The sequence below is a fragment of the Cygnus olor genome, chromosome 2 (genome assembly GCF_009769625.2).
Source record: "Cygnus olor isolate bCygOlo1 chromosome 2, bCygOlo1.pri.v2, whole genome shotgun sequence".
Classification (NCBI taxonomy): domain Eukaryota; kingdom Metazoa; phylum Chordata; class Aves; order Anseriformes; family Anatidae; genus Cygnus; species Cygnus olor.
In genome coordinates, this window is record NC_049170.1 from 146,014,538 (window position 1) to 146,144,850 (window position 130,313).

At 40.8% G+C, this 130,313-nt stretch overlaps 2 protein-coding genes and 1 long non-coding RNA gene across 3 annotated transcripts; 2 read left to right on the forward strand and 1 right to left on the reverse strand.

Annotated features, from left to right (window-relative positions):
* Positions 1–4,069: 4,069 nt before the first annotated feature.
* Positions 4,070–89,423, reverse strand: EIF3H (eukaryotic translation initiation factor 3 subunit H). Its single transcript, XM_040546928.1, has 8 exons — positions 89,263–89,423; positions 67,163–67,319; positions 20,793–20,960; positions 19,210–19,309; positions 17,676–17,825; positions 9,640–9,760; positions 6,834–6,966; positions 4,070–4,329 (listed from the first exon to the last, which is right to left on the reverse strand). The coding sequence occupies exons 1-8, from the start codon at positions 89,380–89,382 to the stop codon at positions 4,232–4,234; spliced, it is 1,047 nt and encodes a 348-aa protein (XP_040402862.1). The 5' UTR covers positions 89,383–89,423; the 3' UTR covers positions 4,070–4,231.
* Positions 89,424–100,363: 10,940 nt separating this feature from the next.
* Positions 100,364–104,086, forward strand: UTP23 (UTP23 small subunit processome component). Its single transcript, XM_040546929.1, has 3 exons — positions 100,364–100,605; positions 102,549–102,723; positions 103,596–104,086. The coding sequence occupies exons 1-3, from the start codon at positions 100,418–100,420 to the stop codon at positions 103,974–103,976; spliced, it is 744 nt and encodes a 247-aa protein (XP_040402863.1). The 5' UTR covers positions 100,364–100,417; the 3' UTR covers positions 103,977–104,086.
* A 3,629-nt stretch (positions 104,087–107,715) lies between these two features.
* Positions 107,716–110,614, forward strand: LOC121064823. Its single transcript, XR_005816715.1, has 3 exons — positions 107,716–107,826; positions 108,329–108,660; positions 109,451–110,614. It is a non-coding gene; the product is annotated as an uncharacterized LOC121064823 (long non-coding RNA).
* Positions 110,615–130,313: the final 19,699 nt, after the last annotated feature.

Consider the following 130,313-nt stretch of genomic DNA (forward strand, 5'->3'; position numbering starts at 1 on the left):
GACAAGGGTCATGAGAAAGCTGAACTCAGGAGCATATCTGACACCTGAGCATGAAAACTTCCACTGTGAATTTGATATGCTGCTCAAAAAAAATAATTAAATTTTTTAAAAAGTATCTTTCCAATTGCAGACAAAGCTTTCCAGAAGAATTCAGGCAAAAGTAAAGCATATAATGACAGCCATCAGTGGATTTAGAGCAGCATGCTCTTTTTACTTAAAAATCAACAAGCTGTGGGCAAAATCTAAAGAAAATTAAAAGCAAGTATAAAAGCTAAGGGAAGAAAATGCACAGGCATGGAAAATCACAAGGGACAGTATATCTTTCACCCCAGGGCTGGCAAACTGGCTGAGAAGCAGTTCTGCAGAGAGCAATTCAATTTCTCTCACTGCACACATTGCACATATTTACGCTGGTGATATTATTTGCATCACCAGCTCCTAATGACTTCTTAACAGAGCACCAAGAGTTTTCTCAGTCCTTTGACTATCAAGTGAGAACCATTATATAGCCTCTTGCTACTTAAAGATGTGTCAGCTCGTCTTTGGTGATTTGTCATAGCAAAGTCATCAGAAGGAAAAAAAAAAAAAAAAAAAAAAACAGGCAAGAATCACTGAGATTAATGAATGACTCCAGGCTCAGGAATTCACACAGCAAAAGGAGCATAAACAGAAAGATATCAGATGTTGTTTATATGTGTATTGGTCGCTGCTGCCAACCCCACCCAACATCTTTGCTTGTACAAAATGGGACATCTGCATCATCCGGTCCTCCTCCACTGCGCACTCCATGCAGATGCAAACATCCCACAAACACTACCTGTTCTTACCTGGCAGTACCTTATAGTCACACTGTTCAACTCTGCACAGAAGACCTAATTTCAACAAGATGCAGAGAAGTAGAAATTCAGGTTCTAAAAAGTTTAACAATTTGGGGGAATATCGGGTGAAGGTAAGAAGAAAATGGACATGATAATGTATATAGAATAACTGGGGAAGCCGTGGTTTCCTCCGTGGGAGCAGTCTGCTGCAGAATATTTACAACTCAGATGGAAGTTGCTCCAAAAGGAGTGTGGAATAACTTGATGGAGTGTGGAATACTGCTTCATAACTTGATGTAGAGATAACAGCATGCCAACTATGTTTGGATTACAGAAAAGTTCTTCCCCATTTGGTTTCATTTTCCTTAAATATTAATGTTAGGGATTAGTCACTGATAGCAACTGTGGAATTAACTAAGGAATTGCATGTAGTTTCTTAGTTTACCAAAGGATGGTCCAAAGTGCAACATCCTTTCCTACTGCCTGTCCTGAAGATAATTTCAGAGCTGTCAGTATAATCAGACACATTTCAGAGCGTTAGAAAGACTCAGTGATTATCCTGTTCCACTCTGTGCTTGTGTAAGAGTAGAAGCACACAGTTCATTACGTGAGTCCTCAGGGATGGTGTTACCTCTAACTACAGGAACAGGAACTTGCTATTTATGCAACACCAAGCTGCACCCACCAGCAAAACCTTGGGGCCGAGGAGCACACCCCATAAGCAGCGATGTGACCGAGCTAGTGCTGTCACTAAGGCTGAAGGCACTTCCCACATAGGCTCAATTACGCACAATTAGTGCATCGTAACAGCAGCAGTGGGACTGAGGCAGTGAATGTCCTGGTAAGATGGGAGATACACACATAAAGATCCCAAATATCAGCCAACCAGAAGAAAGATGGCACATTTTGTTTCCCACGTGCATATGCAGTACCTGAGGACGGTGATGGAGATGGGACCTCCGTGCAGAGGCCTTGCTGGCCAGAACAATGATAGGTTCACTGATGGAAAAAAAGTCAGTGCTGACAGTAAACAACTGTTACTGTCTCTGTGGAACTACCATGTGCAATACGGGGAAGTTCTCCTATACAGTTCCTCTCTATGTGACTCTATATGCATCGAAACCTATGAACATGTGAGCTACTTTATGCAACACAAAAAGATTTCTTACTGCAGCTCACTACAGATACCAGAATTCACCATCTTTTCATTATTAATGTTGAGAAGTATAGGAAAAGAGAGCAGAACAGGTATTCTGGGAAAAGAAAGCAGGTGGTTTTGTGTTGTTTTCCTTTTTTTTTTTTTTTTTAAAGCCTAAACTCTGTATGACTGGTAAAGAAAAAGAAGTTTTAACTTCTTTAAAAGTGAATTTTAAAGATTTTAATGTCACTGCATATTTATTAGTATAAAGAAAAGCCTTCCACAGCCAAGGATGTGGAAAAATAGCGTTGTGATAATTAGAAATGGGAAGGACATGTCTTACAGAGAATGAGCTGCCAAGCTCACTTACTTTAGGTAGAGAGTGTGTAAGAGCCAAGTTCCAAGAATCCAGAGATTGTGGGGAAATCTGACACTGAACCCAGCATGGAGACACAGCCCTGTTTAATTCTTAACACCCACAACATTTATAGACTGACAGCTTCAATTGACTCCACCTCCCTGGCTCAGGTAGACTTCCCCTGATTTTTTTTTCACCATGACAAATGACTGAAGTATGATTCGGAAGTCAAACCATCTCCAAAAAACTACTTATGCTTTACTTGCTTTTGTATCTCATTTCCCTATCTGACTCAAATCCCTACCTTGAGAAGCCACAAATCTCTGCTTAAGTCTTCCATATTTCTTCATAGGCTTTAACTGACATCAAGCACACTCAGTTTAGCTAAATTAAATTCACTCATCTTGTTAGCCCCCCAACACAGCAAATTACTGCACTCTCTCACATTTTCATCCACAATCAAAGACCTGACTCAAACACGCACTTTGTTTTTAACCTATACCAGGTATTTATTTTGGTAAAACCTTTTTTGCAGACCTTTTTAGTATGTATGTTACTGCTGCTTCCTTCTACAGACAGCCACTACAGAGCCAGTCCTTTATTCCCAGTTATCCAGAAGATAGTTTATTTCTATCTCAAATGTCCCATCTTATTCTAATTACTTGCTCCTACGTCTCTTCCCTAGTATTTTTTGTCCTTCAGAAAACTAGAAAATTAACGCTGTTTGAATGTTATTTGTATAGGAAACAAAACAATCACCTGGCACTGCAGCAGGATACTTAACAGATCTTTGTTTTCAGATAAGTTTACTGTGTGAAAGTCAACAACGGTGCCCAAAGTTTTCAAGGCAAAAAAAACAAAGAGACTGGAAATTTGCCAGATATTTGAGGGCTGAAAAAAATTTGCATACATATTTACATAAATATCACAATCGCTATAGTTAAGACTGACAAAAACAAGGTCCTACTCTAACCCCCAGTTTTCACACATTTCTGGCTTTCCAAAACATTCACCTTGGAGGCTGAAATTTTCCATACTAGGTTTGTATTTAGAGGATGTTATTTACAAAAAAAATCCTTCAGCCATTTTAGGCTCTCAGAACTCATCACGTCGTAACATGCAAGAACTTAATTTTTCAAAATGACAGTAACATGAGCAATTTGCCACACATTAAACCCTTTAATCAATGTTCTTAAAAAGTAAAGTAGCTTGAGTTCAGGAATAAATGCAAGTGCACAGGATCAAGTTAATGCAGAGTAGGTATTGTGTCCTAGTCCGGGTTACCTAGTTCTACAATTTCTTTCATGAAGACATCAGTAGCATATCACTGGATTTCAGTCCAGTTGGTGGTGTCAATGGAAATGGGAACACAGCCTAGCATGATATGGTGGGGATCAATCTCCACAGAATACTAATTTTCTATGCTGCAACTGTGAAGCCTATGAAATACTTGCAACATGGAAGATCCAATGCACCAGACTGTCCAAACAGATTAAAATAAAAACAAGCAACTGTTCCAAGTGACTGGCTTAGTATGGCTGTAAGTTCTCAATCAAAACTGGGAAAATTTAAATTTCTTCTGTGAAGTCAGCTATACTGAACATTTGTAATAACTTGTTTTTATTTAAGATTCCAAGTTAAACCTGTATTATTTGCTATGACTAAACATGAATAACCGCCAAGCACTTAGCAAACCTGAGTGACCACAGAACATTCCAGTCCAATATGGCCAACAAATAAGGAAATACTAAAATATCATTAAAATTTGCCTTTTATTTTTCTTACAGGAGAGTTCTGCACAAACCAACGTGACTGTTTTACAAGACTTTTTTCCCAATATACCAAATTTTCAAAAGGATCATTAACAGCATAAAACTGTAAATAACTTTCTCTGTTGAGGGTCATAGCAACTTTTCTTCAGTTGTTGTAGTCTTGGAGAGCCTGAGCCATGAAAAGCTTGCCCAAGTTCTGTGCGTTGAACTCCTTAATATTCTGACAATAAGTATTAATTTGACCTGTCAAGAGGAAAGAAGAATAAACCTTTATCAGTCTTGAAATTCAGAAAGGACATCCTGGAACACGATTTTTAAAATGCACCCCGCACCACCACCACCCCACCCCCCCAAAGAAAACCAATTAATCATATAGGATTTACAAAGAGAAACAACCAAAAAAAGCTCAAATACTCTACACTTAGGAATTCACATTTTCAAAATTCCCAAATAGGTTTGGGAAAAATAATAAACTAAATTAGCAGACTAGGTAAACTGGTACACCCCCCACCCCCCAATTTTCCTCCAATTTTGTTATTTACAATTTCAGAAAAGACATATGACAATAAAATGAACAAACAATTTTTGCGGCTGTATTAGAAGCTTAATCACATTAACCAACTGTTCAACTTAGTTGCTCTAAAAGTACTATAAAGCTGATTTTCAGTTTTTTTTCCTATGCATCTGCTGCCCTATTAAAATACTATAACAAATATTTTCCACTAGCAGATTGAAAGCTGTAGTACTCCTGTTTGGCATTTTGCTAGTCTTTTTTTTCACCTAATATTTCCCTTTATTAGCTATTTAAAAAATCATCAGGGTATGGAGACTTGTCAGTGCTATACAAATCAAATGTGCCCATCAAAACATTTTTAAACAAGAACTGCTACAAGTTATTTCCCTTGTTAGCTAGGAATAGCAAAACATGAAGCCAGTTTAATCAAAATTAAGACTCTTTAGAAGGCCAATAAACTCTCAATCTAATGCTCTATTTAAAAAGTTTTTTAATGCCTCAGAGACAAAAGAGCTAAGTTTTATTCTTTATCCACAAACTTTACTTCATCTGAATTGAAGTGGATCCTTTCGATTCTTCCCCTGACTACAGTAAAGGAACAAATGAAGCTTTGGCTGAAAACTGTTTTGTTTTTTTTCCTTGAAGTATAATAGTTTTTAATTCCGTCTCTTACAGGAGATGATTCATCTTAAGCATATCAACACTACCATAACACACACATGTGCACACAAACTTTTTTTGCATATTCTAAGCTATGCTAAAGCCAAGTGTGTAAATACGTTACTGCTGCTAGGATTCATTTACTGTTAAAAACTATCAAGACAATAGTTTTTTGAAAGACTCTGGATAGAATAATAAATCAAGAACATTATTTCTTTTAAAAGCAGCACTTATTAGCAGTGTGAAAAAATACTAATCTAATTATTATTTTTTTAATGTCAAATTACTTACTCTTTCAGTACTCTAAACTACCAGGACTTCTATTTAATTTTCTCTCAGTGCAAAACAATGGTGATAACTATCTGATCTAAAATGCCTCCTGTAGTTTAAAGAAAGAAAATTGATTTCTCACGACATTTTCCAAACTTAGATTACTTAGCAGGACATCTAAGTTTTCTGCTCTGTTGCCACTGTGAGGTCCCAGCTATTTTTGCTTTTCCAGGAGGTAAGGGGCAGGCACAACGTTTTGTAACGAACTGTGGCTACACAATGCAGCACACCAGAAAACTGAAGGAATTGGGGGGTGAGACAACCAAAAATATCGCTGCTTTGTTCTCATTTACATTTTCCTTCACCATTAGGTGTGTAGAGATGGGGGATAGTTTCCCTAGAACTCTGTCCATCAAGATCAAAGAAACGAGCTCAGTTCTGTGGGAAATTAAAAATTCTCAGCTTTTGCAACAGCCAGTTCAACACCTAGGGATGTCCGCAGTAACTTAGGGCTGCAGAAAATGAGGCAGAGAAATGCTCTGCTCTGACTCAATAGTTCTAGTCCAAACAGCTTACTCCTGCCTCTCATCTGTACAGCCCCATAACTTCTGGAGTCGAGGGAGGAGCTGGGCAGAGCGCAGAGAGCAGCTTGACTGCAGCAGTCACTACACCCATCTGCGCAGAAAGCCAAGCTCCGTAAGGCATTTCTCTAGCTCTCCCTTCAAATCCCACTTCACCTTCCCACAACGGAGCCAGGAAGAGGCTCTTGCTGTTGCTCCTGCCCTTTCCCAGCAACCCGTGAAGCACAGATGGTCAAGCAGGAGCTAGCTACAATGGCTGAGTAAGAAATAAAAGGAGCAAGTCTCCATACATCAAGTTTAGAGCTTTACACAGCCATTCTGTTTAAACACGGTGGCCCACTTTTATGAAAACACGTATGTTCTTATCGGTACCTGTAACACGCCTCAGTTACTTCCCTAGATGGTTTAAAATTGTTCTGTGTGAGGAAGCTCACTTTCTAACAGAGGCAAGGACTGCCTACTAGCAATAAAGTTGTTTTTCTTACCTACATTTTTTTTTTTTTTGAATACTTCAGACACCAGGACTGTGGATCAGTTTATTGAAACCACTGCCTTTGACCAAATGAAGGACAGTATTTGGAATGCTATCAACGCCAAATTATCACACCATAATGTCAAAGGTAATGAACAATTAAGATGCCTTCTAGGGTAATAACTGCATTTTTCCCCAAGGTAACATTCATATATGAAAAGCTGAGTTGAAGAGACTGCTGGGACATTACCTGCAATAAGGAGTGATTCCATTCTTGCAGGGGGCTGTGGTGGTTTAAAAAGTTTATTGATGTCCTCTTCAGGAAGAGGGGCTTCCCCTCGGCTTTGACGCTGTATATTTTCTTGCTGACGTCTCTGCTGGTACTGAAAATAAAGCAACAGGAACAGAATGCAACAGGACTTCCAAAGCACTGATAAGTATTTATTTTCAGATGCTTTTTGCCCAACTAGCAAGTATGTTTTCAAAATTGCACTTATCCATACAGGATAAAGAGTCAAATGAAATTCAAATACCCCCTTATTTAAGAAACAAAAAGACCAAATGAAAAAGTAGCCCAAGCTCTAAAAGGTGCAATTCCAAATGCAATTCAGTTTATTTCAATTCACCGATATCAAAATTTTGGTTTGGTTTATTGTTTTTTTTTTTCCCCTCCCACCACTCTCAAGTCAGCACCTTAAGGAAATAAGGCACTAGAAAATTATGCAGTACTGAAGTGGTATGGATTGTTTTTTAATGTTTTTCGTAGATGTAAATGCTGTATCTGACGGAAAGATTTCAGCATACTAGATAAAACCTCCCCAAGCAAATAAAAAAAAAGGAAAACAAGGTTAGAATATGAAGGTATAAGAAGCCATTACCTCAAATAGTTATATAACGATAGAAATTCCTAATTTTATGCAAGTTAAAGGTCAAAACAATATTAATGTGAAAGGAGAAGAGAACTTGACTAAACAAGGTATTTAAAGCCAAAAAATATTAATTCTAAACTGAGAACAAAGTCGTGGCTGAAACAAAGTAAAATGGTTCATTCTTCCATTTGAGTTATTTAGATATTCTGCCACTTCCATGTCATTTCTTTGTAGGTTACCACAGGATATACTAAAGGAGCAGTTTTTAGAAATTAACCTGCTATTAAAAAATACTGAGATTTGTTTTCAGCACTTCCCTTTTCCATGTAGATTATTCAAACAGTTTTTATGGCAGCTGATCATTTTTTAAGCTATTAGATAAACATTTATTCTTGCAGAAGAACATACGTTCAAAAACACGTATGTGAGATTTTGTACTGGATGTCAGAGCCAGGAATTAAAGTTGTAAGCTTTGTCCACCAGAGTCCTCATACTCAACGCAAAAAAAATTCTTTAAAATAAACAAACCAAATTGTACAGGGTGTTTTCTCTCACTTACTTAAATGTATCTGTGCACAAGAGTTTTGAGAACAGTTCATACTTGGTGGCATACTGAAATGAAGTAATTTTTTTTCCAGTAGTAGTGACAAATACATGTTTTTGGACATTGTTAAAAATAAAATCTTAAATGCCCATATTTGTATGTGAATTTCATGCAGCTTCTTCTTTCTTTGCATTACCCCATTCACTTCTCAGCAGTCTGCCTATTATTCTCTATTGAAATGGCTTGCTCTTAATCACAATTGCTCCATTTTAAAAATGAAGTTAAGACCACTAACTATGCTGCAATGAGCCACTACTAAAGCAGTTATAGTTAGTAAAGAAACGAAATGGGACACCATGGAACCTACTTGGGTCTGCTTTTCCAAATAAATAGAACCTCTTGTTATTCACAAAGCCTTTGAAGTGTATGCCATCTTTCTACTCAAATTAGGCAGCAAAGGAAAATAAATCTTCTGAAGATAACATGCAGGAAGCTTCTATGTCCTCAGGAATCACAAAGCCAGGACAGACCACTGATCAAGTACTGCTTCCTTAAAATACTCCCTATTCAAGCTATATCTAAGTGAGAAAAGCCAATATTGATTTAGTAGTCAGTGATGAAGCATTTCACATGAGCCATAGGTACTCTCTTTAATAATTAGCTACTTTCTACAGCAATACCTGCAATATTTTATCTGCAAACTGGCCTGCCCCAGTTTCAGTTGGCCAATATTGAATCTTGTCATATCTCTGTCTGTTAGATTAAAGAGTTCAAATTTATTTTTCACGTAGGTACTTCTTGAGTAAGCAGGTCACTTCGTAACTTCACTTATCACATGAAGCAAATTGCATTCATTAAGATCTGCTTTCAAGGCTTTTAAATCATTCCCATAGAGCTTTTCTCCAATTTACCAGCATTCCTCTATAATTAGACACAGTATTGCTTTATCAAATGCAGCAACAGCAAATAAAGTAATAGAGTCTCAGAATCACAGTATGGTTGAAAGCTGGAAGAGACCTCAGGAGGTTATCTGGTCCAACCCTGCTGTTCAAGCAGGGCTACCTACAGCAGGTCTCCACACTCAGTATTCCCTAATCAGATTCTTTTGGATTTTAAACAACTCTTTTGGCATTAGGAATTAAAAGCCAACATCACCTGATCAGTATCACTGTCTACTGATACAAACACAACTGAAATGTCACTGCTGGTAAGAGGACAGTCCGCTGTCTTTTCAGTCTGGACTGTTTCTTTACTCCTAGATGCATGACTGTATGTGATGGTGTTAAAACACAGAGTTTGCTTTAGAACACTTCACTTGAGATGAAAGAGAAGGAAGTACACTTACTAATCCACTAATCCTCATGTCCACAGCACATTTATCAATGATTTCGTTTATCGTACATCACTAACAAAAACGTAAAATAGCAAAGACAAGCCAATCCACACCATGTGTCAGCAGAACTGAATCCATTTCATGATTCCCCACTGGCTCTAACATTTTATAACTGTATTTAATGGACGTGTTTCTTAAAGAATTTTATCTTGCTTAGATCCAGATCCAGACCCATCTGTCTTGGATAATACCCCTCAAAATGACCTTTCATGGAAAAAGTCCTTTCATTCAGGTTTTCCCTGTTACCAACCTGGTGCTTCTGTTGCTGCTGCTTGCTTACATTCCTCAGGTAGGTATTGTATTTAACAATGTCCTGGCTCATCTCATCCACTCTGTCCATCAGCAGCTGCAGACTCTTCCCTAGGTGATTACTGAAATACAAAAAACATTCCTGAAAAACTGAATTCATTAAAAAACACAAAATATTGAAATTGAAAATTCATTTCAAGTCACCTGACAAGTTTTTCTGCACTAATGGCAAAGTTCGCACTTTTTATGTTTTCAGTTCCTTGTTATATTTGTTCATATATACATACATACATACATATATATGACGATATCTTACCTGACATCTCCTCCTCTAGCGTCTTTGCCACATCGCTATTATCACATTTAAATGTTTTGGTCTTTGCAATGAATCTCATAGTTATGAAAAGCCTTGCATGAATTCACTGATATTACAGATCCAGGTTAAATGTTTAAAAGAAAACATCTGATGCTTTTGTGGTGACATGCAACACTGAACGATGTTCCAGGAGATGTTTTGTTTCAAGTTATTGTTAGTTTTTGTTTTTCTTTTCCCAATATTTCTGACCCGCAGCAGGGATAGTTAAATATTCTTCTGAGCTCTATCTCATTAACTAGACTATCAAACTATGCCTGGAAGTTCAGCAGACACTTGATTTTCGCTGTTGAGAGGGAGCGTTGCATCCAGCCCAGCCAACTCCACATTCCATACCATAGGCAACATGGAAGCAGCTAGGCTGGGCGCGTCCAGTTCCAGTTATGCGATCTACAGCCTTGGCCAGACAAATGCAGTCTGTTAAACAACTTTTATTGTAACCATTTTTAGCAATTGATTCGATATTTTGCAGGAACTTAAAGGTATAGCTTCCAAGTCTTAAGTTTTGGAACTTCTAAGGTTGGTGCCCATGGAGACAGTATTCATCCTAAATTGTGTTTACAGGATAGTGCAGTAAAAAGAAGGATACTCACTGCGCTGTATTGATCCCTCTGACCAGCAGCTAGCTTGTTGGCTCCAATCTAAGCCTTACCCAGTCCTACTTGGCTGAAGACCAAGGACTCAAACAGCTAAACTCCATTCTTCTCCTCGTCAACTGCAATCCGCTAGTATTCGTGGAGTTTCTTTCAAATAAAAACTGTTTGGTGTACTTCTATGTCAGAATCCTATCATTCAGTTGTTGCTTTTCCACATTATCTGAGATTTCTATAGCCTTTTACAATGCATTCCCACCATCCTATAGCCTACAGACTGAGGAAATTCTAACTGGAAGAGCCAGTAGGAAATAGAGGCATAATGTGAAAAGGGAACCACACGTGCAATACTACACGCATCCCTTTTCAAGTGCAAATTACTCACCAAGTCCACAAAATTCACAGCTGTAGACAGACACTGGTAACATACTGAGGCACTAGAGGATACCTGCTGAGAATATAGCTGAGGAAACTTATCATCATTACAAGTATTGGAAGAGCTATTTCACTAGCTGAGCTGCCTGCTCATCCAACGAAAGGCTGTATCAGTAACTTCCAAGTACAATTTATTTACAAGCCAGAGTTTTAAACCTCCACTTGACTACAGGGGCAGATGGTGACGAGGACTTCAGCTACACACAGCAGAAAGGCGCCACTATAATAATTATTTTTAAACTTCTTAGAGTACTTTTTCCTTTCAGTTCAACATTTCAAGTATTATGATATTTAGAACTGTGGAATATTGCCATGGCCATGGGTGTGCATATTTTCAGGTTTTTATAGAGTTTATATTATAGCGAGTTAGCGTAAGAACTGGATATTATCAGAAATGCCTATGTAGGTACACACGAATGGCCTTGTAGGGTATGTGGACATCAGGAATACATAATTATTTTACAGATAGTGTCCGTATGAAATATAGCTGGTTACAAAGAATGATTTTATGTGAATCTCTCTGGGACCAGCTTAGTACAGCAGAATACTGAAACAGGGAGTTATTGTTAGACATTGCAGTAATATAGTGTTTGCTCTCATTGCCAGGGAAACAAAAAGCTAAAAACAGATAACTTAAACAGATGTGAACTGAGACATGAAGTGATAAGTATGCTCCAAATACAGGACAAGCTTTTTCCTCAGTTCTCATGTGCTTGACATGATACCCTTTTTCATTCCATCTCTTAAAGAATATATAAAAGCAAATAGAAAGTAATTTGTAAAAATCTCTACGTACAATGTTTAGGTAAGTTTTATTTAGCAGAAGTTTATTCTGGTGAGATTTAGAAGGTTAAATTGCATTGCTCCAGCCCATAAAAAACTCACCATACACACAGAGCCCAAAAGCTCTTTTAGGCATCTCCTTACCTACGGCACTCCTATAGAAAATCTCAAAAAAAAATCACACTACTCAGTACCTAAATGTCTCCTACACTTTAGTGCAATAAAAACAAAAGCGCACATAACTGCTGCTTGCACAACCATAAAGACTCAACTTTCCTACAAGGCTCTGTGATAGTGAAAGGTAGACAACAGTTCTGCACGTGCATGTGACAAGTTGTTCTGACAGCACTGGTCATACAGAAACTGCATTTTCAATCAATGCAATTCAGTCAGCTGATTTAGTGAGTCTATTCCATCAAATTTAAATTTAGATTAGCAAGAAGTGACCAATAACAGACCTGTAAAGCTAAATAGCAGGTGCTGAGAAAATGATGTCCATGCTATACGTGTTTCAGGTGGGATCACCTACCCTTGGCCACCTATCAAACTTCCAGAAATTATCATTTGATACTTATCTGTGTGGTTTGGATGACACCAAAAATGAGAAAAAGGCATGCACGGATACAAATTGCCAAAGGGAAGTCTTGCTCTTGTAGGCAAAACAGGCTAGAAAACATGGCCTGCACAGTAATTGTTGGTGCTGTGCACTTCTGTAACAGCCTTATACTTCACAGGGTATTACCCCTCACCAAAAAGGGCCTTGACACATGAACTACTTCCAATTCCTTATTGAAGGATTATCGAAGGTCATATAATTCTGAGGGTGGGAAGTAGAAACCTGTCAAAGTACTACCCTAATCCCTATGTAACAGCCACAGTTCTCGTTATTCTGGCTGATGAGCACTGCATTTGGCAGTGTTATGGTCCAGCTCCCACGGAAGAAGAAAACATCACCTACATATTAACTAAACTCGCGTATCACTCACTGCATGAGCGCATCCTGTTAGGATATAGATCTGGCAAAAACACCTGACTGTAAGCTTCCCTCTGCGTGCGGGAATGCTCGTACCACCAGAGCCTCCCTTTATGGATGCATTTTAAAGAGAGCAAAGGTGCGGTTTGCTCTTGCCAGCAAAGCCAGTTTAAGAGGTTCCAGCATCAGCATCTTCCTGCCTCTCCCTCTCCCTTTGCCCAGGGATTACAGCACTCTCAGCTGTATGGATTCAGCTGTTTGCGTGGGCACACTTTAAACTGTTTCAGTGAAGTAGTCTACTGTAAATGCAAAAACACCCTCTGTTGGGGCTTCAAAAAAAGCGAGAGAGTGAGAGAGACTGAGGGAAAGGCTGGAAGGGAAGAAGAGTAGGAGCCTGACTTTTTCCACCAGACTATTCCACAAAGCTATTTGTGCAGCCAAACTCCAAAACAGATGAGGGAATAAAAATCTTTGAGGGTGGGAGGGATGTAGAGATGAAATGGGGGTAGTGGGGAGGAATGATGCAAGCAGCTGGGGGCTGGAACCTCAACTGGCTCCGCTTCTGTAGGATTCATAGCGTGGAGCTACACATGAAGCCCACATTTCCCCCGGCATCTTTAATCGAGAAAGGACTTCAGATGTACTTGCTGAAGGTCTGAAGCATCCAGAACGCAGCCCTCAAGTCAAACACCAAAGCTTAAAAAATAGGCAGCAATTCCCATCGTTTTCAGCTTCCCGTGTCCTGCTCATCAGTTTTAGCTTTCCCTACACGGGGCTTGTGGGCCTCATAGTTTGCACTTTTGGAGAAGCCCACCTACCTGCACTGGCCCAGGAGGGAGAAGAGGCACACAGCCTCTGGTATCAGTAACCATGCTGATCCATGGGCCTGATTTTGGACTACGGAAATACTGAAGCCGGAGGTATCCAAAAAAAGATGACCCCTGCAAAACCACCCACAGTCACCCTAAAATAAAGTAGGTGAGAGGGTCCATTTATTTTGCTTGCGCCCTGGCTAAAGAAGATGAGAACAGGGAGCACCAAGAACATGCTGTGTCTGCTGCTCTGATTTTCCTCTTTCCATCAGTCGTGCTGAGGCTCCTCTCAGTCGCTGCTTTTTGGGAGAGGTGCCACCCTGCACAGCGTTTCTCCTCCTGGGAAGAGCTGCTTTGTGTGGATTAGAGAGGTACTGCTGGGGCAAAGCACATCTTTTTGATTAAATGTTTCTAAGGAACGTTCCCACCGCTTAGCAGAAGAACTTGTTTACATCTCAGCGTTTCAGCCTGAACGCAACCTGCACCCTTTTTAAGAGGATTTTGTTTGAATGAGATATGTAAGTCAGGAGTCTCGAGCTCCATTCCCTTTTCTGCTCCGACTTTGATGTGTGCCTTTGGGCAACACATTTACCCTCTCTGTGTCAGCTTCCCCCATCTGCAAATTAGAGATTTTCATAATTATCTTAATAATCCGTTAAGCACACTGAGATTTCTGAATAAGCAGTACAATGTATAAAGGTTAATATCGCTTTTGAAAGCCAAAGTAACCCTCCTTATGTCACTTTTGCAAAAATACTGCATCTGATGTTTGAGAAATCTATCTGCCAAGGAGATGTTACTGCAGTAAATGTTCAGCACATGTTTGCTTCTACTGACGCACACTATTAGAAAAATTGCTTGAGACAAATTGAGATATTATAGAACAACCCTATTATGAAGCTAGACCACAAAAAAGCTTTTTTTAATTTAAACTAGATCATCAATAGAATAGGGAAGAGATGGATGAGAATGGGAAAGTTGGTTGTAATTATTTCTCTGAAGATCTGGAACATTATCTGACAGGATTTTAATTCTTGAGTCTCTATCAAAAGACTGGCAGTACTCCAAGGTCTTCAAGACATTTTGGTCCTTAAGGGTAGCAGGAGGATAACAGTTTGAGCAAAAGGCCTTTACTTGCTATTACTTGCTAGCTGTATGCTATTCTGCCTTTAACTTCTCTCCCTAGAATATTCCAGTCAATTCACATTTCAGAAGAGAAACACAGATTTATGCTTAAAAAGTAAACTACTAAACTACTACTACACAATTATCACAAATGTACTTCAAAAGGAAAAAGATATTAAGGTGCAGTCAAAGTACCTCAAATAGGTACAGCTTCAAACTCAGACAAGGTGGGTGGCTGAACATGTGAGAATCTTGATGAAACAAACACTCCAGAGGAGAATAACCATGGGTAAATAATTTCATTGCCAAAACCATTGCTTCAGAAGATTAAAAAAAAGGTTCAAGGATGCTCCCAAAGGACCGAAAAAACCCACCGCAAACCCTAAAATAAAGTAGCCTTAAAGTTATTGCCAACTAAATCTACAGCGGCAGCAAAGTTCAGTGGAGAAGACCCGTACCAACATTAAAAAAAAAAAAAACAGTTGATATCTGAGATGTTTCAGCCACAACTATCCAAAGACAAAAATAAGGAAATACAAAATGAAAATAAGAACTCCAGAATAGCAGCGGTTTGAACTCCCCTACTTCAGGCAATATATTCTTTGATAGAGAAATCTTGGTAATTGAATTCAAGTAAAAACGAGTTAAATATTCAGGCAGGCAGTGTAAGTCACCCTAACAAGAGTAAATGAGCATTAAAATGTTTCTAATTTGCCAGTTGAGTCATACCAATGTAAGATATCACTGAAGGTAACCTGCGTGGTAACTAAAACCAGCTATAAGGAATTAAAAAAAAAAAAAAAAAGCACATACAATAGCCTCCAAACAAACCCACTGGTGTAATTCCCAAAGCTTTAGCCTGCTTCAAATCAAACTAAGCACCTTAAGCTCCTCCAATAGACCAGGTGAGCAAGAAAGGAATGCTGCCAGGAGAGTCAGTTCAAGAGACATAATTCTGAAAACCGATGAATTTGTTGAGCTCCCCATTATTAGGAAGTTCTAGACTTCAGCAAGCTGAAGAAATTACTGTCAGGATACGGGATAGTAACTGTGTAAATTCAGAGAAGCACAATGAATTGAAAAGGCACGTTCAACCAGGTTTATCAATAATCCATTTCCATGTGTGTCACTGTCAACAACAGTGTTGTGCTGGTCTAAGAAAACACCTATTGAAAAGAAACTTCGATTCAGTATGAAAAAGCTCTCCTTTTTTCCCTGTTGAGAAGGATTCCTAAAGCACAAATGATGGAGAGTTCCCTTTTTCTCTTGGACTCATGTTTTTCTCTCTCTCATCTCTGATGCGAGGATCAACACAAAAGCCTGTCTTGTACCTGGCTACAACTCCAACGCTGTCGTTCCAGAAAGAAAAGTAATCTGTACGGTTACTATCTTCTGACTTGAGTCAGGGTAGCAGTACAGCACAGTTCTACAAAAGATAAGCTGATGAAAAACTTCACCTGTGGTTTGTGATCTGTTCAAACTCGTTTCCATTTCCAGAATTGTGCTATGTGACTAGTAGCAGCCTGTGTTAGGACCCAGGTCGCTGGGAATCCCAACCCTTTTCCATTTCCTTTCCTGTTCCCAACAGGAACAAACCCCCAGAAGCAAACATGTCCAACACTGTCTTATCGTCTGGACACCTGGTGCATGCTCACCATGGTCCTCCTTCTGACAGTAAAGTGGTAGATAGAGCCTACTCGTCTCCCACATCTAGCACCCACCCTCTCCTCAAATGGCAAAAGCTTTGTGATCTTTGACAAAGCAAAGAGCTTGATAAAGTCTGGAAGTTCGGCAGCTTGGATATCTCAGCAAAAATACTTTTCCAATCAATTAATTCCAAGGTGCAAAGACACAATAACTGTACTGAACAAAATTTTTAATTAAATATCCTTTGCGACATTAGTAAATTTCCAGGCAGAGTTCAACCTTAGATCTGTTCTCTTGCCCAAGTTCTCTGAGAATCAGACACCTCAACACGTGCACGTAAGCTCTGGAAAGGGAAACAGAGCGGAAGGCTGCTGCCTGAGTTAGCAGTATATGGGCTGCTAGTGATACCAAACCATTAACAATAGCCTCACGTGGTGAGGTTGCTCGCGTTCAGCTAGTCTGGTTGGCAGAGTCAAGAGAGGAGATCAGAACCTTGGCAGATAATATCTCAAGGTAAAAAGTGTTATGCTCCGAAAACATACTAGTGAATAAATCCAGTTTCTATGCAACAAGATACTGCATCATTTTGTGCATCAGGCTATTTTTATCAGCCCAGTAATAACCAAATTAACTATACTGCATCACGTAAGATTTAAGTACCTCCAAATTTCTGATCGTACTGCTAGAGGCCACGCCTACCTTGTTACCACAAATAGACTTTCAGAACAAAGTGTTACAAGAACAGGGTTATTCTTAGATAAAGTTATAAGAAGACCATTCTAAAAACCCTTAATTTCTGACACTATGAATGCTGGTCGTCATAAAAATCAATCTGAGCATGTTTGCCAGTTTTTCAGACAGATGATTTTTTTTTAAGTGCATCCTGCAAACTAAAGTAGGACAAATGTGATTTTTTTTTTTATTAAAATCATATACAGGATTACCTAAGAAATACTTCATAAATTAAAGAATATTTAACAGATTTATTTGCCTTAATTTTCTGAATGCTGGTATTTTCTTGAAGTGAAGAAATATATACTACTGAGAGAAATACACAATTCAAGCAGTACAGGTAAATACAGATTGCAGACTGATTTTATTCCTTGAATTTAATGCTATAGTTTTACCACGCAGCTTTTCCTTCAGCAAAAACATACGAAGGGTAAAGTCTTAACCCCATTAAAGTCAATGCAAAGCTTCCATGGACTGTAATGAGACTGGGATTTCACCCAAGGTGTTAAACTGTGGTTTGGGAAAGCGAATAAAAATACATCCATTATTGTAACAAGTACTTACCTGCTAGCCAGACTGAGCAATTCATGTCTATCGGCTACTGCGGATTTCTTTTCCAGTTCCCACAACATCACATTGATCAGGTATGAATTCTTAATTACAATGGGCACTTCTTCAAACATGTTTTCATAAGCAATATTTGCTTTTTTCAAGCTGTGAAACAAGTTAAAAATATTTATTAAAATAACCAGTAACTGCCTTGCTCATTTTGTTGAACTGTTGCTCCAGCTACATTAAATAGGCAATTTTGTTAAAACTCCCAATTTTCAGGGTTCCATAATCAAGCAAGAGTCGAGTCTTTTGGTAAGAGAAGATTTGCATGGCAAAACCTCACGTTTACAAAGACTAGGAAAAGCTGCTCTAGCAAAAATTCTCAGAAGTCAAGCAGCTGCTTTGCTCGCTAATACATTACTTACATGAAAAAGCCTCCAGCAAAAGACTGCACTGACAGGATTAACTCTGCCCCTTCCAAAATGCTTTTTTGATTTCCCTACCATCAGGGTTTCTTAAATAGAAGTAAACAGTTAGTTACCACATGACACTGAAATAGCTTTAAAGTTGTAACTACTACGATGTAAAACATTTTCCCCAATACCTAAATAATTAAGAATTTTACTGATCAAAATCAGATTGACAGAATAGTATGTTTTGGAACAATTAAATTCTATGATGGATATTAAAACATAACTTTGCAGAGTATTTTTTTAAAATACATATAAAATATTTTGATTCTTTTACAATAAAGTAGATACTGACAACCTTCCATAAAATCTGGAAATAAAGGCATGATATATAAGTTTCTAAGGAAATATATCCTTAACTTCCGTGTATGCATAGGGAATTTTGAAACAAAAACATTTGCCCCTTTTTTTTCTTGACTAAGCACCAGATTTGTTTGTTCATTATGCAAATGTTATCTTTAGACATAGAACAATGAAATGATTTAGTTTCTCCTCAACGAATACAGTTTAACAAGTGCTTGGGCTTTTGCTGTTGAACACCAAGCTGTTCCGGGAAAAAGAAGGCAACTCAGTGCTATCTCTATTACAAGCAACTACTCTTTTGAAGCAGAATAATTATCCTACTTTTACTCCAGAAGATTGTGTCCACGTGGGGGAGTTAATTTGGAATAAATATAGAAGACCAGCTATTCTGGAATACCTGTTCAATTTTCCTTCTGGAAAAAAAAGAGCTCAAAGACAGACCAGCTACTTTATTTCCCCTTCTTCCCCCTCCCCAATATTTTTTTGACTCTGTTCCCATACACAGCTACCTTCACCACGTTCCTTACAGCTGGCCTGCTGGCCATCTCCAAAATCAGTCCAAGTTCCCCCACTTCTGACTTTATTTAAACGCCCAAAGATAGACTTTGTTCCTTCTTGGCACACTGTATCACTACACATAATCTATCCGGTTTTCCCAGCACACGCTATTACACGAGATTTTTAAAATACGGTATTTTATCACCCCACGTACCTTCCTGCCTACCAAATAATCCAGGTAAAACTATGAGAAAACATTCTTTTCAATTACTTACGCTTCTGGAGAGAAGTCTTTTTCCTTGCAAACTTCCATCAGCTTGGGAGTCAGCCTATACGCCTTTAGTGACAAAGACCCTTGGGCAGTCTTAATAGGATCTGTAATCAAAAATGGAGGAAGATTATTATAAACCCCAGACTGCTTTTTATTTCAGTATATGAATGACAAACAGGAGGCAAAAAAATCTAAATCTAATTTTAAAATTAGACAACACAATGGAGACCATAGCCAAAGTAAGTGTATTGTACTGAAATGTAAAATACAGCTGAACTATATACAATGAGGCTAATTAATAAACATAACTTGGTGAACACAGAGGGATATAGACCCATTCTACTCGTGACATTATTTCCCCATTAATGGTCTAATCCACATTTTCTTTTTCCTTCATGTGAACTATCTACATAACTCATGTAAGAGCTACCTCATTTAAATAAATATTTTCCCTCTAGTTATTATTATGCAGTAAATCAAAATATTCGTTAAGCAACATTTTATAAAAAAAATATTTTAGATTTGCAATAAGCCAATTCAGATCAAGTTGCCCCGGTGCTTCACACACAACAATGTAACCGGTATATAAAACGATTAACTTTGCCTTGACACACTATACGGAACTTAGGGGGAAATTTTCTAAACAAACTGTTACATTCCTAGGACAAAGAAGCTTAACACTTGCTGCATGATAATGGCTGAAGCATGCCAACATTAGAATAAAAGCTGTGTTAACATTCATGTTGTCTGAAACTTAACACGGTAAAACTTTTAGCAATCGGTGATAAAATGAAAACCAAAATAGACTGAAACAAGTGGAAAATTCATCAAGGTCTGATGATGCAATGTTTCCAGCCAATATAAGTATACTTTAACAACTTGTTCTTTACTGTAATCCAATTGTTAACATACTGAAACAATTTTGGGGCAGCTCATAAGATTGATCGTATTCATTAGTATTTTTTCTGACAGATACTCAGGACGTTACATTTACTTCTCAGCTGGAAACTATATGCAAGTCTGCCAGATATGGCAAACTGTGAGTGTTTGGGGAGGGGGAAGGCTATAAAGCTGTTAAATTGCCTACGGTTCTGATACAGCACAGAACATCTGGTCTGGAGAGCTTGAGGAAACACCATTAAATAGGCAGAAAAGAAAAAAATCTTTGTGCTAAGAAACAGTCCAGGTTTTGTATGCTTCTGTCAGAGGTATAAAAAAACTTGGCAATTCGTGTCATGATTGGTCAGTCACGTACAGAGCCAGACACGCTAGCAATCGGGGTTTGTTAGACATCTGGTCGAGTTCCACCAGCCCCTCCGACGAGGGAGGGGAGATGAAGGAATAAAAATGAAGCAGCTACTCCAGCATTCCAAAACGTACACATCAGGGCTCTGATAGCAAGAAAAATAAACAGAAAGAAGGAAACCCTGTCTAGACTTAGCTGCTGCTGAGGCTGCCGTAGACACAGGGTTGGTATTTACTTGAAAAGGCCTGCCAGGCTACTCTTACAGGCAAAGGACAGAATACAAAAATAGTAGTAATAATATTAAGAGGGGAAAGGAATAATAAAGGAAACCTCATACTAACCGTAAATGAGAACTACAGACTCCTCAATTGCGTGCTGGTAACTGAACTGGGAGTCCAGGAGGGCACGGGTGACAAAAGAGCCATAGTATGTGGACTGGTACCAGCCGACGTGAAGATGATCAATGTTTACGTGGCGAAGGCTTCGCATCATTTCCATCTGGTACTGAACTAGATTAAACAAAAAGTATGTTTGAAAAGTAAACTTACACAACCTGTACTATTTCTAGAGAGAGTTTAATATTAAATGACTGAACCGTATTTTTTTCTTTTTCATTGTTGCAACTGCGTAGAAGTTTGTTTATTCGCTACTGGACTATCTGCAGGAGAATCCAGAGCTTCCTCAGAGAGTAAGACTAGCCTAAGTAAGCAGACTTTTTCTTTTTTCAGCTGGACTTAATTGCTAACATGATCAACAAACTGTTACGTGTCATTTACAGTGTCTATTACCTTGCTCATTCATAAAAAAATTCAGATACTGGGTTTCATTAAGCAGTAGCAATCTACCATTTTGTAAAAAAAAAAATCATGAGTTAAGTTATAATACTGTCAGGAATTAGATAATTTTTAGAATCAAAAGGAAAATTGTTTAATGTATGTAAGAAATAGGAGAGAACTCACTTGAGTCTTCACCATAACTGAGAACTACATTTTCAGCATTGTAGTTTGGGGCACCAGCTATAGTTGTCAGAGAGTTTTGATTCCATTTATTCTTAAGTTCTTAACACTGTTTCTTCTTTTTATACACACACAGAGTATATAAAACATACACATTTTAAACAGTAGAGAAAATTTGTTGATTTTTACACCAATAGCTGTAATATTTTATTGTACCGATGAATAAAATTGTTTCTATCACATGCCTCATTAAAACAGATTGCCTTGATGGAAGAGCATTCTACGAAGCAATGCTTAACATGATCCTAACAAGCAGATCCACACACCTTATCACTTACCAGACCTTTTAGACAGACACTGCGCCTGCTGACTATACATAAGGGAGCAGACTTCAGTGTGCCCATGCTCACAGCCAACTCCTAGGAAATCAGACGCAATACTACACAATCCTGAAGTTTTGTCTGCAGCTGCAAATTCACAAATATAAAACCAACTCGATCCTGTGCATTTATTTTTGTTATTTTTTTCCCATGGCTTCTCCTCGCACGGATGAAAATATGATATTCATTATAAAAGAGAGCAACAACTTAATTAGAGGACAGAACATGCTAAGTGTTCAGACCCCACTTCGTACCATATCCAGGAGAAAAAACAATTATATTCTTTAAAGATATAAAGAGAGATTTTTCAAGAATGGAAACACAAACTAAATTCTGCAGCCTGCTAGCCCTTTTACATCTCCATATCTTGTTAATTGTATTTTTAAAGTAATCTACATACATTTACATGATCACTTCCAGACTTTTTCCATCAGCATATGTTGGTGCTTGCATTCTATTTCATAATCTTTTAGCATACATGACTTACAATTTGTGTTTCACCCAGGACACCAACGATAATCTAGCATCCAAAACTAACGCGCAAACCCATCCAGGCTATAGCCTGAAACCCCACGTGCTGCATGCAGGGAAAAGGCCTGCACCTCTTGGCTGTCACCAAACCAAGGCAGATGTAAGGATGCCACTACACTCCTCTGGACAGACAGCTAAGTAGTCTGAACTGATCAAAACAGCTATTCTAATGTCAGTATGAAAACCTTCCCCCTTGCCAGACTGAAATAAAACAAATTTTAATCCCCCTTTCATCGCACAGCTTCCAGAAATACTAGCCACTTCCACGAATCCTCCTTACTCAGCAGCCTGTGCTGCTTTAGCAGGTAGTACCTCAAGACATTTCCCACTTTTCTCACAAAAGCAAAGCCAAGATCCAGCTTGTCAGAGCATCTCAGTCCTTAGATTTACGTTTTGTTGTTTCCTCTCTTGCGTGTGCATCAGGGGTGGGGGTATTAAGTCTCTCCCTTTTAAAAATAAAACTTATTAAACACAAACTTTGCCCAGAACTATAAGATTACTGCAGGGACCATGACTTTGAATAGAAAAAGCACGTGATATATTTAATAAATGTGGAAAATTCAGACAGAATAGGCTTCTTTGGTTAAAAAATGTTTTTTAAAGTTTTATCTGTGTAAGAAGCAAGTAAGACTTGCTTTTGACATTACTTGCTAGGACATGCTAAGACATGAAATTATGGTTAAATGCTTTCCAGCTAGATAAAATCATGAAAAGGAAAAAGAAATAGATATGGATTTTCAAAAGCAGTTGGGAGAGAGAAAACCTTTTTTGAGAATTAAATTTAAGTGTGGATTTTTAGACAGCTGAGTTATACTGCTCCTGGCAGTGGAGATTCTCTTGCAATTGAGGACACTGAGTACAGGTAGCCACATGGTGATGGAAAAAAGATATTTTACACACAGATTCCTGTGAAATCATATGGTCGACCCATTCAGATAATTTCTCCCTTAAGAGATCTTAAGGAGATGCTGAAGACAGGGAACACCCTAGGAAAACATCCAAAACTTTCAAAACCTGAATACGGCATATCACACTCTTAAAAGCATTCACTGAGAGGTAACCTGTAATTAAGTTCCAGGACAGCTTCTTTTCTAAACGCAGTATAACCAGCAGCGTGTGACTGAACATAAGTTTGAGATATCACGTAGAAGAAAAAGGACTTGCTGAAAACCATCCAGATTCAAGTCAGCAATTCCTCCTCCGAAGACTGTTAGCAGTTAGATGATAATGAAGGCAATAGCGGAAAAATCTCAAAGAACCAATAAAGCATCAATAGCTAACATCTCTGCCTTGGGAAAACAACTGCAGAAATTAAAACATGATGCAGTCCCCACCAGAGAGAAATGGAAACTCTTTTAACCAAACATATATATTTTATAACACGTATTAGCTGCTAGATAGCTCCAACAAGCTGCCAACTTGCACAAATGGGTAACAGCCCCCAAGTTGCTTTTGTTGTTATCATTGCCACCTTTTCTTTACATTTTTTGCCCAATCTACAAAACATCATCTTTCTACCTACAAGTTAAGCACAGCTTAGGCAAGAGCTTTTTTCCTATGTGGTTTCCATTCTGCTAGAACTGGAGAAAGTCAGGCACTTCACCACGGAGTTCACTGGTTCAAAGCCCAGGATTTGGAAACGTGGGTACCCTCCTCCTTCCTTAGCCACGCTGCAAAGATGCCACCAAGACTGAGAACACCCAGAACTTACGTGAGCACGGAAAAGGGCTGGGGAATAGTCAATCAGACTAGAAGACTGTTTTCATTTAATCAGTGAAACCTGTATTTTAAGGAAACTATCTGTTCAGAAGCTTTGTTATGATGAGGCAAGCTATCAGGCACGTTTGCACTTCCCTGTGCTTCCCGCATTGAGAACAGGAACACCATAATACAGGACCCCATGTCCATCTCCTGAGCACCTGCACGGGTGTTTTTTTTTCAACAGAACTGTTTTTTTTGTTTTGTTTTGCTTTTTTTAATGATAGCAAAAAAGTATTCTTCCTCTAAAATTGCCTTCTTTTTTTTTTTGCACATCTGCAAACAAATTTAACAGGTAGGCAGAAGGGAAGGAGAAAAATCAATGCAGCTAGTAAGCATTATTATAATTTATCTACAGCTGGAAAAGAAAACACAAAACTGTACAGAATAGGTGCTTTACTTGAATCTGACTGCTACTTGTGTGAATTTGTACTAACAAAATCCCTTAACTGAACACAGAAACAGAAGAGACTATTGAAGTAGTTTGGTGGGTATTTTTTTTCCCTGATTTATATTAAGTTTTAACAAACCTGTTGTACAAGACTAAAGACAATATTAAAATAACATCAACACTTTCTCCTTTTCCAAAAAATACTGGCAATATTAGAAACTACCTAGGATTTAACGTAGAAGAGGTATATCCCCTATGTTAACAATAAGAAAATAACATACCCAAATTTATATAATAGAACAGAGACGAGGCCAAGAACTGAACACTGATGTGTTCATCAGTGATGTGGTGACCCATTTAACACTGGGGACAACTCAACCATATTCCTTAAACACCTTAAAACATCCTCAGTCAATTTCACTATTTGAAAACCTAAGTTCAGAATAGGCCAAATCAACTGAGATACTGAAAAAAAAAAAAAACAGTCAATGTGGTGATTTTAAAATGCAAACAAATTAAGGCACTGGAGTTCACAAACAATTGGCAAATTCACATCCTGCTTGAAGTAACAGCTTATTTCTAAAACTCTTCCAAAACAAGCATTCTTGTAGCAGCCTGACACATGATGCAAGTTTATTCAACACTCTAAAATTGTATTATTTTCATGTCTTTATAAACGAATTATTAAAATCCGTATCTCAGGAAGTCACATAGCGATGTACAGGTTGCCAAAATTCAGTTCTGAAATAGATATTGTACTATCAATGAGATGCATTTCCAGCTGCCCATCTTCAGACTACTGGTAAATACTAGATGTGCAATCCTGACCAATGCATCCGACAGTACCTTAGACGTGTAGGACCTCAATTTCCAAAACCTATTTTAAGTTGTTACATCTTAAGAAGTCTGGTTTGAAGAGTGGCAACCAAGATGTCTCCCCAGAAGAGAACTTCGTACCAGTACCACGGGCTGTGGACTGGTTTGGCATTGCTGCTCATCCAGCTCTCTGCAGCACCCACTGAACACCCGTGGCATTACCAAAGAAACTAAAAACCTCTACTGTTACCATAACCTCCAGGCTGGATTTCACACTTTTGGTATCTGTCTTGACTCATATTCAGCAAATTGGTGCTTCAGCTAGAAATTCAAGCAGCAAAAGTTACATATGTCTTCACGAGGGCACGTCAAGCGATTTCAAGTACAATTTCGAGACCTTTCCCACACCTTTCACCCCCAATGGCCTCCTCAAAGACTGCCCGGACTACCTGAGGATGAATATTATTTCCTCGCAGAACCTCGGGCACTCAAAAGACAGATACACTGAAGTCTCTCAAAAGACAGTAACCAGCTTCTGCACCAACACTTCTCTGAATTTAACCAACAACACGGGCATGGCCAATTTTGGTTATTCTGGTCAAGCTATACTGAAAACCAGCCAAAATATCCCTTTTGTAGCACCGCTTCTAACATGGCTAGTATTTTTCAGGCAATAATTTGTCTCTTTTGAAGTGCTACCATGTGGTAGCGAGCATTCTAAACAAGTGCTATACACTCCATGGTACTTTTTAGCAGCACAAAAAATTCTGTTTTTTCTATGCATATTAAGCTCTGCCAAACCACATGTATGCTTCAGACAGTATCTTCAATGACTAAAACAAGTTAGCAGATGCTAGTTCAAGGAACTAGCGTATGCATTTGAAAAGAAGGAAAATTGATTTATTTAATTTAATTAAGCGCAGAGAATTATGGAGACAACAGATTAATTCATTTCCCTCCACACATACAATCTCAATTAATTGTCTAAAAAACTAAGAATCACACGGACTGCCTCTATCGATAGCAACTCAAATTGTGAAAATACGAATATAAGCATCACAACAGCCAACTTATTCTGGTGAAAAAATAAAAAATAGGAGGGGTTGGCAAAGAGAAATAAGAAAACAAGAAAACGGTTAATTCTAGCGACGGCAATATTTCACCTGAAAAAGCCTTTAGATACCACTGAAACATATTTCTTATGCTTAAGACTACAACACACATGTATGCATGTATTTGCAGATTTTTATCTATATCCAACCCCCAACTTCTCCCAAGACAAATGCACAAGCTTAGTAACTCAACAATTCACCTATTCAGGGAGAAAAAAATATTAAAAGTAAATATTGCCTTCCTCTATAATATTCATTTCCTCCTCTGAAATATCAAGTCGGTTACAAAACAGTACTCTATTTTATGCATTTTTGCTATAGCAGGCTGAAAGCACCTGATCTCCTCTAGACTTGGAAGCTAAGCAGACCAGGGCCTGTGAATAGCTGGATGGGAAAAAAATCACCTGAAAATAGGCAAAAGTCCAAGAGTCATAGTCAATCACAAGACCACAAAAACAAAAGTGAGTCAAAAGACTTAATTCAACTCCATTTCATTTGCTACATTCGAGGATTAAAGAAAGAAGGGCAGAATAAATTTGTCCAAAGTGAATTAAATTTTTCTTAAGGAATTGTTACATTTTAATAAGTTAGGAATTCTGGTGAAAAAACTGCTTGCCCTTGGAAAAGCACGTATGTTTTTTTTCTTCTATTTTAATAGAGACTATGGGATAAATTGAAACAAATCTGGAGCAATCACCTCCATTTATGACATTGATGCTGCTGCTGTATGAAGAGCAATCCCAGCTGTCTTCTGTGAGTACACGATCATTTGCTAGTTTCTCAACACTTTTTAAGCCCGAAGACCTTCATTTTACAAGAAAGAAGGGGAGAGGAACAAAAGAGGGAAAACTAACTTAACCAGTAATTGTGCAGGCTCAGCAAGCTCATTCATTTTTAATGCCGATCACAATTCAACCTTAGTTTTACCACAGCACCGAGCGATGTCAAGTGAGAGCTGTGCAGAAAAAGCGTATGATAGCTAGAGGAGGTATCTTAACCTGTAGGTGAATGGCAACAAGGAACAGGAGCATGAAAATAAAACGTGTCTGGAGTGCTTCTAAGGGGAGATAGTCCCCCCGATGTAAGCACCTGCTTCTGGACCGCTATTTATTACCGATGCAGACAGCAGTTGCCCATGCACACTCTCCAGCAGAACTGATGATGGGAGGCTTGGCAGTAACTGCACGTGCAGGGGTGGCTGTCCTGGAGCTCGGGACCACACCAAGAGAGGCAGTGATCGCCCAACCTCTAGCTCGGTGCTCGACAGAGGCTGCTCCGAGACGTGGCCCAGCACAAGGCCGCGCTTCCTACCAGAGGAAGCAAGGCAGGAAGGGACAGCTGCCAGTGGTGGGAATAAAGAAGGATACGGACAAGTTTCCAGAGGAAAGGAGTAAAACAAGGGAACGGGGAACATGGGGGTGTGCGTGACAGGACAACGTAAAGCAGCAAATGGAAGCACACCACTTCCTGCACATGTGCTGGCACTCGCCCAGTGCTCACTGACAGCGAGCTTGGGGCTTCACTCTAAGCGCGTAACCACCGAATAAGGAGGCAATCAAACCAATCAAGCTATCGTGTAATTTTATTAAAACGTAAGTGAATGCTCAGATAAGCCGTTGGAAAAGCTAAATAAATCTTACTGACCACACAACTCCCTTCACAACTCAAGGTAAAGGAAACCTGTGCTGTTTCTAAACAAACACACCTGAACCTCAAGAAGAGCCTAGAAGAGATGGGCAGGACCATCAAGATGACTTCCAAAATTGTCTTTTGAAGTTTGCAACAGTATTCCACGGGATAAAAGCATAATAATAACTTCCAGAAATACTAAAACACTTGAGTCTTCTAAAAAACATTTCTTAATGCAGAAATCCATTCTAAACTAACATTTTGAAGTTAAAGTTGAAGTCAAGCAATACAAACGTCACTACTTTGTTAACAATGATATTTAAGAAGGAATTGTCATAAGACAAATGGAACACATTGTGAATGTTTTCCACCATATATCTGGAGTAGTTTTCTTGACATTTATATAGAGAGCTACATCTTCACATACTGTACAAACACTCATCACTTAATCCTCAACCTCCTCCTATAAGGCAGGTAAACATTTTTGGTATCTAAAATTTCCGTTTGGCTTACTACACTACTATTTTTGGCTGTTGGCTGGAGATGCATCTAGTTCAATATTGAACTCTCCATCAATAAAAAAAGCTCCAATCAGCACTACATTGTCACAATAGCAGTAAATAATACTAATAAAAACTGCCATCTGGCCAACCTAATTGTTGCTTTCCTTGTAAAAGAGCAAGAAGATGCAATCTGATTTCCTAATAAAAATCAAATTCCTAGGGAAAGCATCAAATGTTTTCTATTAGGAAAGCACTCCCATCAACTTCAGCACCTTGAAGCCTTTACTTATACAATTTCAGTCTAGTGAATATGATTCTAGGTGCTAAAATTCAAAGTAAGATTAAAGGCATGAAAGGGAGCCAGTATGGTCAAAACCCAAAATCAACTGTTTGGTACAGTAACTTATTTGATTGAGCACCTCCTTTACAAAATAAATTTTAAGAACAGCATAGTTAAGAGGCCAAATTCCCAAAGAAGCTTCTTTAGTTTCTCTACTGGCCATTGATTTTTGCTTGCTTACTCACGCGAGGCTATGTTAACAGTCAAAAGAGCTTGCTCTTTACAAAATATTATCAACACACCTACCTTAGTGCTACGAGTTACAAAGCAATTACGCACACAATAAAACAAGAGAGTGTGGTGAGAATCTAACCCCTTTTCCAAGTACCAAAAAGATTAATGGATACAATCCAATGTATTTTTATGAAATTTTCTATCACAAAACTGTTCTAAGATCTTATTAAATTATCTGGGAAAAAAATGAAATGCTTTAAGACTAATGAATTACATGATAACTTTCACTTTTTTTTTTTTTAATTTAACACAGATTTTCACATTTGACAGTTTGAAAGCAAACTCAGGACAGACAGTGTAATGGAAACTACTCAGCAATCCGCTGCATTTTAAAAATCTGTGGTGTCATGCAGTATACATCACAAGAAGGACTGTCTCATTTCGTTAGTACCTTCTCAGTAAGTGAAGAAAATTGACGGTGACTTCACATGAGAGGTTTTCAGGCTTTTAAACCTCCCCACCTCCCCTTGAAAAACAGAACGATTTTCTGTTTTTGTAAAACTTGCTACTTTGTGAAAATTGTACCATTATGTGCTTGCATTGCAAAAAGTTGGGGGATGCGGGAAATAGGGGCATCTTCAACAGCCAGATCACCCATCTCATCTTACCCGATACAGTGAAGCAAGGGGTTTTTGGCCGGCTGGGTATTAAGCATCCGCACATCTAGTTTTGAAGAATCTCTTGCACTGTTCTCATGTTTCAAGCTCACAAAATGTGGTCCAGGCACTGGGCAGACACCCCACTCACACAACAATTTTCACGGGTCGTTCTTACCGTAAAACAGGATTTATTAAAAAGAAAAACATTGCTACAGACTATTTCTTCAGTTGGAAATTACACAAGCTATTTGTTTTCTGTGACCTCCATCAGCCCATAATGCAGGGGTAACACTGTTGAAACATTTGGCAGTGAGAATCAGTCAAGAAAAGTTCTAATTTTTGGCAAAGCATAGGAGGAATGTGGTTGATACCCCCTTAAGCATGCCTTTTGAATCAAAATTACACAAGTATCTAGCTTTCAAATGTGTTAAGTGCATTTGGGAGGAAAAAAAAAAAAGAGACAAGCATGTCTTCAGCCTCAGGCTTAGAGCATCTTCCACTGGGGCCCATTCGCACGGAGCAGGATCCCACCACGTGCCAGAAGACCAGAAATAGAAACCAGGTACTGCTCCTATCAGGAGGGACGGAGGGTCCCCACACAAATTCCCCCCAAAATTCACAATAGTTTTACAAAGCCTACTAGTTTTATATGGTCCACTTGCTGGATTACTTGCTGATAATACAGAGTCTCTTTCTTTTAAATCAATAGGTAGGAGCCCTGTACAATACCTCGATGAACAGAGTCAAAAGGACATTCCAACATACCTCTTAAAACACCTGACACCCTGGTAACACATCCCATACAGCATGTAGCCATTCAGCTGTCCACCATGCATAGAAAGACCAAGACACCCCATTCAGATGATTAAGAGCCACGAAAGCACCGGTCAAGGATACCTTAGTTTGGATCTACCAGCCAAGCCCTCAAACCACACGCAACACAACCACATGTGTGCCATCCACACAAGGTACAAGTCGTCCTGAATCCAAAAAAGATGCACAACCACCTCTCCACTATGAGACGTGTGGTCAGCCCCTCACTTTGTCAAGCACTGACTTTCAGATGAAAATTAATCAAGTCCTCTTGCTTGCCATTCCTGCCACAATAAGAACCTTTATTATTCTTTACTTTGTACACAGAAAGGTCTGAGAGGGGCTGGTTCAGCTCTCAGACTACAGACCCAACGACTACCCAGGAGATGGATACATTCACCTACATCACTTATTATCACTGGACAACTCTTTAAATCAAAGGGGAAAAAAATGCCGACTTTTACTATCATAATGCTAACGCAAAAATATCTTAACGTGTAGGTTTCTGAAAGGATAACTAACCAACCCCTCCAGCTAACTATTTCTACAGACGAAATGAAGGGCTTGCGTTGCACATGTGGAGGCTGCAGATCCGTACTTAGCTGATGCCTAATGAGAGACAGAATAAGAAAGAATGAGAATAAGAAATAATTGCCTTTTTTTTAAATATATATAATAAAATATTCACAGGGAATATACATTACATTGGTACTTTATTGTACCATGTTGGTTACCATGAGCTCTTTGCAATTCTCTTAAGATAGATTTTAGTTTGTGAAACACTACCAAGGGAATTGTTTGTAGGTGGGTTGAACAGTGGAAGACCCTGATTAACATCTAGGGAGGCTGAAAAATAAAATACTTTGGAGGACAAGTAGGTAGTGGACAGTGGTCCCAAAATTATGAAGGAATTTGCCTGGAAGTCTTCTAGATAATTGCAGCTGGACAAGAAGACACCTTCACATCTCATGAAAACCTGTGCTTTTTCTTTTTTTTAATCAAGTCCTGCCTGCCAATGGCCATGGCACAATCATTTTGGAAGCTGCTGGCTGCACCAAGGAACAGCAGGTGAAATCAAGCTCCAATAGAGGCAATCCCTTCCTGCCTGTGGAAACCAACCTCCTCCAATTCCCAAAGCCAAATAATATTACGCAAATGTTGACACGATGGGCAAAAGCATCAGCAGTGAACTGGAGATGCAAAATGCCATTTAGTGACCATGGACGCTAGCAGGAAGCAAGAGCCTACGGTGATGAGAAAATAGGATATTCTTACCAGAAAGCTGTCATACAGAATGATGGCATCCACATTTATTTATTTTTAACACACTTCTAACATCATTGTTTAGCACTGATGGGATAAAGAAAAACAACGTGTTACAGAATTTTGGAGCTGATCAATTGAAGAAATGTTTTCTGCTTCATTAGGTGAAACCTTGACCTTATGCCAATTCCAACGCAGAGATGTTCAAGGAGAACATCACTGCTATGTCACTGTACTGTTTCCTTACATCACTGCTGCCACAACATCATGCAACATTTAATTAGTGAATCGTCATTAAGTTACTTAACATTTTTAAAGTGTAAGCTTTGAGGCATAACAGTACAGATTTCTACTTACAACGTGGATGCCAAGGAAAGCCAGCAGGTAAAGTTTTGAAAGGCTTGCCAGCACTGGAGAACTACACCATTACAACACAAGAACCATGGAAACCAATTTTTTCCAGCCCCTGCTGCCTTTCGACGACAATGCTCTGTCCTTAATTGGGGCAGAGAAACACATTTTAGAATGCCACACTTGGGAGGGAAAAAAAAAAAGGAAGAGCCAGTCCTCATTTTAACATGCAAAAATCACTGAAGTACTTAAATAAGCATTGTTGAGTCTTCAGAGGCTTTCCACACAGATGTGGAGAAAGTAAAACCTGGTATAACTAAATGATATTTCAACTGGCCACGACAGATCCAGCCCAACTGTGTTGATGCATTAACACTCTCCAAATCCCTGAACTATTTCTGTACCAGACTTCCAATCTTGTCTTGGACAACCCGAGTTGTTAACTGTTACAGGTCAAGTTTTCTTCCCAAGGAAATCAGATTTCTTATCACTTACTGCTTCCTTGTTTTCACTTGTGTGTGCATATACACGTGGACACACACAAGAGAGAGAGGATGAAGGAAGGAAGGAGAGAGCGAATATACCAAAATACTGTTTTGACAAGCATTAAACCAAGAAACAAGATGAATACCATAGCAAATGTTAACGCACATGGTCATATATTTGTAAGTGTGGAAAAATGGTGTTGTAAAGCAAGTAATTCAGCAAACACCTTAAACCTTGAAGTAAACCGTAAGAACATGTCTATTACTACTACGCTTAAGTTCAACAGTAAGTAATAAAAAGGGCACTGCCCAGTAACAAACAAGACAGAGACCTCATTGCAAGTGATCATTTGCAGCATTACAATGTTTATCTCTACCAAAAGCAAACAAGAACAAAACCGGAAAAACTTACAATTTCGCAGCACTGCTCGGATCATAAACTGACAGCTAGGACATTTAGACCAAGGCAACTCAATACTACAAGAAAACTCCATGTCACTGCATGGTATTGCTGTATTGAGAAGCTTTAACACTGCAAGGTACCTACTGAGAGGCACTAACATTGGCGTTCCTCAGTCCTAAAGCCCAGGCTACCACCAGTAATACCCTATTTTAGTGCAAATTCTTTAGTGTGTCCTGAAACAATGAATTCACGATGTTACAGACAACGCAGACAAGCTTCAAAAAGCCTTTCCCATAGCACAGCAAGAGGAACAATAAAAACAGGAGTGGCTAGATATTTGAGGTGAGAGACAGTCACGTCTTCTCACAAGCAGCCTTTGGCATCTGACAACTTGAGATCACACACTATAATCAAATGCAAAGATTACCAAATAATTTAAACAAAACTCAGACCCTCAAAAGCTTAAGAATCTTAAATCTAGAAAATAAAGCTCTTGGCTTTTAGACTGAGTCTGTAAGACAAAGCTAGGGTGAATTTCTCCCCTTTCTAGGGTATGTAACATCATACAGCATAATTCTGCAAGCCAAAGCTAATATTTCAGCAACATAACACTTGCAACTTTTATATCTAAGTGTGGCTTGTTCTTTTAAAGTAGCCAAGAACTAAACTCACACCCTGTTTAAACAGGCAGAAGATGTACTCTGCGCCAAGGAGGAAGTTATAAACTTAAAGTAGGTTTTGTACATGGGAAACAAGTTGGGAAGTACAAAGATGGATCCACAACTATCAGTTCTCTAATGAGTAAGAGAAAGCATGGTGAAACTTTGGAGCTGGAGGCAAGAGGCTGCTGTTCCATTACTTGCTCAGCTGACAGACACTGGACAAATCAATACCTTCCATTTGTGTTTCTCCTCTGAAGACTTTAAGCTCTTGAGACAGCATTCACCATTTACTCTGACAGCAGCCAAAGAGCACAACACCCCAGTTAGAGGAAAAAATGAATCACTGCATCACTTGGTGGTTCCTCTACTTTCACAGGCTGCCAAAATGCCTTCATAACTAGAGAATACCTGGATTTTTAAAAAGTTCATCAAGATTAATACAGCCCAAACAGACCCGAGGTAAAAGGCAGAGGGGCTGTAACAAGCAGCACCAGACGTGCACGTGAGGAGGAATAATCCCAGGCACCAACATGTGTTGGGGTTGACCAGCCAGACAGCAGCTCTGCAGAAAAGTCCCTGTGGGACCTGGGCCAGCAGCGTGCCCTTGCAGCAAAGAGGGCCAACGGTCTCCTAGGCTGCATCAGGCATCACAAGCCGGGCAAGAGAGGTGATCCTTCCCCTCTGCTCAGCTTGGTGAGGCCATCCCTGGAGTGCTGTGCCCAGTGCTGGGCTCCTCAGTACAAGAGGGAGATGGACTTATTGGAGAGAGTCCAACAAAAGGGCATGAAGATGATTAATGGGCTGGAGGAAAGGCAGAGAGAGCTGGGACTGTTTGGCCTGGAAAAGTCCCAGGGGAATCTTATCAGTCTAAGTACTTAAGCAGGAAAGAGGTGAGGAGATAAAGAAGGGGGAAAAAAAAAGACTTCTCAGTGATGCCCACCATTAGGATCAGCGGTAAAGGGCACAGGAAATTCAACTTAAACAGAAGTCACTCTTCCTATTGTTAGGATGAGTGAATTGTGGAACGACTGCTCCAAGAAGATGTGGAGTCTCCATTCTCGGAGATAATCAAAACCTGAGTGGACAAAACCCTGAGCAGCCTGCCCTAGCTGACCGTATTTTGAGCAGGGGGATGGGACCAAGGACCTCTGGACATCCCTTCCAACCCCAGCTGTTCAGTGAATCTGTGACTAGAAAGATGGCTTAGTAAGTTAGAACCTTGTTAAGAGGGAGAAGGAAAACATGAAAAACACCAAACACTAATCCAAGTCACAAATATCATTGCGTGATGTTTTTAAAAGGGACCAAGTTCACAAAAGTTCTGCTATGCACTGGAGAAAAATTATGGTGATCCAAGTTGTGTTTGAGTAAAATACAGGCTTTTAGAAACAAATAACCGTAGTGTGAATTTCATCAAAGGAAACTTTTTCTGTTTCAAAAGCAGTTATTTTCATTCTGCATTCATCTTTTTGTTAGTTATTGAAAACGTTAAAAGCAATTATGCAGAGCACTATATAATTCTCAAAGGATTCAGCCTAAATACTTTTTCAAATGCAAACAAGACACTTGTTACAATAGGTACAAAATCTTTGGTTAACAGCCACATACTATATTTATTTTATTCACTCTCAATGAATGTCAAAAATGCAACAGAAATGGTTTCAAAAAATTAACATGGCTAAGACAGTCCAAAAATATTTTTTTTCACAAACTGTGCTCAGATTTGCAACTGCAGTTCAATATGGTAGGCAAACACGAAAATACAGAACTGTCAAAGGACAGAAAGGAAACAAAGCCAAGGACTGAATAACACTGAACTGCAATGTCAAGTGAACTTGAAAAGAAAGGCCTAGAGAATTCATTTTGTTCAACAGACAGGGAAAAACGGCAGAAAGAAATATGCTATAACAAATTAAAAAGCATCTCAATACACTGACCGTGAGCTCCACTGGCTAAAATTGCATTTAAATCAAGAAACTCGAGGAAGACTGTTGCAGCCATCAATAGCAAAGTCAGTAAATTCCCTTGAAAAATATTATAGTCAGTCTAAAATCTAGATAAACTGCTGAATACCCTTTCTCTGCAAAATATTACAAAGAAAGCTATTTTCTGAAGTAATTCACTGAAAAATGAACATTTACATGTGTCACAGATATATGCACATATCAGAAAGCAGCTCAGAATAAAGAAGTTTTATGAGGTGAACAGTGCTAACTGAAGGATCTGGAAAGGTGATAACTCAGTAAAAATAAGCTCAACTTCTGTTTAATTGAAATAATTATTTTAAAATTCCCGATTTGGTTTATTTTTATGTATCACAATCATAATACCCAGTGCTAGCAGGAAATATGCAAACTTCATCAGAAGTTTTCTTTGCCTCAGAGGAAGGCAATGTTTATATCGCTCTCAGTCTCGAAACACCTACTCAAAAACTGCAATTTGTGTTTCTAACACCTCCTCCGTATTTTATCACAAGAATATACCCACGGGGACTGCCAAAAAGAGTCCTCTTTCTGTAGGAAGACAGTGAGCCACAGCTCTGCTTGGTAGAGAGCACTGGTGCATACACAGAGACACAGAGTCACTTGCCATAAAACACCATCTACATCACACTGGTCGCTGGCATGAGGAAGAGGGATTTTTTTTCCTGCCTGATAAATCATATTTTCCAGTTACTGTTTGGTTTAAGAGTCTAAGACACTCTTCTGACAAATAATCCTCCTTGAGCTTTCATATGTAGGGTGGAGGGGTTGGGGAAACCACATCCCACCCTTTCGGCGGGTGGATGAGAAGGCCCCACGTGAAGATGCCACCAGGGCCTTGCGGGTTAGAAACACTCAGCCACCTGACAGAAAAACATCAGAAACTCAGGTGTGGGAGAGCTGAATCCACAGCAGCTTCACAAATTCAGGCTTCTATGAGTCTCTCAGCAACAGTAAAGGGTTTCGTTTCCTCAATGGACAACCCTTCAGTGAGATTTTCAAACCAAACATTTACCTGTTCCACCACCATCTTTTAAACCAGGAGCCAAGACAAGTCTGTTCACTTTGGTTCTCCTTAGCCCCACACGTTCACACAGCAACAAAAGTCTATCTCACATCCCTAGGGGTTACTTTGGAAGCATGAGGAGGAACAGAAGAACCACCCCAGATTTGAAGATACACCAAGAAGCTTTTCCAGCAGACATCCGAATTCTGTGTTGGGATCAACTGCTGATCGCATCACACTGCCTCCGGTTGCCAGCTGTTAAGTTGTTTCAAAAGACAGCTATAAATACATTAATTACTCTCCCAATATTACTTTTCTAGGTGAGCAATTGCAAGTGGTTATGGAGAGGTTTTGTAATTAAGTCCCAAAGGAGAGAGACATTTGCACAGTCACAAACGAGGGACCCACAAACAAGGGAACACAGGCATGGAGCAGTCTTTGTTAAGATCTGCTCCACGTTCACAAACTCTTGATCCAAAGTGTTATCGAAATGACTGTCTTGTACTTCTCATTTCAAGGACGAGAGCAAAAAAGATCTGCTGTTTTCCAGTGGTGCATTTCAAGAGAAGAATTACACTTACGTTTGATTTCGCAACTGACAACATTTTATTACTATTTTTCTCCAGAACATGTATAATATTCAGAAATTCAGATTATTTACTTGGTTCCTACTTACTTTTCAGTTGAAGTTGACTAATAATTCATTCTGCTTTTTCATTAAGTTTGTAAGTGGGATATTCTTTTACAGGGATCTAAAACAGCGATGAAAGTAAAGACAGAAGGCAGAGAAAGTGCCTGATGAGCAAAGCTCCTAAATGTGCTTGATTTTTATAGGCTTGCTGTCCCCTACAATTTTCACCAGTAAGACTTTCCAAAATTTGCTTTTGTTCTACTCTTACTACTCCTGCCTTGCGGTTCAAGTGTTTCATTAAGAGACACCAAACAGACGGCAGCTTTAGGACAACCTTGTAACTCAGGGCAAGGATGGCACGTGGTTTAAGTACGTGAGCAGGCGCAGGAACACTGAAGCTGAATTTCTGACCTCCTGTTCTGCACTGAGACTGTGGCCATTGTGCAAAGACACACAAATGTCCCAAAGACAAGTTTCTCTTCACAACCACCAACTGAATCGCCCTTCTCTATGGTGCCTCTTCTTGAAATTCAAAGTTATTACTGAAAACGCTGAGCTTTCTTCAACCTGAAGATTTTAAACTGTAGACAAATTTTAACAACAAATATTTAAAATATTAGAACGAGCTATTAGCATAGAAATACAAAAGTAGACAATAAGCATTCACAAACAAAACCCACTCAGTTTACGACTACATTTTCTTTACAAGCAAGCTTAGTGTAAAGAAAATTGGATCAATACATGAACTTATAAAATACCTTATTGAAAAACGGTTTAAAAGAAAAATATATTAGATATGAAACATCATAATGCTTCTTTAGGTTATAAAAGGGTTCCTTCATCTCCAATGCCCATAACATGTTTAAAATACATTCAGAATTTTGATTTCTCACAGTGTTTGATATAAAAAACAAACCAGAAGGTTGCCCTAAAGATAAATGAAACATCTGGTGAAACATGTAATAAGCTTCAGGCTCACATCTGCTACTGAAGTTAGTATTCCCGCACCATAGCTACAAGCTGTATGCAAAGCTCTATAAGAATAACTGAGAACAGGGAGGATTATAAGGAACACATTCCTCAATCTAAATTGATATTTCCTCTTCCATCTGAATCAACATTGTGCTTCCATATGTATGCATTAATGTCCAGCGCTAACCCTCAGCGGAAAATAATTCCTACAAGTAAAGTTCTCACTTAAAACCTACCCCAACACTTGATATCATAGGCAGTTTTAGCCAGTTTTTACTCGTATGCGGCTATCTAAGCGTATTTATATTTATTTATATATGTAATTTTATCTAGGTGCAAATGTCGTTTTCTCTACTTTTCACTAGCCTTAGACCACAAGCAAGCATTCAACAGATAGTTCTTCCATATGCCACTACATTTGACAAAATTTACTTTCAAAAAGCAGGAGTACACAATAAAAGGCACTACTGTAATTATATAAAACCAAAGCCCCAAGGATTTTCAAACAGTATCTGATAAAACTGAATGTAAGATATTTCCTAAGAAATAAACTATGTGTAACTCGCATTCTTGTTTCTATAAGAAGGTTGCTCAATATTTATCTTTTTTTACCCATTCACTCCTAAACTTTCAATTTCTTCCATAAACAACCACAGCAAAATGTTTACATTTAATGCCAACATAAATTGCTTTGTATTGTGACATTTTAAAAAGACCCTTTTGTGCCACGGAGAGTTTAGAAAAAGGCAGATATCTGCACAGCAGGGAAAAAACCCACTTACATTTTGCAACAGCTGTGAAAGATCAGTCCTCCGGAGTAACCGAAATCAACGGCAAACTGAGAAGTGTTTAGGAAATAAAATGTTTCCATCACCTCATACTATCATTCACTTCCATTAGTACTGATGAAAGAGAGACTGGATTTTACACAGTGTTATAAATGGTAGGAACATTACTGACAGTGGAAACAGAGCTTGGTCACTAAACAATTCTAACATCAAGCCTGGGACAAAAATCAGAAGAATAAATACTCTAGTGGGCATTTTGTTAGTTCAACTTAGACGATGAAGAAACAATATCCAGACCCAAACTTATTTTTCCTGGATAAAAGTTTCATAGTTGAAATGAACGTGATTAAAATGTTTAATGCCATCACAGGAACACAAAACTTTCCCACTGAACAGACCACACGTTAACACAAATTGTTGCAGCGAGCTCTCCCCATACACGGCCCTCCTCTCCTACTTACCTTTGCATAACAGCCTGCATTATACTAATCGAGAAATTTTACATGTACTTAATGCAAGACAGGAGACAAAAACAAGGAACAGATGAATGTAACGTGATCAACTAGGGAAAACAGAGATTAAGAACTGGCCATGGAAGATATGTGGATAAGCCAGTAGTGTCATGACATAAATCATGCACGATACCAAGAATCTATCATGCAGAAATAGAGCTGTGATACCAAGCATACCAAATTATTAGGTGTTGATATTAGGCTCGTGTCCTGCTCCTTGACACCCTGCAGAAATGTGCTGAAAGGTTCCAGGGGAAGAATGGATAAAGAAAGGGACCACCTCTGACAAAGCAAGGGGGGCAGGAGGAGGGCAGCTTGAGTTTATTTGGCTTTAAAAAAAGAAAAGCAAGATTCAACTTCTGTTCCAAATAACTGTTGCAAATAGTCTACCTTGCAATGTATCTTTGAACCACTTTGTAGACAAGAGTGATGCAAAAGCTTTTTGTAACTAAGATCAGCTGTTAAAAAAACAGTACAAATGAGAAAAATGTTATTCTGACAAAGGCACCCCTATGAAATTGGTACGCTAGGGTCTATAAATCATTATCTGCTTACACCGCCTTGTCCATGTAGAGCAGTTTGGAGGAATCTCATGGTAAGTATCATTTAAAGATCCATACTTGGCTAACCTGTCAGCGAGTTCAAATTTAGTTCTCTCCTTAATGACAAACATAACAACTGCTCAGGTTTTCTGCATGGTCTGACAGATGTGTCTCTGGCTGTGATATGATATTTGCTCAAGCTTATTTCTGAACAATAGTGGTTAATGCATTATCTAGATATTTAGCTAAGAGAAAAACAAGTCACCCCAGTTATGTTTAGATCTCTCAATCATTTTATGATAAACTCCCCGCTGTGTTAACAGACAACAAATAAATAAGCCAGGAACAAAACTGATATTGTTGCACGTTACGCTCAATCCTATTTACCACCAATTACTGCTGAAATGGGTGGTCCCTACTCATTCTGCCTCTTCCTCCAGCTACATGAGCTGCATCAACTTGTTGGATTCCTTCTCCGGCGGATCAACAAACTCATCTGAGTCAGTCTGTGGTCACGCAATCGCTCGATCCTACGCAAGGGAGGAGGCAGGAGCAGGCAGCCAAGTGCGCAGAGGAACGGCGGGGTTCCCACCCTCGGCTGGGAGATTAGATTGCACGTCCTGTGGAAGTTCACCTGCAGACAACAAATCACTCCTTCCAGAATAAGAAGTACTGGAACCAGAAACAACCCGTTTTTTTTATTTTTTTGGTATACATCAGACAAAACCCCTTGTCCTACTAAAAAAACAAAGAAGGGGTAAATTACATGTTACGGTTAATTTACCATTCTCCAAACCATCCAACTTAATCAATACACTACTGCTTCCAGGCCGCAATATAAACGCCTCTGTTACCTAAGATTTGCTTTGCCAGGTAGTGAGCTCTGAATGACAGATGCTTGAATTACAAAATCTAACAGCCGAGAGACTGCTGTAAGAACACATCGAAATCAAACATTACCTACAAAAGTCTCCCTGTAACAACGGTCGTTTGCTTCAGAAATGGCAGCGCAATAAAGTGATCTGCTTGTCTGGTAATATGAAGCTTAACAAGAACTATAACCAATTTGGGGAAGTTGCAACAAATAGCATAATTATTTAAAGTAATCCAAAACTTACAGAATTAATCAGATAATATATACATACAGCCTTAATTTGTTTTGCACATGAGAAATTGAAAAAAGGATTGTAAAACTCAAAACAAAAGCCCTGTGACGTTAACTTAAAACTGTAATTCACTACAGTTTAAAATGTAAAGGAAGACAATTCTGTATTCAGTGCCCTACATATGGATATAGGATTTATGCAGCGAATTATTAAAAAGGAGTGTCAGAATTCTGAAGGAATAAATCTTTTCTATAAAAAGAAAAGTCTTCTGTGTAAAGAGTAAGCAATTGCTTTGTCAACTAAAACAGGTATTCCGGGGGTAGTGTGTATTAATACAGAAAGCGCCCTAATGAAAAAGGACAGCTCCAATACCATTTGAAATAGAAACCCATGCACTACAAGACTTTGTTAGTTCTCCAGGTCTACAGCTTGGAAGTAGTATTTCTGATCTGGGGTTTTTATATAAATTAATAGGAAATACTTGCTCTGAAAACTTAGGCAGCTAAGGAGAATTTCAGGGCTTCAAAACATTGACGTACCTTCCTTTAAGCCATTCTGCCTCTTCTCCTGATCCCCCAGTGCATCCAACCACTCCCCCCCAAACACAGTTTTGTGGTGCTGTCGGCAGGTCAAGTAGGATCAAATCGGGCAGAGAAAATAATGGTGCACATTGTATTTCACCCTATGACCAATCAAGAACTGCATGAAATAAGTCAGGACAGGAATCAAAGAAAACATCCTCCCCTTCTGCAGAAGCCTACATAGACAAGATGAATCACCAAGATGACTACTCAAACTGCAGCTGAATTGCATTTCTTGTGTTATTACAGATTTCTATCCTTGGGAGACTGGTAAAATAGCAAAACAATTAAAAGGAGCGAAGCATATACATAATTTTGCAGCAAATGCAGGATCAAGTACCCAAATTGAGTTTGATGGTTTCAGATATGATCGTAACAGCATGAGATTTCCCAGAGCACCAGTTAACGCTCCGTGCCTTCCTAGAGATGTGACATCTTCAAGCATCTTCCTACTGAACAAACACTACTTCACCAGCTTAGGCCTTATACCAACAGGCTGAATTACTTTTTCTCCTTTTCTCAAAGCCTCTCAATCCCCTCACAAAATAGCATAGCTGATAAAAATTAGCAAGCATATTTTCTTTTTCTTCCCAGTTGGCCTTCCTCCTCAATCTGACCTGCCCTACTGCTTTCTTTGCAATCCAAGCAAGCTCTACTTTGCATGAAAACCCCTCACCTTGGAATACATCTGCCTTTATTGATACATAAAGTATGTTTCAGTGTGTAATGAAAAGCCTAATCACAGATACAGTCCCCTGCATTTCACCAGAACAGTAAGTGCAGCTACAGTTTAAAATGTGCTTGAAGAAGGATCTCACCGGGTCTTTTGCAAAACGATCAAACTGTGTCAGCTAAAACACAGGAAGAACTTGGTTAAAAGCTAGTACCTTATTTTAACACAAGTGTTACACTGAAAGTTTGTTATACTTTGAGAAATAATTCCTGTGTCTAGCGAAATACAGGGATATCTCACCTCACCTTCTCGTCGCCTGCAAGTTTCTGTGAAGGTGCAACGCCTTACAAGTTTGGAATGAAAAACGATCGTTTCCTTCAGCAATGCTGCGAACATTGAACTGGTTAGTTATGCACTGCATTAAATATTTATTTTTACTATTTGTTGCTCGATTGCACTCAGCGTTATGCCTTTATTAGGGTCAGATCAGATGCGCACGTTCTCAGTGTGGGACCAAGTTAGAGCTGAGACCTTCCCTGCCACCCAATGAACTACTCTGAGCTTCTCCCTCTCATACGTGAGGAGCAAGCCTAGGAAGATCTGTCTCCACAGATTAAATTTGGCCTCTAATATATTGTGGAAGAACATTCACAAGCTACCCCCATCCTTTCTACTCTTTTGGAAACTTCTCCCTTTATCTGCAATTGCTCATCACTTCCATGGCAGCTGTAACTACCACATATCCAGAAGACTACAGGTACCTGGAAACCTACACATTACTTTAATGTAAATTTAAAAAACTCGCAAAGCAGCCTATGTTATGTAGGAATCCTTCAGTTCACAGCATAAATGTTTAGTGTGACTAGATGAGGGTCAAATCAATTTGTCAGTGTCCCGTCCCTTAATTATATGAGACTGGTAAAGTTTGCAAAACTGCACAGGCCATATTCTAAAAAGAAGCACCCAAAGCCCACTCCTCTCCCCCTCCCTGCCCCCCAAAAAACTACTTCAATCTGCTCACTGCAAGGACCAGTGCTGTTACCAGACCTAATTCATCTTTTGTGAAATTTTATATAAAATAACTGAAAATCCTTTTTTTCCCCTCCCATTAGTCGTAATTACATAAATTATATAAAAAATAAACAAACTTACGAGTCATTAATAAACTGCACCTAGAAAAACAACACGTTAAAAAATTTAAGATTTCACTTTGTCCCCCTTCAGTGTCACACAGTAAGAACCACCAGCTTTATTTATTTTGGATTGACTTACAAACCATTATCCTTTAGCCGCTTGTAAGATTGCCTACTGTTCTAACAGCTATTAAGCCTCATTTTTTTCCAATAACAAATTATACAATCTATTAGCTGGTCAGCTGTTTTTCTTTCTTTTTCCAACTTCCTTGAAGGCCATTCAGGTATAGAAATTTACAGCAATTTATTTCTTCTTACTTGTAAACTTTCATATCAAGTCAAATATTCCTACTAAAAACAGCGGGCAGACCAAAACTCAATGCTGTCCCCTCCTGTGTTCGGGTCCCATTCTCCAGTGGGTTTTACAATGACATAGTTAAACATCTCAGACAAAATTTTTTAAAATCAAGTTGATTTGGGGGAAGGGCAGCAGTATTTACATGCCCAGTCTTCAGATAAATTATCTGTTTAAAATAAAAATCTGGTCCGAGGCATCAGACTACTAGTAAGTATGGTGTGCCAAAAACACATACCACCATCTGATGGCACTTCAGACAGATTCATCTAGTCATTAAATTCGTATGTATCCTGAAGTGACAATATTTTGTATAAACAGCTCTCTTGCTCAAGAAAATAATCTGGTTTTCTTGAATAGAGGTAAACATCTTTCCTAGTACATAGACAAGTCACCTTCACTACCATCTATACGGAGTACAAAACCCTTTGTATTTCATGATGAACACACCTAAGGTACAAGTACACTGTCTTCTATGACGGATCACACAATGATAAAATGTTTTTAATTAAAAAAATCATACAAAGCATGTTCCTCTGAAAGAATGGAGGGGGGAATGTAGTTCTTCACGTGAAAAACTACTTAATGCTCAAGAAATGAGGCGTTTCACAGCTATTATCTTCCCCTTTATAAAAGTAATACATGAAAGGAAAGACATGGTTTAACGTGACGGGAGATTAGTCTATGAAAACCTGAAAAAAATCTTTAACAGAACATGCACGCCAAAAATAGAAATAAGTTATTAAAAAAGAAGTCACCAAATGTTCCAGAGCAGATGCCCACGTTTTGATTTTGTAGTGTTTATGTAACTGAAGAATTAAAAATCAGATTAGGTGATACAAGGCAAAGGATTACTACCCTCTTCTCTCCCGAAGAGCAGATTATTACAGGTTTATGGTGAAACGCGTTCATTGCTCTCAGATGGTCGGCAATTGTGTTACTGGGAGCCGCAGACAAGCCTCTATGAAACATCACGGCTGCGCTGTTGGCATGACTAAAGGAACACGTGTATTAGGTTTCTATATGAAAGTTCTCTCTTTACTTAGGTTAGCAGCAGGAGTTATTTTAAAGAATTACACATTTACCTCAGCGTCAAAAACTTGAGGGCCCACAGGGTCCCTCGCGGAGGTAAAATAATCACTTCCCATGCAGTTCATCAAATTTCTCAAACGCTGTTTTTATGCACCGAATTAAATCCCTCAATTTTTACAATCTAGGAAATCAACTTACCTATTTTTAGCCTTTATCTTTACAAAGAGAGAGACTATGCTCAGAAAGACCATGCTCCAAAAGCCTAATACTTTGCCTGATAAATTCCACTTCCCGTAATCATTTCCCTCCCAGTAACCCCAAATTACAGCTCGCACCACGGTAAACACATTATTTCTCCACGTATAAATTCTCCTCTACTCATTGCTGTGATCTCTCTTTGCCAATTAAATTCCTGTATTTCTTTCCATTGTCCCTGCTGCTTAAGCTTTGCCTGTTTACTTTCTTGGGCAACTCTGACTGAGTAAACATAGAAGTAGTAAACCATCATCTGCATTTCCTCAAGTGCTGCTTCTTGGTATGTTCTGCCAGTCCTCCTTTGTCTATTTCCTGCTGGGTACCTGGGCTAATCCACTTAAGAATTTCTCCAAAAGCTGGCTGACGACATTCTTTTTCCTTCTATAAACTGTAGGTAAACACTGCCTAGTAGCCCATTTACTATTTCAAATTAATATCCTATCTGGCCTGTTCCAACAGCTTGGAACACATCCATTCCTCAGCAGGACGGGCTTCGTAATACCCATTGACTGCTACGGTACCAATTAATTCCTACATACTTTAAAGTCTTCGTGATATAACTTCCATTACCTGGCATCAAAATGAATTGTTATCGATAAAAATACGAACATCTATTTCTACCAGAGATGCTTCTTAAAGAATGAAAATGTATTGATGTATTTTTAAAGTCTAAATTAATAGCGTATAATCTTCAAATCGATATCGAGCCACTGTGAGCCTACTACTATTTTACTCTTCTTAGGGGTAAAATCTAATTAACTTGCACTAGAAGTAGCCGGTTCGGAGTTTGAAAAAAGCCACCCCCCACACGCACACGCTCCTCCAGGGCTGAATCATTAACTACCGAAAACTTCATTTCCAGCCCACTGCGAAGAGAAACAGCAAACGTGCATTTCAACTAGGTCAGATGGATTGTTTTCTGCAAAAAACAGTAAAACTACCTACAAAAAGCTCCGTTTTAATGGGCATTATTATTTTGTAAACACTTTTATAAAAGGGGCAAAGTGAATAAAACTGTTTTTCAAATGAGCTCTCCAAGCTTTTAAGTGAGCTCTTCATTTTTTTTTTTTTTTTCCTGTATCTTTTAAAAATAATTGTGTAAAGCATTTGGGAGGCCCTACTACTTAGCATGATACCAATTTAAAAGTAGGAAACAACATATTCTTTTGTCAGATTCCAAATAAACTCGATGTCCAGGCCAGGAACAAAGAACCACCATGCTCTCAGATAACAATTTAATAAAATTTGTGGCATCTGAAGTAGCAATCTTTAACTCAGCATGATACTCACAGGCATCAAATTTAATAAAATGACCCCAATAAAAGTTAATCAGAAGTGTTTAAATGTATTGGCAATAAAACAAATTTTATGGCCAGTAGAGTCAGTTATCTTCTGTGTGACAAATTAACTGAGCACTGAAAATGGGTGATGCATCAGTACCATTTTAGCAGTGAAAAATGCATGAACAGGGGAGAAAAACCCCAAGCAGAAGGAGCACATAAATGAATAAAAATCCCACAATACCATAATTTTGTACTACACAGAAGAAAACAAACAAACAAAGGTGTTATTCTTCAGATGAAGACCATAACTTCACATCAACAGGTACTCCAATAATGCCTGCTCTTTAATTACATCCTGAATGCAGAAATACCACTATTAAGCACTAGAAGAAAACAGCTATGATCAAAAGGTCTGCAGGTATAATTACAAGACAAGGGATTAATTCTGCTCAGTTATCACTCATGCAAATTTGAACACGTACCCGTACGAACCTCTAAAATGTGTAACACACCTAATGTGACCCTAATTAGCTTTCTTGGAGGTAGGACAATAAGCTGGAGTGAGCAGGTTAACATTACACGTTTGCAGTACATCACAGGTATCAAAGCACCATTTTCAAAAATTTTGTCAGCAGATGCATCTAGCACAAAACCACTCAACTAATTTTTTGAACTCTAAAGCTTTTGTTTACTCCCCAAAACAATATATTACCTTCCCAATCACAATAGCCATCCTTGTACCACGTAAAAAGCTCCTAAAATTGTCTCTAGTAACAGAGACAAGCTCTGTAAATCTCATTTTTTCTTTTTGAAAAGACCTCTAAAAATAGTTAAATTATGTTCAGCTCCAGTTGCTCTTACTTCAAGGAGGAGTTACTGTATAATTTAACCAAGATGCAGATGAAAAGCAGAACAATTAAACGGTAGGTTTGGGATAAAAATACAAATAAGTCACACAAAAAAACTTTGCCCATATTGAATACTTGACCTTCTGATTCTGCCTTGCAACATGAGCTGCTTTACTACTTATTAAGTAGTCAAAAAAGAAATGTTCTCCCTTGTGAGGCAACAGCATCTGAAATGAATGATTAAAACCAATTATCAGTCTTGTCAAGTCCACAGTATCTTAAGGGAAAGTCCTGCTTACTTATTTCTTTTTCGTCTCCAATGCCGAGGTCGAAAATATGTGTTTTGCTTATTGAGCACATGGCTCATACCAGTTTTCTTTCACCACCTCTCACTCTGTGTCTTAAAAATAGAAGAAAATCACTACTAACAAGAACTGGTACACGGAATAAGGAAATCACGTTCCACGGGGGGAGCGGGGCGAGTGTTCAGTTTTTATCCACGTGTACTTCAAACCAAAATAAAAACTGTCACTGCTCCAAATGTTTTTAGGCACTCTTCTATCTTAAGCATTACTATACTCAGTCACGTTTCTAAAGATAGCACTCCATACGTATTACGAAGGATGCCGCCTGTAGCACAGTTTCCCTACAAGACAAATTTAATTTTCATATTCCAACACCTCTTCAACTAAATACCCCATATTACTTCCTGGCACGTAGTAACTTCTCGTTACTCCTGTCTTTATAACCAGTATAGAAGAGGAATTTTATACAAGTGTGGCTAAAGCAATTAAAAAGATAGCTCCGATTGTTTTATTCCTAAGGTGGAAAAGGCCAATTAGAAATAAACTAACTGCAAAAGTTTTTCTTTGGAGCACGGAGAGCTGCGTTCATATGAATTGCGCTGCCACGACTTGATGCCTGTAAGGTCTAGCAGAGACAAAGCCCTGCCTCACCATCAGCCGCCAGACCCTCGCCCGCAGCCTGGCGAAGGAGCAGGGTAAATCAGGCACTGCTGTTTTCTGTTTTATCGTCTCTCAAAGTGGCAAGAACAAGGGGAAACAAACAGGGAGGCTCTGAGCCACCTGTATGCTGAGAACGGGAAGAAAGCAAAAAGATTCAAAGTCGTTTCATGGCAAAACTCTGCTCTTCAGGGTCTCAAAAAGACTTTTTTAGTGAGCTGCAGTGCTTGTAACTCACGGCTAAAAGCGCGCTTGGTTTCCCTTTCCAGCAGCTCCCTTAGTTGCCACCTGGAAGACCACAGTTCAAAGGAGCACAGAGGGAAAAAAGCACAGAAAAGGAGCCCACACAGCCGAAGAGCTGGAGGAATAAGAAAGCGAGGGTAAGTTATTGCCTTTTGTTTAGGGAAATTAAACGCTGTGATGTTCGGCATTCCAGAATTAGCGAGAGAAAAACTTCACACGTTTCTCCCCCAACTACCCAGGCATCCCAAAGAAGTTACTTCAATTCTTCTATGCATCAGTTTTCTTTGACTGTAAACTAGTGATAGTTTACCTCACAGAGAGGTTATGAGGCAATTAACTGATCATAAAGCGTGCCAAGATCCTCAAATGAAAGGTGCTATGCAAGTGCAGGGTATTAATCTCACACTCTAGGTACAAATCATTCTCTTATCCCACCTTATACCTCGTGTTGGCAGCTTTACAACCATTTAAACTCTCTACTACACGGCTGGCGAGGTGCCCCGCAGCAGACATCTTAGACACAGTGCACTTTTGTGGTTCGGCTACCTACCCTTTGCTGCATAAAAGAGGGCATTTGGTTCAAGAGATCTGCAGCTGCAGGTTGAATGCCCAAACACGCAGGCCTGCAAGCTGCATACAGACATCAGGTTTTCGGCTGCAAGGCGAGGAGACCATGAAACTTCTGTCAGCTGCATGTAAGGGAGATGCTGCCAGGTACCATCTAGCTCGCATAAAAGCTGTAGCGTAGGGGAGCACAAGGATCACTGGCCATTTTTGTAAGTTTAGCTTTTAATTGCGTGCCTTTCGAGCTGCACGTTGGGTCTAGAACCAGTTTTAACACTTGCACTTCGTTCATCGTAATGCTTTTTAAATAATATGTTCGATGAAGATTCCCTTCTAAATCAATGAAACGATCTGAAGTTAGGAGCAGGCAAGAAGATAAACACTGGAAAATTCGCAGTCGAGATTCCCCAGTGATACGGACCCAGCAGAGGCGGCCAAAGGGACAGTGCAGCTAAGGGAGCTTTTATCAGCCTGGCCAACAGGTCAGAGTATCAGACAGAGAAAACGGTTTCAAAGGAGGAAGTGCAGGGGAAAAAAAAGAGCAGCAGTGCAAGCGAGGGCAGATCTGCCCTGCGTTAAAGAGGACAAGCAGGGGGAAGGAAAGAGAAAGATCAAGGAGAGAGCAGAAAATAGTCGTTAATCAGCTATTACCCTCGTGCCATCATTCGGATGGGAGATGGGAGAGACTTCAGGAAAGAGGTGCCAGTAAAAATGAATTTAGCACAAAGTGGTATTCTGTAGAAAAGACAGAAGAAAAAGCAACTCACTTCAGGAAGTTAAAGAAAATGCAGCATTTTGTAAGGTTCCAGATATGATGGAAGAGCCACAGTCTCGGAGCCTGCACGTGTGGATGACACGATGACAAGGAAGCCGATTCAAAGACAGCCCGATTGGGCACTACCAAAGAAGTGCAAAACAAACCATGGTGATGATCAAAGTTCCACGACACCAGCTAAATACACTTTCGTTCTGCATGCACTAGAGCTTTGACTTCTGATTTAGTTGTATAAACAAAGCCTTTTTTTTTTTTTCTTCCAGCAGCTCAGAAACGCTTTGCCATTCCCCAGGCCTGAAGCAGAAGTCCATTTCCATTCTCTTCTTCCAAATCTCTTTTGAATATTTTTCCCTTTCCACGGAGCCAACAGCAACAGCGTTTTATAGATGTTCAGTGCGCTATACACCTTTCTGCCATGCAGAAACAAAAAGGAACACGCATATACATTTACAGAAGCCCTTACTGCAGAAGAAAAGTATTCTGCAAGAAAAATACCAACTGCAGTTCTGAGTATTTAATACATTTTTAATTAAAGGACTGCTGAAGTATTTAAAAACACCTGATCTATTATGTTGCTCATGTCACAATGCATTAATTCTATTCCTACCTAACAAAAATGACCGTTTGTTAATTTGGAAGGCTTTGAATTGATTTATAGACAAAATACAATTAACATTAGTAAATAGATTTAATGAAAGCTTCAGTTATTCAACCGTGCCTACAATTCTTTAAATATTTTAGCTTTCTTGACAAAACCAGGAAAGATGACTGTGTTTTATCATATGATCATTACCTTTCACGAGAGTGCAAGATACTTCATTCCCTTAACAGTTTCCTGTCATTTTCTAGAAATGGGGAAGGGCTTTTATCTGAGCCAAAGACCTGCAAGACTTTACTAGGAAAGGAAAGAAAGAAAAAGTCTACCTGAGTCGAAAGCCCAAAATTTGGCACCGTGCTTCCTACTAATGGCTTATACAAAAGTGTGCTGATACTACCACTACCCAGTAAATAACCTGTCCAGGTTTACAAGAAACAAGTCTTTTAATCAGCCGGTTTCCATAGCTAAATACACACATGGCAGAAAGGCTTTGAATATAGCACAAGTCTGTGCCTCTTGTGTAGCTGACTTAGGACAGTAAAAGGGGACGGGGGTGTATATTCATACTTGGCTTTGACACAAAGATAAAAGCAAACAGCGGCCAATTTTTATTTGCTCAATTTATTTATGTACATAGCGTTAAGCATTGCGTCATGTTTAAGCACTCAGAGAGAAGCACAGGCATTGCACAAGGTACTCGGAAGCCTCTCAAATGCACAGCTAGGTGCAGGTCCCACAGTCGGTCGTGGACCTCCCCAGGTTTACCTGGGATCTGCCGCCCGCGCCACCTGCAGCACTTGCGAAGCATAGGCAAGAGGATCTAGGGCCATCCGAGCCAGCCCAGCGCCTTCCGTGGACACGTGTTGAAAGAGATTTGCTGAAGCCTTGCAAGCAAGTCAAACTACAGTAAAGACATGAATTTCTAAAGAAAGGAGAAAGGAAATAAACAAGCTGGATGTATGTACACACTGCACGTATATAAGCTGAAAATGCTGGGGCTGCAGCATTGAATGCAAAATTTGACACTCAAAATAATTTAAAAATTAGCCTCAAAACTAAACTTGCTCTGAAAGAAAAAACATGGATTAGTGAAACAGTTGCTATATTTAATGAACTTGAGTTTTACATTCAAATTACTAAACATGATAATGAAGAAATATTTTACAGGAAAAATACATACAGATTTAACTTTTCTATGCAAACAGGCAACAGAAAAACAATACAGAATCTTTTTTTTTTTAGTAAGGGGGGAGAATTTACCATATTTCCCCCACGCATGCTAGAATAATCCTCCCCAAATGACCCATTATTTTCTCATGTACTGTATCTCGAAGTCAGTAGGACATTATACGCTATTTACATGTCTGCATCAACTGCATTCCTCTGTGTCAAAAGGGAAAACCCTGCAATGTGTACAATTGAGCAAAACGCCAAATAAAAAGTGAAGCATTATTCCTTTGTATTATTCAGAGATAACCTGAAATATAGCTTGAGAAACTTTCACACTAAGTACAGTTTTCCATTTCACGACACCAAATATTTTCAGTGAAATCGAGCTACATTCCCATCACTTGCTGTACAAAGGAAGAGGAGCACACAGGGGTGGGAGGGTATGGAAAAGATTACCACACAAGCTGATCACATTACAGATGTTAAAACGCATAGATTTGAGTAGTTTGAAAGTAATTTAAGATCTTTCAATTTCAGGATAAATAGAATAGAATAGAAAAATCATAGGGACAGAGCTGCAAGTCGTTTGATACCCCGTTTTGTCCCATTTTGGTACGACTAACTGTTATTTCTGGCGAGGGTTTGGCTAACTCACCCCTACCCACCTCCTTCAACCCCGCCGTCGTGTTGCACTGTCCTTACAGCATTCCTCCTGGTGACTCCCCTACCCCTCCCTTGACAAAAATTAAACCCACTGCTTTTTTTTGTTGCCATCTTGGACATGCAAAATCTTTTTTTTTTTCCTTTTGTAGAAACCTTTTCCTTACTGGAGCCAATCAAATGTCCTTTCACTGTCTGCTGCAAAGATCCTAAAGACCCAAGAGAAACGAACCAAATCCCAGTTGAGAATTATCGTCATCCTTAGCATTAAACATAGCATCCTCTTAGCCTTTTTTTAGTAACAGTGCTGAGTACCTGATTAACAATGCTACTTTTCTTGCTGAGTTTGAGTCTGAATAATATGCTTCAGTATCCACTACCAAATACACAGATGCTATCAGACAAGGTGGTTCTCAGAGCTCTGCCAGTCAGCGAAGCCTCAGAAAGTTACAGCCATCTAGGTGTTTAGTGCATAGTGAAGGTTTTATTTTATCTCCCTAAAACTACATCAAAAAAAAAAAAACATTTTAAGAGAAAGGATAACGACAGGTATTTCCCATATTCAAGTTGGGAAACTGGATCGGTTTTTGTGAATTTGTTACCAAATGGATTTAAGGATCCTTTCCTTCATGTTAGACATATAAATAAACATAGGGAAAGCACAAGGATCAGGCCTGCATCACACGGAGTGCAGACCTGGGAACCAAAAGCTGGACCAGGACCCTCAGCATGACGGGGAGCTGCACAACGGCTGCCTCGAGCTGAAGCCCTGCAGCGACACTTGTTGGTCACCCCAGCCCCTAAGGAATGCGCCCTGCAGCGTGCCAACACAAAAACACCGCTACGGCTGGCCAGGCTAAGCCCTCCACCCAGATGGCAGCACAACCATCCAGGAGATGTGAACTCCCGTCTGCTCTCAGCCCACGCGAGCTCTGAGGGCTTGTTAGGATGCTCTTCATGGCACCATGCAGATGTGGCCCGGCTGAAAGTCATCTGCCGCTCCACTTTCCGATCCCAAGTTTTATCCAACAGGTGCCTTTGTTCTGAGGTGGGCACATTGAACTAGCATCTTTCCACCCCAATTTCTGATCTGAGTAGCGTCTTGCTTTTTCTAATCCTTCTTCCTTTTGTGTGAGATTAAAATTGAAATCACAGCAGCAACAAGGAACATTGACAATATAAATGGACAACTCCAAATAAAGTTGTGAGCAAAGCATCAAGTAGGCCATAAAAGCCTGGTGGCTCCAGCTTATCACCCACCCTATTCCTAATTTCAATTGGTCCATTTATTAGATTTCCAGGTGTCAACACAAGGTTTGCTGCCAATTCCTTCATTTCTGGCTCTGATTATGTATCTGGCGTCTTTCGATAAGAAGGTCTCAAAAAAAGACTTATTTTAAAAGTCAGGCTTTTTGCCACAGTTGGCAAAATTACAGAAACCGATGTGGCTTTGTATTATTCACTATCTACATAAAACTAAGCTAATTCCAAAAGACGTACCAAATGACTCACGTTTGCCATAGTTTTTGACGAGCCAGTGTGCTTGTCCTAGGAAGTCCCAAAAAAATAATGGCACCTGTGAGACTTAACTTGTAAGTTTCATTTAAAACACTTGGTATTTTTTCTTTTTTTTTTTTTTTTAAGGTTTTGAACAGGAGGAGTATAACCTCTGACAGCAAGCACACAAAAGAAATGGGACAATCTGAAATTTATTCATTTTTAGCTCTGTGCTTTATGCATCCAAATACATCGACTAACTTTTCACTTGGAACATCATTACAAGAAAAGTGGCTTGGAAGGTTCAAACAGCACAGACCGAAGCACTAAGTAACACGAGCCCGTTTTCAAATGTCATTTTGAAAAGCGAAACCAAAAGCTCAAATTTCTACATTTGAGGATGGAGGGACTTTTTGCTTTTAATTCTGCATAATTGTATCAAAGTAAAATTTTACAAAGAACTCCCTCATCCCTCACCCTGCAATTCATTATTTCAAGTAGTGTCTTGCTTTCCTCCCCGCCCCCCCTCCATGCACATTTTAATTTCTGACCCACTATTTCAATTCCTTTTCAAACAAGACAGCGGGTAAAATTTTAGCATGGAAATCGGGTTTAGAAGTCTAACATTTTTTAAAATGCTGTGCCATTTAGCCTTCTAAACCCCCCATTTACCTGTCAATACCACTGAAATTTCTGTTTCCGAATGAGCCAGTTACAGACAGGCCAGTATTCCACCAGGAGACCTGGCCACCTCCACTCCCGTGTCATTTCTAAACAGTTTGAGCACGTATGTGTTTGTACAACGTTCAGGACACCCGGAGCCAGCAGATGCCTCCGGGCACGAGCACAGTAAGGCATTAATCACGCTGCGCTTCCCAGCTTGAGCTCCACAGCTTTCAGGACGGGAGCTGTAACCTTCTTCCAGTTTACATCTGCACGCTTCTCCTCGCTCCCACTCCTCAGCACTCCTCTTACCTTTAGCACTTGGTGCTTACTGAAAACGACCTTTATATGCCCAATTCTAGGTTCTGTAAGCTGATCAACCCCTAACCCATCCTTAACGGTCTCCTTCAATGCAGTTTTCCACCAGCAGCGTACCACCTCATGATTTTTAACACTGTACTCTTTTAACAGCAATAAGCCTATGAGAAAAATAACACAAAGATGATAAAATTTGAGGGAGGCATTTCATTCCTACTTTACTTCCAAATTACTTTCCTATTTCTGAGGAGAATTGTTGTATTTGGTCTAGTTCCCCTGTTCCTGAACGCCTGGTGCTGTAATCTTGTCTTTCTTGCACATGATGGAAGCTATGTAACTAGATAGCAAGACATCAAGTCCAGAAAATCATCCCCAGCATGATGACAGAAGAAATTAAAAAAGCCTTGCCCTTGTAAGCTTTACTTACTCCTCGTAGGACTGAAGAATATGTTTTTCCAACCAGATGAACCACTTGGCTCAGAGGACGGAGACCTTCAGAATTTTATGAGCAAAAAAGACCTCCATTTTTAAGAGTGCTCGTTGTTTCACTGTACGAGGAAGGCTTTCGAGCCTCTGTGTGTACCAGGAGTGGCACCCAGTGTCCAAACTGCATTCTTACAACAGCGTCTTCAATTTCCTTTTCAAACCGTCTTCCCTCACTCCTTTCTCCCCGACTGCAGCCACAGAAAATCAGCAGCTCTGTGAAACGCACGGCTTAAGCATAAAGCATACTTTAACTAAAGCAGTTTACACGAAGCTTTTACCAAACTGTTTTTAATCAACAGCGCATAGATGAATCAAATTTTAAACTATTTCATACAGAGAATAACTATCAAGTCTGGTAAAATTATTTAATTAAGCTATGTAGCTAAAGATTTCGACTCGGATAAAATCAACATTTGCCTACACCATGGTCTTTCAAGTATACTCAGCAAGTGACTGAACAGTCACAAGCTGATTTATTCCCGATCGCTGTTACTACTTTAATAGCCCAAACCAATTTTATTAAACATGTCTTGTTAAAGCAGAACTAAAATCACCTAAGGAACTATAAAAAAGTACTTGCACGTTTTGCAGCTATGTGGGATTTTAAAAGATGACCTGTTGTGCTTGGCTAAGACAACCGATTAAAAATGAGCGTGACAAATCTAGCAAATGAAGTCCTTTTGTTTCCTCCCAAAATCAGAGGGGTAAGACTTAAAAAGAGATTCAACACCTGAAGCAAGCTGTAAAGAGAGCTTCTCCCAGCTTGCTGTAAAAGCCCTGATTTCTACTTTTGTTCCTGCACTATCACAAACAGTTGAGAGTTACAAAATCTGGATTAAGATAAAACACTCAATGATTAGAATGATTATCCTAAAGCATCAGATATTACTTTATCAGTAGATAAATCCGAAGTACAGAGAATGCAAACCACTAAAAATCAAGATTTCTGCACAAAAAAACATGGTGGGAAGATCTATTTCCATTTACCTGGGGAAGTCAAATTGCAAGTACCTTTCAGGAATTTTGCCAGTCTTTCAGCTGGTCGCTTTTCCTGTTTCACTGATATTAAACCCAAAACACAGAAGCCTTCCATAACCTCCCCCCAAACAACTCAGCTTTGCGTTGCCCATCTCACTATTTGTCTTGCGCGTGCAAGTTGGAGGAATATTACATGCACCTCTTCAGAAGTCAAATGCCTCGCAGCTGAGTGCAATTCTGGCTTCATGCAAATGTAAGATTAGATCTCAGTTACAGCACAAAGATCTCCGAACCAGCTTTCCCTTCTAAATCAAAGGCACTGAACTGGCACAATATAACAGGTATCAAGAACCCTAAAATCCCGAAGTTCAGTGTCTGTTCTGTCTCCCTACCTTACCTCTCTAATTTCTCTCCTGCATAAACGTAGGCTATAAAAGCTCCAAGATATATCAGGAGTTACTTATTTATATATATATACACACACAGACTGAATGAAGAGAGCATTCAAATCTGTTGCTTTATTTCCACATTAAGATTTACTTTGTTTCTGTAAGACTTCCACTTGCAAACCAAACACACACACACACACACAGTAAATATCTCTCTGTTAGGTGCCTAATATGGCCAGGGAAACCATTTTGATTATTCTGCGCCCATTTATGCATTGTCCTCCAAAACAATAAGATAGAACAGCAAGAAACTAGCAATTAAGAGAGTCTGAATGCACATCGGGAATCACTAAAATCCACACCAGCCAAGTCAGGAACAATATGACTGATGAATAGGCCATATTATATTAGGATTGTTAGCAAGTGTTAAAAAATTATCCTTAGCAGATGTCCCTTATGACCTAAATATATCACACAAAGAACATGCCTTTTTTTTTCCCTAAAAAAAAGTTTTAACAAATCTTTCCATTTCTTATTGAATAAAGCTCCACAATGCTGCATGTCGCCTATAAATATCTGCACTGAGGATATCATACTAGACCTACAAAACGTACGAGTATTTTACTGAAGAGTAAACAATCTATTTTAATGTGGATTTTTCTACTGCATGAATTTATGCTGAACTCAGGCATGTAATCCAATAAAAGAAATCAAACTCTGTATTCAGCAAACACTGAAACAAAAGACAAGCTGCATACTATAGAAACTTCTCAACCAATACACCACAAACCAAAATAAAGCAAATGTCTTTATGTTTGATGGGCAGGAACAATCTTATCTCCAATAAGGATAATTTTGTACGTACAGCTGATGAGAAGTTATATACATTTAACATTAACTATTACATCTGCAGCTATGCACCCCCAGGTCATTCTCAGTACAGTTTTTAAAGTTTTTACTTCCCCGATTTTGCCATTATAAAGATTCTGCATATTGACTCACCAGACTACAGCAAAAAGATTTGCTCATTTGAGCTCTTCCAGTTTCCTCCATATTTTTGATTGCACCACTGGATTTAATAGAATTTATTAATCACAAATAATGATAAAATATAAATCTATGCTCTGAGGATTTTTCTCCTTTCTATCAAAGGCTGATATTTCTCTAGGAAATCATTTACATTTAGTAATCTTTGAATCGATTTCTTTTCAAGTCCAGTGCGTCAGCAGGTTTCCTGTTAGGAAGACGGATTTCAACCAAGTCTATTGCTCAAGGATTCAATTCAAGATTTGGTACTGAACCTTGGGCCAGTAACACGTCTTAGTCTATTAATAAAATAAATACAAACACTATACACAAAAAAAAAGGCATGACTTGGGTTTAATGCAGTTTATACCTTGACAACATATGATTACTGTTTTTTTCTACAAAAGAATAACACTACTTAATTTTTCTAGATTATGCAGTTGTGGAAAATCCATAAAACATTATTAACCAAGAAAGAACAACTCTTCTGATGCCATTTCCTGCTCACTAAAACATCCTTGCTGATCTTTAAAAAATTATGATAACTCTGTTGCAATGCAAGATAAAAAGTATATTCCTCAGGGAAAAAAAGTTATAGAATAATGAAATGCATATAAAAAGCTACTATTCTGACAGCCCCCAAACTGGAGGGATTCACGTTGTTTCTGTTCACACCTGAGTGCTGTTCCTAGCCTCACCATTTGGCAACCTCTCAGCACCCGCGGGGTTCAAAGCACAGCCACCCACCGTCACCCGCCAGCCCCTGAGAGCAGGAGAGGGAAGCATCGCTGCGTGCCTACCTGCCTGGAGGGACCGCTGCCAGTTTAAGCTGTTGCAAGAAGCAACTCTCAGATCAAAAAAAAAAAAAAAAAGTTTCATGCAAAAGTTACATGCAATTTTTGCAAGAAATTCGCTGTTCAATGTGTTTCTCCAATTTTTTGTATTATGCAAATTATGTCCCAAACAACACTCTTGTTTTCAGGAGAAAGCATCTATTTTAGGTAGTAACTTAAGAACATCAGCACTAGTGCCTGGCCACAAAACAGAAAATGCATCTGATTGTGAAGATACCTAAAAAAAAAAAAATTTGTTTTATATTTACTACTAATAATTATTTCAACCCATTTTCATTATTTTTTAACCAAGATTTCTTGCCTTGAATGGTTGCTCAAAGAACTATCTGTATTTCCTTTATTTTAACTCTTGGAATAAGAACCTGGCACGTGGGGTTTGTGCCATTTGCTGTGCTTTTCTTCAGCTCCCTCAAGTTTATTACAGCATTCTTTGGGGAAGGAAATGGCTAAATACTTGCATTAGCAGAAAAGGAAAGGGAGGGGGGAATGGAAAGAGGCAAGAAGGTGTTAAAAGACCATTCTCTTCCTTTTGGTCCAGACACACTGGGAGAAGTGTTACCAAAAGAACAAATGAGCTGAGAGTCAAAATAACCAGCCAAAGGCACATGGGAACACAGGGACCGTGAAAAAAAATCAATCTCTTAAGAAAGGACCAAAACAAACCATGCACAAAGTAGATATAGAGCAATCCAGGCAGGCAAACTGAATGGAAATTTCCACTCCTGGAGCGCGTTGTCTAAGACCAAAGATTCATAATCACAGATGAAGCAGAAAGTTTTACCACAATGGACACCGCTGTCTTCACATAGTCTGGGTGTCCTTCCAGATGAAGCTCTGTTTCCACCAAACAAACATGTAGCCTAAAACTGCTGCTTTCCTAACTTTTTGGCACCCAGGAAGGCGCCTACCTCTGCTTGATAGTTGAATACAAGCTGGTCTGCCAGGATGTCTATACGTTCTAGCAACTGCCTGAAAAAAATCTTCTCCTAAAAAACAAATGGCTATATCCAGACTTCTTTTTCATGGTACAGCAAAATTCAAATGCTTGGTAAGAAAAAAAAAAAAAAAAACTAGCAAGTTTCACCTTTGCCATATGTTCAGAGTAATATTGTTTCATAAATGGATCTGTACTAAAGCAGCTACAAGAATTAGCCGGGACTCTGCTTTCAGTAGAAACTAACACAGTAGATATCCTTTACCACAGTATTTCAACAAATTAATGATAAAATATAAACATGAGGTCATTTGTATCTGGGTGATCTGAAGTTTGGAAGAATATATGATGTTTTCATATTAAGTTTGTATATACACAAAACTGAACAACTAATACATTAAATGAATTTGTAAAAATCAAATAACCTTCAGACTCTTTGTAATTCACCAAAAAGGAGTTGAAAAAACCTTCTGAATACTCAGGGAAAATAACCTGTACATTTTTTCTCTCCCAACAAACAAGGAGCATAAGGCTGAATATTTTCATATGACTAACATAAAATTCATAAACTAATACCTGAAATTAAAAAATATATATTAAAAATCTAAATATACTTTCTTATTTGCTTATACTCTTCTGTACAATTTGATTTCTTTAGTCAGAGTTGAGCCTATTAGCAAGAAAAATCAAATTCAGATTAAGTTATTTGCAGTATTTTATCTAAATTGAAGAGAATAAGAAAGAGAAATTGGGCTTTCATATTGCTGACTACATCAAAATTACTGTATTCCTGCAAGTGTTGAAGCTATATGAAATATCCGTCTAGCAAACTAAACAATTGTATATTGTGACTATAAATAAAGAACACGGTTAAGAGCAAACAAAGCATGAAGAAAAATCTTTTGACTTCAAGTTCAAAACTTGCATGTAGAGAAATACTTGAACGCAGAATTTAGGTGGATACAAATCTTCCAGCTCATTTTAGTGCTGCTAAAAGACAGCTGCCTGCAGCAAGCTACTAACAAATTATTCGCTTAAAAGAGATGCTTCTCTAACCTCCTTTTTAGGACTACCAAATGAGCATTCGAAAGCATAATTTTCAGTAAGTTTCAGCGTAACTACAAGCAGCTAGAAGTTTTTTAGGGGTGGTAATAATATCCACCACGTATGTGGCTTGCAGAAATCAAACAAACTGACTGAAGCTGTCAGGATGTCGGCAGCCGAAAGGTTCGCATGTTTAAACTCACTCAAGAAAAAGTGTCACGCAGTATGTTTGTGTAAAATCAGATAAAGGATAGCATGGCACGTCTGTGTTTAAAGGCAAAATTGCACTGCCTCCTTTTGCAGGGAGATCTTAATGGAAGCGGATTGAAATATAATTTTAACAACCGTCGCTTTAAAGAACGAAATGATTTCTGTGTTTTGATACAAAGTTAGATGTTGAACAGAAGGATTTATGTGCTGCTGAAGTATAAAACAGTTTAAAAGAATCAATTTGCAGCCCCAGAAGGGCGACGAACACAGCGTTTTGGGGAGCAAGCCCAAGAACGGCCCCGTCTCAGGGGACACAGCCCCAGCAGCGGGGAAGGCGGCGGAGGCCCCGGGGGGCGACCGCTCTCCTCAGCGGGCACCTCCGCGGGGGCGCACGGGAAAGGGAAAGGAAGGGAAGGGGGAGGAAGGGAAAGGAGGGGAAGGAAAAGGGAGAGAAAGGAGGGGAAGGGAAGAGAAGGGAAGGGAAGGGGCGGCCGCCCCGCTACAGCCCCTTCGGCCACGGCCCCGACACGAGGCGGGCTCGCAGCGCCCCCTGGCGGCGGCTCCCCTCAGGCAGGGAGCGTGCAACAACACCGGCCCCTCGTCCGTCAAGCGGCCCTCCACCTTCTGTCATAATCGCCCTCCGCTCCTCACCAATCCTCACCAAGCCCACAAACCACTTCATGGTTCTGTACATCCAAATAATAAAGAAAAAAATTCTAACTTGCAGTTCAAACATCCTTTTTACATAGAGCACAAACTGAACGTTCATAAATGCATGTGCAAACTTGATGTGCCTTTGCCAGCTCTTAGTAACTGAAAATTCAATGTTTACCTGGTGTAGCTTTCTTCACAAATACTATTGGTACTTACAGAAAAACATGGTTGAAGAATTGAGGTAAACAGACAAACAGAACCAGAACAAATGTGATTTAGGAGCTTTGGGGTCATCTGTCCTGACTCTAGTAAAATAACATTTAAATTTCATATATTCAGTCATGGATTTCTGTTTTTTATAATCGTTCTCTTTTCTTATAATAAAAGGAAAAATAGGAATGACCCTTTCTATTTTGGCCAACTGTTATACCTACATGCAGAAATTTTGTCTGCTAAGTTATACCTGCCTATTCAGAACAGCTATGGCATGTTCAAGTTCGGTCCTGCCAATAAGGACAGACACAAGACAAAAAGTCAGTCCACAACGATATTTTCTTTGAGTAATACTATTAGATTTAAAATGGGAATAACCAGAAGTTGTTTTCACAAATAAAACTGACAAAATCTAGCCTTGACTGAAGCCTTTACAGAAAGGATCAACACAGCTAGCTGGCTATGACTTAACGACATGAGGAGTTTTACAGGATTAGTTGCAAAAGAAATCATCCTTCACATCACCCATCAGGTCCCTATAGGTATACACGTACTGTTTGGGAGATTCTGGCTTGACAATATGGAGGTTTCAAGCAGCTTAGCGGTTCATACTACCTCTTCAACTGTACTCACAAAACTGTTTGTGGAGCTACACTATTAACTGAGTAAAAAATACAACCTTAGAAAATGGTAGCCTTTTTTTTTGTTAAGACTGTTTTTAAAAACCTGGGCCAGTCCACCGAACACCACCATACCTGCACACTGACAGAGTACTCTGGAAAGTGTAAGAACTCTCACCGCTTTCATCTTGAAGTCCCTATAGTATCAAACCACGGGCTTAACTTCAAGAAATAAAACATCAAGCACAAGTCCTCCAACAAGGCAGGAAGGACCTTAATACAGAGAACACTTACTTCAGTCTCACCATAGTAGGCAACAATTCAGAAGCACCCATTCAGTCCATCATTTTATCTTAAATTAGCTTTTCTAAAGCCATGTTTCTTTTAGCTATGTAAAGTCCTCTGCTTCCACAAGGATCACGTTATTGCAGGTCACTGCGCTGGCAACACTGGAGGTAAGGCTCAGCAGTATAAACTGCTGATACCATTGTCTGATTAAAAACCCTGAAAAAAACTCTGTATGGGAGATACACGTTTCTCTATATGCAACTGTATTCATTTGAGGCTAAATAAAAGCCATAAAAAGGAAATAGTGCAACATTTCCACAAAACACTCACTATATTATTTTTAGTTGTTACAGAGTGATGATACAACTAAATACAACCTACAGCACAGACCAGATGAATACAAGTATTAGAATCTTTACATACTTCTACTATGAAAACTGACAAACAAAATTAGCCTTCTCAGGTAAGGATGTAATCATGGGAGTGGAGAAGGCATTACCTTTTCATCTATGGCATTTCACAAGGACTATGATGAAAACCTTGTATAGTTATAAAATGAGAAAAAATTTATAACCTTCTAGAACTTTTTTGATTTATAATTATACAACTGTCTCGAAGTTGCTATTGGCACAATTACCATAGCACTTCCTTTAAAAGTTAAGATAAATTAAGGTAGTAAAATGTATCAGGTTGAAATAAAATCTGTTTCAAACTACCTTATCAAAATAATGTCTAAAAATTTATAGTGAATTACAAGATGTATGCTACATCATTTTCCTGTTCAATGCTATTCATTAAGTAGCTCTTCTTCCTGTTTAAAGAAAATTTATATTCCTTGCATGAAAAGCAAGAGTTAATAACATTGACTGAACATAACATGCCCCTTAGAGACACAATTTGTAGTCAAGAATAGTATGTATTTTCTTCCTAAGAAATAAATCTCTCATGCATTATACCTTTTGTGTAGACCTTAACTGAAAGAAAAGCAGAACTTCACTCAGACAAAAGCTTTCAAGTGCCCTAAAGTGAAAGTAGTTCTCAGAAAACTAAAGAATCACAAAGACGTGCTTGGGTACTGCATCATTTCACTGAAGTGCTTTCACCAAAAATTAGAGCAGAAATCTGATGTTCTCTAAACAGTTGAATCAGGGAGGGGGAAATCACATAAACGTATGTATCTTTTCAAGCTTAAGAGATCTCTGTTTTGAGAAATCATTTCAATACCTGTGAGCATTTAAGCACGTTAGGAATCAGCAAAAAATTATTTGAAAGTAAATGGCTGAACAGGAGTCTAGAGTACAGCCCCAAAATACGAAAAACTTTGTGCTGAAGCATATTTTGCTGAGCACTCAACAACATAGACCAGTTCTGCAATTTTCCTCCATTAGTTCACACATCATCAACTGAACTTCACATACAGCTTTCTAACACAGGTTGTTGGGCTGAAAGTCTCACTGAAAAATATTATGCTACAGCAGGCCATTGTAAGTGTTTAAGACTTCCCTGACAGAAAAATCTAGCAAAAAAAATTATACTTTTTAAAAAAGAATCTCAGGAAGATGACACTACAAGAGAAACTTTCTACGATGAGAAATACCTGTGGATTCATAAGTGTTAGACAACCCTTCCATATTTATAATAAGAAATAAAGCCAAAAAAAAAACCCTCTCCTGTTTTCTGCAGTTTCCAGAATCAGTCCAAGCTGCTCTGCAGAATCTTCTTACACCAAAAGTGGTTGTTTTGTTGTTTTTTTTAAATCCAAAATTTCATTTTTGAAGGAATTTTGTTGAGGCAAATAGTCAAAACTTAGTATCAGCTCAGGTATTAGCCATAAAAGACAAAATGGCACCATTTTTGAAAAACATATTTGAAGAAATAGATTTCTAACTGTTGTTAGTAACAGCCATCTTCTTCCAACTGATTCTTAAATATTTTATATTTAAGTACCTATTTCAAGTTTAAGTTAAGGGCATTTTCTTAGCACCCTCATAAATGTGCTTTATATTAGGTTTCCTCAGTTTAAAAAACAAATCATTAGCTTTAATGTCTCTTGCCAAATACTCAACAATTTGTTTGCTCAAGTATCACCCTCTCGTGTGCAAGGTTCATACTCCTAACAATGATCACCTCAAGACCAAAAGGTAAATGAGTATTTTTCAGGTGATACATTCCTAGAGCTCCTGCAGAATGACACAGAAGAAAAATTTTGATGCATTAATTCAGTTCTCACCATAGAAGATTAGGAGTTTGCCAACACATACCTGCACCCTCATTGCTCCTCCTGCAGGAGGTCAGCTGGGGTAACACAGCCCTTCAACCTATGCTACAGTCCCTGCATTAATGCAAGATCAAGTACGGCTGAAGACTGCCAAGACACGTGTTTCTCAGGCCCAGAAACATATGCTCAATAGGATTGTTTCTATTCCAATATCTTAGATAAAGGAAAAGAGAAAATTCAGAAGATACACTAAGCAAGAGGGAAGGGCAATATAACATTATTCAGACTGGAGAGAATAAAAAGTTGAGCACCTTCCTGGGTGATGGGGCACTTAAGTGCAAGGATTCTTCTTCTTTCCCTTGGTATCTCTGGCCCTAAATTTGTGCAGACATATAAAGCCTGTCGTGGCACTGATTTAACTTACAAGTCTTGAGGGGAGGGAGGTGCTTGTTTGGTTTGGATTTGAACATCCTGAATTTCAAGGTTCTGGCAGATAACAAGAGATTTTCCTGCTAGGAAATTTGCACCTAAAAAAAAGAATCTTTTGATCTGGCAGGATGCTTGAATAAGAAAACATAGCTTCAGGGAAAACAAACAAGGCATATTTACAAAACATCACTGTTTTTCCACATTGGCAAGACAGAAGACAACTATATTGAGGCTAAAAAGGAACTAAATGCTCAACTGGTTACCTCAAGAACCATTTTCTTTTGGTTTTCATCTTCCCCAGACTCTAATACATGGGCCAAAGGGCTGAACAGGCCCTAAGTAAAGGGAATGCAGATTGAACAACAGTGATGGTAAGGTCTGTTTAAGTATTTTACCAACTAGGCAGAGAATTTCTCTGTACCCTTATAGGGTTCAGCACAGGCAAGCCCCACGGATGTGGCTGCAAATTCCCTACCGCTGTCAAGACACATGTATCAGCATTACTGCAATAGCTGCATTTCCTATGCTGGCTCGAGTCTGCTTTTCTTCCCTGTGCCTGTAGCATGGGAACAGAGGTCTGCCAAGCTAAGGCATCCAGGTGAGGGAAGCTCCACGAGCACTGCCTTTTGCACTTTACTTTATGCCAGGATCATTGCCTACTTACACGATCATAGAATCACTTAGGTTGGAAAAGACCTCCAAGATCATCAAGTCCTAATTGTTGAGAAGAGAAAGACTGGTAATGAGAGTCACTTTTTTTTTTTCCAACAGCTGAACCTTGCATGCAAGATCACAGGCAGTTTCCAGTATGGCAGTCATCTTATGGTGAGATTAATCCATCTCAGAAACTAATTATTTTACTCCTTGCTCATCTATCAGCTACACGGAAACAATTCAGCCTTTTTTTTTCCTTCAGGAAAAAAACTGAAGCACAGTCTGCAATTAAAAATTTAGCTTACTATAGCTCTTCAAAGACTTGGAGAAGAGAGAAATAATCTTTAAAACATCTTTTAGGCTTTAATATAGTTCTGACTCTTGCAACATATTACTCTAGAACAATTAATATTTCCTTGTTTTGTTATTCTTGAAGTTGTGAGTTGTACAATCTCACAACAAAAGCAATATACAGCTAACAAACCTTACCAAGCTGCAGGTTTTAAAACAATCTCTGTTTTAAAGGTAGAGTCTCGGATTCTTTTGAAATAAGATATTAATTTAATAATATATAATCTTATTACAAGCAAGAAAAAGCAGTTTATACTTAAAAATTAAGTAATCTTGCTCAAACTGAGTTACCAAAATTAGATAGAATCAAGCTTCCAACCACAACTACTTTTGATTATATTGCCTCTTTAGTTACTCTTGAAGTCAAACTGTCTAAGCTCTAACAAAGAAGCATTTCTACTTAGTATCATTAGATATGCACACACAAAGATTAGAATTGTAAGCCTCTGAAATTTACTTTATAAATTTTATATCATTCTCTGTCAAGTCAACTATATCAACTTACTTTGACAATAAGAAAACATTGCTGGGCCAGCAGGGAAACACTGAGCCAGATGTAAACCACTGATGCTACTTCTAGGTCACTTGGAGAAGCAAAAATCACACAGATTTTAACCAGTGCTTCTTAAACTTACCAAACCCTGCTCTCCAGGCTTTCAGTGAGTACTTAATACATACAAATAAATCCATAAACACGCAGATATTTCCATAAAAAGATGTAAAGCCTGAAAATTCTATACTGGAAACTAATGTGATTTCCTGTGTGACAGTCTTACCCTAAAATTTGTGTGCGTGTATATAATACAGTAGCACTATCAATTTCCTTATACTGCAGCTGGACATGTAGGATGGGATTTGAAATTTATATCTCAAGTCAGACAAAAACACTGATCGCATACAAGCTTCTAGTTGCTGAAGAAAAAGAAATTGTTATTTTGCACATGTGAATTTTTTTTTACCTCAAGTTTTGCAAAACTGTAACCATTACCTTCATCAAAGTCTGCATCATCTTCTGTATGCTGAGGAAAAGGGAAGCAATTTGTGATTTCAAGTCTGTCATCCACCACAAGACCCAGCAGCACTCCCTGGACCACTTCGTTCCCCTGTCCTTCTTCCTGGTAATGTTTAATGATCTTTAACACAACCTAAAAACACAAAGACAAGAAAATCATAATATGTAACCATTTTTTCCACCAACAATTTTTAAATTCCAAATAGAAAGTCTTAAGTGTTGCGTAAATTGGAGCTGCATACCAAGTAAGCTACTGGCTAAAATAGCAGCAACTTCAATACAGGTTAAAAAACAGCCATTCTAAAATTACAGAGGAATTTAAAAGACCATTAAATGAACAGTCAAAATGCAGTTCTAAACCAATTTTCTGAAACACCTTCTAAAATGAAATATTGATTTTTGGGGGGGTTGAACTTTACTTTCTTGCTGTATCTGTTAAAAGCTGCTTGCAGGGGCAATAAGCTCCCTCCTGAGGGAAACACTGCACAAGAAACACCACCAAAACACCTTGATATTAATTATGTAGAAACTGGTAGGAAATTTTTAAAAGGCAGAAAACGCATGTTTTCAAATTACATCTTATTGCAATTTTACTTCAGATGCTCAAGTAATTTGTATTTGGTAAACTGTGCATTTTATAGGATATTTAATAATGAATGATAAAAGAAAATAGGAACACAAATTACTTATATTTTTAATAATGTATTTCTCACTTCCTTCCCTAAATTTGAACTCGAATGATTCCCAGGAGATGATACTGTAAATTGGACCAGTATGAACAATCATCACTCCAAAACAGTCATTTGCTAGAAATGCTTTACACGAGTAAAATTTTGTTTAACAAGAACTAGAACAAGATAAGATACACTAACCACAAAAAACGGACTTGAAAACATAAACTTATACTTGGTCCAGCACAAGTGGATTTTATTTCATTATATCCTAATCCATCCAAGCAAAACACACCAGAAAATGTCTGATGACCACATTGTTGTTATACTACTGCTATAATGTCCATTGGTAAACCCCCTCATATAATGGGCTTCAGCTCAATCAATTTGAGAACAGATTTCGTGCAAATAGTGGTATTTACTGATGGGGAGAGTTCATATTTACTTATCAGGAATATATATTTGTCCCTATATATTTTTCTCAAGCTTTTTACTTAGTTGTTTAGCATAACTACATCACAATTTTAAAAACACCCTTAATGAACTAGAGCACCACGGCATGGGTTAAATGGAAGATCAAAAGTGATTAGAAAAAATCCTTTACAAATAGATTTCCTTCTTGGGGCAAAATTGGAAGTGAAACAGAATTTAAAAACACTGAAAAAAAGAGCAGCAAACAAGAGCTAAATTATCTCAACCTACCAAATGCCTTCTATCACTGAGCTGACATATAAAAAATACTCAATTTGTATTTAGTATAGATTAGCTAAGAAACCTTAGCTAACCAAATACCTTATATTTGCCACAAGCTCGGTCTTCCACGGTCAAGGAATCCATAACAAAATATAATCCATAACTAGACTATTAATTAATTACAACATAGCATGCTCTCTATTTACTGAATAACTATTTTCAATATCTTTATAACCCTGTAAGCTTCATGTTTTCCACTGATTTTCTCTTCATTAATTCTCGAGTTCTCTGTGCGCATTGACTGGCCCCATTACTATAATTCCTGTTTTCCCACTGATTCTGCTCCAGAAGCATTATATGATGTCAATTTTATCACAGCATTTCTGATAATAATTGCTCACAGAAAGCAGCAGCAAATTAAAAGCGTGTGGGCTGTCACCGAGTATCAATGATTTTTCAGGAAGATAAAACCAGGCATTCAAACGCTAACCAAGTGCTCCCATACACAATAAAGCTGTTACCTAAGTCAGCAGTTTTCCATCTTCAACCTGAAGACCACAGCAGAGATACAGACCCCAATTTAGACTCATCCAGGCAGATACAGACCCCAAATTAGGCTCACTTACAGGGTTGTTTTCTAAAGGAGTCTACGAAAGGTAGCAAAAAAGTAGCTCATGAGCTCACTTCTCTGGATTTCACACCCGTTAACAAGCTGCAGAAGTTACGGTTTATGACTGCCCTGGAAAACACATTAGCTACTGAAATCATTTATGAAACGATAAATGATCGTGAAGTCTGAGAAACGCACCCGATGACACATCATCCTTGTTTTCATTTTGCTCTTTGTTCTGGAGAGTTTCAGTTAGCACATAACACACAAGCCTTTAGTAGAGCATGCTCTTAAACTTGGATTGAAAAACCTGCCATTAAAATACTACCATATGACCGATGTGGAAACATGCACTGAAATGTTTCAGTCATAAGAACAGCCCTCCAAATGCAAAGTTTGCTAACCCAGAGCTGATCACTGTACAAGCAGCAATGCCACGATCTGACTGCACAAACAAATGCCTCAAACTGAGTCAACCTCAAAGAATGCTAACTCGTACCTAGATATCTCCCAAAAAGATGTTATGCTTATAAAGCATCAGAACAGAAACAGAACGGTTTGACTGGTCTGAAAAGAAGTGCGCTAAGTAATACAACACACTGAACTACAAATCAGTTCTTCCAAATGACACAAATATCCCAAAGAAGTCCAAGTGAACACCAGTATCAGCCATCACTCATCCAATGCTGAGTCACTTTCCAAATACTATTTATATATATTCATCCAGTAAGACACGCTGCCTCTTTGTACAATCTGTTTTAAATACCCTTAGACCCACCACTGCTTTGCCACGGCCACACGAAACGAACAGCAACCAAGCCACATCTCTTACTGTCATTGCATCGCAGCTACAGTACGTGCAGGGCCAACCAGGAACGGCTACGTACTCAAGTAAAAAACACATCAATTACTTTGACTTATTATGAAAATACATATATTTTAAAAATTCAACTGATACCTCTGAACATGCAAGTCAATCACGTGCACAACTCAGCAAATGCAATTAGCATGTAAGAAATATTTAGGCATACACTGGCTCTTTAGAAGAGGTTATACAAGTAACTACTAAATAATATTCCAAAGTCCTCCCTGCCTTATAAAGTTAGTCTTCAAAAATACCAAAGCAACTCAATCACTTGGAGCAGCCAACTTGACAGATTTTAAGTCATTAATCCTTAATTAACCAAAGAAACATGCTTGCAATTCAGCAGCGCTTCTAATCTTCAAAGCACTGCTCAACCATTAAAAATGAAGTCATACAACAGAAAAAAACCTCTGAAACTATTAAAACACTTAAAGACGCATATTTTAGCTGTATGATGCCAAATTTTAACTTTGGATATAATCCGATAACACAGCTATTAATTTCAGAAGTTTGTATCTTAATACAGAAATTACTATAACACGAACTGTCAACCAAAACATCCTAAACTCTTGTGGAGATCCTAGGAACCTTCAGTTGTAATGACAAATATGCTAAGATGCCCATCTTTGCATTTCTCCAAAAAGAGAAAACACCAAATCAAAGTGCTGAAGGTCGATACATGGATTCGATGTGGCAACTTTCAGATTCCCAATACCTCTGCTGTGCTTTGCCTTACAAATACACAACAAGAGATAGGACTATAGGAAATGGCCTCGAGTTGCACCAGGGGAGGGTTAGGTTGGATATTAGGACAAATTTCTTCACTGAAAGGGTTGTGAGGCACTGGAACAGGCTGCCCAGGGAATTAGCTGGGTTACCATCCTTGGAGATCTTCAAAAGACGTGTGGATGCGGTGCTGAAGGACATGGTTTAGTGGTAGACCTGGCAGTGCTAAGTTAACAGTTGGACTTGGTGATCATAAAATCATTAGGGTTGAAAAAGACCTCCAAGATCATCTGGTCCAACCATTATCCAACTACCAATGTCACCCACTAAACCACATCCCTAAGCACCATTTTATGAAATCAATCAAAACAGAGCTTCTGGACACATGATGAAACAAGCTGATTTACATTCTTAAATCAAGTATTTAAACCTTCTTGAGTGCTTAACAGTGTTTCCCACCCAAGAAAGCTTTATCAGCACAACCACTAGCACCAGTTGCCAGTATCTGGGAAGGGGATGGCAAGAGAGTGTAAATAACTATTTATTACTTAGCTGTTTTCAAATCAACCATAACTGAGGTGGTCATCAAGTACAGATGGTCCCACAACATGTCAATCCTCTCAACATTTAACGCTAGGGAAACTGCAATCAGCATTTAGCCTGGCAAAAAAAAGCCGTGCAAGGTTTTATTGCTAATAGTGGCTGAGTTACTTTGAATGCATTCTATCACATTCTATCCTGCAGCCTTCCCCATGGTAATTCTTAAACCTCAAACCACAGACCTTTACACTTAAACAGTACAAAAGAGGAATGGCAATTTGACTTAAACTCCTAGTCTAGAAAAATTCAAGAGAGCAAAAATATCAAGGTATTTTTGTAAATGGATAGGTCTGAACTAACAAAACTAACAACTCATGCAGTTGAGTTTCAACTGTCCTAAACTCAAAGATGTTTGTGATGCTGTGAAGCTAAAATTTAGACACCTACCTAACACCTGTTAAATGAATTTATAACACCTCTGGAAAAGAGTTAATTGATGTGTTAAATAATGTCCAAATGGAGACATACCAAGTTGTACGTAACCCTAGCTTCGTGGCCCTGCCTGCTTTTTCAGTACACACCACACCAAAAGCAAATCCACAATCCGCGTTTTGCTGAAACCAATTAGCTACTCAGAAATGAAGTTTAATTAAGCAGTTCTGAAAGTCCTCAGGTAAGCACGGAATGACATTGTCTTTAACAAAGACCTGGAGGGTTCAGGGGGTGAGTATAAAGAGAAAACTAGAGGAAGATACAGTGAAACACGGGCAGCATTATCATTTTTGAAGAGCTCCATGAGGCTTTTACCCAGGCTATGTGAGCGCTTATCCTACACTTACAAAATACAAGTTCTGGAAGGTGACCAAGCTGAAACTTGCCTTGAGCTGATTAGTCTCCTGGCTGTAGCACTGCTTGATAAGACAGTAACAAAGTCTCACAACTTTCCTGCCAGGAGAAAAACTTCGAAGAAATTAAGTATACCACTGCAATGGCTAAAAGTTAAAAAAAGTACATGTCTAACACACATACTACCCTCCTCTGGATGGTTAAGGTGACAGATCTTTATGTGCATACACCAAAAACTAACTTAATCTGTGCAGTCCACACAGACTTTTCCTAGAAGGCATGGACACACCATGTCAAAAGCACGACTCAACAGGTTGATGTCCTGACCTTTTAGTTGCTGTACATGAATCTTCACAACATGAGGTTGCTGCTACAAAGTACTGCCATCAGGTGAACTCAAGGTGAGATGAAACTAAATTTTCCACATAATAATGTTGAAAAATGTGTTGATTTGTATTGACAATCAAACCTTGAATTCACTTAAGTGCATATTCTAGACCACTTGCAGAGTTTTTGATTATTTTTTTTAATTACCTTATTCTATAGTGCAGATTTTTTTCAGCATTTCCAACATGAAACATTGGAAACCACCCACTCCGCCATCTTAATGTCGGAATAAAAAGCTCCTACAACAGTTAGACCACAATTTTAACTCAGAAGAAGCAAAAAATAAAATGAAAATTATCTGAATAGACCGTACAAAATCTAAGACCAAAAGGACAAGACTTAGCAGACCTGAAAACCAAGGTAGCTTTAAAACAAAATTATTTCTGAATTGCTGTTCAGCAACAAGTTCAGATATAATGAGATCAACCCTCGCTGTTCTGTACAGTGAAGCATAATAGCTGTCCTTTGGATCGAAGGACTCAAAAAGCCCACATTTTACCCTTATCTTAACTGACTAAAGCCTTAATACCAACATTTACAAAGCCTTTGAAAATGCAATTCTTGGAATTGTCAACTTGCATTTTCTGTCACTCAGCAGCTAATAAATACCAGATGTTAAAGCCTCATTTCTGAACTTGACAGAAACTTGGTGCTTGAAACCAGTAATTCCACAGGAGGCAGAGCAAAGCCATGCATGCCATTTCAAACCATCGCAGTCAGGTGCAAATATCAAAATCTCCTTTTTGATGTGAGACTGGAAGTTTCCTGGAGCTGAGCCTGAATTCAGCTGCTACAAACAATGCGCGTTGATCAGAGGCGGCCCTCAAGCAGAGGATACCGTGTGTGTTTTCATACTAAAATTATGAATCACAGAACTCTGTAGGTTTTGCCTCACACAGGTCCTCAGCGCCAAGTCATCTGATGGGAAACTGGATGGAAAAATACTGGATCTTGAACTGTAGGTTTTGAAAAAATACCTTAAATGTTCCTGTACTGTTTGAATATTTCTGGGTACTAGGAAACGTATGAAGAGTATCCAAAACTTTTTATTCCCTGGGCGCATTGTTACAGCGGTTGGTACCACATCACCTGCTTAGTTTATAAACCTCAAGATCTCAGAAGATTTAACTACAGAAGGGCATCAGTAGTCTTCAAAAAGGAGTACACCTTCGGAATAATCCACACATTGGGCCGAAGAAAACTACCTAAATCATAATGGATTATTGATTTGACATCAGTTATTCTGAGTCACTTCTGCTTCGTTTATGAACCATAGCACCATGGAATTATAGGGCACCCAAGGAATCTAGATGACTTCCCGTATCATCTCCTGCCTCATATAGCGCTTTAAGCCTCTACAACACTTTCCTGTGGGTTTGTATGCTGTGGGGTTTGTTTTCACTTGTTTGTTTTTCTTTTATTTCTCCCTCAACAGGAGAAAAAAGGCAAATACATCCATACACAGCATTAAGTGAGAACAATATACCTTGCCCCTTTCTCAGTAAGTGGCTGAATCAAAGCACAACCCAAAGGCAGCGGCAGTTCAAGGACATTATCACTCCTTCCTCTGCATTAACTGGTTATGTGAACTTCCTGGGGCATAGATGGAAAATTGTATCTTATTACCCTGAAGCTCAGTCTAGAAAAAGTCGGCGTTCTGTGTTTGTTTTTTTTTTTCACTTTCTGTACATGCTGTAAGGAGTTTGTGCCACTGTAGTGGGTTTACGTGGCAAAGTTTTGGTAGCAGGGGGCCATAGGGGTGGCTTCTGTGAGAAGGATCTAGAAGCTGCCCCATGTTAGGTAAGGGCCCCACTGCTGACCAGAGCTGAGCCAGTAAGTGATGTTGTTTTGTGCCTCTGTGAGAGCATATGTAAGACAGGGAAAAAAAACACTGAGCCACACAGCAGCTGGGAAAGTGAGAGGAGTGAGGAACAGCCTTGCAGGTGCCAAGGTCAGTGAAGAAGGAGGGGGAGAGGTGCTCCAGGCGCCGGAGCAGAAGTCCCCTGTGGCCTGTGGTGAGGACCATGGTGAAGCAGGCTGTCCCCCTGCAGCCCATGGAGTACCACGGTGGAGCAGGATTCCACGCTGCAGCCCGTGGAGGAGACCACGGTGAAGCAGGTGGACCTGCACTGACAGAGGCTGCGGCCTGTGGAAGACCCCTGCTGGAGCAGATTCCGGGCCAGACCTGCAGCCCGTGGAGAGGAGACCACGCAGGAGCAGGTGACCTGGCAGGAGCTGCTGCCCGTGGGGGATCCAGGTTGGAGCAGTTTGCTCCTGAGGGATGGACCCCGTGGTACGGACCCATATCTGGAGCAGTTCTTGAAGAGCTGCTGCCTGTGGGCAGCCCACGCCGGATCAGTTCAGCAAGGACTGCATCCCGTGGGAGGGACCCCACAGCACAGGGGACGAGAGTGACCAAGAAGGAGCAGCAGAGAATCAGTGCTATAGACTGTGAACATAACCCCCATTCCCCTGCGCCACTCGGGGGGGGAGGAGGTGGAAGAGGGTGGTTGGAGGGGAAGGTGCTTTTGGTTTCTTTCCTTTGTTTCTCACTTCTCTAGCTTGTTAGTAATAGGCAATAAATCTTACTATCTCCCTATGCTAAGTCTGTTTTGGCCATCATGATAATTACTGTGCGATCTCCCTGTCCTTATCTCAACCCTTGAGCCCTTTTCATCGTATTTTCTCCCCGTTCCTCTTTGAGGAGGGGGAGTGAGAGAGCGGTTGTGGTGGAGCTCGGCCGCCCACCCGAGTAAAACCGCCACAGCCACAGATTAAAAACCTCTCAGCAACACATTGCACTAGGTCGGGCTGGGATATTAACTTTCCCAGCAGCAGCCCATACAGTGCTGTGCTCTGCACTTGTAGCTAGAACAGCAGTGGTATCACACCAGGGTTGTGTCTGCTGCTGAGCAGTGCTGGCACCGCATCAGGACTCCCTCCTCCAGCCCCCCCCAGAGCCAGCAGGCTGGGGGTGGGCAAGAGGTGGGGAGGGGACATCGCCAGGGCAGCTGACCTAACCCAACCAAAGGGATATTCCATGCCATGTGGTGTCACACTCAACAATAAAAGGTGGGAACAGGGAAAGAGAGAGGAGGCTCTCGTTATGAAACCGTCTGTCCTCCCAAACAACTGCTGTGTGTATTAAGGCCCTGCTTCAGGGACGAACATCACTCTTTGATAGGAAGTAGAGAATTATATTTTTGGGTTTCCACATGACCTTTGCTTGTTTTCTCCCTCTTCCTTTCCCATTTAAATAAATTATCCTTATCTCAACCCATGAGACTTTTTTTTTTTTTTTTATTTCCAGCATACTTTCTTCTCCTCTTCTTTGTCGGAGGAGGGGCAGTGAGAGGTCAACTATGGTGGAGTTCAGCTGCCCAGCTGGGTAAAACCAGCACACACATTCACTGAAGACCACAAGGTTCAACTACTACCAGGCAATGCCCCAAATAAAACACCTAATAAGCATCCCCTCTTATAGTTGTTTTATTTCTCCATTTAGCAGGAACTAATTCCAAACTGCTGCAGTACAGGAGCTCGGGAACTTCCCTGCAAGCAAGAGGGGAAACGCACCCCAACAAAACCAGGTCTTCCTCTACAGCAGGTACAGCCTGCCTGCACCTTCCCACCTCCAGCCTTCCGAAGGTGGTGGCCACACAGAGCAAGTCAGGCTCACTGCAGGCACTGCCAGGTGAACTGACACCCACTTACTGGCAGCACACCCACCCGCTGCTCACACGTGTTAGCTTCTCATTCAGCTACTCACTCTTCAGAAACTGTAGGGATTTAAGACTATACAGCCTATAAAAAAAAGCTGCTTCGAATCATAAAAAAAGTGATTCTATTCAAAACCAGACGTATAACATGAAACAAAACGTTAGTTAGCATCTAGAAGTAAATCTGGTAAATATCTAAAACGTAAAATGAAAAAAAAATTGCTACTGACATAAACAGGTAGGTGGAATTTGGCTTGAACTGAAATAGTACAGACACGAAGTCTGCTTCTGTACAAATACAACATGAGAAGGGGAGATCGCTGGGTAGAGGCTTGTCAGTTTGTCACATGATGTGCCTTTTTTCAGCTCTCTCAGGAACTTGAGTCAATCAGCTAATGTCTTGTAGGCACCACAAAAGAGCTGTTTAAGTCATTCACTTACGTGCAAGTGAGCTGCTTGTTCCTGCAAGGGGAGGAAGTTAAACTGCAACACACCAAATGAGACAGTCATTAGACAGTGGAGAAAATAATAGTATAGTATTATCTACTATAATAGTAGAAACAAAAATACCAAATGTAAATCAAGGCATCTTTTAATTAATAGACCAGCCTCTTCCTGACTTCTTTGTCCCGCCACATTTTCATCTATCTTTTTTGACTGCACAATGGTGCGGGTTAACGACCATCCCCGTGCTTATGCACAGGCCATTAGTACACTTTAATTATTGCCTCAACATCAGTAAAAATGCACCATTACATCTGCGCATTCAAACTCTCCATCGCCCTGTTCACACGCTAGTGTAAGGCGTTCCTCTGCAATGCAAAGTTTCATAACAAATTTCACAGTACGTGGATCCAGCCTCATTTCCATGGAAACCACCGGGGCCACGGGCACTGCAGAATAACTTTCTTGTAGAAACATTTCTCTAACACAGCCCCAGGATTTCAATCGTGCGAGCAGCAGGGCATTAGATGTTATTACCACGCTGTTAGGAGGCAGCGAGAGGGCTGTAATAAGATAAACGGCCCAAATCCTACTAGTTACAAGTGGGACAGAGCGTTTCACCAGCACTACTTAGTGCATTATTTCTCCTATTTCACAAGATTCGCAGGGCTCTAATCTTTCGAAAGCTGAAAATTTAGCATTTTAGGTAACTTTTCTGAACTGCCACCACAGTTTAGACTCATTATTTTTAATGAATTCAATACACAACCCTCATTTTTAGGGTGAGAGCTGATGAACACGCTCCTGTAGAGCACACACAGAAATAGTAAAGGCAGGCACAGTTTCAAGGCTTTCTACTTGATATACCAGAGCCTTACGCTTATATTTCACCATACGAGCAATACGTATATATTCTGTGTATTAGTAAACTGCCATTGTTGAATTATTAGAGTGTTTATTGAACTAGCAGTGCATTTGCAAGCAGGTTTACTCTTAAGCATCAACTTCCAGCAGTTTCCCATTAAAAGATTTAAAGATGACAGCCACAAGCAGCAGCAGCAGCCAATTTTATTAATCAATATTTTCAATCAAACTGTGCAAAACTATTACGATTTTGAAGCTGAAGAGAAACTGCAAGAAAGTCACCCTTACCTATTTGGCCTTCAAAAACTAGTGGAATAGGGCAGAGCATGCTGGTTTTCACCACCAAATGATCCTTTGCAAAGTCCTTCATAACCTGCTCAACGCAACTGGAATACACGTACTGTTTGATAGTGTCTTAAAACACATGACCTCCACGTGCATTCAACAGATGTTTTCAAGTAGCCAGTAAAATCCCTACTGGACATGACTTGTATGACAATTTAATCATTTATAACCTTTTGTGCGACGTACTTTCCACATCCAAGCACTTACCCTTTTGGGCAAATGCTTGGTTATGTACTAAAGGACTGAGATAAAAAAAGACTGTCCTAGTAACAGGTAGCACAATCCTGAGAACAGAGACTGGACTGGGTCTCAGCTTTCCTGCGGACTTAAAACACAGAAGTGCAGGAGGAAAAAAGCCACCAAGAGTGAGCTATTGTTGGTAACCTTCAGCTTCCCCATCATTCAGAGAGCCTTGCTTTTGTACCTCCATCTGAACAAGGATGTGTGTAAACCACTTCCGAAGGAGCTCGTTTCTAATAATAGCTAACATTATTAATATTAGCAGTGAGATTAAACACCATTCTCATTTTCTCATCAGGAGAACCTACGGATAAGGTAGTATGGCCTTTTGTATTATCCCCAAACTGTGATATGATAGCTGAAGTAAACACTGTATGCCACCTTAAAATAATTTTAAAAGCTTTAAGACTGCCGATTTTCAGCATCAATAATGTAACAAAAAAATAATTGAGTGCTAAGTGCTCAGAACTCAGCCCTATGTTAACAAAGCAGGTTGCTTGTTGTCCTCAGATCTGCACATATAAAGAATACTGACAAAAAGCAACTTATACCTCCAACAAAGATCCTGAACACCAAACAGGCACTTGCTTAACACACAAAAAAAAAATATACGTGTCTATTACATACCACACAGATACAGGGCTCCCTGGAACAGGAAGGATGTACAGCAAGCAGACAGCAAAGCAGGATATAATGTTTAAGCAGAACAAGAGCAAAAATTGACAAGCTTTATCTGCTCAAAGCAACTTCCCAACCCTCCTTTTCCAGTAAACGACCAAATATTTATAACAGAAAATTAGCCTGTTATTGCATATACATGGCAAAATTCAGGTCCATCTTCAATCTCCAGTGAACAACAAGTCTTTCTTTATTAACTTTAGATTTAGCCATAAAAATGAATAAAATGCTTATCTGAAACAAGCATACACACACAAGTGATTCGAGAGTTTTCCTACGCTTATTCCTAAATAATCTTGTGCATGCATGTTACACAAGACATTATCAAGGTTAAATAACTTCTATTGTCTTTGTTTTGCATTCTTGATTTTAGATTATTGAATAATCCTACAAGACACTCACAAGACAACTACACAAGCATGAAATTTTCCAATTACACAAATATATTTACTTTCCATTAAGACAATACCATGTAACATGCAGTAACAATTGAACTGCTAAGCACTGTTGTTAAAGCAGATACGACATCTGTAATCTTAACACTTCCTGAAGATTTAAAAAAAGCAGCATGCTCAAACTGTGCCATCATTGAGAAGACATTTTGAGCATGCATGTAAACAAGGAAAAATAATATGCACAGGAATCATATCTAAAAAACATCTGTGGCAAAGAAAGATTAATAGGAAAGAAGCCAGCAACAAATTGAAAATACATTATCTTTTTTCAAAGACCAGAAAAACAAAATGACTTTTTCCTCTTCTTCCAAGATCTCTCAAAGTCTGTAAGATTTGTTTAAAGGGTAGAAGAAAAAATGCTATTACATAATAAGGCATAAAAGGCGTTCATTTTATACATACCACAAAAGGCCTTTCAGCATCTCTATCTGCTGCCAATGGCCTGCTGGATCTTAGATGTTACCCCGAACTATACAACGCTGCATGACAACTGCAAAGATCTCATTTTATTACAATAAAATGAAAACCAAAGGAACATGTTTAACAATACTTCAGTGTGCAAGAGGGCAACGTACTGCCTCAGCAATAAACCCTGCTACTGTCTCCTCTCCAGTCTTAGACGTCTCAGTCAAAACTAACACCTAAAATAAGACACAAAGGTAACGCTTACTAGCTCTTTTGTTTCTGATGTAACATTCCAATCATTAAAACACAGTGAATTATTTGAAAGATATTTGGTGGCAATATTCTCCTTACTATTAAAACAGCCCACTAGGTACCAAAAGAGCACATTACACTGTTTTCACGAGCTATGCATACACAAGTACAAGGCAAGAGAGGAGACTGATATGCACATAGCAGGAAGAGCAAATAACAAGGAGTTTGACTGTAAATGACAGTAGCACAGACGGCAACATATTATTTCTCCTTGCACACAGGGAAAAAAAGGCTGTTTTGAAATTATATTTTCCCTTCAAGTCTGAAGCCTAACACTGCTCAACACATTTAAACCACCTCCACGTTTAGATTAACTCCTTTTGTCAGCACACTAGTTTCACAGTGTGAAGTGATACCAGATGTTTTAGTTCTAAATGCCTCACTAGAGTATACTTACCATGACATTTAGGAGATGCTGAGTGCTCCGATGCGTTCTTACAAATCATTTAAAGTTTGTGCTTTGTTAGCAAGCATACCTGTTACCCATTGAGAAGAGACACTGAAATTTTAATCCTCAAACCACCTCAATGTAGGTGCTTTAGCCATTTTTAATTAAGAAATCTCAAAGAGGATAATGTCTATATTTAGGAGTGAGACTGATAGCAAGAGCAACAGTTTAGAATAAATAGAAGTCTCTTCCATGCTAGAAGAAACCACTCAGACCAAGGACTGGAGGAACGCTATGTTAGCTAAACAACAACAAAAAAAAAGATTGTTTGTTTTAAATAGAAACATGCCAACATAAAAAGGGGAATAAAGAACACACATAATATTCTTGGCACACTTCATTCAACTCTCTACCACTTTGATTTATACGGCTGTTACTGTGGTAACGGACAAAGCTAGCTATTGTGGTTTCACACTGGTAGGCAGCCAAGCACCACGCAGCCGCTCTCTCACTCCCCCTCCTCAGAAGGACGGTGAGAAAATACAACGAAAAACCTCATGGGCTGGGACAGGAGATCACTCACCAATTACCATCATGGCCGAAACAGACTCAGCATAAGGGAGATTAATTTGATTTATTGCCAATTAATAACAGACTAGAGCAGGGAAAATTAAAAGCAGACTAAAAACACCTTCCCCCTTGCCCCCCATTCATCATCTTCTACCTCCCCCTCAGTGGTGCAAGGGAATGGGGGCTGCGGTCAGTCCCTGACACTTCGCCTCCACCGCTCCCTCTCTGCCCCTGCTCCTCATGGGGTCCCTCCCACGGGATGCCGTCCTTCCCGAACTGAGCCACAGGCAGCAGCTCTTCAACAACTGCTCCCACACGGCTCCATCCCACGGGGTCCATCCCCCAGGAGCAAACTGCTCCAGCACGGGTCCCCCACGGGCGGCAGCTCCCCCCGGACCCCCTGCTCCTGCGTGGGCTCCTCTCCACGGGCTGCAGCTCCGGCCCGGGGCCTGCTCCTGCGGGGGCTCTCCATGGCCCGCAGCCTCCTCCAGGCCACATCCACCTGCTCCACCGGGGGCTCCTCCACGGGCTGCAGCGTGGAGATCTGCTCCGTGTGGGACCCATGGGCTGCAGGGGGACAGCCTGCTCCACCAGGGGCCTCTCCACAGGCCGCAGGGGAACTGCTGCTGTGTGCCGGGAGCACCTCCTGCCCTCCTGCTGCACTGACTTGGGGGCTGCAGGGCTGCTTCTCACTCCTCGCTCTCCCAGCTGCGCAGCCACAGCAGTTTTTTCCCTTTCTTCAATCTGCTGTCCCAGAGGCACAAACAACACCACTTACTGACTTGGCTCTGGCCAGCAGCAGGTCCTGTTGCAGCTGGCTCTGCTCTGACATGGGGCAGCTGCTGGGCTCCGCTCACAGAGGCCACCCCTGCAGCCCTACACTACCAAAACCTTGCCGTGTAAACCCAACATATTGACCCTTAAGGCCAACAAGTCAGACACTGTGGAATATTTTCCACAGAGTGCTACCAAAGTGTCACCAACAAACTTAGCCAGCTGGAGAACAAAGGGGTGAGGAAAAAAGCCTCCAAATTTCACTGGCACTTCCACTAAGCCTGAAAAAATTGAAGGTATATTCCAATGAGGTTCTTTCTAACTCGGTAGTACACATCAGTACTTTCCCTTCTGAATGGAAGGGCTCCTTATATGTCAGCAGTTCCCCTCTGGGTTATATTCATGCAATTCATCGTACCTAAATATTAATACAAAGTATGTGTGTATATATAATATGGAGATATGTAAAATCACCCAACCGATACCAAATGTTTGCATGTTCTCCGCCATTCATGTTTCCAGGAAGACATCCAGCTAGCGTTCAGTTCACACATTAACTCTCAGTCTCTATCTGATCTACATTTTAAGGTAAACAGGTCAAGGAAAAATCCAAGAGACCGAACTTCAATTTAAAATACCATTCGGACTTCTTTGGAAGGACGCAGAAAACAAGACGCAGCCTGAAGGACATGCAGTCCTAAAATCCCCTTCTATAGCTATGCAACGTCAGAGCACACATCCTGGGCACTTCTGCAAAGTCTTCAAGTGGGTAAGAAGAAAGGAAGAAACCAGAAGGAAAACTGGAAAAGCACAATATTCAAAACTTAAGAAAATGTCAAAGATTTTTAAGGCAATTCAATACTGGCTTCATTTATTATAAATTTTAAATGAAACATACTCAAATGCTACGGAAGTGTATTGCTTTCCTTCTGAGCATCTCAAAAGCTCTTATTAAAAAAATGTGTTTGAAGATGAATCTCAAAAACTAATTTCCAGTAAATGTAATCTTGTGTTTTCAGTTACTGTGATCAGACAAATCATCTTCAAGAGCCCCTTACCCCCGAAGCTATCTAGGCCTTCCTTATCAACAGCTGGGAATGTGATCCTGTTTATCATATACTTTCTGGACAAAAATGGCTGCTAATAAAAAAACAAGGTACAAGCAACTTAAATAAGATGACAGTGAGTAAAGTAACTATGGAAAAAACAGCCCAATAATTTTATTTTCTTTAAGGCAGACTCACAAGCTTTTATGTAGATTAGAAAATAAAAACAACAAACAGAACTCTTCGTAGCGCAGACAAGAATACAAACCATTAAGCACACTGCATCACCAAATCAGAGATAATGTAATGAAGCTTAAAGTAACAATCTTGGAGTAAATCAGTCAAATCTTGCATCTACACTATAGCCGCACTAGTGCGAATACAAAGCCTACAAGTATGTCTAGACGATGGTTAGAAGTTATGTTTTGGTCAATGTGTGTTTATATTTTATTTAACTAGACAAGGATATCTTAAGGTTTAGCTTGAGTTCTATGCAAATTTTTAAAAAGTGCCTCAATACATATTCAGAGAATTAAGTAGATAGAATGTTACCTGACACTGGAACATCGTCTGGAGTATTACTAGTGCCTCTACACTTCTTCGCCGAGTTTGATGGCCTGAAGATTCAGGCATGCCTCACCTGCTGTTATCCACAAAGGCTTCTGCCAAAAGCTCTGGTGATACTCACTAACTCCAGACTAGCAATTTGTTACTAGTATTAAGGTTTTCCACATTAACAGCTGCGAAGATAAAGGAACAGAATCCTACAGTAGTTTCGAGAAGTCTGTATAAGTTTTACTACTTCCTACAACACGTAAAATTTATGTACAATGGCCATAAATGTGAAAATGACTCCTACACAATGGTTTAATAAAAAAGGAAATATCATTCCTTTTAATGAAGTAATAACAGCAACTAGCATTTTAATGCATTATCGTGTTCTTATGGTTGTAATTACATTGCTACGCAAGAGCAATAAACGAGAAAACCTTATTGTCCAGTCAATAATGTCCTCCAAAAGTATTTCTGCATATAGTTTTTGAATGCATATGTACATTCAATAGAGGTTAGAAATAGATTTAAAAGTCATATACTGGTGTTTAAGGATTTAGTCGGTTGAGAAGCTGTTTTTCTGCAAAAACGATCTCTGCTGTTATTCATTTTATGTTTATTCCTGGAATATCCTCGCATAATGCAGGATATGCAAAAAATGGAACAGCTTCCCAATAACAATGTATTTCTGTGTGACCACTCTGAAGGTAAACGTGATAAATAAAAAGCACTTAGCTGGTCTGGCAGCCAGGACACTTGCCTTACTGAAAGACGCCCATTGCCCAACCCACAACTGTTATTTTTGCAGAAGGCGGCTTCCACATGCCCATTATCCCCATACTAGTGGTCAGACATGGCCCCCAGCCCACCACAGAGCAACTATGTTGTTTAATATTAGTTCGATTTCTACATGACGTCAGCTTTCGTGCTTATCTAGCAGAAATGTTATTCATCCTACCTGATCTCACGTCTCCAAGTGACACAGCAGCTCGTCCCTGTTTTTACAGCTTTACACCTTGCCCGACACCACCACTGAAATTGTGAGATGTGCAGAAATGCACAGAGGAGGCCCTTGGTGCAGTCTTAGTTGAACAGGATTAGAAGTTTCACGAAAAAAAGCATTCTAGAAAAGTCTCCAAACCTTGGTGGAAGTTCGGGATCTCTTATTAAAGCTACGGCACTTCCTGAAAAACTTAAAAACTGGACGATCTGTAAGCTTTTTCACGGAATGCCTGAAAGTTTCATTTTGTGTAAGCTTACCCAAGAGCGCAAGTTCACAAGATGAGGCTATGAAGCAATGGGAAACCAGCACGCAAACGAAGAAACACAGGGTCACCCAACAGCCTGCTACCAGCAGGAAAGCAACCTTATGCTGAGCCTGAATAATATTAACATGCATATGACAACTTTGTTGAAAACAAAACAAAAAAAAAAACGGGAATATTGCGAAAGCAAACGCTGAAGAGTTACCACAAACTCGAAACGAGGTTCCCCTGCAGTGATATGCCCTCCCTCCATGCAGTGATGCGCCCAAGTGGGACACGGGACTTCGTAACGACAGACTTGCTCCAGTTGCCCTCACAGTCACAGCGCAGCTGTTTTAGTGCCAGAGTTTGTCCTCTTTGCCTCATTTACTCACTTTGCTGTGTGAGATAAAGGATGCAAAGACCCTGCAGAGCAAACAGCTGGCACTCGCAGTTAAAGGCTATATTCTAGTGCACGTGTAAAAGACCCCAAATAAAAACCGCAAGAGCAAAACACTCATTCTGAGAAAGACTTGGAGTTTGAGATAACGAATCCTGCAAATGCAGTTCTTCACAATATTTTTATGACGGCTCTTATTTAAATGTCAAGAAAAACCAAAGTACTACCTTGATCATTAACCCAGTGGGCACAACAGTAACACAGCATTTCCTTGTCAACCTCTATTTCAAATTTTCACCTGAAGACAAGACAGTAACAGTATTCCAAAGAAACCAACATCCCATAAGTGTTCTTATACATCTGAAACCCTGCACGACACAGGAGTGTTTCATGGTATGGCCCTAACACTGAACACGAACAGAATTGCGCCGTGGAGATAATTTACCAAAAAGTCAGATCCCAAATGAGCACAGGACTTAACGAAGGAAGAAGAGGAAAGATGACGTTTGTTAGCATTAAGGAAACAAACGTGAAAATTTGGAAAAAATCAGAATCATTTAGGTTGGAAATGACCTTCAGGACCATCAAGTCCAGCCAACACATAACACTACAAGTCCCCCACTAAACCACATACCTAAGCACCACATCCACACATCTCTTATGTAGGTCACTTCATTGCACAGGTGAGTATTCATAAAACTGCCAGCTCTATTCAGCCAGCCCCAAAACCTCTTTCAATAAAGGAATCAGTATTACCAATATTCCAAAATTCATCAGCTTACAGCTTGAAGTTTACTGCACCTCATGGAAACAAAGAGTATCAGGTCAGTGAACCAAATCAGATTAATTACAGCAGCTGAACTCCAAAAATTCAGATCAGCACCCTCAAAGAATTTGAATGACTGCAATAACCAGAAGTCCAACAACACCTCTTCAGGGAAAAAAAAAAAAAGAAGAAAAACAAGCAAGTTCTGGCATTGCTTTACATTTATTTCAGATAGCACGTAATAATGACTACACCTCTGGGGTCAAATCATGAGTGACACCTGAGGTCTTTGCTACAAAGAGCCATCCACCCATGGAACTGAGAAGTTAGCAAGCTTATAAACACAGGAGAAATACAAGTTCCCAAGGTCAGGCACAACCTTCTCTACACTACACCCATAAATTCTGTCAGAAATACTCAAGTGTTCAAGCTCAAATATGGTGCTCGTGTACCCGCACATCATTATCTACACAAAAATTCAGAGGCCTCCAGCAAATGTGTTAAGCTACACATCACATTTGTGGGATTTGTTTCTGCTTCCCCATTCAGCAGGGAAAAAAGGGGTGGACAATCTGTCGAAGACAAGCAATTGGGAAGAAAGCCTTTGTCCTTTTCTTCCACGCATCCCTCCCTCCCTCATGCACCCCCCAGGTCTGTGCTTCCCTTCCTCCTCCACGCATGAAGCTTAGAAAAAGCATGTTATAATCCCTGCTCTCCATGAAGTGGCGAGCAGAGACAACATTGAATTATCTACAAGGGGTGAGACATCCCAGGTGTCTGGTCACAACCGCACCTCTTTCCATCCCTAAGCAATGCCCCTGCCATTAAAGGCAGTTACAACCAGCTGTGAAAGCAGCTGGACATCTAGAAGTGGCTGCCTGAGCAACCACCAGGCAGGTGACAGTGTGCACAAGTGCCAGAGCCGATCATAAATCTAGGCAATTTTTAGTCTTCGCAGGTCTGAGTTCTGTTTAACATCCCGTTCTCAAGTGGCAAAAGGTGATAACGAGGTGACCTTAACTCTGTCACAAAGAAAAACTACACCAAGTCTGCTCAAGGTAACAAAAACAGAATGAAATACTTTAGATCTCATCTTGCAGGAGAGTAGCTAGTCGTATGTAAGTATCGTTTGACGATTGAGTTCTCAGCTCTACTAGCAGAAAAGGGTACAGACTTGTGCTCTTCTCCTGCCTGTCAAGTTGCGAAGGCTGGAAAATTACGTTCACATTTCATTTCAGAAGCACCTTATAAAAAAAAAAGCACTCAGGTGCTTCATTCAAGTTATCGAGTGTCTATAATGTGACACCTACCTGAATCTTCCCAAACTTTTGTACTATTATTTTGTGGGGCACGCTAATAAAGCGCTAACATTTTTTAAAGTTATATGGACTTAGCCCATCTTAAAAGTCAGAATTTCACTGTTAGCTTTTACTTCCGCCGTGACAGTGGTTTTTAATTTCCTCTTGCGCTACCTGGAACAAAATTGCACGTGATCTAAATCCAAATGGCGCCACTGCATAATAGAATAAGGAAATAATCAGATTAAAACGAGAAAGAAGTTAACGACAAAATGCTCTACTTGTGCCTAATTTAAGAGGAAGCCAGAAAAGTAGGTTTTGCTGTGTGATTGTGTATTATGTTTTTTGTGTATTATGTTTTAAGGTAACATGCTGACATTTAGAACTTCTCCAGTACCAATATTCTTTTCTTTTACTTCACTGTTCCCCTGAAATCCGGCTTTCTGAAAGTACTTTCGTATTCTCACGCATACAAGAGACTGATGTGTCTTCCATTTCATACAAGTAAATCCAAACCAACCTGCGTGGTGTGCCTTCGCTTTCAAAGCGGCTCCATCCGACAGCATTACTGATGTCACCGCCAGGAGATGCGGCGCCAGCGGAGGGAAACAGACCACTGACTGCCTGACTCCCACCAATTCATCCCCAGTTTTGGCATGTAATTACTCTGGTCAAGGCTAATTAAGCGCCATTAGCTTGTGAGAGCACAGTTGAGACACTTAAACCAGTAGGAGGCTAGCAAAGTTTTAGCAGAATTTGAGTAGAACAATCTGAGGACTCGCAAAGGGAGCCACTTCAGTTACAAGGCAAGCAAATTTAGGCTTCCCTTCACCCCAGGCATCACAGCAGGTTGTGAATCTCACTGTTACCATCCCGAGAGAGCTCTGTGTAAGATCCATTGAGATCATCTGCAGGTGGAAGGGTGAAAGCTTCCCAGTGTTCTCAGTAAGCCACCTTCACCTCTAGACAAGAGACACCACCACAGCGTATCTGAGTAACAAACGAGGACAAGATTAAAAAAGAAAGCAAAAAGCATTCATGAACATGTGCTGGACAGTCAGAAGTAGACCACCAGGGCCACTCACAGCTCATTTGAGCAAACAGTAGTTCACAAAGCAGATCACACATGTGAGAGAGAACAGTTTTGAAACATCTGTTCTCTTTAGTTGAGATAGAGTCAAAAGAAATCAAGTTTAACAGTTATTATTAAACCCAGAATTGATTTTAAAAAAGTTTCTACACTCACAGAAATGGAATTAAAGGTGCCAGCCTGTGTTCTGCTTTTTTTCCCTCTAACGTTCCCTCAAACACGTTATCAAAAAGCTGCACACACACACTGGAGTCCGTCTGGTCCTAGCCTGCTACGAACAGCAGCAGCCCACCGTCAGTTACTGATTTTAGGACTAAACATAACAGCTGGTCAGTATTGGCTACCCCTTCGGATAAGCCACGTGCACCAATGCTGTAAACAACTGAACGCTGTACTGCAGAAATACTCTCAGCCATTACTTCAAATGTTCTCTTTCCAATCATAAGGACCTGTACAGAGAAATAAATCATTATTCATCTTCCCAAACGTTTATTAAACTGTAACTCTGGGATAACAAGGGGGTCTACCCCTAATTAATGCCCAGCAGGCTTTTCAATGTTGCCCCGAAATGATGAGCTGCTCTCATTACTATTATACCAACCCTCATTTGTGCTTCACCTACACAGTGCTCCATTGACACCTGGCAAAAATAATGAAGAAATAAACAATATTTATGCTCCTAAACGTCCAAGTAATTATTTTTTCTCCCCACTCTGTGATATTTCAGAGTACTGCCAACTGCAGAGATAGGAGCCAACACAGAGAGTGCCAGCAGCAAAACTGAGAACCAACTTTAGCAGACATTTCTGCTTAAGGTCTGCGTGGTCAATTCTACTAAAGAGTTTCACCAGAATAACTTCACTCTAACATTTTATATCGTACTAACAAAACACGGTAAGCTGTGGCCAGTCTGACAAAGAAGATTAAAGACACAAAGGGCGAAGAAACCCCCCACACACTCACCACCTCCCACACCTTCCCGCAGCGCTGGGTACGAAAGGAGGAAGCACAAAACGAGGGCTCTGGAGCAGAGGAGGGGAAGGGAGAAAGGCGAAAGGTGACAGCCGTGGAGGCGCCGCTGCCCTCCGGGAACGAGCCCGGCCCGCGAAGCCGCTGCTGCCCCCAGGACCCCCGGAGCGGGCACTCACCAGCCCGTCGATCTGCACTTGCTTCACGGCCGCGTCCCCGGCGGCGGCGGCCTTGCCTTTGCCCTTGGCGGCGCCGAAGCCGCCGCCGGCCGCGCCGGAGCCTTCCTTGCGTGCCGCCATCTTCGCCCAACCCCGGCCGGAAAGAGAAAACCGAAACACCGGTAGCGGGGCTTGAAGCCGCGGCGGTGCGCAGCGAAAAGGCTCCGGGCGGAAACACCTCTGGGGCGGGGGAGTGGGGCGCGCATGCGCCGTGTGGGAGGGCGCCGGGCTTCAGGCGTGCCCCGCCGCCATTTTGTGTCCCCCGGGCGGCGGGGGGCCGTGGGGGGCCGTGGGGCTGCCCCTTGGCTCTGGGCACCCGCCGGGCTCCGGGGATCCTCTGTGGGCACCCGGGGGGCTCGCAGCGCACCGCCGTGGGCAGCTCGGGGGCTGGGGGTGGCGTGGAGGCACCCCTGTGGTCCTGGCTGGGCAGGGGCTGCGCTGAGGGGGAAGGTGTGCAGCTAACGAGCTCGCTTGGTACGGGGGGGAAGCACCTCCGGGAGAAAAAGGGTTTGGTAGTGTAGGATTTTCGCTTTAAAAGTAGTAGAGTACTGCGAAGGTACTTGAATAGCTATCTTGAGCGTGAATAACAACCCGTGTTCTGAGGCAGGATACAAAAACATGACATTAGATACAAAGCCCTGAAATATCAATGTCTCACATTAGTCTCAAGAGAGGGTTTAAGTGATATATTAAAAGGCAAATGCTGCTTTTGATTTGCTTCCCCCCTCCCCTTCAACTACTCCAAACCCCACATTGAGTTGAAAAACTAAATTGTCTGAGAAAGGTAGGTGTACCAAGCACCTCAACGCTCTCCAGATGTTCTGCCGAGTATGTAACCTCATAAAAATCCACTGTGAACCTTTTCAATAGTGTGATTGACACTAACTTCTAACTGGGGAAAGGGAACATACCAACGCCAATACCAAAATTATCTGTATTTTCCGGCAGACAGGCCCAGCACTTGTCTGTTCCAATAAAATGGACTTAGCATCACAGAGAATGCTCCCTACCAGCTGCCCGCATGAGGGCTAGAACAGATTCAAGCAAAGAATCTCGTCTAATAAACATACCCATCGGGGAAATCAAAACCTAAATGCCACTGATATCACTGACAAGATCTGTATTGACTACAACAACAGACGTAGATGCCTGGCTTAGCCATGAACACCTCACAATAGATGGCTAAAGATTGGTGAGATGAAGCCCACTTCAGATTTCCCATCGGGGGATATCCATTAAGTGGAGTTTGAGCGTGAAGTTTAGAATTTGCAGCATCAAGGAGGTCAAATGTGCCCCAAAGAGACTTAAGTGTGCATGTGCAGCAGGATTAGGGTGCTGTTCTGAAAAAAAAAATCCTTCGCACAAGGGCTGATGCAATACCAACACAGAGTTTCACAGTGGTGTTCCGTGGCCAATGAGCTCTACCATCGTGTAGGTGTTGCAAATTGGAGTCCTACCCTTAGCAGCTTTCCATGACTGTTGCACACCCACTGGCATTGCCTTTTGAAGTTTTTCTAGAGAACAAAGTCGCTTGATTCAATATTAATACTTCACGGTGCTGTTATATATGCATGCATATCCAGATTTAATTTACAAATATGATCAAACAGCTTTAATTAAAGAAAACTAAGATTAAGAGGCAATATTATGATAATGTAGTGGTTCTCAACTCCAGCCTTCGGACTCCTGGAGATCTGTGGGCTACTTCAAAGATGTTGGTGAAAGGTACTTACAAAGAAAAAACACGCAAATGCTTTTTATCGGTATATCGGTAAACACACAGTGCTTTACCACCGGCAAATTCCTAGGGATCTGAAAAGGAAATGAAAACCCCTTGTATAACATAAATGTGACTCATTATTCATGCCTATCAGTTTTTAAACAAAAAGTCCACATAATTAAAAAAAATAGTATCTACAGCACAGAACATCAGCATGTTCAAAGCCGTTGCTGTGGGCACATAAAATAGCCGTATTCTATGGACTTGCACAGGGCTCTCATTATTTAGTGCACTGCCAGAACAGTTCAATCAATTTAGTTAATTATGATTAACATGAAAAATGAAACAAAAATATCAACTTCCTACTATATAGAACTCATCACGTCACTGGAGGCAAGAGGTCATAGAAAATTTCACCATTTAAAATACTCATTTTTTGAAAAAGAGGACATAAAAAGGATGTCAAACTGAAAAAAAAAAAAATGAGTAGCATCGCCCAAGCTACTCAGGAAAACCACAAACATAAGATTTCCATCACAAAATAGTTTAGAAAACTCAAGCGGTGCCCAAACTCCATTGGTCATTTTTAAATGATAGTCTAAGTCAGAAGGCAGATGGAACCAAACAAAGCCCTTTTATTCCTCACTCCTGCCTAAGAACCTTGATATAAGTCAGATGTGTCATCTCCCTCCACGGCATCGCTGCACCATATCAGTGCAATGAGCAGAAGGAGCGCTGCTAAATGGAAATTATCTGATTAAGGCTTCAAAGATGTAATCCCTTCCAAATTGTCAGGCTGACTTTACCTTAAGGGCTAAAGCAACTTGAATTACTTTTGTACATGCTGCAGGCTAAGACCATCCACGTGAATAGTTACCAGAGATCGGCTAACCTGCAATGACTTGTTACCTGTTGGTTAATGAGTTGTGTCTGAATTCTGTGTTGTTTTTTTTCTCCCTACCCTCAGCAATTCCAAATATTTCTGCGCATAATGAATGCCTTAATTTCATTATCACAAAGTGTACAGGAATACAAAAGAATCACTTAGGATACGCAGATAGCAGTCTGTACTTGCATTGAGACACAACAGCACCCCAAATACAAAGCGGCATTAATAGCTCCAATTGCCTTAAACAACATTAATTATCTACAAACAGAAACTGCGTGCATTAAAGTAATCTCCACAGCTCGGTGGCAACAGATTCTCCTAACACCGAGTTAAAATTGCCTTGTAATATCTTGTACCCCCACAGAAGTTTCCTGTTCAGTTATCTGGAGGACATGAGGTATTCGGGCCTCTTCTTTTAAGCGCGGTGGAATGCAGGCACCTGGCACATCCGAGCAGACTGCTGCCCCTTTTCAATGTGCCGTTACATGTAACACCGACTCTGCCGTAGGTCGTGCGTACATCACTCGAAAGAGAAGTCAGCATCTAACATCGTCCCGTTGTGGAGCGGGGTTTGTATCTGGGAGCGCTGCAGCGAACGTAAGGCTGTCCTTCCTTAATGGCTACGTACAAGGGCAAAGCTTAATCTGCGTAATTCTGCCCGTGCTAAGTGGCACGGTCTCTTCGTTCCTTTTGAAATCCCTTTTGTATTCACAGCCTGCCTTTTGATACTATCCTCTCAGTTACACACCACTCTCATATCCCATAGGATACCCACCCAGCCTCTCGCTCCCCTCTGCCACGGGTTGGGAGAAAATGGACGGACAGCAGCAAGAAGACTTCTGAATCGAGTTTTGGGAGCTGTGACTGAAACGGGGCAGGCAAGATCTCTTAAATGCTCATTCTTTTCTTCCTTTATTTACAGACAAAAGGGGTCAGAAGGAGATAGGGCGGTGGCCTGGGCTCTCCAGTGGTCACGGCTTTGCCAAGCGCACGCGCTGCCCATCCATTAACCGCAGTTGTGCTCAGGAGCACGGAGCGCCACGTGCAGGCAGTTTCAAACACCCACAGCTCCTAGAAGCAGAGCCGTGTATAAACCCTCTGTAATTCACGTTTTTTCAGCCACTTGTGTTCTGCCAACCTCAGCATTTCCGTCCTAAGGAAATGCTCCCTGGCACACCAACTCCAGGGTGACAAAGGCTCTCGCTGATAAATAAGGTAGCGCTCTCCACCCCCTTTGTTCAGATATAAATCCCTTCACCGAAGTCAGGCCCTTTGCATACTTATGTCTGCAGCGTCTACAACTGCCTGTTTCACTGATAAATAATAATCTTCTGAAGGGTCAGGTATTCATCCAGTGCTTACTGCTGCCCACAGAGGAGCTCAATGTGAAAATTTAACGTCACGTTATATAATTGCATGGGCATTTTGTCCCAAAGAATAATACTTCTAAATACTAGGACTTGTCATGGGGCTGATTGTGATTTTAGACATTATTGGTGCCAATACTGAAATCCATTCCATACTTTTTTTCTAAGTTTCTCCAAGAGAATCAAAGTGAAGAAATTGGTTTTATTGGATTTTTTATTTGAAATAAGAAATGGAAAGTAATAAGGTTCAGCAGTGATAGAACAATGGTGAAGGTGGGAGCTACAGCCACATGGAAACCCCTGGAGACAAACATCAAATGCAATAAAGGAACTCCAGGGCCAGAATGTGAGCTTTGAAAATTCAATTTCTTTTCAAGAAGAATGGAGGTTTCAGAGGTCATACATGGTTTCAGCCATGCTCTTAAACAGATAACCTTTTAGCATTTGTTTGAATAAATGTAAAAGCATTACAGTTAAATAGAAATAATAATGGAGCAGCTATTCTGGGCAGTAGCATAATAAGATATTTCTGCCCATGAATGAAACACTTTAAAAATATGAGCTCTTCTTTTGGAACACTTTTTTCACTGCTCAGCTTTTTCTCTGCTTTTTTTCAATAACTGTTTTCCAATAACTCTTTTCAGTTACCTTCTATTCTTATCCACTCTTTCCACATTCAAGGTGTTTATAGCTACTTTGTAGTATTACTAATGGACCATCACTATAGCGCCTCAAAACCTTTACCATACAACTAACAGAAACAAAAAATGACACAGAAACTAACAATAAAATTACCTAATTGAAAATCTAGCTGATGAAAAAGACTTTGACATTTTAACTGCTAATTTTGGGCCTGCAAAGCAAAGAAAATAGTTATTTGCACAAACTTACTGGAAGTTTCTAAGCAGATACAAGCTCTTAGTGTAGTAGAAGGTTCAAGTTAGAAGATTATGTAAGTATGGGGAATATGTATCATTTATCTCCACATTTAAAGATTCCATTTCTCTGTTTCTATTTCTACCTGAAATCAATGAAAGGGTGAAAAGATATGTTCAATATCTGATGCAGCAGAATTGAATTCTCTCAGATAAATCAGAATGTTGGTCATAAAATTATTTTCTCATCTCAAGTAAGAAATTAAAGAAATTAACCACGTAATTTTACTTTTGATGTCAATTTGTTTAGCCTTATCTTTGTAATCAACTAATGTACCTTCTGATTGTTGATGACACGTATGCTATCACATGCAGAAGATAACAAACTTCAAGAAGAACAAGAAATCAGGAAACAAATGGAAGTAAGCATATAAAAAATATAAAATGTTTTATGTCTTCCAACTTCCTCCAATCTCCAAAGTACAACAGTGCAGTCGTCCAAAAGAACTAAAGTGGACCAGATATATTTGTTTTCTATCACAAAAACTGAAAGAAGGAGAGGGATGCTCTGCTCAGAATGAAACAATGGGTACTTTCATAGGCACAACAGGAGACAAAATGTAAAGCAGCATAAAGACGTTCTTCCCCTCCATCTACCTTTCACATCAGCTGCCACACAGTGTTAAATGCCAGTCTTGTGTACTCCACAGACTTCCTATTTTTCTAAATTATGGCACTTTGATATCACACTTTAGCTCAAGTCATCTACAAGCTCTGCAAGTGCAGAGGGAGCGGTGCTGCAATGTCATGCATGGAGCAGAATGGCAACTAACGAGTGCACGTCTTGATGAACAGTGCAGGAGGAAAGGCTGCTCTCAGTGGATGCCCCTGTGTGTACTTGCAGCAGCATGAAAACTTTTGTTTGTATGTACATGTACATCTTAACAAGCTCCGTCAACCAAAAATGCTGCATAACCTAAGCGATGTGTATTAGTGTATCTACTCTGAAAGATAAAAGATTTAGTTAGCTGATGTAACCCATTTTGTTTAGCACCCGTAGAAATTTAGCTCACGGTCAAAAAGAGAGAGAGGGAGATAAAAAGGTTGGGATAACATTTGATGAACTGTCAAGAATTCCACTGATTATTTTCAGCCCTCTAATTTCTTTCTGCTCCAGTAGGAAAGCTAAAGTTTCCTGTGAAATCTTTGTTCTCCAGAGCATTCTCCACCTATTTGCTACTAAGCAGCCACTTAAAAGCCCACATAGATGTCCGCTGTACTCTTTTTCTTACCCATGGAAGCCACCAGTATGTAGTGAAACTAAATATCCTGACCTCCACATTAAATGTCTCCTTTTTATGACATACAATTTACAAGATCGTTAATGTGGGATGTACTGTGATGGATAGTTAGGGTATTTAAGCCAGAAGTAATTTCCAGTTGAGGAGTACAGTAACAGTAGGACCAGAAGGGTTCTGAAAGCTTTATCACATGTAAAATTCTCATCTGCTGAGTTCATACCAATACATAAAGAAAAAGCAGGGATTGTCACAGCCATGTTTATTATAAATCCAGATGCTGCACTCCCAAGAGATAATAGAAAAATAGGTACTGTAAAAGATGAATGTACATGATGAAGGGTAAAATTCAAAAGCTCAAAACCAGCCCCAAGGTGATGAAAGGAGCAGCCAGCAATGAATAATAAACATTCTGACAAATAATAATTTAGTATATTAAATGCTGCTGAATCTTCTTCTGTGGCCTATTTATACCACAGAAAAAAATCTAAAATACCCCTAGGAAAGTATTTTCAGACATATTCCAATCATGCTTTACTGTCGTGTGTTTATTTATGATAGTTTTGATTCCAAATGTTGTAAAGGAAAACCCTACCCCTTTCATTTTTGTAAATCAGTTCATTTTTCATATTTAAGTATGTCTGGTGCTAGGACTTATTGCAGATAACCACAGAGCACAACACGTGCCCAAAGGCAACACATTCAGATTAAAAAGGTCTGACACAGGACAAGTTTGGGAGAATCAGGAGTTGAGATCTTTTTTCTTGCCAAACTACAAGCATTTGCCAAGTGCCAGCTATTAAGGCAAATCTTTGTTATTAGGCCTACATCAAAGCTTTTTTGATAAAGAACAGCTAAAGAACAGCTATAGCTTCAAGTAATCCACATGTCACAGCAATTTTCTGTTACTTAATTCTACTCTTGCCTTACCTTGTATCTCAAAACAAGAGTTGAACTCGTTTATGCCAAGAGACGGTCCTCTCTGCAAAGAGCTAATGCTCTTCTGGTGCAAGTCTTTTTGTGTGCAAGCAGAGAAGCCCAATTTCCTCTGAAGCATGGCTTATCCTTGCTCAGGTTTGGGAAGTTCAGTATGAAGCTCTGCTCACGCTTTCGATATATATGTCTCCTTCTCTAGTGTGACAGCTCATTTTCATAAATGCTGTATATTCATAAATACTTATTTTCATAAATACTTACCCATAGGGTATTAATATTATTGCAAGTATTCTGGCAGCAGTCAGGGACCCGTGTTTCAGACAAAGAAGTTCCACACTTCAAATTCTGTTTTCTGTCTTTCAGAAACAGTTCCTGTGAGTTAACAAAGCTTACAAAGGCTACAAAGTGCCTCAGCACCTTCCACTCTCTTCGCCTTCTTTTCCACAATGATACTCCTGGAAGGCAGTCCACTGTTAATGCCAGTTCTTCGATAAAATGCTCACTTTAAAATAAATATGTAAGTAAGTAAGTAAGTAAATAAATAAATAAGTCTCTTAGTCTTATAGTGGTGCAGCCAGATATTTGATGAAACTTCTCAACTGTACAAGTATAATAGCAAGTAATTTCAAAGAGGTATCTTCCTCTAAGCTTTACGACAAGTTTTGTTGTGCTACAGACAGCCTCTGTAAGAGTACGTGGAATATGAATGAGAGCATTTGGTTCACTAAATAATGTGGTTAAGGACAAGTCAGTACAAAAGAAATAACAAATAATTTAAGTGGCATGTTACACACACACAGATGCACAGAAATTACCAGCTGAGCAGGTGGTAACAAAGACAAGAGTGAAGAACAGCACTCTTTAGGGACAAACTGATGGCCAGTAAAGGAACAACCCAAAAAGCCACGTTGAAGAGCATCAGCCTTTGTCGTTGATAAAAAGGGGAAAACATCATTATCTCAAGAATTAAAAAGTATTTGAGGGGGCATATGGGACTGTGCAAAACTTTTTATGAGGTATCAGCAGGGGCTTGTGAGATGATGTAAAATTTACAGTGGGGTGTTCGCAGAAATGGCCAAAAGGCAGGGAAAGGAAGGATTGGGGTGGATCCAGGAGGAAGTGTGGGAAAAGGGGGAGGAGGAAGGGTCTTCTTATTAAAACCCTTTCTTAACTGTTTCTTCTGTATAAACTCACTCTCCTAGGCAAGGATATCGGATGGGCTGGGGGACTGTGCCACTGTGTGAGGGATCTGCAATGCGGTGTGAATTGGGAATTCCAGTCCTGAGCAGCCAGACAGGGAGAACAGGACTTTGCTATCTGTACTTATGTTATATACGATTTCTGGTAGTGTTGTATCTATGGCTGGCTGTGTCAGTGTCCCCTCTGTGTGTATGCAAGTGTATATACTTGTCCAGCACCTGGTCGTCTCCTACAAAATGTACGTGGCTCCACTACAGCAGCCAGGAAGAAACAATCCCCGGGTCCTGGTGACCACGGGATTCAGCAGTTCCCAAGAGATCCTTAAGTTTCTTGTTAAAACATCCACTCTATGGAAGCCTCACAGGAATAATAAAGTAAGTGAATGTAAAAGGAAAATGGTGAATTTTATTATACATATAGTTTTATTATACATATAATTTTATTATACATAAAATACTATCAAGATGTTGAAGAAGAAAATGTAGTACTCGACTGGTACAGTGTTCTTACAGACACTACTTTTAACATTTAAAATGTATCAAAAAGGAAATTTTAGAATAATTGCACCGAAGTGAAATACAATTCACTGAATGGTATTGCAAGTAGTCTATCACGCAGTTAATGCTATCTTCCACACAATGAAGGAGAAATCTGTGCTGTTGGTTTGCCTGCCATCCTTCTGAACATATTTTACCATACCAATTGCATTACAACTTGTCTGTGATGATACTATTTACCAATTGAGCTGTGGGAAATATCTCACTGCAATGGTATTTAACAGCCAGCTCCGGATTTTATCTCCCTTTGCATTTAGTTCAAAATTATGACTAGTTCAAGCTCTCATTTACTTGCTTTTCCTTTTTATCTCATTGTGTATTAGCAGCTGTTATCATTGCAGTTCTGTATTCTAGCCGACACCTCTAGTGTGTGATGTGCTGGCAAAGTGTTCTTAATGAGGAATAACTGCCTGTCTTTGGCAGTTAATTTTGTGGAAGAAGAAGGAGGAGGAGGAGGAGATTACTTCAAGAAAAATAGAGTTCATCTGCTAAGGTTTTGCTTTGGAGTCTTGCTGAGTGATTTTGTCTGATTGTTTTATATAATGAAACTAAGAAATTAGAGGAACTGGGATACCACGCCAGTATGAGAATAGGTCAGCAACACGAATGAAATGTAATAAAGAACAACAAATTCAGCATATCACTTAGCCCACAGAACAAGGCAAGTACCCATGTATGCTCATGACACTCATCAACACATGGAGCTGCTCCCTGAATACTGCTGGAAAGGACTTAACAGCAAAGTACTGCCAACAGCACACTCATATCCCATGGAAAATACTTTCAATAACCTGTTCTTTGCACTTTTCATCTTGCAAGCACTTAACATTTTTTCCCCATTTAAACATTTTAATTTCTAGAACAGTAACTAATTGCATTGCTTTTCAGCTTCTTTTAACAGTAAGTAACTTTTTTGGAAGCAGATGTTCCCAATACCTATTTGTTAACACAGGAACAACAACAACACAGTATGACAGCTTGGTATTTGCCTAAATGACCTTAGAGCAGACTGACTGATTACAATGAGCAAATTGGCAGATACCTGCAGTATCTTGCTTGTAATACAGTTGTCCCTGGCATTAAGATGTCTCCTGTTGTACCTGCACAGAGCCAGATGTCTCTAATTATCATTTCGATGGTGTTAAGATATCACATCCTCTTTGCATGCCTAAAATACTGGCATTAAGTTCAGTTTGTTAACTGCCAAATGTCTAGTGCGCTCAGGTTTTCAGATGAACAGGGAGAGGTTTGTGCCATCTAGCTTTCTGAATGACAGCTGTTTCCCCATGCTACAATGAAATGACATTGTTTATGCGTCGTGAAAAAAAAAAAAAAAAAGTATTAAAATGCAGAATACATGCTTTTCAACTTGAATTTTGTGCACGTAGAACTTGATATACATAAACATATCTACTACAGCCAAACACTATAAGTAGGAATTGAATAATCCTGCCTAAAAGTATGCCAATGCATGATTGAACTACACTGACGCTGAATTCTCTGGGACTGTAATTATGATTTAACCATTATACTGATTTAGAAAAAAAAAAAAAAAAAAGTGTATTTCCGCTCTTAATAAATGGTAGATGCTAGAACAGCATCCCAAAACACAGAATAACAAACTAATTTACAGGTAATCTGCATGAAGGGGTAGCTATGTGCCTGAAGCAACTCGCTCGCCTCATACAGCCATCCCGTACCACGGGCAGGACACCCAGCTGGCTCTCCTCAGCTACACACCCGACACAGGGTATTCCCAGAGACGGAGGAACACATGGGAGCAAAAAAGTGAGGCTGAAAGAGCTGGGCCTGTTTATCCTGGAAAAGAGAAGACTGAAGGGAGACCTCATCAATATGTATAAATATCTGAGGGGAGGGTGTCGAGAGGATGGAGCCGGTCTCTTTTCAGTTGTGCCCAGTGACAGGCAATGGGCATAAACTAAGGCACAAGAGATTCTGGCTCCATAAAAGGTGGTACTTTTTATTGTGAGGGTGACAGAGCGCGGGAACAGGTTGCACTGAGAGGTTGTGGACTCTCCTTCTCTGGAGATACCCAAACCCCGCCTGGATGCCATCCTGAGCAATGTGCTCTAGGTGACCCTGCTCGGCACGCAGGTTGGACTCAATGATCTCCAGAGGTCCCTTCCAACCTCGGCCATTCTGTGACTGTGACAAAGGAGAAGGAGAACCGGTAACAACGGACACGGAGGCGGGCGGCACCCGGCGGGGCGGGGGAAGCGGGGCGGGCTCAGCGCGGCTTCCGCCGGCGGCGCCATGAAGCTGCGTCGGCAGAAGCACGCCAAGAAGAACATGGGCTTCTACAAGCACAACTTCCAGTTCCGCGAGCCCTTCCAGGTGCTGCTGGACGGCACCTTCTGCCACGCCGCGCTCCAGAACAAGATCCAGATCCGGGAGCAGCTCCCCGGCTACCTGGGCGGCCCCACGCAGCTCTGCACCACACGGTCGGTGCGCCCGGGGAGCGGGGCGCATGCGCGGGGTGGGAGGGGCTCGCCCGCCCTCGGCTCCTCCTCAGGCACCGGCGCCATTTTGGGAGGGCGGTGGGGCTGGGAGCGCGGGGGTTCGCTCAGTTAGGGTGTGGAGGGGAGGGAGCTTCCTTCAGAAGCAGCTGTTTCTTTTCCCCAGATGACAAATATGCGAAAGGGATGGGAGTGCAGGGGGTAACCCGTTATGTCGGTGGCACGTGGGTCAGCTTCTCCTAGTGCCTGTCGTGGTTTCGGCAACGTGAGGCCAGCAGAGGCAAGCTCAGTCTCTTGTGGGCGTTGGAAGTAGTGCTGGACTGGAATTTCAGCCTGCCAGTATCATACAATCAATAAACTTGGAAAAGCCCTCCAAGATCATCTGGTTCAACCATCCCCCTACCACCACTGTCACCCACTAAACCATGTCCCTAAGCAGCACGTCCAACCTCTCCTTGAACACCCCCAGGGACGGTGACTCCACCACCTCCTTGGGCAACCTGTTCCTCAGAGTGGCTGCTCTAATGGGTGTGCTTGATGATGATGTGGAATAAATACCCAAGTTGCCTTGAAGTTGCCATTGTTTTTATTTGACTTTGAGTATTGTATGTTATAAAGTCACCATCACCTGTGGATGGAATAGGCCACTGCCCATCACAGAGGCACGTACTGCAAATATCAGTAAGATGTATACCCTTGGATAAAAAATTAACCACTCTTTCACTCTATAGCACATGCAGAAGTGCCCCATGCTTCTAAGCAGTTGAAAGGATCAAGTCACACCTCTAGCTTTTAAAGGTTTGCAAATCACTTTGAAACTGTATTCCAATTGTTTAAATATCACTTCATCCTTCTTTAAGCAATATATATGGGTATTTTTGACCTGTTCTTACTTAGGACAGCTGAACAGACTCATTTTCTTCTATAAGCACACTGTAGTAGGTGAGGAAGCACATCTGTTGCATAACCAGGGCTTCCTTAAGGAAATGTTCTTGCTCACTTGGCGATTCTTTACAAAAAGAACAGTCTGAAATCTCCATACTTTTCCCCAACAGCTAAAATTTCTTCTCAGGAGAGAAGAATACTTTTATTTAATATCTTGGAGTTATTTCTCAGATAACTGTAAGATAAATAAAAGATTAGAAGAGTATTTTGGTATGCCCGCTTGTGATGAATTGCCATGGTACCGCATTCTTAAAGCTGTATTTCAAGGCCGTACATACATTCCTACCTCTTTCCACATGTAATAGTAAGACTCAGTAGCCAAAGTAAGTTAGGTAGGTTAGGTTTCATCCCCTGCTCGTTTCTGAATTTCATGCAGTTAGGATCCAAGCTAGCATCCTTATAGACTGCTACGCTGTCCTGTGCCCACATTATCTCTAAGCAGAGCCAAGAGGAGGACTTCAGCTTTGCATTTTATTGTCTTATTGGAATGCTGTGAAGCCATAAGCTTCTAGATTTTTAATTATGTGGAGAATCTTTTATCTTCTTTTGTGTGAATCAGTTGGATTCTGATGCAAGTTTGAAGCGAGGTGATGGATACCAATGCAGAGTTTAACTTGCATGTAATGTTTAATCAATTTGTGCTGATTCAAATAATGTTATTTGTTAAGTAGTAGTTCAGGTGTATAAATGTTAGGATTTAGCATTGCCTTTGATACAAAATATCTTAAAATCCATTTAATGTAACTTAGTGTTGTAACTGGTGAACTTTGTTTGGAACCAAGGAAGTGTCACTGAAGCATTTGGGGTGGTTAATCCTTTCAGATTACTGGGTGCCATTTACAGATCACAGAGCCAGAATAAGTGGGCATTGCTCATGCCATATTAACTCACATGCAACAATTCATAATGTCAACCTTTTAATGTTGTAAAAAAAAAAAAAGTTATTTCCTTGTTTAGAAATCATTGTTGCTTTTGTTTTTTAGATGTGTTCTGAAAGAATTGGAATCATTGGGGAAACCGCTGTATGGAGCAAAATTAATTGCCCAAAGATGTGAAGTTCAAAACTGTTCTCACCATAAGGATCCTGTGAGCGGCTCGGCCTGTTTACTTTCCATGGTTGAAGAAGGCAACCCTCATCACTTCTTTATTGCTACCCAGGTAAATGCTCATGGGAAATGTAACACCATTTCCATTGAAGTCATCCTTTGATACCTAAGGATAATGAAATCTACGGAAACCTTGATTATGAGATTTTTAAATAGCTTGTGGAAATTAATCTTGTAAAGCCTTCTTCACTCTTAAATGTAATTGCTAATTATGAAATAGAGAATATTCTGTATTACTTGATATTACTTGAACAGCTTGTTTGCTTTACCCAGGAAGCATATTACTTACTTTAGCAGAAAGTGGAGAAAATGCACTGACTACCTACAGATATGTAAGAAAAAAGCTGAATGTCAGTTTGCCTATTGCTTGTATGTATCCACAACCCTGAACTGCTGTGCACAGTAGTCTGAAAAGTGAAATGATATTGTGTTAAAACACTGTATAACTGCAATTTTAAGGATTTTTTAAGAAAGGCAAGTTGTTTTTTTTTCTTAGATCTGGTATTGGGACTGTAGATGTAACACTTATGCAAGATATTAAATGGTTTACAGTAAAATTCTTTATCCCTATGTAAGATACAGAGAGTTTTAAATGACTTGGTATAGAATGAACTATTTTAGTTCTTTGTAAAATCATGGACTAAATACCAATAAACTGGGACTTTTTCTCAAAAAATCCATATGTGCTTACACATCCAAGAAAAAAGGAAACAATAAATTTTCCATCAGAAGTACAGCTAATCAGAAGGCAAAAAAATTAAATTTAAATTGCTCTGAAAGACTCTGCCAGTTATATCTACTAGATTAGGTTTCTTATCTTTTTTGTAATGTAATTTATCTTTAGTTTTGTAATAAAAGTAGGTGCATTTGAATTGCAAATATTGTTTAATCCCAAAATATTGACTAAAGTATTTAATTTTACAGGACCAGGATTTAGCAAACAAAGTGAAAAAGAAGGCTGGCGTTCCTCTCCTCTTTATTATTCAGAACACTATGGTGCTAGACAAACCTTCTCCTAAGTCTCTGGCATTTGTTCAAACGTTGCAGACAAGTCAGCTTGTTCCAGAGCACCAAAAGCAAAGCATTGTGCAACTTAAAGAAAAAGAAGGACTAGCAAAGCAAGAAGGTGAAAAGAGAAGAAAACGTAAAAGGGCAGGTGGCCCCAATCCTCTCAGCTGTCTGAAAAAGAAGAAGAAAACACAGGAGAGCAAGGAGCCTTCAGCTGAAAAGAAGAAAAGAAGAAGAAAGCGAAATAGGGTTAAAACAAAAGCTGTGCAATCAGTGCAGAAGAATGAGGAGGAATAGATCCATGTTTGTGCAACAGCGCAGGACTAGAGCATTGTTTGAACTTTGCAAAAAGCGAGATTAATCTGTAATAATTGCAATTAAGTTGTTAATATTAAAACTTATTTTTATGAGATGGTACTGCTTATTATTGCATTTTAAACATTTTGAGGTTATTGTCCTAATAATTTATTCTGTTGTTTAGAAATCGGGTGCACAGCAAAATTTTTATGAAGCCTTGAGTTTCATTGTTCTCTCCAGCTTCATGATTCCTGCTGGAGCATTCACATGATCATTAACAATTTTTAGAAATATTTCTTTGACTTCATCTTGGTTTTTGGTAGGATACTAGACTTCTTTCTAAATCTAAGTTGCTATTCTTACTAAAACTAGTTTTGGCAGTTGTTCACTTACAGAATGTGAAATGGACCTAGAAGAGCGTAGCATTTTCATAGAATCATTAGGGTTGGAAACGACCTTCAAGATCATCTGGTCCAACCGTCACCCTGCTACCAGTGTCACCCACTAAACCATGTCCCTAAGCACCACGTCCAACCTTTCTTTATTTATCAGTATTGTTTGAATGCAGATCTGCTTTTACAAAAGTTAACACTTTTGCAAAATGACTAGGTGACCTCAACAAGTCAGTTCAGGCATGAATTACTCCATGTGAACTGGTATGTCTGTTCATCATCTTTATTAAGGGGATCCTGGAGTGCATGTGATTGCCTTGGTATACCTGACATATTATAATAGCATCTAGTTTATCCTACCTTTTTAAATGGGAAGAATGCAAATTTAAAATGCTGAAACAAAGCACTGACTTATAACTAGAGCCATCACAGCATAGCGTGGCTGTGGAGGAGCCCAAAGACAGCCAGCTGGCCCTGATGGGACTCGTGTGCTGCTGCCCTTGTTTCACTGTTCTGGAAGGTTACGACCAGAACAGAACTGCTTTGGAGGAGGGAACTGCCAAGAATGTTTTGAGTATCTGACTTACCTGAGTAGCTGTTTCCTGTACCTTGCACGTCTGGTAACGTTAGGAGGCAGAAGTGAGTAACTGAGATGACATAGTACAGGGATCAGCTGTATAATACATATTGTGGCACGGGTACAATGTTATGTTGTTGCCAGCCATCCCTTATCAGTTGTTAAACTTTTCTCCATGCATTTCTGCTTAACAGAGATGTAATTCTTAAAATGAAAAGTTTCTTCCCCTATATGAGTTTAAGGCACGTTTGTAAACAATCCCTCAACGTGTGCATCATATGCTTGCAAAATATTTCTCACCTGTGCATTATCTGCACAGATTCCTAAATATATAGGGTCTGTACACAGCTGTAACATACGATGCCTTCTATTGGCTTTTCAGAATAGAAGGGCAGTTACTTCATGGAGTTTAAGAAACCAGCCCGAGTGATGGGAGTTGGCTGGTCTTAGTGGAAACTGCAAGGTCAGTCCCTAGAGTCTGCAGATTTCCCTCAAGGCCGTGCAAGAGAGGTTTATCAGTGTGCTCTGCTTACAGCACAGCGCACTCCCGTTAGGAATGCTTTGCACCTTTTATTTTTCCATATGAGAGAGTACGTGCACCTTGGGAACTGGCTGCCAGAGATCAAAACAGCAAGGAAGGTTAATGTACTTGAGATGAAAGCTTTAATTAAAACAGTCACACTCATCATGGTATTGTTCCTCCACTGATTGCTAACAGTGAGTGCTGAAGAGAAATCTAATAATTCCTAGAAATTCCTTAGTGCAGCGTATTTATTTAATGTGTATCACCTTTTGCAAGCTGTCCTATTCCCTTCCTCATTTATTTGGGCACAGTGCTAAAGTAGTTTGCTTCCTGTTCCCCCTTGAGTGTTGTTTGTATTTCTTCCCCCCTCCCCAAACCCAGCTCCAGGAAGCGCTGCTTTAAGTAAAGTTTGGAGCAGACATCAGAGGTGGCTCATCTTTAAAATCTCCTTCTGAGTAAAAAGTATATTAAAAACAATGGCTTTGCTATACATTTTATTAAAAAAAAAAAAAAAAAAAAAAGGCAGAAAAATAAACCCTTATTATTTACAACAGTCCCTTTCAGTGCAGTTGGGCCACAAAACTTAAATTCACCTTTGTGAAGACGAGGCAGACAGAAAAAAAAAAAGATTAACATAATTACTGCAAAAAGAATATTTTAACAGTCCTCGAATGACTCCTACCTTAAGAAGTTTAAACAAATATTTACCTCTGTTTCCTTAGTATTTTGTTAACACAGACTGAGTCATGATGCCATTGGGAAGAAATGGGATGAAAAGGGAGTGAGCTCTTAGGAGAAAAGCTGTAAAAATTTGTCTGCAGCATAACAGCAGCTCCCGACCAGCAAGGTAAATAACGCGCCTTCCAGTTCTGGAGGAGAGCTCCTGCCCAGACAACAAGCAGAGGCAATCGGACCGTGTGTTGTTACCATTTTGAAAATTGAAAAAAAAAAAAAAAAATTAGTTTCCAAGTAAAACAAGTGTACCAGGCCAAAACTGAAGGGATGTATTTATATTATTAAATCAGGAGTGCTCCAAGCAGTCTGTAAGGCAGCCCTGCTGGCAGGGACCGGCCCGTACTGGGCGTTCGCAGCCCAAACTGGTGGGGCTGCGTGGTCTGGTGGGGCTGGGGCTGGTCCAGGCTGGAAACGGTGCCAGGATCCCCTACTAATTTAGCCGTGCAAATCACTGGGACTGGCCCTAGGTGCAGCGCACAACACCCCCGTGGAAGAATCTGTTGGGCTGCTCACACCTGGCTGGTGGTGTATGCGCCTCAGCTCCGTGCTCTGCCCTAAGCCACGGTGGCCGGTCGCATTCCCCTAGTTATTTAAATGCTCTGGAGGTCTGGCCACATCTCCCCTACAGCCAGGGTCCCCAGCGTGACTTTTCTGATAAAGATTAGGATTGTTTTGCTGCAGCATGTTGGACAGACTGCTTTTGTTTTCGAGCCTACAGAAAGCTAGAGGTAAATGAAAAGGAGCTTGAGCGAAAACTTCTTTGGGGCTATTGATTTCTTCTTTTCTCAGACAAGATAAATAAGTACCCCCCATCCTCTGCAGTACCTCACTAAATCTTTTCTTCTAAAAGGGAGAAATAACCAGCGTTGCAGAGTACAGCTCCATGTGCACAGCAATAGAAGAAGAAAATAATGCTTCAGCCACAGCCTGCAGAGCATTAATACTGCATTTAGGACAGAGCCTCATCCACCAGCAGCCGAAGATATTTACCCAGCCTGCCTGCCAATTCAATTGGCTGGATTTATTCGTTGGTGCGAGCCGGTATTGTACGATAAATCACTCCCTGAGCATCTGTTAACAGCACTAAATAGATGAGTTAATTAGAAGCTTCTGGAACCTGGGCTGTTTATGAATCATTAAAGTAAATATGAATATAGCATGACTCGAAGAATAAACACGCGCCGGTGCTGAAAGGAAAATAGGATGTCCAGAGCAGTCCCGCTCATCTGTTTTCAGCTACGCTGATACAGCGCGAATGACTTCTTGATCATCTTTAGTGTGCTCCTGCAGTTTCCCGAACACGTCCTGCCGGAGGCGAGATGAGGAATGTCAGAGCTCCGCCACCGCTTACGCTCCCTGCGCCTTTCATGCAGAAGTTCCCCGACGCGCTGCAGCATATTTCATGCCTCCGTGTGGGCGTAATATCTCACCCAGGGAGCAGCCAGAGATACGGGGAACGAACAAATAAGAGCCCCACAGGTGTTATCATTTACAATTTCAGGGAGAAAGATTGCAGCGGAGGGAGGGAGGATGACAGAAAGCAAGGTTTTTGCATCCAAAGCGTCGGCAGCAGCAGAGAGACGGCACCTGATGGCTGAGGGGGGACTAACGGATGCATTTCGGGTAATTACTGTGTCTGTGCACTCCGAGTCCCAAATTTATCTTGGAGAACTCAGCCGCCTGCCCGGGGAGCCTGACATTTCTCAAAAAGTTGCTTCAGCTTGTTAAGGAGGAGAGAGGCTGGGCTCTCAGGGGACTGCGCTGCCTGCTTGCTCCATCTGCAGCTGTGTGCACGAGCGGGGGAACAACCAGGCAGCTAACGAGGGCCCAGGCACAAACAACCCAGAGCCAGGATGTGGGAGGAGGAGAAGAGACGGTGAATTAGGCACTGGGATTTCAAAGAAACCGAGGAAGAGGGGAAAACGTACATATGAAGCTTTCCGGGCGTTAAGCTGAGGAGAGGATTGGTCAGGAGGGAAAAGTGAACCAGAAATGGCTTAGCTGTAGTTGAGAGTAGGGAACAAAATGATAAACCATAAATAAATGAAAATAAAAAAAATCTTCCTGATTCCCTCAGGAGAAAGTCATTGCCTTTTCTGCCCCAGTTCCTGCATCCTTAAAACAGGGAGCTGGAGTGACCGGCCTTGCCGCCGATCCTGCATTCGTGGCCTTGGATTTCCAGCAGAACAAGCCTCTCCCCGTGCCAAAGGCGCCTTGGCTTTATGGTTTTTCAGTGTTACGCTTTGCAGCACTGGCAGGTTTGCAGCCAAATCCTTCTTCTGCAGAGCTAGCCTGACGCTGCGTGTGGCTCACCACCCGGCAGGCAGATACGACGCCCAGGAGCAACCTTCTCCGTGCCACCAATGAGGGTGTGAATCGATGCAGTTAACTGTTCCCGAGGGTACTCGCAGCGAGATACAGGCTTCTCTGGCTGTGGAAATCATGACCCAGAGCATGGTATGTATTCTTAAAGTCTAATCTTCCGGAAACTCCACCGGGGACTTTGAAGATTTTCGTTGCAGTCCTGACTTCTCGCTGATGCAGAATGATCTTTTGGCCATGTTCGACCCGTGGGGACCAAAGATGCTACTGGTCTGACTCTTTGGGCTGGTTTCTCTTTTGGGATGTCATGGAGAAATGCTGGGGATATATTTCACTGTGTGAATTGGCACCTGTTTTGACAGGCAGGTTTTGCAGAAAAGATAAAGAAGAGAGCAGTTTTCTGGATTTCCTGGCTCCCTCTTTCCACCTCTGACCTCTCCGGCAGCTCCTAGGAATACAGGCATGCCTGCTTGGGGACGGTCCAAAAATCTGTTGAGCCCAGCATCACGCCTCCAATAGTGGCCAAAAGCTGTTCCCCGGGAATGGGATGAAAACAGATAAAATGTTTCTTGGTACTTCCCCAGATTACTTTCGAAATTTCTGACAATTTGTTAGGGAATTCCTGACCCAGAAAAAAAATGTTGTTTTTAACAGCACACAAAAACTTTCTGTTTCACTAATTTGTCCAGTCTTTCCTTGAGACCATGTCAGGGTTTAACCTCTATTATTTTCCGTGGTAAGGAGCTGCACAACGTGAGCATATTTTGTTAAAAATACCTTCTTTTGTCTGCTTTGAGTGTGCTACTTACTAGTTAGCCTCTGTAATGGATGAAACGTTACACAGGCATCCCTTAGTCATCCTTCCCATGCTACTCATGACTGCACAGAGCTCTGTGATTTTTCCCCTCTTTCATCTCTTTTCCAGGTTGAAGGCAGAGCATCTTCCTCTTCTTGCCACCAAACAGCAGCACCTAACAAGTTTAATCTTTTTCAAGCCCACCCAAAGACTGTTGAAAAAACTGAAATGTCTGTTTTCTGCTGGATATCCTCTGCATGAGAGAATAGACAAGAAGAGTCTGGTGAGAAGAGGCTCAGGACAGGAGCTCTGCATTCATTTCTTCGCTTGCCACGAGCCACCCGGGTTCCTGAGCTGTATGCCCCTGGATGTGCATTGCCTGGGGATGTGTCTTGGCTCCTCACCTGTGCAATGACGGTGTAAATGTTTCCCTGAGCTCCCAGGCTCTGCAGAGGTTGTGAACACTAGCATACGCAAGCCAACTGACTAACACTATTGTAAGAGACCAGTCTTCATCCAACAACTGATAAATCTTTGATAAAGCTCAGCTGTACACTTACCACCTGTACCCCCCTATCCTAAAATTGTTATTTAAATGATAGTTTGAATAGAATTCTTCCCCCAAGTCTTGTGACTGTATTCCTATCCCACTTATCCACAATGCAGTTTTCAGAATTAGAGCTTTTTGTTTACTTGGGATACTTTTTATAAATTAACCATTGATTACTTAATGACGTAAGGTTTCTGAATCATCAGTAGAATGCTTACAGAATTGTATTTCCTTTTGCATCATGCAGAAAAGAAGTCAGATCTGTAGCTGTGCTGTCCTAAACAAGAACAATACCATCAGTGTCAAGCTTGAGCCAGAGAGAAACTTGCACAAGTAATCCAAAATCGGTGACCAGGATGCTACGAGAACCCAGGCAGGCCAGCCAAGCTTCTGCACTGAAGACAGTAAAACTAAGATGGGGATACGACATTCATAAAAATCACCTCTTTGAGATACTTGGAGAACTTGATTTCATGTCTGTATTTATGCTCTTAATGCTAATGTGAGCTAGAACATTGTTATTACATATGCTTGACCATATCAAAATGGTAGGTAATTAGTTTCAGTTATGTAGAATATCTGAGGGGTGTTTAATTTATTAGATTTTTAATTGGTCTCTGTGTGTAATGGGCTAGAAAAAAAAGGTAAGAAATGAGGCTGTATAATTCATCTGAAAAAAATCCTTTTTCCTCCCCTCATTCCTTCCTTTTCAACTGTTGAGATTTCTTTTTGTTATTTATAACTTATTTAATTATCTGCTTTGGAATAATTTTTAGTGGATACTTGCCAGTTTTCTAATATTCACTGCCCACTACCTGATGGTGTCAAAAACATACCATCTGTTCACTTGTGCCTTCCAAAGTCTCTGAAGTAGCTAGCTGACTCAAGCTGCAGGTGGTAGGATTGCTCAAAGTACATAATCTCCAAACTTTTTAATAACAAAACTTTTCTTTCATGTCTGCTTTTTAAAACTACATTCACAACTTGATTAAGGCTTTCTCAGCCACCCTTCTGCTGTATGCTAACCTACCTCCACCACAAACACACCTGGTACCTCTGTACTGAAGAAGACTAGTGCCCTACTTTCACCTTTTCCTTTCCTTTCCTTTCCTTTCCTTTCCTTTTTGCTCCTTTCATTTTCTTTCCGAACCTTCCTTTCCTTTCCTTTCCTTTCCTTTCCTTTCCTTTCCTTTCCGCTCCTTTCCTTTCCGCTCCTTTCCTTTCCTTTCCTTTCCTTTCCTTTCCTTTCCTTTCCTTTCCTTTCCTTTCCTTTTCCTTCCTTTCCTTTCCTTTCCTTTCCTTTCCTTTCCTTTCCTTTCCTTTCCTTTCCTGTCTTTTTTTCTGTTACACACACTACCACATTTCCCTCCAGGAAGGATTTCTCAGCATTTTTGCTGTGCTTGGGCCAAGACTATATGTCCCAGTGCCTGGTCACATTTCTCTTAATATCCTACTCAATTCCATAGTGATGACCACCACTTGTTTGGTATTTTTGAGAGACACGAACACTGCTCCTCTTTGGCTGGACCCCTGCACCAGCATCGCTATATCAAATCTGGATCCCCCAGCCTTTGCAACTCTTTTCCCCTCTTCCCCTCTCCCTCCTCCTTCCCTCTTTCCTCTCATAAATCTGTGGCATTTATGTGCATAGGTCTTCTGCATGGACATACGGGGTGTAACGGGCTGTGGGCCGGGCAGAGCTGGCACTTAGCAGGTGGAGATGAAAGTCAGGGGGGGCACTGGGTGCATTTACATGTACAGGTAGACTGGGCCCTGCAAATAAGATCTAACCTAAAAATTAATTGATAACTGTAACAGTTCCTAAGTTTAAGTAAGTTTATCTAGTTGCTAAGTTTACTCTAAGTTAAAGCTTGAGACAGTGGAATTTCTGTGGGGGAGCTGGGAGCAAAGCAAGCAGCTGAAAAATGTGTAGCCTGAAAACATTTACTGTTCACTGATGCCCTTGGCTTTATGACTATCCTTATCTGGCTGTCTAGCTGGTAAACTTTTGCAGAATCAGCTTTGTGATCAGCATTTTTTTCTTAGAAATCTTAGATATCTTAGAATCACCTGGGAGTTTCCCAGTCACCCCGGGAGATGACCTGTTATGTTACCTTGGACGAGCTCCCAAGGGTGCTGGGCACCTAACTCATGTTGCAGGACTCAGACATGGTAAAGGACCCTGTAAAACACAAACTTGGTTCATCCTTCTGCCAAATTAGGACTGGGAGAGTGGATCCGGAAGCTGGGAATCCTGGCTCAGCCTGCTGCTTGTACAGGACAATCACTAATAAATTAATCCCCGTTAAAACATCTTAAATTAAGAACTATCAATAGGTTCAAGGGCTAATGATACAATAAAAACATATGCTTTTAAAAGGGAAAATACCTCAGCGTTTTTGGTGGGAGAGTGGCTATCTCTACAGGCTTTTACTTAAACTCCATGAAATGCCCAGTGTTACTTCGGCCACTGAAGATTAATTTCAGTGCCATTATCAAATGTAACCCTTGAGGAATTAATTGCATTTATATCTCATATCTAGGTTCTATTTATATAATCAAGCAATCTGGAACAGATAAGCTCCTTCTTGAGAAACCTCTGCTGCTCAACAGCATTTGACTTTGCCTCAGACAGGTTACGGCCCCCTGGGACCTAAGGAGCTCACTAAAATGCCATTTGTAATGCAGCATGACAAATCCCGGAGCCAGGGCGATAATCTCCAAGAACTCTGTGCAAATAGTCCCTCTGTCTCCGCAAAAGTGATTAATGGGCTCTGCAGAATCAGCATACAGCCCTCTGTATTAATTACTTCAGAGGCCTGCTACATGCAAACCCCAAAGCCTTGCAGGGAGCCTTGGTCTGAAGCACCGAGCTGCTTCCCAAATGTGGGGTTGCAGCTCTGCTCCCCAGGGGACTTCATGTCCCCAAGCCAGGACTGATGGGCTGGTGGATGGATGGGAAAATGTAAGAGGAGCCTGGTTTTCACATGAGGATGGGGAGGACATCCAGGTGGGGACCGGGAGCTGGAGGGAAAGGGATGGTCCAGAAGGGAGCGTGGTTTGCAGTATTCCCTCTGTCTCTGCCATAACTGACATGATTTAAAATGCATACGCCCTCTGTAAATCATTGCAGCTCTACTGCAACGAGTGAAACTATGCCAATTTATCTCCAGGGAAGATCTAAGCCTAAATGTTTTACAGAGAGGGAAAGGAGATGCGGAGAGAAGTATGCATTTATCTTACCAGTACGTTCTCTGGGCCTCATCCAAGGGGAAAATTTCTACGTCTTGTCTCAGGACCTTTAAATCCCGGCTGTGGGACATTGGTTAGAGGCCCCATGGAAAAGTCTTAATGAATTTACCATGGATTTTTTTTTTAATTCATTAAAAATATGTTGAATCCAGTAAAGCACACCAGTCTGCCTGCGTATTTTTCACTTGTCCCGTAGAAGTCCATGGCAGGGAGATCACTGCCTGCCCAGCCCTCAGGAGTTACCAGGTTGTGGCACAACCCCGACTGCTCTGCCACTTTGGATGTATTTATGCTCTGCAGTCTTAGCTCCCAGTCATTACACAGTAAAAAAATATTTCAGCTGGAATAAATCGTTTGGCCGTTCTGACTGTTCTGCATGGCCTGGTGACCACACGGAGCTTCCCTGCAGTGAGACAGGGATTGTACTGATTACCTGTGGTGCTGCATCAGGTGTGGGGCCACCTCGACCAGGAGAGGTCTGTCCCTCTCCCCCATCACGCTATGTGATGGGGATGATGAGCCACAGCAAAGGAGGGCCCCAATTCCCTACCCTGCATTACGCACAAGGAAATAAAGGCAGAAATATCTTTTCCGTGTGAGAAGAAAAAAAAAATGCATCCTGTGCTTATCGTAGTGTCCTAATGAATTCCTAAGGACCACATTTGTCTGATGGTCACTCTCTAGACTGAAACAATACGTCAGAATGGATAAACATAGGAAAAGATACCCACCTGGCCACTTTGCAGCTAGCTGTGTAGTAACAGAAATATTTTTTAAGCATTGGGAAATCCACAGAACAATTTTTCACTTGTTCATAGCACCCACTCATTAAGCATTAAACCTGATTTCCTAAGGCACTGATCTAAGTGAGAGTTAGAAACTCAAAAAAATTCACAAATCACCTGTAAACGGGTAGGAAATGTCTTGCAATTCATCTGCCAGTATCTTCAAGCATCAAAGCATCTTTAAAAATCTGGTTCTCTAAACTTCACTGATGAAGCCTGATCTAAATTTCCACAGATAAAAGCTCAGTTTTCCTTGTACTACTTTGTCTTGAAAGGAGTGTTTGGAAAATAACAGAGCATTTAGTTTTGCAGGGTGTGCTCCCCTGAAATTGCCTGGATAAAGGCAGTGCAGCAAGAAAGCCGCAGCCATACCGAGGAGGCTGTGGTCTCTCTTCTGAGAAACAAGACAGCTTGGAGTTAAAGGGACTTTAAGTAAAACAAGCAACAACACAGAATAATTATTCCAATCTCTCCCGCATTCTTTTTGCTTAGTTGGCTGATTAGCGGGTAGGGAGCCGTGGCACTTGGTCCAAAAGGTCTGGAGGGAGGATGCGCCGTGACATCCACACAAGGGGCTCTCTGTCTGCCAGGAGCACTCTGGTGGACGTTTTATTCTGGAATAACAAATTCCGAGTAATTTATGTTGAGTTGTGGATGTACTCAAAAGCAAAGCGTCTTTAATCTCAAGTAACTTTTCCATTGCAGAGCTACCCAAGTGGAGCAATTAGTGCAGGATCTGTTTACCTCTGTGCTGGGGGAGCCTCCCCGCAGGGCAGGCGTGTTGGACGAGCACCGCTTGGCCTTCTGCTGATGGGAACAAGTGCCCGGGGAGTGGAAGAGCTGTTGGTCCGGGGGAGGCAGGCTCCTCTTCGTATCCCTTCTTCTCCAGCTCATGGAAGGAGTCTTGATTCTTTTCCGAGAAGTTTCTAGCCGTTGTGCTGCTCAGAGAGAGCAGTTAACCCGTAACTGCTAGCAGCAGCCAAGCATGAAGAGGAACCGCTGAGAACCTCCTAAATTGCATTTCCTTAAAATGAAACAGGATGGGATTACCACGTCTCCTTGGCATGGGCCTCAAACCAAAATGATTCTTCACTGGCTAAATGATTTCGTGCGCTGGTTAGACTGCAGCCTGCAGCCCTAGATGGAAAGGAAGCTGGCTTTTCCTTGAGTTTTGTCTCTTGTCTCCAGAGAGCTTGAAACAGGGCTAGCACCACACGATTTCTCGCATTGCCAGCCTCTTACTCCAGTCTGATTACCTGCTGCATTAATGTAGCAATGCCATGGTTTGAATCCATTGGTTTATTGATTTAGCCCTAATTGGAAGCCTGATGTGATCACTGCGTTGTTCCATTTTTAATTAAATTAGCAGAATTGTAGCAGGTTAACCCTTGCTGCCTGAAGAGTGTACACTCCCTTGCTTATTGTTTTCAATAAAATCCATTTAAGTGAAATCCACCACAGCAGTTTATTCTGTCAGACTGCACCATGGGTCAGAAACCCAAGTGCACATGTAATTTAAAATAAGGTATTTGCAGGCCTCTTGGTTCTTCCCTCAGATTAGTGTGAATCCCTCACATAATACTTGGAGAGTGAAAGCAGCACAGAAGGGAGCATGGAAAACAAAGCTGAACGGGGAAAGAAAAAGAAAAAAAAAGAAAAGACCTGTTTTCTCATACTGCTTATTTTTTCCAGAAACACACTGTCGAATCATGTAATTATTTCTAACTTAACTACTTACAGATTGAAAATGTTCAGAAATATGATTTAGCCGTGGACAAAATAACTGTTCTTGCTGGTAGGTGGATTTCCAGGTATCAGACTATTCAGTAGGGTGGCTTAAAATAGTGGTCATAGTTCATACTTCTACAGTACCTTACAGTCTGCTTTGCCTTCTGTCATTTTTGATAAGGAAATAGTCCATTTAGTGTACCGAAATTTCAGCTGCAAGCCTCTGGTGTGGAGAGTAATCATACATTTTTAGGGCATTTTCCATTCTGGCTATCTGGTGCTATTACTGAACTTTTCAACAAGTTGCCCATGCTTTTTGCAGTGTGATCATCCCTTTTATATCTTTCCCGGCAAGCTTTACGTTAGCTGTTGTTCACAGAAATCTCCAGCACCAAACACAGTGGCGCAAAGCAAGGCTGCACAGTCCAGGACCTCTGTTCTTATTGTCCCCACATCCTAAACAGAGAGCTCCTACACTTGCTGTGTGCCTCCTGGCACTGCCAGAAAGATGCTGTTCTTTTTCCATTTCCCTTGCCCTACTGGTATTATATTTACGTCTGGTCTTCTTGCTTGGATGAACCAGAGACAAAACAAGTCACCATAGTCTGAATATGTGAATCTGCAGATTAAAAACACAGTGAGATTTTTCACAAATTTTATTTTCTTATTTAAACAATGCATACAGAGAAGGGGGATAACGAGTGTCTTGGTTGCCTAGAAAAAGTAGGCTGTCTATAAAGGAAAAGATGGGTAAGAAAGCACCAGAAATTACCAGAATGTTGATGCAGCTCACTTTCAGTCTCCAAAACTACAAGCAAGAAAACAAACTGCAACTCAACAACTTGTAGAAGAAACTGGGTCATTGACTGCAAGGAGCCTGAAGCTGCTCTAATGGAATCATTCCCTCACATGGGTGTAAACAGCTGGGAGAGGAAAACAGCTGGTAGAAATACTAGAGATCCCAGAGCCTGGGATAAATTGCTCACCAAAGTAATAGAAACTGCAGAAAAAAAATGTCAAATTTGCTCAGGTTTCAAGGAGAAAAGACAGCTGCTGACCACACTGGTGCAAAGGACAGGGTGGCTGCCAAGAAAAGGCAAAGGTTATGAGCCATGAAACGTCTACGGCGTCAGCAAAACAGATCCTCTCCTCTCAGCGGCTCGCACTGGGAATTTTGCCACTGCTGGGAGCTCGAAAAACGCTGGTGTCTGAGCGTTTACCCATGCTGATCCTGCACGGCCACGCAGAAGGGATCCTCCACCAGCAGCAGGGCTGCTCACTGCAAGGCCCTGCTGGTGGTGCTGGGACGCGCTGGGAACTGGTGGGATCCGCACTGGGACCGTGCTGGGACAAGGGGTGGCCAGAAGGGAGGTGGCTTTGCTCCCCCCCGTGGCTTGGTTTGCCAGAAGCTGGAGCGGCAGGCTTTTGTTTTCCTGTGTTCGGCGTGTTATACTGTCAATATTTGAGCTAACTTTTGATGCAGAACAAGTCCATCTGCTCTCTGCTAACGGGAGTATTTCATTTATCGTCACGCTTTTCCCCAGTTTTCAAACTTACGCTGCTAAAAGAGCTCAGAGGTAATCCCGTGCATCTTGTGAGTGGGACAGAGCAAACAGAAAGGCCACAGCTCTGCTAGCTCACCCACTCATCCCGTTGTAAATCTGTGCTTTCCTGATAAAGTGCTTTACAAACTAATATTATACACCCAAAAGATTAAGCTTTTGAAAAGAAGGAAGCAGCTGGGCCACAGCTCACTGTGCAGCGCGTGAGTGGCAACTGGAAAAAAGCCTGTTTAATGTCAAATACAATGGGATCTTTGCAGCGTCTTGTAGGAGATGCTTATTTTAAGTCTTATACAATGGACCTTCCTTCCTCTGGTCACACACCCAGTAAACTGGGTGATCCTTAATCTCCCGTGTCTCCCATAAGAGAGGAGGAGGCTGGATCAACTCAGCCACGAAAAATGTGATTCCAGAGAGTCCCCGCGGCTTCGATTCAGAGCTCAAATCAATAAGGCATCCCTGTGCCTCCGAATAAAGGCTTGTAAATATGTACTCGCCGCCTGATTCTCTTTGTGATACGGCCAGGGGGTATGTCTCAACAAGTGATAATTGGAAAACAACCACATGTGCGAAATCACCTTCTTTCAGCAAGGAGACGGCCAAAAATAGAACGGAGCAGATCACAGCCCAAGGCGCTCCAGGATCTTTCCACATGAATGAGAGCGAGTGGAAATGACATGGCAAGACCAGAGCTGATGACAGGCTGCCTGCCTGTAAGATGTGACCTGCAAATGGATTTTAAAACGTTCCCAACTACTATCACAATTCAGGCTGCCTGTCCCTGTTACCTGCGGACATTTTAGAGGGAAAGGGGTAGCTTTTTCCTGGCTCCCTCTCAGTAGGTGTGAGGCATCCCCAAACTCCTTGGCTTGGTCTGTGCTATCTGCCGTGCATCTTTCTGTGCTAAGCACCCCACTTCCAAGCTCAGCAAATCATTTCAGGAATAATGAAACGTTTCCATCAGACGGGAGTGCTGAGCCAGCCCCGGCTTGGCGCTGGGAGGCAGGGTCTGATGGGTGGGCTGGAGCTTGAGCAGGAGGATGGGAGCGGGATGGCTTTCAAGAAGGAAGCAGGGTATTTAAGAGCAGGAGACCCAACCCCAGCCCATTCAGCCCCATACCCTGCTTCCAAGCACAGCCAGGGCTGATCAGAAGATATCTGGAGTGCGGGATTCGAGGACAGGCTTCTGGTAGGTGCCCTCCTTGCCCTCCTTCACCACATCAAATATCTTGAGAGGAGAATGACTGAGAACTTTGTAACTGGGCATGGAAACAGCTGGCAGACAGCTAGAAGGGGACAGCAACATAGTAGAGAACCCTTAAGAAAACAAAATAACACACTGGTGGTCAGTACTGAGCTGCGATGCTCACCTGGCAGCTGATCTCACCCCTCAACCACAGAATCACAGAATCATTAAGTTTGGAAAAGCCCTCCAAGACCATCTGGTCCAACCATCCCCCCACCACCAATGTCACCCACTAAACCATGTCCCTAAGCACCACGTCCAACCTTTCCTTGAACACCCCCAGGGACGGTGACTCCACCACCTCCCTGGGCAACCCGTCCCAATGCCTGACTGCTCTTTCTGAGAAGAAATGTCTCCTCATTTCCAACCTGACCCTCCCCTGGCACAACTTGAGGCCATTCCCTCTAGTCCTGTCGCTAGTTACCTGTGAGAAGAGGCTGACCCCAGCTCCCCACACCTTCCTTTCAGAAAGATCTTTGCCCATGTCTCCCACCTATCTTGTTCAATCTACCAAAAATAAAGAACCTGTCTTCCTTCTCTGGACTGCTGTTGCAGTTGCTCCAATCATTTGTGTTTCTTGTTAGGTTTCTGTTTCAGGGGAAGGAGGAACCTCTACATGCTCCTGCTTCCAGGAGCAGTCATGGCATGGGTCATGGGTCAGGAGGAGGCCCTGGTTTGGACTCCCCCAGCCCTTGCCAGCTAAAACAAAAGGGCAGCACATGAGTTAGCTGACCAAATTGGCACGTGGCTGTGTAGTGATAATGTCTGAATGCTAGCTGCATTTTCTCAGCATAAGAAGCATCCATCAGTTCCCTTAATCCGGGCAAAACAGCTTTTTATTTTCTCACAGTGTCACTTGCTGGTCTTGTTGTGAACTACTGTGTCTATAAATATCCTTCCAAGAGGAACACTGGATGCTGTCTTGGATGGATATCAGGGTTAAATTACTAAGCCTTCTCTGGCACAGGGAGGAATAAGGAGCGCGTGAAACTCCGAGCGAGTGGGCAGTCACACCACCATTTCTGCTCCTTCCAGCACCAGAGGTGAATGAGACAGAGCAGTGGCACGCAGCCAGCCCCCAGGGGACACGGCCTCCAGGGTGTCCCCTGGGGAGCCCAGCTCCATGGTGTCAAAGCCCAGGGTGAAGCGCTGGCTTCACTGAGATCCAAAGGGAAATTTCCTCTCCCTTCAGTGCGGCTGGCATTTCAACGCATTTCTGTTTCATGTGACAAGACATCACACGTCTCCATTTGTCCCATGGTCTGAGTTTAATAAAGGAAAATAAAAAATAAAAAATAAATAAATAAAAAATACAAAATAAAAAATACAAAATAAAAAGAAATAGAGGAAGACAGAGCAACAGCCGAGGAGGCTAGGAGATCTGAAATGAGAAACTCCCATGGAGATGGGGTATTAGGAAGATAATAGGTAAGAGCTGCATGATGAATTTATCATCAGGCTGTTATTTTTTACAGAGTTGTGTCATCCATCACAGGGGTGTTTCCTCTAAATGAGTGAAGTATATGGCAAGCTCATCTTACAGTTACAGGCACAGAGAGGAGTAAAATACCTTGTCCTAATTTTTGCAAGAACTTTCTGAATTTCCTGAGAATGCAATGAGACTTTTTTTTTTTTTTTTTTTTTTTTCTGCAGGAGCATTGTGCTGTAGGAACATTTTTCCCCACTTTATAATAACCCTGCTGTGAAGGTGGGACATCAGTTGGATTCATTGTACTTCATTTATCAGGTTTGCAATGATACACAGAAGATATCCCTCGAGGGATAGGAAGTTCTGATACTCACAGAAATAAAATTTAATATCTACTTTGCTGGTGTAATGGAAAATTTTATTACTTTCAGAAATATATTTCAAGCTGGGAGACAAAGGTTTTAGGCAGATCTTTTGGAGAAAACTGTGTTTTATTGAAAATGGATATAAAAGTAGATTAAGCCTCTTCCCATACTCTAATGCAACATTCTTTGGGCTGCTTGAAGAAGTCTGGCCAGCTGGTGAAAAAATCTGAGCTTGTATAACTGACAGTCAAGTTTATCAGGAGACATCCTACAGGTAAGCTCAATATTTACATTAAAGCATCCTGAACCCTGGGAAGTGTCTGTAACACCAGACAAAAGAAAATAAAACTAAACAATTAGAAAATCCCTTGTAACTGAAAAAAAATATGCATATGACAGACATCTGGGCAAACACTCAAACGCTGGAAAATAATGTAGCAGCAGTAACGTCAGCAGACAGAGTGGAGCTGGCGTCTTGGACACATAATCACAGTCTTGTCTTCTGCTCTTCTGGCAACACCTCGATAGTTATTTAGGACTTGATACCACTGCCTGAAAGTTAGTTAATGTCTCAGACCCAAATGTCTGCCACTGGTGTTAATGTTCTTCTTACTTGGCAGTAGGCTTGTAAAGCAGAGGGCAGAACATGCTTAGATGGGACTCTTGCCACCAAGAGTAGTCGGAGATTCCCGTCTCAGTATCACGAAGGGATACAAAGGTGGATATGCAGCAGGACCCTGTGATGGACTGTAACTGGCACCACTGCTAGGCAGGCTGGCCGCCCTGGGATAGTGACAAAGCCTGTCAGACCTGGCTGAGCCTCCAGTAACAGGTCGGGAAATGACAGCTTCCAGGAAAAGAAAACCATTTCTTTCTGAAGGATATAGGGGAAGTTGTTAGCCTGGTGCAATAAGGGAAACAAAAAGGAGAAGAAAAGAGAATTTAAAAAAAAAAAAAAAGAATTGATAAGAAAAAAAAAAAAAAAAAAACAGGAAAAATGGAAAGGGAAAGGGAAAGGGAAAGGGAAAGGGAAAGGGAAAGGGAAAGGGAAAGGGAAAGGGAAAGGGAAAGGGAAAGGGAAAGGGAAAGGGAAAGGGAAAGGGAAAGGAAAAGGAGAAGGAAAAGGAAAAGGAAAAGGAAAAGGAGAAGGAAAAGGAAAAAGGGAGAGGGAAAGGAAAAAGGGAGAGGGAAAGGGAAAGGGAAAGGGAGAGGGAAAGGGAAAGGGAAAGGGAAAGGGAAAGGGAAAGGGAAAGGGAAAGGGAAAGGGAAAGGGAAAGGGAAAGGGAAAGGGAAAGGGAAAGGGAAAGGGAAAGGGAAAGGGAAAGGGAGAACCTATGAAGCTCCTTGGCTATAGGTAACCTGTTGTTCCTCCCCAAAATTCTCCTGAACAACCCTTTTTTGCCACTTGCTCCCAATGCCTACCAATATGAACTCCTCTGTATAATTCTGCCAAACCCTGGTGTGTGTCAGCAACACCGCCCTTGTCTCCACCCTTCAGGTGCATCCCACACTTGATGCATGGACAGCATGAACAGCTCCCTGCATGGGAGGTCTCCCACAACAGCTGCCTTGCAGTGAGCTGTCTTCCTTCCTGACGCTTCTCTTAGGACCTTGGCACCCACCAGCTTCTCCCATATGTCCTGGAGCTCCAGCCACTGGGCGGTTTCTTGTATCAGGGAACAGGCCCTGCACGCACCTCGATAAGCAAGCACCACTCGTGTACACTTTCAACTTGATGGACAATCTGAGCAGATTCTGAAAAAGTGGGACGTCATTTGTATGCATTTGTATCCACTGCATCTACAGGAGAAAACTAGAAATAAAGTGATTTATATGAGGAAAATGCAGGAGGGAACTCTTCTGTGCTATTGGAACTGAATTTGTGATGCTTTGCTAAGCTGAGCATTGCTGTTGATAGCAGATCTGTGCCAGAAGTGCCCTGGGATGGGAATTTATGGTAGTGGAGAGAGAGAGCGACTGCCAGAAAGGGTGGGAAAAACAGTCCTCCAAGGATTTTCTTGTAAAGAACATTCCCTGCTGGGCGGTTTCCTAACCGGAGAATTTTAAATGAGATTTTAAATTCTCTGTCTAGGATATTTAGCTTTTATTGGTTGTTTTAGCAGTTGAGGAGTCTGGGTGACTCCCTTTGCTAGCTGTGATTACCTCCAGAGCAGCTTTTTGGCCTTTCCTGGGAGGCTCTGCCCCAGCGCCGACCTTCAGCCACCTCCTGAACCCCCCTGACACCTCCCCTTGCTCAGGAGCAGTCCTTCTCTGGCCCACCTGGCTGTAAATGCCACCCTGAGAACCACAGCTCCTTCAGGAACAAGCTGGTTGCTTTTATCACCAGTGGCTGCTCAAACACTTTTGGAGTATGCGGATGACCTTGGCCTTTGGGATTTCAAACGAAGGCTCCAAAACAAGCTGGTTAACCTAAATCCGAGTCAAGAAGGAAGCGGGCAATTCCTTTCAAAATTCCACCATGTATCTAAGTTATGTGGGAGCACTCTTAAGATGTGGTCTGGTTCTAACCAGCAGGATGAATGGGCCCACAAAGCCTTTTCTGCCTAGAAGACCGCTCAGATTTGAGGGGAGAGGGCAAAGGGAGTAGAAAGAGTCTCAAAATCTGTTTTCCATACAGCTAAACTTCTCCATGGCAAAGAAAGCATATGGTATGAATGCAGAAACTCATTAGCGCAGACCTTTGGGAGACACCACGATTAAACAAAACAGAGCCAGATGAACATTTGAGAGAAACAACAAATTGCCAGTGCTGGAGAAAAATAACTGAGCGCCAAATGACTACAGTTGCAGACTCATGAAAAGAATATTTAGGAATGTGATTTCTGAGAAAGACGATTTCTGAGGAAGGTTTCTGATCTGTGAGACCAATCCAGGCACAGAAGGAATAGGTTAGGTGTCTCAGTGGCAATGGGGGCTGATATTTGGGCTGACAGCAGGTAGCTGATCACTTTTTTCTATGGACAGTCTCTGTTTCATACTACCTTAAATATTTCAAGAAGTTAAGATCCTTCCATGGATCACTTAGACTCTTGGTTCTTCTTTTACACTGGGGTCCTCTGAAATTAAAACAGCAGCACAGAAATGCCATGAAGACAAGTTCCCTTCTCCTTCCAGGAGGAAATAGAGAGTTGTGATGGAAGATAAATACGTGACCTCATACACAACCTTCAGTCAGCAGGAAATTAACTCCTTTAAATCTTCATTTCTTGGCCTTTTGCCCACCATTGCTTGGCTTTCATCAAGCACTCTTACCTGCCAGACTATATCGTGCTTCGAAACCATAAGCCTGAAAAAAACCCATCTAAGTTAGCTGATTGGGAAAAAAACAAAACAAAACAAAACAAACAAACAAACAAACAAAAAAAAACATAGGAATTGTAGTTTGCAAGGGGTTCGTTTAAATACTAGCTACTTCCGCTACATTTAACTGAGACCTAGAAGCTCCTTATAGGAGGACATTTTCAACATGCCGACTATGTGTTGTACTGGTGACTTGTCAAATTATGAGCCGATTAGTTATGCAAGCAAACTTCATAAACTTAACGCCTCATTGCTACCTGTACTTTTTGGTTAAATTGGATTTCTCTACCCTGTTTAGAGCAGAATGATTTTGGACAGCATTCATTGGAAGCTGAAGTTTTCAAACAATAGTAATTTTTTTTTTTTTTTTTTTTTTTTTTTTTGTGACAGGATGGTCCAATGACCTTAAAACCCTATTTTTTTGTTTTAAATATCAGTACCAAATTTACTGTAGCATTTTAAGCTACCTCATTGCATTTAAAACCTGGTGCTGATTTGGTACCTGTTCACTGTAATAGCTGGAGGACATCTGTGTGATGTGCAGATGAAATTGACTGGCATCCTGCTTGAAAGTTGTGTTGTTTTCACATTCCTACTACAAAGCATAAAGACTTTTTTTTTTTTTTTTCCCCTTCTCCACAGGCCTTGTCCTGGTGCTTCATTCTAAGTCTTAGCCAAGTGACAAAGACCTGACTGAGCACCACTGACCTGGGTGCAAGGACCCCAGCCTCACTGTGAGGCTCCCGGTGAGACAGCACTTTTTGCACCTCATTCCTCACTTCTGCCTCTGGCAGGTGAAGGGGAAGAGAGTATTGGCTTCCTTCTGCAGCTGCGAGGTGCTTGAGCTGACGAGACATAGCAGCGAAATGGCAGGGTACACACCTTCATCACCTTCATGGCGTTCTTCACATGAGCTTCCCCCTGGTTAGCCATGACCTGGCTTTCCAGTAGGACAGGCTGGGAAATGCTTCTATGGGAGAGGAATACCAGTGGGCATTTTGTGTTCCTGGTGAATTGCCAAGTGCAGTTCACAGAGGAGTATTTCCACATGTCCTTGCATAGTGCTTACCAAGAAAAATGTCAGTTCTTATGGAGCAGGCAAACTACTGGTCCAAGGCTGTAAGGGAGCTCTTAGCAGCTCACTGGTAAGTACCAAACTTGAGGCCATCTTCCATTTTGTCAGAAGAAGACCCAGGCCAAGCTTTTTCCCTGTGTACTCAGAAATGGTGTGTGAGCCGGTCATTGCACTACAGGAATCTAACAGCTGTGATATACTTCTGTAACAGTATTGTCTCCTTCATCCAGCCAGACATCGATACCATGTGCCCATTTCCTTCACAGACGGCAATCACGCATACTGCACTGCCATGTGTCCAAGCATCTCGTAACCAAACTCTTCTTGCCATAAGGAAAAAGTGTTAGGTTAAAAATAAAAATTAAAAAAATGTTGTTTAGTTGTTAACTAAAACCAGACATTAATACAAAAATGGAAGCGCCATGTGTAGTAGGTAGGAGCATGTAATCACCAGGATCTAACGAGTTGCCTCCTTTTTTCTTCTAGTATGGTAAATATGTTTTGATTGGGGTTTTCCACTGATGAAGCCTTATTTGCTCGTGAGGTAAAGGTGTGCTTTGCTTTCCAGTGCAGAATGATTTTCTTGGGAGGGAGCACATGGAGCCTTGGTTCCAGAAACCTGGTCCTTTGAGAGAAAAAGTCTTGGACCTAACATTAAGCAGGAAACTCGCTGTTACAGCTGAAAAACTGGGCCTCAGGGACCACAGCAACAGAGGGAGGCTTTGAGGAAAGAACACAGAGACAATACACATTCATGTTTGCACCTGTGAGTCTTTTGAATAGAGGGGGAGCTTTGTCACATCCTTGTCCCAGGCCCTGGGAATAACGTTCAGGTAGGTGGTGTGGCTGCAGAAGCAGCCACACTGCAGGCCCTGGCCTTCCTCCTGCTGAATTCATGATGAAAACCTGCAGTCCTCTCACTTTCAGACTAGCCCCAGGGCTTCAGAGTCCAACAGCTCATCTATATGTATGCTAGATGTGGTACCTGCTGTATTTCCTGAGGAGTTAATGATCTGCACCTCACACCGACCCAGAAGGGCCTTTCCATGACAGAACCCATGCTGACTGAGTCATAAGAACAAAGCCTGCCATAACGGCAAAACAACTTTGGGTAGGGATACGTGCGTACCTATCTAGCCAGATCTAAAGCTCCCATCTGAGGTAGGCTCAGCCTCCTTCCCCCGGGCTCTGCGTGTTGGGAGCAATCTGCATCTCCCCGCAAGGGAACAGCTCTTGGCAGCCAGGACGGGGCCTGCTGGCTCCCGGGACAAGCCGCACCAAAACTTCCTCCGCAGTCATGCACCAGAGGTTGAGCTGCTTGCTCAGCTGCGTCTCATCAAAGGAAGCTCTTCGGTAATCATTAAGAACTGCCTAACATCTGCAGAGCTCTGATGATCGTATCTCTGCTGCCAAAGAGACAACACAAACGAGACAGGGGGATGGCAGTCGCTACAGCACAGAGTAACCAGGAATGGGTTAAGCGTTCTCGAGACATTCCTCTCACATGCAGCAGGTATGCTGCTGTTCTTGGGTCTGATTTTAAACTTTTTTTAAATAACAGGGCTCCCTCTTCAGCTCTGTACATAGCCACCGTGTAATTCCAGAGTCGGTGGTGAAGGCGACAGAGATCCCAGCCCCAATTCACACCGCAGGGAGCTGACTGCCACAATTAACCAACTGGAACCACTTCTGACAGATGTGAAGATGAAACTTAGCACTGGAAGCACCCGGTGTCTTCCGCACTTATTTCAGTCTTGAGAAATGATCGAGAAAACCTGCAGCTTGTGTTGCTAAGTAGCTGCCACCATAACAAATCTTCTCGTGCCTTTTCTGGCTCATTGCTGCCTCCCTCAGCTTCATCAAGGCTATCTACAAGTTTGCATTCACACGATTACAGAACTCAAAATCAGGTATTTATTTTATTTTCCGGATCTCTCATCGGTTATTTGACCAATCAAAGAAACATTCCTATACTAAGCATTGAATTTGGCTTTTGTATCCAAATGCTAAGCTACTTCTATTTTTTTTTTTTTTGTCTCTCACAACATTGACTGTGGTTTCTCATTCCTTAAACATCAGCATTTCTTTTGTTTTGGAGATTAGTGCTCTAGTCAAGGAACATGAGAAGCAGTTTAATTTGTACAATAACAGATTTAGCTGAACTTTTCTGTAAAAATGCTCAGCAAGGGAATGGTTTATGCTATCCCTATCCCTTCGTTTCAGAGTCAGCAATCCACTGTGATGTGTAATCCACACTGCCTGTAAAGTGCACGTTGACTCTAATTCTGGCTTACTCTGAATTAATGAGGACTGGATATATTAACTTTTATGAAATGAATAGGAAGCTAGTGCAGACATATTCTCTGGCACAGGTCAGACTTGAACTCTGTCATAGAAATATCTGATTTGAAGGAGAACATTCAACTTTTGCCTCGAAAATGTGGAATATTAATAGTTGTCCGCAAGTTGATGAAAAACATGCCAATACACCAGTTTTGGCCAGTGCGAGGACTCCTGAATTCAAACAGCATTATTATGAATAATTTTCTTAAACTAATATAACACACATGTAAAGTTGGCACACTCATCTAAAAAAGCAGTCCTCATCCCTTCCCTTCTCTATTCTCCTGCCTGGTGCTTCTTGTGTTATGCTGGCACAAGTTTTTGTGAGGCTGCCCAGTGAACAGGATGTAGGAATTGATCCAGCTGGAAAAAATAAATAAATTTGGTGGGTTTTACCCTGAATCGTTTCCCACCATCCCCAAACTTAGATAACTAGTACAAATAATTGCCAGCAGTACCTAGGCATTGCAAGACAGGGAAGGGGAAAGCATTCCAAGAAGGAAGCAGAATAGTTTAATTTAGAGAGGAGTCCATTACATAAAGAACGCTACTGGCTTCAAACCCCCATCTGCTCAAGATGAATGTTAAGTGTCAGGAGCAAATTCAGTGTTTCTCATTGCATGCATTCTTGATCAATGTCAAACAACATTTATAAACATCCATGATTAAAGGTCAACCACATAGTCCTCAATTATTCAGCCTAAGTTTCAGGATACATTATGATGTTCAATATTTTTATTGAAAACAAAAGTTGGGCAAGCAAGAAAAGGGGGGATGGGGCGGGGGGAAGAACATGTAGAGACCTAGCTCATGACAGCCAAACTACTTCTTGTATCCTTCCTGGCTGCTGGGAAATAGCTGGGGCCAAATGAAATTGGAGGGTGTGTTCTCCCAGAAAGTTTCTGGCACTTCACTTATAACACAGTAACTTTAGCATTTGGCTAATACAAATATTTTCTCCTAGCTGTGTTTTCGGACTTTTTTGGACTCTGTGCATAAAATGTTTTGAACTGAAACAAAAGTAAAAACAGCTCCTGTGAGAATAGCAAGGGAAAACTTTCCTTTTTTCTAGTTCCTGTTCTTGCCTTTCTGGTGGCTTCATTAGACTTTTGGAGTTTAGTAAGAAACGGAGAGAACCATCCTTTGCTCTCTATAGGTACCTTAAAGGAGGCTGTAGAGAGGTGGGGGTTGGTCTATTCTCCCACGTGCCTGGTGACAGGATGAGAGGGAATGGGCTAAAGTTGCGCCAGGGGAGGTTTAGGTTGGATATTAGGAAGAACTTCTTTACTGAAAGAGTTGTTAGGCATTGGTATGGGCTGCCCAGGGAAGCAGTTGAGTCACCACCCCTGGAGGTCTTTAAGAGACGTTTAGATGGAGAGCTTGGTGATATGGTTTAGTGGAGGACTTGTTAGTGTTAGGTCAGAGGTTGGACTCGGTGGTCTTGGAGGTCTCTTCCAACCTAGATGATTCTGTGATTCTGTGATCCTTTTCCCCTTGAGATGGGACAATCAATTTCCTGGTCCTTCAGTTTTCCAACATACACTACAGAAATTCAGTGTATAACCTACCCATTTTTTTCCCACGTTGAATAAAAGAATTGTTGAAAAGCACAGGCAAGAACATCAGATGAACCTGAGCAATTATGCGCCACAAGGAGTGAACGCTTGAGAGGTTTCCAAATAAAGACTTACCAAAACCCCTGCTCCCTCTCCCCCCGCAAAAGTCATTTCATGTACCACCACACAGACACATCTGTGGCAATGGGATGACAACAGGGAGTGGACAATAACCTTCTGAAGTTTGACTTTATTTGCAGGTGGAGTACATTAGCTCAAAAGACAATCTAGTGAGCGCTTACAAAAGATGTTAAAACTTGCCGCATAAGATGTCCTGCCAATTATGAAGTCCTCTATACATATCCTTCCCAGAAAGAAAGGGCTATTTAACCCTACAGATAACATTCCCTGCCTGGCTTCCTTCCCTCCACCCCAGCTAGAGTGATAGCAGAGCTCTCTCAAGGTGCAGTTCGAGCAGTATGTCTTCAAGGTAGTCAGACACACAGGGAGAGAATTAATTTCACAGCTGAATCCGCTTACAGGAATGCTTTCCTCAGATTTAGTAACTGCTTTTCCTTTCACCCACCAAGGACGAACAATTTGGAAAGCAGTGCATGGATAGTAATCAGTGATGTAAATACTTCAGATTTGAAGACAGAACAAACCTGCTCCTGCTGATGATTGAGCAGTAACAGAGATTCACAGCAGTTTCTTCCCCTCACTGGTGTAGTATAATGCTATAGCCAAACAAGCTGGAGACATTCCAGCCTCAGTGTTAAAGCAACAAGGAACATCTTAAAGGAAAGGTATCAATCAAGTCTAAATCTCTCACAAGATTGGTTTCTGAGAACTAGCTGTGTTACTCACTAAATTGCTAGGAAGGCAGCTTCTTCACTAGTAAAAACTGAATGCTTACGGCTAATTCTTTCAAAGTCACTTCGACATTTACTTCGAGTAACTATAATAAAATGCAATTTAAAAAAAAATGCTCCAGTATCTGTGTAAAGTGCAGCAATCATAGGGTAACAAAATAAATGCTGTGCAACAGATAGCCCTTCTGCACCTCATCATCTGTCAAACGCAGGGAAATACACTTCTTGTAGACATATGACAGATACAGAGAGCAAGTTGTCTATCATCATTCCTTAGACCTTATTCAATAGCTAATAGTGTAATACCGTGAAGCCTGCTTTCTAAGAAAGATTTCTCAGTACTACTACATACAGGCCATGTTCAAAACTAATCACAGATCCTGTATGTACAAAGCAGAGCTTGCATAGATTGCTTCAGATTATGTTTAGTGTCATCAGGAGTACCTATTTGTGTAAAATCAAATTGTCATGAGTGCTGATCACAGCAGTGTAACAGAGCAACATAGGTGAGAAGCGTTCTAGATTTATCTATATAAGAGAAGACCCAGAAAAGTTATCTTTCATTAGTCTGAATGTCCCTGAGCAACCTGATCTAGTGGTTGGCGTCCCTGCCTATGGCAGGGGGTTGGAACTAAATGGTCTTTAAGGTCCCTTCCAACCTGAGCCATTCTACGATTCTCTGATCTGTTCCCATATTTTTTTCCCACCAGAGAGCTTTAACCAAAGAAATGAAAAACCAACTCCTCGTTGTCCAGTGCAGATGAGCTGCACACATATGCACATACACAACCTAGCTCAGCACAGGCCAGCCTCCAAGTCTTGCAGCACAAACAAAAACAAACGAGCCGCTTCCACAGGTAGCTCAAACTCCAAAGCAGCACTGTCACTTCTGCGTGGGGCCCAGATTA

Excerpts from the sequence above, each read along its gene's own strand:
- UTP23 (XM_040546929.1), top strand. The coding sequence starts at position 100,418 with ATGAAGCTGCGTCGGCAGAAGCACGCCAAGAAGAACATGGGCTTCTAC. Across the intron at positions 100,606-102,548 it reads ACGCAGCTCTGCACCACACG|ATGTGTTCTGAAAGAATTGG; the intron begins GTCGGTGCGCCC and ends TTTGTTTTTTAG. Across the intron at positions 102,724-103,595 it reads ACTTCTTTATTGCTACCCAG|GACCAGGATTTAGCAAACAA; the intron begins GTAAATGCTCAT and ends TTAATTTTACAG.
- EIF3H (XM_040546928.1), bottom strand. The coding sequence starts at position 89,382 with ATGGCGGCACGCAAGGAAGGCTCCGGCGCGGCCGGCGGCGGCTTCGGC. Across the intron at positions 9,761-17,675 it reads TTGCTCAGTCTGGCTAGCAG|TAATCACCTAGGGAAGAGTC; the intron begins GTAAGTACTTGT and ends TTTGTATTTCAG. Across the intron at positions 6,967-9,639 it reads AGCAGCAACAGAAGCACCAG|TACCAGCAGAGACGTCAGCA; the intron begins GTTGGTAACAGG and ends CTTTATTTTCAG.